A 144,179-nucleotide genomic window follows, 5' to 3' on the forward strand; every position below is an offset into this window, starting at 1 on the left:
GGGAGAATGCCGTGAACCCGGGAGGCGGAGCTTGCAGTGAGCCGAGATCGCGCCACTGCACTCCAGCCTGGGCGACAGAGCAAGACTCCGTCTCAAAAAAAATAATAATTTAATTTTTATATGTCAACAGTTTGAAGCCCACCGAAACTATTCTTTTTGGAAGATTTTTATGAAGGTTAGAAACCTACATTTCCAAATTTTTAAAGTTTTCTTATATGAGAATTTTAACATTTTTAAACAACAAAATCATACAATTATGGAAAAATACCCCAGGAGGGGTTCTCAAAATGATGACCCCAGGCTCTTTCAAAAAGCAGTTCATTTCTCATTCATGGAAAAGATGCACATTTACCTGAAAGGCATTCAATTGTATTTTTTTCAAAAATGTTTGCTAGGTATTCCACTACTGACAGCCTCTTATCTCAGAAAAGGTCAGCATAGGAGGGAACAGTAGCCTTTCACAAAAGAAAAAAAAAAATGCAAATGTGTAATTAATTCCTTTTTTTAAAGTACAATTGTTGTAAATGATGAGTTGATGGGTGCAGCAAACCAACATGGCACATGTATACCTATGTAACAAAACTGCACGCTGTACCCATGTACCCTAGAACTTAAAGTGTGTATATATATATGTACACTTGTATGAGATAACAAGAAAGTCAGCATTTTTCAAAAGACTGATGGCTGCTTTCCTGCTTATTACAAAGTATTATAAAAGTTCTGCTATTTAACATCCTAGGTTTTTGGTTTTTAAAACTGCAGTGATACCATCTGGTGGCAAGCATTCCATGCAATATCTTGCTGAAAGCAAATGCACAAGAAGGCTACTCTCAACCCTATTTTTGACGAAACAGTGCTCCTCAGTGTCTATGTAGAGGTTCAAAGAGCCAAGTTTTGGTTCAAACCCAGTTATCCCAGATCCCAAAGTCTGTGCTGTTCTGCTTCCAGAGAGGAACTGGGCAGGCTAAACAGGAATCAGAGATAGACATGGACACTCAAGTTGAGAGCCTTACAGAACAATGTTGAAAAGTAATCTTTGCCACTTCAGGTTTATATTAGACCCCTACTTTCCAGAGGGTTCTTACTCTGTAAAATCTTTCAAAAATCTCAGCCCATCTTGGACTGAACATGATTGGGATAAAAAGTAGACAGGGACTATTTCCCAGGGTCTCAAGGCAAATGGTGGTGAAGGGAAGGTCTTAATCTGAAACATCCATACCACCAGGGTTTCCACTCTACTCCCACCATGGAGGAGTGGCCAACTGTCCCCTTGACTAGATTTAGCTTATCCTAACCCTCTGTTTTAAGGAAGGAAGTAGACCTCCTCCTTCCTTCTTCCCAGGACATAAGTGCATGAGTAACCTTCGTTCCTACATCCTTAATCTCTCTACTATTTTGCAAAGTCTTAGCACATAAATATGCTCAGTATCTCACATACTAAAAACAAACGTGCTTTCTTTACCTTTTATACCGTGTAGCTACCACCCGGCTTTTTCATTTTTCCATTCACAGTCAATTTCTTCATAAAAAGTGTACCCATAGGCTGTTGTCCTTTTTTCACCATTAATTGACTTTTGACTCCACTGCAGTTAGACATCCACCCAAACATTCTCTGAAATTGCTCCTGAAAGGGATACTAATCATCTTCTAATTGCCTTGGCCAAAAGATACATCCCAGGTCTTATTTGATTTTGTTTGTTGGCAACATTTAGTCCTTTCCTCTTTGACCTTCCCAGGATGTCCAGCGCACCCTTCCCTTCTTTCCTGACTCTTTTGCCTGGTATCCTGATTCCTTTCCTGCCATTCTAAGCCCTCTTCTTTTCACTATAATATGATCTTGTATGACCTCCACTATATCCATAGGTTCATGTTTCAACTTTTAACTTATTCAAAATCTCTAACCTGTCTCGAGCCGTAGATGTTACCTGTGTACTACTGGACATCTCTCCGAAACCTGGGTGTTTCCCTCCCCACTTCTTTTAACTAAATGATCAAAAGTCCTGTTATTTCTATCACTTTTGTGTTCCTCCCATCCATACTCTCTCTCTTACCTCCATCATCTCTCATGTCTCTCCTAAACAATTAATTTTCCTACCTACAGTTCTGATCCATGCCAACCTATTGCCTATGCTGAAGTTCAGGTAAACATTCCAATTCTAATTATTTTATACCTCAGTTTAAAATCCTTTATAACATCCTCTTATCCAAAAAGATAAATTACAAACTATTGAGCAAGGAGTGTAAGCCTCTTAACGTCTTGATTTCTCCCTTTTCTTTAGAGCCATAGCAAATGATTTACATTCCTTCATATCCTCTATTCATATACATGGGGTTCCTGGCATGCAAGCTTGTCTTTCAAAATTCAGTTCAAATAATGTCTCCTGCAGGAAGCTTTCGCAGAGCTCTTCAGTTTGGGAATTCTGCTTTTAAAGATCCACATTCCTACTCTGCACCCCAAACCAATTAAGTCAAGATCTCCTGGGGGAAGGAACCAGGCCACAGTATTTTGTAAAACTCGCTCAGTGATTTCCCTGTGGAATCCTAAAAGTAACTGTTCCCAAGAACTCTCCTCAAGAAGTCTTGGTGCAGGATTCACCCCCATCTTTTCTCCATGACTTTGAAACCCCTCTCTCTAGTGGCTACAGACTCACATTTGAACTGTGCCCAAACTTACCTGCTCGGCCAGTTGAAAATGCCAAGGTCACTTCCCCATTGTTCATCAATGTCTCCTTGCTGGTCAGAACTAGATCCAGACTTTGGGCCCCACTTGGTCCATCCACTCCTTTTCCTCTTTGACCAGCAAAACAAATTAAATGATGAAAAATGCTTCTCTCCTCCGTGAAACTTCCAGCAAATGTCTGGTAGTTTGAAGTCCTTTACAAAGGATATAATTTGGCCCCTGGAAGTTTGGTTGTAAACACAGATATATCCCATGTAGGAAACACAGTGCATGCAGGTGCAAAGAGGCACAAGATAGCACCATGAAAACCATGACGTATCCAGGCCTGCAGTGGTTCAGATAGTGTGGATGAGGCACTGCAAGAGAGCGTCTGATGTGTCCACAGGGCCATGTGGACTCTGTTGTTGGGGTTTCTTCGTTCCCTTGTGGACTATGGGAAAACACAAAAGGATTTTAAGCTGGGGAGAAACATGGTCATATTTGTATTTACGAAGGTCCCTTGGGCTGCATCATGGAGTATATTGTAGAAGGGTACCATTGCCTGCAGTGTGTCCCTAACCATGTGTTAGGGACAGAGCATGGGTGAGAGTTGAGGAAAGCTGAAATGAAGCAGAGGCAGGAGAAATGGACAGGAGGACATGGCCTTGAGGAATTTCCAGGACATAAATTTGGCATCATTTCTTGGACCACGAAAGGAAGAGGGAGCAGGAAGAATCAAAGATGAATCTAAGAATGAACAAATCTAATTTTTGGAATAATGCAATGAAATGTGGAACTGGTCTGTTTTCCTAGTTAAGGAATTTGTCTGCAAGTCTATATTCATGAAGATTAATTGTATTTATTTTCTGAGTATGGACAATTTAAATGCTGGTCCCTAAAGGGAAACCTCTCTCTCAGAGTACCTGAAGCCCAATTTCAGAGTGAGCCTGAACAGGCTCCCCACTCATGAAGCTTTCCCCCGGCCCACTGGGGAGGCGACAGGTAACTGATAATGTTCCAGAGTATATAATTCAGTGCCTCAGAAACTGTCCTCAGCCTCATCTTCTGTCTTCTTGCCTCATACCTAACTTCACATCTCTTCAGTTGGTACTGGGGAGTATCTGCTGGTTCTCAACTCCCAACTCAACCTTGACCTAGTTTTGTCTGACTCCCTTGGCTCCTGACTTTGTGGACCTCAGGAAGGGCACAGTCCTAGGCTAGTCTCAGGTTGAGCTACCAGCACCTCCAAATTAGACTTCCACTTGTCAGGAGGAAAGCAGAGTCCAGGCATAACTGGAGCTTCCTAGGGTGGTTTGAGAGCTCTGTACTCCTTGTTATGAAATGAACAAATACTCCACCTTGAAGAGTCTCACGGGGCGGGGCACAGTGGCTCATGCCTGTAATCCCAGCACTTTGGGAGGCTGAAGCAGGCGGATCACCTGACGTCAGGAGTTCCAGACCAGCCTGGCCAACATGGTGAAGCCCCATTTCTACTAAAAAATGCAAAAACTAGCCAGGTGTGGTGACAGGTGTCTGTGATCCCAGCTACTAGGAGGCTCTGAAGAAGGAGAACTGCTTGAACCTCAGGAGGTTGCAGTAAGCTGAGATTGCGCCACTTCACTCCAGCCTGAGAAACAGAACGAGACTCTGTCTCAAAAAAAAAAAAAAAAAAAAAAAAGAGTCTCACCAGAATTCCAATATATCCTTCAGTGACTGACCATATACTCCAGCAACAGTTAGTTACTTCATATATGCCGGCCACACCTCTCAATCTTCCATGAGATTCCCAGCAAGCGTCCCTGGTTTTGAGAAAGTGTAAAAAAAAACAGCAACAAAAACAAAGCACACTTGCTTCAGCTAATTAATGCTAAAGGAACAAAGATAGCATCATAAAATGTAAGCATTTGAAGGAACCATCTTGTTGACTCTGTTCCTTATATTTTGCAGGGGAGGATGTGAAACAGAGGTAGTTTGTGTGATTTGCCCGGAGTCCCATAAAGAATTCGTGGAAGAATTGAGACTACAGTCGGTATGGCCACATTCCCAGAGAACTGCTTTTTCTGCCACACCCTGCAGTAATAATATTGTCACAAGACAATTGGACAGTGTTTCATATATTCAGTCATGGAAGAAGAGTTTGATGGAAACAAATAAATGTTAGGAAAAATTAATTCGATTGTGATAACACTTAAGGAATGGAGTGTTCACTCTCTAGGGAAAGTTGGGCTAAATGATGAAGTGGAGTGTCCCTGTATGTGATCTGTGGTGCTATTTTGCTGTAGGTAAATTCCTATTTTTAACTTCAAATGTGCTCTGACTGCATTAGTGCCAATTTTTTTGAGACCGGTGTACCTATCCTATTGGGTACATTCAATTTACACAAGTACATTCTCTTTTCAGTTCTCCCACCACTTCTCTCTATTCAAACAAGTAAAACCTTCTTGAATATTATTTGGTTAGTCCTTTGAGTTAATGAATCATTTTATAGGATCTGCTTCAGACAAATTAGTACTGCTTACTAACAGCACAATCCTAAATTCAAAAGACTACTGAGTTATCAAGTGGATGTCTAGATCATCCAAAATATACTGGCTGTGGTTTGGGTATGGATTTTTGTCCCCACCAAAACCCACACTGCGATTTAGTTCCTGGTGTGCCAGTGTTCTACTTAGGGAGAGGTGTCTGTGTCATATAGGTGGATTCCTTGTGAAAGCCTTGGTCCTGTTCTCCTGGTAGTCAGTGAGGTAGAATTAGCTCTCATGGAATGAATTAGTTCCTCCAAGAGTGGGTTGTTATAAAGTATGCTTTCTCCCCGTGTTTGGTCCCTCTTCGCATGTACCTGCATCCCCTTTGACCTCTTCCTTGTTGAACCTGCAGGTTCACTGCAACCTCCGCCTCCCAAGGTTCAATGTCTTTTGACATAGCACAAAAGCCCTCTCCAGAAGCCTGGGGATGCCAGTGCCGTACCTCTTGTATAGTCTGCAGAACATGAGCCAAATAAGCCTCCTTTCTTTATAAACTACCCAGCCTCAGGTATTCCTGTATAGCAATGCAAAACAGACTAAGACAATGCTTATATTAAAGTGTCTAGATTGTTACCAAGACAAATGTAAGCAATGAAACATACATGTTGTAGAGCATCTGCTGACCAAGGGTATGGAGAACCCAGTGGACCTTAATGTGAAAAGCATTACATTAATATGTCTGCTATTGTATTTCAAGGAACTTATAAAAGAAAAACGTCTCCTGATATGGCATTGCCTGGAAACTGCCATTAGTCCCTCATTAGTGAATTGTCAGTCTCTCCATTAATTTGAAGGAGGTTAAGGGGAAGTATTAAGTAACAGAGTTTGGAGGCAATTAGAAAGGTCTCTTTGGTTTCTAAATGTATCTTTCTGTGCTTTGATTGAATGTGTTGCAGATAGGAAAGTTAAATGGGAGATACCCTGATATCCTCTCAGATTTTAGCTTATCAATAGAGTTACCATTGATTGTTGAAATAGTGTGAGTTCATGTCACTTGTTCTAGTGTCCTGTCTAGTTCAGCATTAATCTCAGAATTTTCAGTTTTTAGTGGAGTAGTTTTTCTTTTTTTTTCTTTTTTTTTTTTTTTTTTTTTTTTTTTTTTTTGAGACACAGTCTCGCTCTGTCCCCCAGGCTGGAGTGCAGTGGCCAGATCTCAGCTCACTGCAAGCTCCGTCTCCCAGGTTCACACCATTCTCCTGCCTCAGCCTCCCGAGTAGCTGGGGCTATAGGCGCCCGCCACCTCGCCTGGCTAGTTTTTTGTATTTTTTAGTAGAGACAGGGTTTCACCGTGTTAGCCAGGATGGTTTCGATCTCCTGACCCAGTGAGCTGCCCGTCTCAGCCTCCCAAAGTGCTGGGATTACACGCGTGAGCCACCGCGCCTGGCCAGTGGAGTAGTTTTTCTAATATCTGCATACCCTCAAGCCAGAATGTGTTTGGTAGACCCACACTGTGGACTTCAAGCTTCTGCCACACTCTTTCATAATAGTATGAAAGCTGTTTATTCAGTTATATTAGGTAGTGTTCACTCTGCAAACAGAAACTACATCACAGATTTGAAGAGAATATAAAGAATTATTAAGTAATAGATTTTTTAAAAAACACTGTAATGGGAGCAGATTTAGAAGGTACAAAAGAGAAATGGTCACTTCATGTCTTGGGGTAAGTGGAAAAAAGAAAAAGAGCTAAAGACTTAGGAAAAGACATATGCTATGGACTGTATTATGTCCTCATAAAATTTTTATGTAAAAGCCCTAACCCCTAAGATGATAGTATCTGGAGAGAGGACCTTTGGGAGTTGCTTGGGGTAAAATAAAGTCAGGAGGGTTGGGCCCTCTTGAAGGAATTGGTGGCATTAAAAGAAGAAGAAGAGAGAAATTGCTCTCCCTGCCATGTGAACATAGCTAGAAGGTGGCCTTCTGCAAGCCAGGAATAGAACCCTCATCAGAAACCAAATCTCCTAGCACCTGATCTTGGACTTCCCAGCCTCCAAAACTCTGAGAAATGCCAGTTGCGTAAACTGCCCAGTCTATGGTATTTTATTTTTATTTTTTATTTTTATTTTCTGAGACAGTGTCTCACTCTGTTGCCCAAGCTGGAGTGCAGTGGCATGATCTTGGTTCACTGCAACCTCTGTCTCCTGGGTTCAAGCGATTCTCCTGGCTCAGCCTCCTGAGTAGCTGGGACTATAGGCAGGTGTCACCATGCCCAGTTAATTTTTTTGTTTTTGTTTTCGTTTTTGTATTTTTAGTAGAGACGGGGTTTCACCATGTTGGCCAGGATGGTCTCTTAACTCCTGACCTCAGGTGATCTGCCCACCTTGGCCTTCCAAAGTGCTGGGATTACAGGCATGAGCCACCACACCCAGACTATGGTATTTTATTATACCCACCTGAGCAAACTAACGTGACTAAGTGTCCCAAGGCTGATATTCAGAGTTCTTTGAAGGTGTGGTTGCCACAGGAACATGCAGTCTGCAGTGGCTATGAAACTTGCCAGATGGCCAAAGCTGGCTTATAAGAAGCCATATGCCCTTGCTGGAGGGTGTGGGCAGGCTGTGGCTGGTCCGTAGAAGCAAATGCCTCATAAGAAAATAATTGCCAGAAGTTGCACCTTGGCCAAAGGCAGAAATGACCACTGTGTGGAGAAAGCATGCCCTGAGAATGTGGCTACAGATGACCAAGTGGGCTGCTGGGTGCCTACACTGAATAATCCTAAAATCAGAATCCAGAAAGTGCGTTTCTACTGCTATCTTCTTACAGTGTCTCTCCAGCTCCCTCTACTGGCAAAGCCAAACACTGGGCCCGTCAGTCAAGTTCATGTTATAGGATCCAGGTTTACTACCATAAAGTCCGCAAAGGTAGATTTAGAGCTGATAAACAATAAATTGATACCTGGCACGGCAATGAATGGAGTGATCAGGCAAACCTGTCATTAAATTTGGGATGATAACTAGTGAATCTGTCTCTGTTCCGGATCCTCTCCAGAATCCTTCAAGGACAATATGTAAGGAATTCACTGATAAAACATTGTATGCTTGGTCACAAGTAGCTAGAGAAAGCAAACTACTTCCGGCCTGGCGCGGTGGCTCACGCCTGTAATCCCAGCACTTTGGGAGGCCAAGGCGGGTGGATCACGAGGACAGGAGTTCAAGACTAGTATAGGTGGGAGAAGAATTTTATGCTGCACTCCCCAACAGCCACTAGATATGCCAATCAGGTGTGCATGGTCCATGCTATGACCTGTGAGTATCAGATTAACGTCAGCTTGTGCAGCAAGCCCACAGGACTGGAAACCTCCCTCCAGTCCTCTGCCCCCTCCATCTCCTTCAACACAGAAGCTTCAGGTCAGGAAAGGAAAGGCCATCTTTCACATGCCGAAGTGCATCAGCTTCTTGAGGGGTGCCTCATGCGGGTAGAGCCTGCATCTTCTCAGTCTCTAAACCATCCCCTGCTTTGGACCTCTCTTTTGCAGTTGTGGCCCTGCAGCCCTCTTTGAGAAGAGGGATGCAAGAGCCTTAGAGTTCCCATTTATTGATGCATAGGAGGAGTGAAGGCTCTCAGGGCCTCCATTCAGGATTCCTGGAGGGGGCAGCAATGCTTCCAGAGTTCATAGCACCCAGATGCACCTGACCTTAGGTCTGTATCCCAGGATGCTCATCCCTGGATCCAGGATGATGTGCTTTTGGTGCCGGAAGTTTCCGAGTCCCACTTTTCAGATGGATAACACAGCCAAAGAAATCAGACTTCATGTTAAAGGGAGACAGGTTTCTGGTCCCTACTCTTCCTGCACTATGCTGACAGCTGACCTTCTGGTAGGAGCTGATATAGGCACGTTTCATGATAACAAGAGGAAGAGATTACCCATGGCTTTTCTGGAGGTACCAGGCTTGTTTGAGTAATTTTCCGGTTTTTGGCATTACCAGACATTGGATCCACATTCTACCTCATTGCCAGCTACAAGAACTTGTTCGAGTTACTTCTGAGTCTCAGATTCCTCATGGGTTTATTATCCCCGAGGATTAAATAATCGATGTAAAATGTCCAATGCAAAGAAGGTATTCAGTAAACATCTCTGAAGAGGTGAGATCAACTTTTTCCCCTAGAATTCAATTCTAAATGGAACTCACTTTGTGGATCCTTACAAGAAACACTACATAGTGTAAAGGAAATGTCTTAGTGCAAGTTCACAAAAGACATGGAGTTATTATTTGGGAGGCTGGACCTTTCGCTGTAGTTGTTTTGATCATCTCATATTCACCTTGTTGGTGAAGGAGGGACCTCCCCCACTAAATAGTAGGAGACAACCAGACACACAGCATGAGACACTGGACAGATGAAACTGGCAGCAGTTTATTAGTCACATCTGCTAAGAGCCCAAGGAGGGAGGTCACTGTATGCCATGCAGGGTCACAGGAGAGTTGCATTTGGGAAAAGAGTGAACCAGCAGGGGCTGTGGAAGGCAGGCTTTGCAATAACAAGAGGAAGAGGCGATTCCTGGTTCCTCCAGATGTGACAGGCTTGTTTGAATAATTTTCCAGGCTGGAGGGCAGTGAGCCAGGTTGAGACCCAGGTGGGGTAGCACTGACTGGCCGATAGGGGAACTCAGAAGGGGAAGGAGGCTTCCTGCTTAGTGGGTGAACAGGGTGCACATATCTGACAAGAGCAGGGGACTGCGTGGCCAGGCCTCTGAGGCCCTGAGAAGCCCATAGATGTCAAGGCAGTCAGGTCTTACAAGACAGAAATAAAATATTGAGTGATAACTCTTCAAAGAGAATATGACAAACATAATTTTACAAAATGCTCTAGGAACAATATGCATATTGTTATCTCTATGTTTTATGATTTACATGGCTAAAGTCTGATTATGTTATATTTCTATAACAGATAAAACCATTATCATTCATTTTCATAATTCACTATTGAAATGATTTGATTATCTTCATGCCAGGAAAGAGAAAAAAAAAAAAACCACCTTCCTATTTGGATAGTTAGAGACTACTCCATTTACACTCCCCACTCCCACCTCTTACTGCACTTGACTGGACTATCCGCAAGGCAGTGCAAAGAGGCATGTGCTTCCCTGAGGAACAGGGCGCCACCCTGTGGCCCCTGGCTGTAACACTCAGAGTCTCTCTGCAGTGGGAGAATCACATGAGCTGATTATTCCCCACCTTTCAGAGTTCTTTCCAAGTCCAAGTGTTGGGCAGAGGAGGAAGAGGAATGAGAGTAGCAAACCCGGCAACCTCCGATACTCCCGCTTTCCTCTCTCAGCCCACATACAACGTGGATGTTTCCTTATAATCCTCAGTCCAATTCTCTCCCTGAAGCTAGCTAGCTGGCTTTGGTGCAAAGGGAAAAGTGGGCCAGTTATGGAAAGAAAATATGGGTTGTGTCAGTGAAGTTCTGAGGGCTCAGGGTCTTTCTGGCTGCAAGGGGGTTGATGGAATAAGTCTTTTTAGCTGTGCCCTAGAAAACAATATAACCCTCCCTATTCAATCTAAATCATCAGTGTGTTCCCTTATCACTGATCACAGCAGTTGCATTTCAAGCCTGTAACACAAATGGCCACAGAAAGCTTAACGTCCTTTTCAAAAAATATTTCAAATATAGAACGACATGTGATGTTTACCCGTGAAGCTGTCTCAGACTACATTACTGTGAACAGAACATATATAATCATCTCTGCCTCCTGATAGCAAGTGTAAATTTTCAGAGAAAGTGGATAGTTGTACATTTGAATAGGCTTGTGACCCACTGATCCCTGTGAATGCAAACTATGATTAAAACAGAAACACCCGGGAAATTGGACTGAATTCTCACTGGTCTCAGTTAACTGCTCTCTCACCCTCTGTGCCAGCTTCTGAAGAGCTGGAATAGAAGTCGCTTCTGAAAATTTCTTTCCCTCCCTCCCTCCCTCCCTCCCTCCCTCCCTTCCTTCCTTCCTTTTTTTTTTTTTTTTTTTTTTTTGACAGAGTCTCGCTATCTCACCCAGGTAGCGCAGTGGCACTATCTCAGCTCACTGCAACCTCCACCTGCCAGGTTCAAGTGATTCTCCTGCCTTAGCCTCCCAAGTAGCTGGGACTATAGGCGTGCACCACCATGCCCAGCTAATTTTTGTATTTTTAGTAGAGACCGGGTTTCACCATGTTGGCCGGGCTGGTCTCAAACTCCTGGCCTCAAATGATCCACCCATCTTGGCCTCCCAAAGTGCTGGTTACAGGTGTGAGCCACCCTGCTGGGCCACTTCTGAGAATTGCTGAGTCCTGCTCACCATACTTCCTCCCCAGTCTCCATTTCACTTTCTATTGTTCCATTAAAAATGGGCCCACATTTGTCAATACTATTGAACAGAGAAGACAGAAAATAACATGTATCTTCTTGTGTTTGGGAAAACAGAAGGATAGCATTCTGTGAGGGTGGCACCATATACAAAGTGAAGAGATAGCAGATAACTCTGACAGTTGGAATATGTTGATGTGGGCAGTGGGGAGAGGGTTACACCTCATTTCAAGCAGAGGGGTTTGACTAAGTGGTCATTGATACCACCTGCAAAGTGACCACAAAATCCTTGGAGACAAGTTCAGACCCTAGAAAACATTTAACATGCAAACACACACATAAGGGTTCTCAACAAGAAATTTCAAAATTAGATTCCTAACATCTCATTTTTGACTGCTGCAATTATAAAGTCACTTTGGGTCACAGGCACACTATAAAGAGTGGAGGAAATGTAGGTCACTAAGAGAAAAGAGAAGGACTATATCCAATGACTACCTATGTCCTTATGGAGACGAAAACCGGCCACAGAAGAGAATACCATTGGTTTTGCTGTGCTGGATGAAGAAAAGGAAGGGATGGTCTGCACAGAACCTGAGGGAGTAACTGGCACAACATAAAACTATTTCTTCGGTGGTAGCTGCTGCTGCTTCTGTACCTTCCTCATTGACCTCCACAAAGGACTTGTGCATGACCTTGGACAAGTACAGATCCTTCTTAGATGACATTCCTGAGAAGTCTGCCCTGTCCTGTTCAAAGGCATCGACCATGCCCATACTGCGAAGGACGTCCTCCATGTTGTAAGTTTCCTCTAGTTTAAATCTAGGAAGGAAAACTTCCATCTCTCGTTCATGCATGTTGTCTGGGTTTGTCCATTCTATGAATCTCTCATAAGAAAGTTTTTTCTCCACCTAGAAGAAGAGTGTTGGATGTTTTAGGGTCTAGATCAGTGTTACCCAATACAGTTTTCTGCTATGATGTTAACGATGTATGGCCATGCTACCAAATGTGATAGCCATGAGCCAAATATGGCTATGGAGCACTAGAAGTGTGTGTAGTATAAAGGAAGCCTTGATTTTTAAAATGTTATTTAATTTTAACTAATGAAAATGTAAATAGTTACAGGTGGCTAGTGGCTACCATATTGGACTGCACACATCTGGATGACAGCACAGTAATGCTAAACCATTCAAATATGAATTGATTTTATATTTCTGTGCTTTGACTCTTCATTTCCAGAAACTTAGTCAAACCATTTCCCTGAGGCAGAATCTTACAGTTTGGCTGCATTCGTATAAGAACAGCTGTTCTTACAAAGTTTGGTGTTGTAGCTTAACAGCAGCATGTTGAGGTAGGATATCTCAGACTTGCCTTTTCTTCCATCTAAACTTTCTTCCAATGAATCCATCATCATTTTCTGTTAATTTAAATTTCCAAATCTCTCTCTCATCTGGCCCTTACTTCATCTCTGCTGCCACTACCTTCATTCAGGCCTTTGTCATGTCTTGCTTGAAAGGCATAGCAACATCCCTTCTGACCTATCTCTATTATCGATACTTCCAACTCATCCATTGAAGGCAAAAGGATTAGCTTTCTGGAAACTCAAATTACTCTCCAGCTAAATTTTTCATTGACTCTCTACAACCTTGCTATTCAGTGTGGTCCATGGGCTAGCAGCCTCAGCATCGCCGAGGAGCTTGGTGGAAATGCAGATTCTCAGGCTCCTCCATTCCAGTCTTACTAAATCAGAATCTTCTTTCTAACAAGATCCTCAAATGATGCACGGAGTCACAGCAGCTGTTCCCCCACATGACTGCTTTCTAAAGAGCAAACTTACAACTATGGGGCAAGGTTGTGGAGAAGACTACTAATATTAGTCAATGGCACACTCTGTGCATCGAAACAAATGCATTATATATACTATGTCTTCCATCCTATGACATCCCTCATAGGGAGGTACTGCCACCATTTTCCATAGGAATAAACAGCCTGAAAGAGTACAGATTTCTAAATTGTAAAGAAGGACATTGAACTCTGACCTGGTTCAGAGTTCAGAGTTGACCCCCAACCCGAGCCCATTCTAGGATAAGAGTATTTTCTAAATTGTGTTCAACACTTAGAACATCACCCCACTGGATGTAATCATGAAAACAGAAAAGGGCATGTGGCCAAATATGTCAGGGAAACACTGGTAAAAGCAAATTTTCAAAGTTTTTTTCCTAAAAGACTTGTGAGAGCCTTTACTATGATAAAATGCATACTTTGAACACTCATTACCATTTTCAAATCAGTGTTTTCATTGGGAAGCAAAATGATCATATTCAGTTCCTTTCCAACATAGGGAAGCACTAGAATTTGGCTGGATATTTTCCTTACATAGGTCATTTTAAAGATGGATTCCTTAAACATCATTTGCACAGGTTTTTCTTTGTTCTAGAAAGGAAACAGATACACATTAAGTTGAAGCACAAGAGTTGAATATTGAGCATAATCAACAGAGCTGGTCACTTTCTGCCCCTACAAATGCTTTCTTTCTTTGGTCTCTAGAAACCCGTATTAGACCCTTCCTTTACTGGTTCATGGTCATTACCTCAGTCTCCAAACACTGGGCTACCCAGGCCTCAATCCTTACCTTGCTTTCTGTTGGTGATCTTGAAGCAGATTAGGATATGCCACTCTGAAATATACCACCTTGGTTTAAGAATATTTTGAACTGAAGACATTAGAGTTCCTGAAATAGCCTATCTGCCTAAAAGCAGAATGTCCCCGAAAAAACTCAATTTTCATTATTCTCTTCCTTGGTAACAATTCTAATTTTCTTAGAGATGAAAAGTCTGCACACACCCAGCCAGACATTGTCACAAGCCTATTACCTCTGCCATCGATTCTGCTCCAAAAGGATCCATTTATCTTTCCACAAAAGGCATTTGTTTTTCCCAAGTGCCCTTTGTTCCCCTCCCTTTCTCCTACTAAGTTGGGTAAAAACACCACAAATTCTAATGACTTCTTCAAATTACTTATCACTGAGTTTTCCCATGTACGTGTGTGATGCACAAGTTAATAAATTTCTGTTCGTTTTTCTCTTGTTAATTCTCTTTTGTCACTCTACAAGGTCCCAGCCAAAGAACTTGCGAATATAGAGGAAAACGATTTCTTTTCACCCTTATCATTTCATTTAGTCTTATGAATTTAAATATAAAACCCAAATCTGCACCTCTGGCCTGGAGCTCACCTCAGTAGTCCAAATTCATAAATTTCACTGCCCTACTCAACATCAGCATCTGAACATATAAAACCAACCTCCAGTCTAACTTGTAACACTGGGCTCCTCACAACCCCTTCCCAATCTGCTCCATCTGTTTTCTGTCCCATCTCAGTTGAGGGGGACACCATCTTTCCAGTTGTCGGATACCCTGGAATGAATGTTGACTCCCATCTTTCTCTCACAACACATATCTGACCCTTGGCAAATTATATCAGCTCCATTTTTACAACGTAACCAAAATCTAACCTGTGCGTCCTACCTCCGCTGCTATCATCCTAGTCCTGGATGGTGCAATAAACTCGTAAGTGATTGCCTTATTTCTGCCCTTATCCTCCCTGTGATTATTCTCAACACAGGAGGCCGAGAGACCCTGTTAAGACATAAGTCACATCACTCCTCAACTGAAAACCCTCCTGACTCAGAGTGAAAGCTGAAGTCTTTGAAAAAACTGGCAAATCATGTCAGGAGCTTGTCCTCCACTGCCTCTCTGATCTCACCTCTTACTGCACTCCCTTTGCTTGTCTGCTACACTCAGAGTGGTTGCTTCACGGATCCATGGACAAACTATCTTAACTCTGCCCACTGAACTCATTCCCCCAGAACCTGTAACACATATGGCCTCACCTCCTTCTGTCCTTGTCTCAAATACCACCTCCTTCAGTGAGGGATTCCTTGAGACCCCTACCGGAAGTTGTGTTGCCCCACCTCAACTTTCTATCACCTTTTCTTTGTACCTGTCTCCATAGCACTGCTTTTTAATATATGTTTACTGTCTTTCTCCCCGACGAACATGTAAGCTCCATGAGGAGAGGGACACTTTGCAGATTTTGAACATGGCTGGAATAGTACCTAGCACAATACATGACATATAGTGAGCACTCAATCACTGTTCGTTAAATAAATGAAGAAACAAACTTAACAACAAAAATACTGAAAAAAAAAGAAAAATTAACACAACTTACTAGAAGAACACCACATCTGTTGCTAATGCATCCTCACACAGTAAGAATGATTCGAGGACCATGATTATATTCTACACAATAATTCTGCTCAATTGCTGAGTGAGTATCCCTTATCTGAAATGTATGGGGCCAGAAGCGTTTCAGATTTTGGATTTTTTTCAGATTTTGAAATATTTGTATTATACCTACTGGTTGGGCATCCTTAATCTTTTTTGTGTGTGTGTGTGACAGAGTCTCGCTCTGTCACCCAGGCTGGAGTGCAGTGGTGCAATCTCGGTTCACTGCAACCTCCACCTCCCAGGTCCAAGCGATTCCCCTGCCTCAGCCTCCCAAGTAGCTGGGACTACAGGTGTGCCCCACCATGCCCAGCTAATTTTTTGTATTTTTAGTAGAGATGGGGTTTCACCATGTTAGCCAGGATGGTGTCGATCTCCTGACTTCGTGATCCACCTGCCTCTGCCTCCCAAAGTGCTGGAATTACAGGTGTGAACCACTGAGACTGTCCCGAGCATCTTTAGTCTTAAAATCAGAGGGGAGGGATAGCATTAGCAGGGATAGCATTAGGAGATATACCTAATGTAAATGATGAGTTAAAGGGTGCAGCACACCAACATGACACATGTATACATATGTAACAAACCTGCATGTTGTGCACATATACCCTATAACTTAAAGTATATATAAAAAAAAAAATCTATAATCCACAATGCTTCAGTGGCCACTTTCTTTGAGCATCATGTTGGTGGTCAAAAAGTTTCAGATGTTTGGAGCATTTCAGATTTTGGATTTTCAAGTTAGGGACACTCAATGGTACTTAACTCTGCTGTTGTCAAATGAAAGCACCTATAGACAGTATTTTAGCATATGAACAAAGCTGTATTTCAATAAAACTTTATTTATAAAAATAAGTGATGGACTAGACCTGGCCATTGGGCATAGTTTGCCAACCACTGGTCTAGGAAAATTCCTCTCCCCACTTTCAGATCTCAATACCTCTAGTCTTGTGATATGAAAGGATCCAATCTTGGTCATTTGTGGTAACTCAATGATTCACTAAATTTGCAATTGTATAGGTAAGTTTTATTTTATTTTGTAATTAAAGAATTAAAATGAAAATGTATATCATCTCAAAATCTTCACCCTTTGAGAAAGTACATAGGTTGGTACACTTAACATTAATTGCAACTTGTTTTTTTTTTTTGGCGTGTGTGTGTGTGTGTGTGTGTGAAGACTAGAAAGCAAAACAGAATTCTTCATCTCCTTATAGCATAAAATAATTCTGGCCTGTGAGATAAAAAAAGTTTTCCTTCATGAGAAAAATGGCAGAACCTTAGAAAGACAAGATTTACTCTTCTTCCTCTGTTCTTGCTGCTTTCTCTTGCCTGGATCGTGTATCTAATGTCTGAACCAGCTTGTGACCATGAGGAAGTAAGTCATGGAAGTAATGAAGGCAGAGCAGAAGAGAGAGTGATTCCCTGAAACTTTCACTTACATCCCACATCAGCCTTGGCCTCTGCCCACCTCCAGAATTCCTATTGTGGAGGAAGAATATCAAGAGTTTAAACCTTGGCGTTGAGTTTTCTGTCAATTGCAGTTTAACGAAATCCTAACACAAATTTTGTTTAAAAAAATTCAAGGACAGAGGCCAGGCGTGGTGGCTCACGCCTGTAATCCCAGCACTTTGGGAGGCCGAGGCAGGCAGATCTTGAGGTCAGGAGATCGAGACCATCCTGGCTAACATGGTGAAACCCCGTCTCTACTAAAAGATACAAAAAAAAATTAGCTGGGCGTGGTGGCGGGCGCCTGTAGTCCCAGCTACTTGGGAGGCTGAGGCAGGAGAATGGCATGAACCCAGAGGCAGAGCTTGCAGTAGCCGAGTTCACACCATTGCACTCCAGCCTGGGCCACAGAGTGAGACTCCATCTCAAAAAAAAAAAAAAAAAAAAAAAAAAATTTAAGGACAGAAATAGTTTTCCAGGGGAAAATGGAACAGTTCATTTTAAAACAAAGCCAGAAAGAACATACATTCCTTGAGAAACCAAAGACTCAATCAGGCTCAGGTGGGCACAGAAGATTTACCTAGTGATTAATAATTAACTTAATCTATTCTGTCTACTTTTGAAAATATCCTGAAATCTCTAGAGTTAAACAAAAGAAAGAATAAACCAGATTTAGAGAAAGATAAAGGGCCTTTTGCAAATCATGTATTCCAAGTTGGAGGTAGCTAAACTCTATGTCTGTCCTGTGTAAGTGTTTTTGCTCACCTAGTTTTTAGGTTAAAATTTGTGCTTATTCATCTTTATTATCAACAGAAGACTGAACGTAATTCATTGGTTCAGTACTTGTTGAGCACAAGGTACTGGTAAGGTAGCAGTCTCTGCACTCAAATGGCAACAAACACAGTGGGAAAAGGGACACCGGATTCAACCACTGCAATGCCACCACGGAGCGGGAGGGATTGCTGTGACGGCTTGGAGGAAGAGACAGCTCAGGGAGGTGCACTGTCAGAGAGGCTTTCCAGAAGGAACAATGAAAGAAAGAAAGGCGCATATAGGTACTGTTGAGAAATGAAGATACAGAAATATGCGAGATCCAAGAGCCTCACACATCATACCACTCTTTGAACTTTATCTCACAAGTTTTGGGAAGCCAAGGGCTATAGACTCAGATTTGTGGTATAGATGTGAATACAGATGAGATAGGGAGCTGGACCAGAAGGCTGGGAGTATGTAGCCACTGTTGATGAGACACAAAAAGGAGATGAAGGGTAGGAGAAAGGCCCCTAGGTTTGGAGGGGAGTCCTGCTGCTGGACTACCAAAGGGTCATGTCAAAGCTACCAAGAGTCAAGTTTTAAAGCCAACGTGAAGACGGAGACTGTTCCCAAGAATCACCACCGAAATTGAAAAATATTCACCTTGCTAATTTTAAAAGGCATTTCCCTGGTCATCTCTTTCACAAACTGACTTTCCCAGTTTCCTTTGAAGTAGATGGCATTCACGAGAATCAGCTTAGTCAATGAATCAACTGAATCTGGAGAGAGCATCTCTGTAATTTTGCCTGTTAAGAAGAATTAAAGAACCATTTAGCTAAAAGTATTCCCTGATGATTTTATCAGGAGGGATATTCAGATTATGTCATCTGTTTGAGAAAGCAAGTATGCATGAAGGTAGTTCATGGTGTCCTAAAATATAACCATGTAAAGGGATGCTTATCCTCACAATGACCATAGTAACAACACTGCAACAAAAACTTGAAATAGAGCTCTTGTAATAAAAATAAACAGGTAGATATTAATGGGAAGAGGATGACCTGATAATATATAGCAAGGAATGATTGGTGCCTGTGGTTTAAAGAAATAAACATAAAAGACTGGCAAAAACGTGAGCAGTTGTAGCAAGCGTAAGAACAGTTTAAGAACTAAAGCCTAAAAAGGGCATCGCTGGCTGGATGCTGTGGCTCACGCCTGCAATCCCAGCACTTTGGGAGGCCGAGATGGGTGGATCGTTTGAGGTCAGGAGTTCAAGACCAGCCTGGCCAACATGGTGAAACCCTGCCTCTTCTAAAAATACAAAAATTAGCTGGGCATGGTGGCAGGTGCCTGTAGTCCCAGCTATCCTAGCTACTCTGGAGGCTAAGACAGGAGAACTGCTTGAACTCAACAGGTGGAGGTTGCAGTGAGCTGAGATTGTGCCACTTTACTCTAGCTTGGGCAACAGAGCAAGACTGTCTCAAAAAAAAAAAAAAGAAGGAAAGAAAGAAAAAAGAAAGAAAGAAAAGAAAAGAAAGGAAAGAAAAGAAAAGGAAAAAGAAAAGAAAACAAAAGACATGGCCAAGCATCCTGCCACATTACATAGATAAACCATAGCGCATAGGCAATACCAGAGAGGGAGGCCTTTAAATTCAAATGTTAATGCTATGTGTGAACAGAACCCTATCTAATATTAACAACAAAAATGTGTAGGTTCTTCTAGAAGAGATGTACTGCATATTGAGAGATATCACAGATAGATGATAAGAGCAGGGATAAAGCTAGAGAAAAGGTCTACACTCTGGCAATATTTCAGAAGCAAGTTTTTAAAGTTTGCATAGTTATTTAGAGAAAAAAAGCACTCCTTGTCATATGTGACAGTTTTATGAAGAAACTGACTGTAAGACTGTTTGAAATATTATTGAAATAAAATACCAATATGTTTTCACCTTCAGTTTTTTCAGCAATCCAGTTATTTATGTGTGTTCTGGACTTCTCTGTATCATTCAGGAAATCAAGCTGCTTTAGCTTTGCTTGGTAGAATTTGCCACAGGAATCTGTAAAACACTAGGAAAAACTGAGCAACATAATATCACAGCTAACAAGATAATTAACACCAACAACTTACTTCTTCATTGTGACACCTCAGAAAATCAATAATTTTATTATTTACCATATATAAATTCCAAACAAGTGTGAGAAATTAACCTAAAGTCCAAATTCTTTTCAGCTATTCCTAATCTTAGCTTATAAACTAAGTAATACAGTGATCTGCATATCAAATAATTTTCATCAACTGCTGCATCTTTCAAGAGAGTGGCAATGCATCAGTGAGATAATAAAAGGCACTGAGAAATCTCCAAGATGACATAACAATCCTTAACATGTAAGCACCAAATAGAGAAGCATCAAGATACATAAGGCAAAAACAAATGGAACCGAAAGGAGAAATAGATGAATCCACTATTATAATTGGAGACTTCAACATCCCTCTATCGGTAGTGGATAGATCTAGAAAGCAGAAAATGTGTAAAAACATAGTTGAACTCAACAACAGTCAACAAAGAGATGGATATAATTGGCACTGACTACTTTATCCAAGAAGAGCAGATTACACATTCTTCCCAAGCTTACATGCAACATTCACCAAAATAGACCACATTCTGGGCCACAAAACACATCTTAGCATATTTAAAATAATAAACAGCATTTTGATGTCTGCTTTCAGAGTGCAATGGAATTAATCTAGAAATCAATAAGAGAAAGATGGCTGAACAATTCAAAGGTACTTGGAGATTAAACAGTACACTTTTAAATAACACATGCATCAAAACAGAAATCCCAAAAGACACTAAAAACATTTTGAGCTAGGTGAAAGTGAAAACACACTGACAACACTAAATGCTGGCAAAAACGTGGAGCAACAGGAACTCTCATTCATTGCTGGTGGGAATGCAATATTGCACAGTAACTTTGGAAGACAGTCTGGCAGTTTCTTATAAAACTAAAAGTATGATTCAGCAATCATGACCCTTGGCATTTACCCAAAAGTGTGGGGAAAAACCTGCATGCAAATATTCATAGCAGCTTTATTCATAATTGCCCAAGTTGGAAACAACTAAGCTGTCGCCCACCACTCTGGTGGGCACGTTAATAATGGGAGAGGCTATGCATGCACCTTCTGCTCAATTTTTCTGTGAACCTAAAACTGCTTTAAAAAATAAAGTCTTTTTTTTATTAAAAAAAAAAAAGGCTTCAAGACACTGTGACTATAGAATCTGTCACTTCTGTAAACCATTACACTCGCTGAGTAACGATTACACAGCAAGTGCTATGTCTGCATCTACATTTTAGAACAACGGAATATGAAACTGGGTCTGTTTGTTTCATCAATTAGATGAATAAAGTATATACTCCTACACTAGCAATTTCTGTCAGATCTTGCTGCAATGCTATGAAAGTTGTAAACTCCAGTGTCCAGAGTGGTGCCACACAAAGCTATTGAATGCTAAAAATATGGCTAGTGGGACTGAGGAGGTAAACATTTACTTTAATTAATTGCTTTGAAACGTTCATAACCACATGTGGACAGTGGCTGTGATTCTGGCTGTTTTAGAGTATGATCAACTTTACAAAAAAAGCCCAGCCCTTTGGGAGGCCGAGGTGGGCAGATCACCTGAGGTCAGGAGTTCAAGACCAGCCTAACCAGCATAGAGAAACTCCATCTCTACTAAAAATACAAAATTAGCTGGGCATGGTGGTGCATGCCTGTAATCCCAGCTACTGGGAATGTTGAGGCAGGAGAACCTCTTGAACCCGGGAGATGGAGGATGCGGTGAGCCGAGATCACACCATTGCACCCCAGCTTGGGCAACAAGAGCCCAGGCTCCCCCTCCCAAAAAAAAAGTCCAAACTATAATCTGTTAATTTATTCTATGGAATTATAGGATATTCATGAAAACCTACATTATGCCATATAAAAGCAGAATCTGTGGAGGAAATTAAATGGATTGAAATAATTAGTTTGTTGTTCACGCACTATGGAATTGTTTCCTAATCTTTCTCGCCTACTGCTCACTGGTAAATATTTAATCCCCCTTTTCAGGTTTTGGTTTTTATACAAAATTTTATACTTCCATTTCAGTGCAGCATTGGAGAGGAAATATGACGGTAGTTACGAACACAAGTTCTGCAACTTATTAGCTGTGGGATATTCAAAAAATTGCTTAGTCTTTTTATGCCTCCATGTTCTCTCCTGTAGAACAGGGAGGCAGTAATAGCTATACCTCACAAGATAACTGTGAATAACTGATGAATTATTTTCACTTTATCATGTAACATTTTTGAATTTTCAGTATGCTTCATGCATTGCATAACTGATCTGTATACATCATTTTATTTAATCCTCCCATAATTCAGGCTTTGCCAATTTTGCTGGCTCTGCTTGTTTCTCAATGGTTTCGAAATTGGTTAAATTTCTCAATCTAAGAAAACAATCTGAAAGAAAACTGGTGAATCACATATTGTGGACTTGTTGCGGCACTAGGTGATGTTTTCAACTTTTCAACTTTTAAAAATAATTGTCAGTTAAATTAACTTACTATTTTAGAAGCCTTGAAGAATAAAACTAAAAGAACATCTAATTATCTACTGCTGTTGGTCTTGGATTTTGGAAATACGAATAAATAAATAAATAAGAAATTAATGATAAATAGTTGACAAGTATTTCTCATTTCTTTATTTTGTATTACAATATCAAAATAACACCTTAAAGATCAATTTTTTTAAATATCCACCAAAAGTATGTATTTATATGTTGGAGTTTTGTTTTTCTTTATACAGAAGGCTAATAAAAGGTGGTAATAACCTAAATAGTAGCTAAGACTATAAAAATAAGTGAAATGCATCATAAAATCACACTATAATGTACAACTCTCATAAATATTCAACTTTATGCTTCACAGCCTTTCTTGTATACCAGTTGGTTTTTAAACAATTAATTTAGATTTTGAAACAAGTTTAAAAAATAATGAAAAAGTCATGTAACACAGTAAGAGTGATATCCCAAACATAAAGAATTCTTGTAAATCAATAAGAAAAACATCCAGCCCCATGGAAAATGTGCAAAGGAAATATAAATAGGTGATTCACAGAAAAGTTAGAAATGTTCAGTTCACATAGAATAGCTGTTCAACAATGAGAACACATGGACACAGGAAGGGGAACAACACACACTAGCACCAGGAGGGGTTTGGGGGGTGAAGGAAGGGAGAGCATTAGGACAAATAGCTAATGCATGTGGGGCTTAAAACCTAGATGACAGGTTGATAGGTGCAGCAAACCACCACGGCACAAGTATACTTATGCAACAAACCTACACGTTCTGCTCTTGTATCCTGGGAACGTAAAGTAAAACTTTTTAAAAATGCACTTAAATTTCACATTCTGCTCCATAATATAAACAGCTGATTAAACAGTTTGATTAGAAAGAAAACAAAAGCTGTTCAATTCCATTAATAATCAAAATGGTGTTTTTGGTGCTTTTCTTGCTTTATGGATATTAGCCCTTGTGTATCATATACGTTGTAATCATTTTATCTCAGGCTACCTTTTTTTTAACTTTTATTTTTGGTTCAGGAATACATGTGCAGGTTTATTATATAGGTAAATTGCATGTTGTGGGGGTTGGTGTACAGATTACTTTGTCACCCATCACTAATAAGCATAGTACCTATTAAGTAGTTTTTGGATCCTCATCCTCCTCCACCCTCCATCCTCAAGTTGGCCCCAGTATCTGTTGTTTTTTTATTTGTGTCCATGTGTACTCAAAGTTTAGCTCCCACTTAAAAGTGAGAAAATGCAGTATTTGGTTTTCTGTTGCAGTGTTAGTTTGCTTAGGATAATGGATGTCCAACTCCATCAATGTTTCTGCAAAGGATATGATCTCATTCATTTTTATGGCTTCATTGTATTCCATTGTATATATGTAGCGCATTTTTAAAAATCCAGCCTACCACTGACCACTGATAGACATATAGGTCGATGCTATGTCTTTGCTATTGTGAGTAGTGCTGCAATGAACATATGTGTGCATGTGTCTTTATGGTAGAAGAATTTATATTCCTTTGGGTACATACCCAATAATAGGATTGCTGGGTCAAATGGAAATTCTGTTTCAAGTTCTTTGAGAAATCTCCAAATTGCTTTCCACAATGGCTGAACTAATTGACATTCCCACCAACTATTTACTTTCCTTTGCAGCCTTGCCAGCATCCGTTATTTTTTGACTTTTTAACAATGGCCATTCTGACTGCTGTGTGATGGTATCTTATTGTGGTTTTGACTGGCATTTATCTAATGATTAGTGATGTTAAGCATTTTTTCATGTTTGTTGGCAAACTTTTGAAAACTGTCTGTTCATGTCCTTTGCCTACTCTTTAATGGAGTTATTTGTTTTTTGCATGTAAAACAAAATTCTTTAGATTCTGGGTATTAGACCTTTATCAAATGTATATTTTGCAAATATTTTCTCCCATTCTGCACGTTGTCTGTTTATTGTCTTGGCAGTTTTCTTGCTGTGCAGAAGATCTTAAGTTTAAATGGGTCCTATTTGTCGAGTTTTGTTTTTGTTGCAGTTGCTTTTGGTGTTGTTATTGGGAAAGATTTGCTAGTTCCTATGTCCAGGGTGGTATTTCCTAGATTATCTTCAGAGATTTTACAGTTCTAGGTTTTACATTTAAGTCTTTAACCCATTTTGAGTTGATTTTTGTGTGTGATGTAAGGAAGAAGTCCAGTTTCAATATTCTGCATATGGCTAGCCAGTTATCCTACACACATTTGTTGAATAAGAGTCCTTTCTCCATGGTTTGTTTTCTTCACATATCAGATGGTTGTAGGTGTGTAGCATTATTTCTGGGCTCTGAATCCTGTTCCATTGGTCGTTGTGTCAGTTCTTTTACCAGCACCATGCTGTTCTGGTTACTGTAACCTTGGAGTATAATTTGAAGGCAGGTATGTGATGCCTTCAGCTTTGTTTTTTTTTGTTTGTTTGTTTTTGTTTTTTTTGAATTCTTTTTTTTGTTTGTTATTATACTTTAAGTTCTAGGGTACATGGGCACAACGTGCAGGTTTGTTACATATGTATACATGAGCCATGTTGGTGTGCTGCACCCATTAACTCGTCATTTACATTAGGTATATCTCCTAATGCTGTCCCTCCCCTCTCCCGCCTCCCCACAATAGGACCCGGTGTGTGATGTTCCCCTTCCTGTGTCCAAGTGATCTCATTGTTCAATTCCCACCTATGAGTGAGAACATGCGGTATTTGGTTTTCTGTTCTTGCGATAGTTTGCCGAGAATGATGGTTTCCAGCTGCATCCATGTCCGTACAAAGGACATGAACTCATCCTTTTTTCATGGCTGCATAGTATTCCATGGTGTATATGTGCCACATTTTCTTAATCCAGTCTGCCACTGATGTATATACTGGTTGATTCCAAGTCTTTGCCATTGTGAATAGTGCTGCAATAAACATACATGTGCATGTGACCTTACAGCAGCACGACTTATGATCCTTTGGGTATATCCCCAGTAATGGGATGGCTGGGTCAAATGGTATTTCTAGTTCTAGCTTTGTTCTTTTTGCTCAGGATTGCTTTCACTATGTGGGCTGTTTTTTTGGTTTCATGTAAGTTTTAAAATAGTTTTATTCTAATTCTGTGAAGAATGTCATTGTAGTTTCATATAAATAGTTTTATATAAATAGCATTGAATCTGTTAATATAATATAATACATATAATCATATAGATAGACCACTAATCTTTTGTATGGTTTTGCATGTCTCAATTGCCTTTAGTTAGGCCCTGGTTTTGGTTTTTTTGTCTTCTGCTAGCTTTGGGGCTGGTTTGCTCTTGTTTCTCTAGTTCCTCCAATTGTAATGTTATGTTGTTAATTTCAAATCTTTCTAACTTTTTGATGTGGGTGTTTAGAGCTATAAACCCCCCTCTTAACACTGTTTTGGCAGTGTCCCAGATATTCTGTTACGGTGTATGTTTGTTCACATTAGCTTTAATGAATTCATGGATTTCTGTCTTACTTTCATTATTTACCCAGGAATCATTCAGGAGCAGGCTGTTTAATTTCTATGTAATTGTGTGGTTTGGGGCAATTTTCATCACATCGATTTCTATTTTTATTGTACTGTGATCCAAGAATGTGGTTGGTATGATTTCATTTTTCGGAATTTGCTGGGTATTGTTTTATGCCTAACTGTGTGGTCAATTTTATAGTATGTGCCATGTACAGATGAGAAGAATGTATATTCTATTGTTTTGGGGTGGAGAGGTCTGTAGATGTCTGTTAGGTCCATTGATCAACTATTGAGTTCAGGTCCTGAATATCTTTGTCAGTTTTCTTCCATGATTGTCATCTAATACTGTCAGTGAGGTGTTATTTTCTCCCACTATTATTGTATGACCTCTTCCTAGGTCCTCTTATTGAATTGAGTCTTTTACCAATGTGCAATACACTTCTTTGCCTTTTTTGATCTTTGTTGGTTTAAAGATTGTTTTGTCTGAAAATAGAACAGAAATCCCTGCCTTTTTATGTATTTCATTTGCTTCATAGATTTTTTTTCTCTATCCCTTTACTTTGAGCCTATGTGTGTATTTGCATGTGAGACTTGTTTCTTGAAGATAGCATACCATTGGGCTGGGCATCTTTATTCAATGTACCACTCTGTGCCTTTTCATTGGGGCATTTAGACCATTTACATTTGAGGTTAGTAGTAGATTTGATCCCGTCATCATATTGTTAGCTGTTTATTATGCAGACTTCGTTGTGTGGCTGCTTTATGGTGTCATTGATCTATGTATTTACATGTATTTTTGTAGTAACTGGTAATGATCTTTCCTTTCCATATTTAGTACTCCCTTCAGGACCTCTTGCAAGGTAAGTCTGGTGGTAATGAATTCCTTTAGCACTTGCTTCTCTGAAAAGGATCTTATTTCCCCTTTGCTTATGAAGTTTCGCTTGGCTGGATATGAAATTATTGGTTCAAAATTATTCAAAATTATTTTCTTTAAGAAAGCTAAATGTTGCCCCCCGCCCCAATCTCTTCTGGCTTGTAATGTTTCTGCTAACAGGTTTGCTGTTAGCCTGATAAGATTCCCTTTGTAGTTGACCTGCCCCTTCTGTTTTTTTCTTCTTCATTTCGACTTTGGAGAATCTTATGATTATGCGTCTTGAGGATGGTCTTCCTGTGTAGTATTTCGCAGGGGTTCTCTGCATTTTATAAATTTGAATGCTGTCCTCTCTAGCGTTTGGGGACATTTTCATGAATGATATCCTGAAATACGTTTGCCAAGTTGCTTGGTTTCTCTCTTTCTCTTTCAGAGATGTCAATGAGTCATAAATTTGGTTTCTTTACATAATCCTATATTTCTTGAAGGTTTTGTTGATTCTTCTTTTTTTATTTTCTTTATTTTTATATGAATGAGTTATTTTGGAAAGCCAGTCTTCAAGCTCTGAGACTGTTTTCTCATGTGATCAATTCTGCTGGTAATATTGCAATTTCACTGTGAAATTATTGTAGAGTGTTTTTCAGCTCTAGCAATTCAATTTCTTTCTTTCTTATAATGGCCACTTTGTCTACGAGCTCTTGTATTGTTTTATCGTAATCATTAGGTCTCTTGGATTGGGTTTTGACTGTCTCCTGTATGTTGATGATCTTTGTTCCTATCCGTATTCTGAATTATGTTTCTGATGTTTCAGCTGTTTTGGCTTGGCTAAGAATCATTGTTGAGGAACTAGTGTGACTGTTTAGAGATAAGAAGACACACTTTTTGAGTTACCAGAGTTCTTCTGCTGGGTCTTTCTCATTTGTGTGGGCTCATGTTCCTTTGGTCTTTGAGGTTGCTGTGCTTTGGATAGATTGTTTTGCTATTTTCTTCTTTGATGAACTTGGAGGTTTGATTACAGCACAAGATGGTTTTGATTGATGGACTCTGATTCTAGTCTACTCCTGGGTCTTTGGGGTGCTCCTTGTGATCACTTTCTCCATGCCTGTGTTTCTTTTGTTGGGTGTTCTGGTCCATAGGGCTCCCTCAGTCAGGGCCCACAGCTGGCAGACAAGCTGTATCCTTGCCAGGTCAGTCCTAATCTGCTGCCCCTGTGCTTCCTGGGGAAACACAGAGTTACACCTTCCAGCAGAGTTCAAGCGGAAGTGGAACCACTGGGCTAGAAGCCCTAGTGAATGTGGCCCATCTGCCTATGACAGGCAGGAGTGGATGGACTTGCCCACCCTGCCATTCAGGTGTTTCCAGGGTGACAGGGGTCTGTGCCTCTCGACAAACTTAGGAAGAAGCAGGACTGTTGGGCTGGAAGCTATAGCAAGTGTGGTTTGCCTGGCTACCAACCAGAAATGACTGCTCTGCCTTCTGGGTGCTTCCTGGGACAACAGAAAGCTGTCACTGCAAGATGAGTTCTCACAGAAGTAAGACCACTGGACTGGAAGCTTTAGTAGGTATTACCTGCCTGGCTACCGGTGGTAGGGGCGGGTGGAGTCACACACTCTGCCCACCATGTGCTTCCAGGGGCAACAGAAAAGCTGCATCCACTGGCTGAGTTCACACAGAAGCAGCAGCATTGGGCCAGAAGCTCTAGCAGGTGTTGCCAGTCTGACTACCAATGGCCAGGGTAGGCAGGTCACATGCCCTGCTCTCCAGGTTATTCCTGGAACAACAGAAGACTGTGACCTCCAGCTGAGTTCATACAGAAGGGTGACCACTGGGCTGGAAGCTACAGGCAGCATTTCCCACCTGGCTACCAGTTGCAGGCGTGGGTGGGGTTGCATGCTCTGCCATCTGGGTGTTTCCTGGGATGATAGGAACCTGTGCCCAATAGCTGAGTTCACACAGAAGTTGGGCTGGCTGTTGGGCCAGAAGCTCTAGCAGGCATTGTCCACCTGGTTACTTGTGGTGGGGGAAGTTGGGGTCACACAGCATGCCATCCAGGTGTTTCTGGGGACAAGATAAAACTGCACCCTCCAGCTGAGTTCACACGGAAGTGGGACCGCTGGGCCAGCAGCTCTACCAAGCATTGCCTTCCTGGCTATGAGTGTTGGGAGTGGGTGGGGTCATGCACCCTGTCATCTGAGTGTTTCCTGGGAAAACGTGAGGCTGCACTCTCCAGGTCAGTTCACACAAAAGCAGGACCACTGGGCAGAAGCTGGCACCAAGCCCTGTCTGGTAAGGAGGGGCGGAGCAAACTTACTGCTCCCAGGCACTGCAACTGTGGCTTCTAATGGGGATGTGACACCAGTGATGGTCTGCTTCGGGGCCTAAGGCTTGTAGCAGTCTCCTTGGATTCGAGAGTTGCCCCCACAATACGTCCAGGTGGCTCTCTGCCTCAGTCTAGAAGTGCAGTGGTGGGGTATTAGGGGTCAGGGGGATCCTCTCGTTCCCAATCATGCACAGGTCCTGGTGGACAGCGTGAATTCCCCTGGGGCTCTCACTCACTCACCCTTTCCTATGTTGAACAGAATCTCCTGGCTCCACGCTGAGCTCAGACAGGCTGGTTCCTGGATTCCTTCCTCTCTGATCTCTGTGCTCCCCTCCCGCCTTGATGGAACCCAGTGTAATTTCTCAGATGTTTGATCGGTGTGCAGTGTCAGTGTTCATTACCCCTTCTATTTCTTCTCATGTGTACAGCGGTATACAGGAGCTGCTTCTAGTCCGGTATCTTGGTTGGCCCCACCCTTCCAAAGGTTTGTAGGGTTATAATATGCAGTGCTGTTGATAGCAGGTGGAAATGAGCACTTTACACATATGCTTTGGGGAATGTAAGTGGCTATAATACCAGTAACAGCAATTTGGCAATATTTATTAAAGCTTCAAAGTTTCATTCCCTTTCTCCCTTCTGCACATCCATTTTAGACAGTAACGAATGCACATGAGCACAAAATCTTGTACAGGGATATTAGAGTCTGTAATGGTCCAGATTAAATACAACCGAAATGCTCAGCAATAAGGGAAAGGTTTACTCCATCACAGTACAGTCCTACTCAGGAATACTAGAAAATGGGTAAAAAGAGTGACATAGATACACATATGCGGAGATGGAAAGAATTTAAGACGTATTGTTAAGTAAAAAGAAACAAAGTATAAAACAATATGTATAGTATAATAACAATGTAGGGGGAACCTCACAAAGCAAAATTTCTGTATGTGAAGCAGGATAGACTTCAAATTTATAAAAGCTTCAGACATTGAGAAGAGGAGTATTGGAGTTAGAGGTTAATGAGGGTTCTTGATTTATATGTGTTACTTGCAGTTTTGTGTAAGAAATTACTTGAGTACCTTTGTTTTTGTTTGTTTGTTTGTTTGAAATGGAGTCTTGCTCTGTCACCCAGGCTGGAGTGCAGTGGCGCCATCTCAGCTCACTGCAACCTCCACCCCCAGGGTTCAAGGGATTCTTTTGCCTCAGCCTCCCAAATAGCTGGGATTACAGGTGCCCGCCACCACGCTCGGTTAATTTTTGTATTTTTAGTAGAGACGGGGTTTCACCATCTTGGCCAGGCTGATCTTGAACTCCTGACTTCATGATCCACCCGCCTTGGCCTCCCAAAGTGCTGGGATTACAGGCGTGAGCCACCGCGCCCGGCCGAGTACCTTTGTTTTTAAAAGATAAAAAAGTCAGTAAAGGCTTGTCAACAAATAGAGCCAAGGTAGTTAGCTAAAGTATGTTTTAAAAGATTTGCGGTGTCTAAAAATCCAATCAAAATATTTAAATGCATAAAAAGCTAGAAAAGTGTCATGATGCACAAAAAATTAACAACATCTGCAAAGTGATTACTAGAAATACTCATTTTGATCATTTCTTTGTTTCGGCTGATTCATCTCCAATTGTGCTATGCTCTGTGTCAGTTCTTTTATAAAGATTAAGTCATTTAAGCTTCGTGAAAGTCTTGTCAGTATTTGCTATAAGACTTATTTTACAGACAATAAAACAAACAGAGGAGCCATGTGAGGTTAGGGAATGAAGTTGTGAATTCAGACCCACCTGTATGAATTCAGAGCCCACATTCTTTCTACTACTATCCATCACATTGCTATCTTTATTTTCTTGATAAAACATAAAGTACAACTTACTGTGTGGAAGTCATAAGACTTTTCTCCGAAGAGCCTGTTAGCAGTTTTAAGCAAGTACTGAGTACCAGTTCTGTTAATTTCAGCAAGAAGTGACTGAAAACCTTGGTGAATATCTCCATCTTCACCTCCAATTTTACTAAAAGAGAGTGCCTGAAATTTTTAAAAACAAATAAAATTTTCAGTATTCCCTGACATCAAAAATAGGCACAATGCTAAATTCAACATTAAGAGATTTATAGATCCTTACTAGAGCATAAAAGATGATTAATCTAATTTATATGATTTGGCTATGTCTCCCCCCAAAATCTCATCTTGAATTATAATCCCCATAATCCTCACATGTTAAGGGTGAGACCAGGTGGAGGTAATTGGTCATGGGGGCAGTTTCCTCCATGCTGTTCTCATGATAGTAAGTGAGTCTCTCAAGAGCTGATGGTTTTATAAGTGTCGGGCATTTCCCCAGCTTGCACTCACTCCATCCTGCTACCCTGTGAAGAAGGTGCCTCCTTCTCCTTTGCCTTCTGCCATGATTGTAGGTTTCCTGAGGCCTCCCCAGCAATGTGGAACTGTGAGTTAATTAAAACTCTTTCCTTTATAAATTACCCAATCTCAGGTATTGCTTTATAGCAGTATGAGAATGTACTATTACACTAATTAAAGATAGAAAGTGGGTTGACATCCACCCATTCTCCCTACCTATAGCTCTTCTTAAGCTTCCCTATAATCACTTCCTATGTAAAATCAATATTTTTGCAAACCCTAAAAAAATGATTCAGGTTACTTAAACGCTCACTGTTTGTGGTACTTTGTCTAAAAACACAGCTGCCAAACATGTGTTCTGTCTCTGCATACACATGGTGCTCCTGACACCAAAAGATGGAGTCTCCCTCCCCTTTGTTAGGATCTGGGATGGCCCCATGACTTACTTTTAACAAGAGAATGCAGATGTAGCTCTGTTCTAAGCCTAGACCTTAAAAAGCCTGGCAGCTTCCACTTTGACTCTCTTATAACCCAGCTACCATGATGTAAGGATGCACAAGCTTCCCTAAGGAAAGGCCATGTGGAAGGGCTCTGGAGGAATGAAAAGACTTGCTTGTAGGGTACTCCCGACCCCAGCCACCAAGTAGCACCAAGGCCCAGATATGTGAGACCTTCTTGGACCTTCTAGACCAGCATTACTGATAAATTAGTAGCATTTATTTTTGTCTTGAAGTGGCTCTAAGTACCTGAGACATCTGGGCTGCAGTGTTTCCCTTCGCTCCCATGAAGACCATGGCCAAGGCTGACGACATGCTCATGGGTGAAAAAAATATGTTGTTTGAGTTGTTTTCCCCTAGCTTTTTCAAAAGGTTTAATGCAAAGGTGCCGTTTGCTTCTGATAGAGCGTCCATGACAGTGAGCCTGAAACAATGGATTTTAAAACAATTTTACATCAATATGGGCTTACTATGTATTGCATTTTCACTTTATTTATTAATAGAGTGGATACTTTTCCTCAGTGAACAAATAGGTACACATACAAAAACTAAAATGGGGCTTTTGATGCGTAATTTCATTTGATCTGTACAACCTGATGGGGTCGGTGCAGCGAATATTTGCATTTTACAAGCAAATAAATGGAGTCTTCACTGTGTTGGTATCTTGCCTCTGAGGATACCCAGCTACAAACAGCAAGGCAAGGATTAGCAACCAGGTCTGTGGTTGCTGAGGAACGCTGTAGATCTAGGGTTCCTCTTAGTCTCTTAATCAGCATGGTACAAGGTTTTTTTTTTTTTTTTTCTTTTTTTTTTTTTTTTTGGAAAAAGCAGAAAGCAAGTTAAAGCTATCTTTTTAAAACATGAAATTCATAAGTACAAAAACTATTAATTTCCAGCACTGGTAAAATAGGTATTCCTTCCTGTACTCTACAACTGATTATGTAAATATTTTCAGAGTGTAATTTAGAATTATATTTTAAAAAGGAAGGAAGGAAGAGAGGGAAGGAGGAAGGATAGAAAGAAGAAAATGCCAAGAAAATATTTATACATTCAGAATAAAAAAAATTCATTTCAAAGAATTTCACTGAAAGTAAAACTCACATGTACTGATAAGAAACGTTTTGCAGAAAGATGACTAGTGAAGCACTTCATATGCTACAGAGATAATCTTTAAATGGCCAACAATAGAGAACCAGTTAGATTCTGTCATATCTGTGATTGAATATAAATGAAGATTAATGTTAAGTGTAAATTAGAAATAAAGTTACATATAATTCACAAATAGACTGGAAAGAAATACTGAATATCAAATACTTCTGGGCAATGGGTAATTTTGATGTTAGTTATGTTCTCCTGTATTTTTGCATTTTCTGCAATGTGTGTATATTCTTTTTAGTGTGATTTAGTCAGATTTGCTCTTTATGAAATTAATGAACTGGCACTTAGTTGTAAAGTCAAATAATTCTAGGAGAGACATTATACAAATCAAGAGGCACCTTCCCATTCCTCCCAACTTCCTAGAAGCAATCAATCACAAGTCAGCTTGCTCTTTCTCCTGGCATTTACCTCCATGTTTAGCTATAATAGGTGTATACTACTGTTTTTGACCTAACAATTTTAGACATCGTCTATTGCCTTCCTAATTTAGGGAATTACATCCCTTACTTCAGTCACTGCACTTCACCTCCTCTATCCAAGTGTTTGCTTTAGTGCAATTAAATAGTATTCATAGCTAAGCCAAGTAGTGAACAATTAATCCATTTCTCTTCTCACATAACTCTGTTTTTCCTTATGTTAATATTTCTTCCACCTCACTTTCTTTGGCTTTCTTTTATATATAGCAAATTTGTCCCCAAGTGTTCCACCAATCAGTCAAACCTTTTCAGTAATTTCTTCATATGCTCAACCACATATGAATAATCTCAGTCCCACTGCTCGTCTCCCACAGTCTCTCATCCTGCTGGTGTGCAGGTTTCTTTAATCTGTAGGATTTTCATTCCCAAAGCAGAATTTTCATAAGCAGAGAATAACTTTCCCTACTACTATACTTTAGTTAGTGGCCAACTTATTGTCAATTTGGTAAACATAAACTTTTACTTTAAACTTTAAAGCACACTACTAACACAGCAAATAAAATATTTTTAAACTTTTAAACTTAAGTTTAAAAGTTTAAAAATAAAATAAAAGCTTTTCTAGGGCCATACCAGTGACAAAACTGAGATAGATATTCCATTTTGGTTTCTAAATATATTATGATGTAAATTACATTGGTATTTAAATACGTTACATACCTTTCTTTTCTAAACATTCTTGCATTCAGAGGCTGTCTGCTGGGCTGTAATTGTACTACCCTTCTCTTTCATAATTCCAATGTGTTGCATCTATTGCTATTAATCACTCACATTGCTGACTATTCCTTTCTAAACTCACTTCTCTTTAGTGTGCAGCATCCCTGTCTCATCTAAGACAGCCCTTTGCCAATGTCCTTTGTTTTGAACCCTAATGCCTTTTCTGCTTCATTGCTTATTCCTTTGTTTGGCTAGAACAATAGTTTTCTAAGACAGAATACATACATTTTGATTTATTGCATATCTGAAAATATTTATATTCTACTATTAGATACTATTGATTGTTCGGCTGGGACCAAATACGAATGTTACTTTTCACATCAGTCTTATAAATCACAACAGGGAGGAGACAGCTCTGGGTCACATTCCTGTCATCAGACGCAATTAGACCCCAGAAGCAAGAGGACCCTCATCTGACCCAGTTTCCCCCCAGCATCTAAGTACGCCTGACAGCATCTGAATATTAATTTTCTATAAGTTCTGTTTTCCAAGCTTACTTTTTTTTTTATTATTATACTTTAAGTTCTAGGATACATGTGCACAACGTGCAGGTTTGTTACATATGTATACATATGCCATGTTGGTGTGCTGCACCCATTAACTCGTCATTTACATTAGGTATATCTCCTAATGCTATCCCTCCCCCCTCCCCCACCCCACAACAGGCCCCTGTGTGTGATGTTCCCCTTCCTGTGTCCTAGTGTTCTCATTGTTCAATTCCCACCTATGAGTGAGAACATGTGGTATTTGGGTTTTTATCCTTGATTCTCACCAAACTTGGTTTTAAAGGGTAGTGGGAGGAGAAAAGGAAGTAACGTAAGTGGCAATATGATCTAATACAACAAAATTAAAATATGATTAAAAGGCCCCCACCGTCTTACCTTAAGGACAATGATTTTTAAAATATTTTATACTGTCAGTGAATGTAATAAAAACAAGATCTGGAATGTCCCTCACGATGATCTTTGCAGGCCTGCACACTCAAAAGTGCTGTGGTGTTGGCCAAACTCTGGGGGCCAGAGAGGGCTGTGAAACCCGTGCGCTCATTCTTGGAAAAGGCGCTGGGGTAGGCACAGGGTCCAGGCTGCCTTTGGGACCCACCCCTAGTTCTCTCTCGAGGGTCTTCGGTACCCTCAGAAATTCCCAACGCACTGCTCTCTGCGGCATCACCTATGGCCAAGGGGCCCTCAGCTATGGCACCAACATTCTGCAACGCCCCCATCCCACAGGTGGCCCATCTCCTGGACCCTGGAGGTGCGCGCTCCCAGGGTCCCGCGCTCCCAGGGTCCTAGTGTTCTGAGGCATCACAGCCCCCTCCCACCCCAAAGAGTACTTCACCAGAGAGGATCGCGGGGCGTCATTGTCCGCACCCCCGCTTCCCAGCTCCTGCGTGCTGTGCTGAGCTGAGCTGAGCCTGGAGGCTCATCCCCCAGCTCCACGCGATCTCCCCCGACACCCGCCCTGACCACACCAGGATCCACAGGGGTCGCAGCCAGGCGCAGCCACGCCCCTGCCCTCGGGGAGGCCCCGACCCGAGACCAAGTGAAAGAGGGGAGCCCCGGGACGGAGCTCAGGGAACTTTGCCAGGTTCCGCTTTCCCGGGCTCCTACCGTTTCCTGGGCGCGGGAGCGGATAACCCGATGCCTGCTTGTGGGAGCCGCTCCCAAAGCTAGACACGTACCGCCGTTGTGGGCACCGTTGCCCAGGAGCGAGGGGAGGCCGGTGGTAGTGACGGGAAGTGAGTGGGGAGGCGGGCGCAGTCGAGACCCGAGCAGGCACCACCCAGCAGGCGCGTGGGCAGGAGGGCGGGGCGGGTCCCGCAGGCGGAGGGGATTTCCTGGTGTGCAGGAAGCGGCCGCTCGCTGTGCAGAAAAAAAGCCCCTACTCTCCGGGAGCTTTCAATCAAGAAGTGATAATCCACCCCGCACCCCACCCCGAGTTAAGGTGTCTTTGTAGTGAACTGTGAATCATAATTTCAGGGACCAGAAGAATGCCAATTCCTGGTACATAGATAGATGTAAGGTGCACACTGCCTTACAGAAATTTAAAATGAACCATCTATGTAGGGGTCTTGTGATAAGAATTAGATAAGAATTAGACTTTGGGGATTTGACAAGTTATAGAAATTAGTGTGAAACCTTATTTCCCATTTTGGAGCAGTCATGGGGAACAGAAAGGTTTCAGGTGACTGGGGGTGGGGAGAGGGCTAGCCAGATTTTTATTATTTATTTATTATTTATTTTTATTAATAGATAATAGCTGACATCGTTTTAGGGTGCATAATTTAATACATTCATATAATTTGTAAATATGAAATCAGTGTTATTGGGGCTTCCAACATCTTAAATATTTGTCTTTATGCAGAAACATTCAAATTACTCTCTTCTAGTTATTTTGAAACATGAAAGATATATTGTAAATACTTATATGTAATATATGTGTATATGTAATTATAATAAATATACAAAATACAATATTTTGAAATTGTAAACTATTTTCACTCTACTGATCTGTTAGACACTAGGTCTTAGCTTCTAGAAATTGTATATTTGTACCCATTAATCAATCTCTCTTCAACACTCCGTTCCCTCTACCCTTGCTCACCTCTGGAAAGCTTCAGTCTACTTTCTATCTTCATGAGATCCACTTTTTTAGCTCCCACCTATAAGCGAGAACATGCAGTATTTGTCTTTCCGTACTTGGGTTATTAACACTTAACTTTATGACCTCTAGTTCCATCTATGTTGTTGCAAATGATAGAACTTATTTCATTCTTTTCTATGCTGAATAATATTCCATTGTGTGTATATATCACATTTTCTTTATCCATTCATCCATTGATGGGCGCTCAGGTTGGTTCCATATTTTCTCTATTGTGAATAGTGCTGCAATAAACATGGAAGCATGGGAGTGCAGATATTCCTCAATACAGTGATATCCTTTCTTTTAGATCTATACCCAGCAGTGGAATTGATGGTAATATGACAGCTCTGTTTTTAGGATTTTGCAAAACCTCCATAGACTTTTCTATAGCGGCTGTACTAATTGACATTCCCACTAAGAGGGTTTCCATTTCTCTACATTCTCACTCCCCAGCATTTCATTATTTTATTATTCCTTTTTGTTTGTTTTCTTTCTTCTTCTTCTTCTTTTTTTTTTCTTTCTTTTTTTTTTTTTTTACAGTTTTGCTCTTGTTGCTCGGGTTGGAGTGCAGTGGTGTGATCTCAGCTCACTGCAACCTCCACCTCCCAGGTTCAAGTGATTCTCCTGCCTCAGCCTCCCAAGTAGCTGGGATTACAGGCATGTGCCACCACGCCTGGCTAATTTTGTATGTCTATTAGAGACAGGGTTTCACCATGTTGGTCAGGCTGGTATTTAACTCCTGACCTCAGGTGATCCACCCACCTCGGCCTCCCAAAGTGCTGGATTACAGGTGTGGGCCACCACGCCTGCCCCTGGTCATTTTCATACAAGTCATTTTAACTGGAATGAGATGATAGCCCATTGTGGTTTTAATCTGCATTTCTCTGATGATTAGTGATGTTGAACACTTTTTCATATACCCATTGGCTATTTGTATGTCTTCTTTTGAGAAATCTGTTCAGATCTTTTGCCCATTTTTTAAATCAATTTTTTTTTTTTTTTTTTTTTGCTGTTAAATTGTTTGAGATCCTTATATATTCTGCTTATTAATCCCTTGTCAGATGGATAGTTTGGAAAAATGTTCTCCCACTCTGTGCGTTATCTCTTCCTTTTGTTGATTGTTTATTTTGCTATGCAGAAGCTTTTTAGCTTGTTGTAATCCCAATTGTCTATTTTTGTTTTGGTTTTCTGTGCTTTTGAGCCCTTGCACATTAAAAAAAAAAAAAAAAAAAAAAAAAAAAAAAAAAAAAAACTTTGCCTAGACCAATGTCCTGGAGCATTTCCTCAGTGTTTTCTTCTAGTAGTTTCATAGTGTCAGGTCATAGATTAAAGTCTTTCATTCATTTTGATTTGTTTGTTGTATATATTGAGAGATAGGAGTCTAGTTTCATTCTTCTGACAATGGTTATCCAGTTTTCAGAGCACCATTCATTGAAGACTGTATTTTCCCCATTTTATGTTCCTGGCATCTTTGTCAAAAATGAGTTTGCTGCAAATGTGTGTATTTATATCTGGGTTCTCTACTGTGCTCAATTGGTCTATGTGTTTTTATGCTGGACTATACTGATTTGCTTAGTATAGCTTTGTAGTATATTTTGAAATCAGGTAGTTTGATGCCTCCAGCTTTGTTTTCTTTGCTCAGGATTGCTTTGGCTATTTGGGGTCTTCTGTGGTTCCCCACAAATTGTGGGATTGTTTTTTCTATTTCTATGAAGAATAACATTGGTATTTTGATAGGGATTGCACTGAATCAGTAAATTGCTTTTGGGTGGTAATTTTAACAACATTAATTCTTCCAATCCATGATGTTGAAGAGTATGAATATCTTTCTAGTTTTTCTGAGTCCTCTTCAATTATTTTCATGAATGTTTTATAGTTTATCTTGCAGAAATCTTTTACTTCTTTGGTTAAACTGATTATCAGGTGTTTCATATTTTATATTTTTTGTAGCTATTGTAAGTGATATTCCATTCTTGGTTTCTTTTTCTGATTTTTCACTGTTGTTGTATAAAAATCTTACTGATTTTTGTCAGCCAGTTTTGTATCCTCCAGCTTCACTGCTTCATTGATCAGTTTTAACAGATATTTGGCGGAGTCTTTAGGTTTTTCTAAGATTATGTCATGTGCAAACAAAGATAATTTGAGTTTTTCCTTTTCAGTTTGGCTGCCTTTATACTTCTTTCTCTTGCCTAATTGGTCTGGCCAGGACTTCCAGTAAGGTATTAAATAAAGTGGGTGAAATTAGGCATCCTTGTCTTGTTGCAGATCTTATGGAAATGTTTTCAATTTTTCCCCATTCAGTATGATATTAATTGTGGATTTGTCATCTATAGCCTTTATTATTTTGAGGTATATTTGTTCTATACCCAGTTTGTTGAGGGCTTCTATCATAAAGGGATGTAGAATTATATGAAGTACTTTTTTAGCATCTATTGAAATAATCATATAGTTTTTGTTTTTGGCTCTGTTAATGAGCTGTATTGCATGTATTGATTCATGCACATTCAACCATCTTTGCATACCCGGGATGAATCTCACTGAAGAAAGCTTTCCCAGAACTTTCCAGTTTGGTAATTCTACTTCAAAAAATCCCCAATTAAATCTTAGGAAATGGAATTGGGCAGCAATAATTTATAAAGCTCTCCAGGTGATTTCAGTGTGGAATCCTAAAAGTAACTGTTCCCAAGAACATCTCCTCAGTAGTCTTGATGCAGGATTCACCCACATCTTTTCTCCATGATTCTGAAAAGCCCTCTCTGTAGTAGCTAAAGACTCACATTTGAACTGTGCCCAAACTTTCCTGCTCTTACAATTGGAAAATGCCAATATCACTTCCCAATTGTGTACCAATTACTCCTTGTTGTTCAGATCTAGCTCCAGACTTTGGGCCCAACTTCATTCATCCACTCCTTTTTCTCCTTGACCAGCTCAACAAGTTAAAATATGATAAATACTTTTACCTTATTCCCACTGCCTAGTTGTTTCAAAGTTGTTTATTAAGGACATAATTTGGTAACTGAGAGTTTCATTATAAACACAAGTGTCCCAGGGAAGGAAAAATAGTGCATGCAAGTGCAGAGAGGGCTGAGATGGCACCATGATGTTGGATAACTGTGACCATTTCAGGCCTTCAGTGGCACAGACAACTGGAATGAGGTACTACAGAAAAGCCTCTGTTGTGTCCACAGGAGCAGATCATGAAGGGCCATGTCAACTCTAGGGGGAGTTTCTTCATTCCCTGTGGACAATGGGAAATCACTAAAATATTTTAAGCTGAGGAGAAACATAGTCATATTTGTATTTTACAAAGATTCCTTTGACTGCATCATGGAAGATATTGTAGGAGGCTGCCATCGCATATAATGAGGTGTTAGGGGGACACAGCATGGGTGAGAGATGAGGGAAGCTGAAATGAGGCAGAGTCAAGGGAAATGGAGAGGAGGGATTTCTAGGACATAGATTAGGCATCACTTCTTGGGCCATGAAAGGAGGAGGGGGTGGGAAGTATCAAAGATGAATCCAAGAAAGAATGAAACTAATTTTTGTAATAGTGCAATGAAATGTGAAAATGGTCAGTCTTCCTAAGTGAGAAATCTGTCTGCAAATCTATATTTATGAAGATTAATTGTATTTATTTTCTGAGTATGGACAATTTAAACGCTGGGCCCTAAAGGGGAACCCATCCCTCTAGGTAACTAGAGCCTAATTTCAGACAACCTGAACAAGATCTCCACTCACAAACCCTTCTTCCTGCTCCAGTAGGGTGGTGACAGGTACCTGTTAAGAAGGTTCTGGACTATATCATTCAGTGTCGCAGAAATTGTGCTCAGCTTCATCTTCTGTCTTCTAGCCTCATACCTAATTTTCATCTCTTCAGTTAGTACTGGGGAGTATCTGCTGGTTCTCAACTACTGACTCAACCTTAACCTAGTTTTGTCTGACTCCCTTGGCTCCGGACTTTGTGGACCTCAGGAAGGGCACACTCCTAGGTTAGTCTCAGGTTGAGCTACCAGCGTCTACAAATTAGACTTCCACTTGTCAAGAGGGAACTAGAGTCCAAATGTAGTTAGAACTTCCCAGCATGGTTTGAGATCTCTGTGCTTCTTATTGTTAAATGAACAAATGCTCCACCTTAAAGAGGCTCCTGGGCCTTAAAAATGTTTCCACTCAGTGACTGACCATATTCACCAGCAACAGCCACTCCTTATACACCCTGCTGCACCTTTCAGTTTCCTCATGAGATTTCCAGCAAGCCTTCATGGTTTTGAGGAAGTGGGAGGTAAAAACAAAAAAACAAAAAACCCCACTTGCTTCTGATAATCAAGTCCAGAGACACAGAGAAAAATGTAAGCATTAGAAAGACTCATATTGTGGCTGCTACGTTTACAGAGAAGGATGGTGAAATAGAGGTAGTTTGTGTGATTTGCCAAGAGTCCCATGAGGAATTCATGGAAGAAGTGAGACCAGAGTCTGTGTGGCCACATTCCCAGAGCACTGCTTTTTCTGCCATACTCTGCAGCAATATTATAATATTGTTATAATACAACTGAAGAATGTTCCACATATTCAGTGATATAAGAGAATTTTAATGATAATGAACAAATGTCAACAAAGTTAATCTGATTGTTGATAACACTTAAGGAATGGAGTTTTAACTCTTTAGGAGAAGCTGGGCTAAAAGACTAAATGGAGTCTCCTTGTGTGTGATCTGCGATGCTATTTTGCTGAAGGTAAATTCCTATTATTAACTTGAAATTTATTCTGACTGCATTAACGCCAATTCTTTTGAGCCCAGTGTGCCTATCCAGTTGGGTACATTCTGTTTACTCAGATACATTCTCTTTCCAGTACTCCCATCACTTCTCTCTATTCAAACAATTACAAAACTTCTTGAATATTATTTGGCCAGTCCTTTGAGTTAATGAATCACTATATAGGTTCTTCTTCTGTCCCTTTTCATTAACATTCCCCAGCCAAATTACTGCTGCTTAGTACCACCACAATCCTAAATTTGATTAGAGTACTGAGACAAGTGGATGTCTAAGTCATTCAGAATACTCTGGCTGTGGTTTAGACACAGTTTGTTTGTCCCCAACAAAATTCATGTTGAACTTTAATCCCTGGTGTATTGGTGTTGGACCCAGTGAGATGTTTTTGCCTTAAGGGAATGGGTATCTCGAAGAAGGCTTGATGTGCTTCTCCTGGTAGTGAGTGAGTTCTCATTCTGGTGAGGCAGAATTAGTTCTCTCAGAATGGATTAGTTCCCCTGAGAATGGGTTGTTATAAAATGAGGTTCGTCCTCCTGTTTGGTTTCTCTTTGCACACATCCACATCCCTTTTGACCTTCTTCACCATGTTAAGACACAGCACAGAAGCCCCCACCAGGCACATGCTGGCATCATACTTCTTGAATAGCCTAGAGAACGCTAGGCCAAAGAAGCATCTTTTCTTTATAAAGCACCCACCCTCAGATATTCCTTTATAGCAACACACACACATACTAAGACAATGTTGCTATTAAAATATCTAGAATATTACCAAAACAAAGGCAAGCAATGAAACATAAGTATTGCAGAGCGTCTGCTAACCAAGGATATACAGGACCCCGCAGAATTAAATTTGAAAAGCATTAATCAGTATGCCTGGTTTTGTATTTTAATGAACTTATGAGAGAGAAAAATATCTCCTGATATGGCATTGCCTGGCAACTCCCATTAGGGCCATTAGAGCATCTGCTGACCAAGGATATGGAGAACCAAATAGAATTAAATTTGAAAACCATTACATTAGCAGTATGCCTGGTTTTGTATTGTAATGAAGTTATGAAAGAAAAAACATCTCCTGATATGACATTGCCTGGTAACTGCCATTAGTGCCTCGTCAGTGCATCGTCATTCTCTCCATTAATTTCAAGGCTGTTATCAGGAAGTATTAAAGGATAAGGAACTGAATGTCAATTACGAAGAATTCTTTGGCATTTGAATGCATCTTTTCCTTTCAGGGATTCTTGATTTGTTGTACTGCAGATAGGAAAATTGAATGGGAAATAGAATTTCTGGTAAATCCCAGCACTTTGGGAGGCCGAGGCGGGCGGATCACGAGGTCAGGAGATAGAGACCATCCTGGCTAACACAGTGAAATCCCATCTCTACTAAAAATACAAAATATTAGCCGGGCCTGGTGGCAGGCACCTGTAGTCCCAGCTACTTCAGCTACTCGGGAGGCTGAGGCAGGAGAATGGCGTGAACCCGGGAGGCAGAGCTTGCAGTGAGCTGAGATCGTGCCACTGCACTCCAGCCTGGGCGACAGCGAGACTCCGTCTCAAAAAAAAACAAAAAACAAAAAAAGAATATGGCATATCAGTAGAGTGGCCATGGATGATTTGCCTGAAACTGTGCCAGTTCATACCAGCTGTCCTAGTGTCCTTTCTGGTGCAGCATTAATCTCAGAATTTTCAGTTTTTAATGGAGTAATTTTTCTAATATCTGTATTAACTCAAGCCAGGATGGGATTGGTAGACCAGCACTTTATACTTCAAGCATCTGTCACAGTCTTTCCTGATAGTGTGTGAGAAGCACATTCTGTTACTCCAGCCAGGGTTCACACTGCAAACAGAAACTAACAGTAAAGTGCAAACAAAGCTGCAAACAAAACAAACATCAGTATTTGAACAGGGGAGAGTTTATGTAAAGAATTATTAACTAGCAATGGGAGCTTTTTTATTTTTAAAGACTCTAATGGGAGCAGAAATAGAAGATATTAAAGAGAAATTGCTACCTAATGGGTGGGGTGAGTAGAAATGAAAGAACTAAGGGTTTAGAGGGGACATAGGCTACGGACTGATTTGTGTCCCCACAACGTTATTATGTGAAAGTCCTAAACCCCAATATGATGGTATTTGGAGAAAGGGCCTTTGGGAGATAATTAGGGTAAAATAAAGTCAAGTGGGCAGGGCCCTCAGAATGGGATTAGTGGTTTTATAAGAAGAAGAAGAGAGAGATTGCTCTCTCTGCCATATGAGGACACAGCTAGAAGGCAGCCTTCTTCAAGCCAGGAAGACAGCCCTCACCAGAAACCAAATCTGCTGGCACCCTGACCTTGGACTTCCCAGCCTCCGAAACTCTGATAAATATCTGTTGTTTAAACTACTCAGTTTGTGATATTCTATTATACCAACCTGAACAAACTAAAATGACTGAATGCCCCAGGGCTGAGATTCGGAGCTCTTTGGAGCTGTGGCTGCCACAGAAACATGCAGTCTGCAGTGGCAATGAAACTTGCCAGAGGGCCAAAGCTGTTCACAGAAGCCATCTGCCCTTGCTGGAGGGTGTGGGCAGGCAGGGGCTGGTCTGTAGAAGTAAATGCCTAGTAGGGATACACTTGCTAGAAGTTGGGTCTTGACCAAATGCGGAAATAGCCATTGTGTGGAGAAAGCATGGCCTGAGAATGTGGCTACAGATGACCAAGTGGGCTGCTGGCCACTTACACTGAATATGAAATTCTAGGAGGAGCAGAATCTAGAAAGAGCATTTCTACTGCTATCTCCTTAGAGTGTCCCTCCAGCTCCCTCTATTGGCAAAGCCTAACACTGGGCTAACCAGTTCAGTTTTTGCTATAAGATCCAGGTTCATTATCACAAAGTCAGTCCACAATGGTAGGTTGAGAGCTGACAGACAATAAATTGATACCTGGCACAGGAATGAATAGAGTTCCCAGTTGAACTTGTCATTAAATCTGAAAAGCTACTACTGAATCTGTCTCTCTTTTCCTAACCCTTTGCAGAACCCTCCATTTCAAGGACAATATGTAAGGAACTAAGAAAGCATTATATCCTTTGTCAGAAACAACTAGGGACAGTGAACTCCTTTTGGAGGCAACACTAGCAAGGGTGGGAAAGGAATTTGATGCTTCTTTCACCAATAGCCACTAGATGTGCCAAACAGGTGTGGATGGTCCATGCCCTGACCTGTGAATATCAGATCAGGGTCAGCTTGTGCAGCAAACCCACTGGACTGGAAGCCTCCCTCTAGTCCTCTGCCCCCTCCATCACCTTCACTGCAGAAGCTGCAGGTCAGGAAAGGAAAGGTCACCTGCCGCATGCAGAAGGGCATCAGCTCCTTTAGGGGTATTTCCTGCAGGCAGAGCCTCTATGCTCTCAGTCCTCAAACCATCCCTGGCTTTGGACCCCTCCTTTGCAACTGTGGTCCTACAGCCTTTTCTTAGAGAATAGTGATGAGAAAGCCTTAGGGTTCCCACTTATTCACGCGTAGGAAGAAGGAGGGCTCTCAGGACTTCCATCTATGACTCCTGGAGGGGGCAGTAACCCTTGCAGAGTTCGTATAGCCTAGATGAACTTGACCTTAGCTCTCTGTTCCAGGAACCTCATCCCCAGGTCCAGGATGATGTGCTTTTGGTGCTAGGTTTCCAAGCCCCACTTTTTAGATAAGAGTGTTACAGACCTAGAGAAATGAGACTTCATGTCAAAGGGAGACAGGTTTCTGGTCCCTGCTCCTCCTGCACTGTGCTGACAGTTGCCCTCTGGTAGGAGCTGAAGTAGCAGCTTGGCCTCTTATACAGAACCCAGTCTTTGGTATGATCAGATATTGGATCCAGGTTCTATCCCCTTGCTAGCTACAAGAACTTGCTCAAACTACTTGACTTCTAATTCTAGATTACTCGTGGGTTTATTATTCCCATGGATTGAATAAAGTAATCTATTTAAAATACCCAAATGCAAAGCAGCTATCCAGTAAACATCTGTGAATAGGCCTATGGAGAGGTGAGATCTACTGTTTCCTAGAATTAAATTCTAAATGGAATTCATTCTGTGGACACTTACGAGAAACACTGCTCAGCATAATAGAAGTGTCTTTTGGTGCGATTTCATAATAGACATGGAGTTATTATTTGGGAGGCTGGACTATCCACTGAAGTGTAGTTGTTTTGATCATCTCATATTCACCTTGTTGGTGAAGGAGGGATCTCCCCCACTAAATAGTAGGAGACAACCAGGCACACAGCATGAGACACTGGACAGATGAAACTGGCAGCAGTTTATTAGTCACATCTGCTCACAGCCCAAGGAGGGAGGTCACCACATGCCATGCAGGGTCACAGGAGAGTTGCATTTGGGGAAAGAGTGAACCAGCAGGGGCTGTGGAAGGCAGGCTCTATAGTAACAAGAGGAAGAGGCGATTCCTGGATCCTCCGGATGTGACAGGCTTATTTGAATAAGTTTCCAGGCTGGCAGGAAAGTGAGCCAGGTTAAGACCCAGGTGGGGTACAGCTGACTGGCCGATAGGGGAACTTAGAAGGGCAAGGAGGCTTCCTGCTCAGTGGGTGAACAGGGTGCACATATCTGACAAGAGCAGGGGACTGCATGGCCAGGCCTCTGAGGCCCTAAGTCCACAGATGTCAAGGCAGCACATAGATTTCAGGTCTTACAAGACAGAAATAAAATATTGAGTGATAACTCTTCAAAGAGAATTTGATAAACATACAACTTTACAAGATCCTCTTGGCCAATCTGCTTATTGTTACCTTTTATGTATTGTGATTTACATGGCTAAAGTCTGATTGTATTATAGGTCTATAACAGATCAAACCAGTATCATTAACTTTTGTAATTCACTATCGATATGATCTGAATAGACTCATCCCAGGAACGATTTAAAAAACGTATTCCCGGCCAAGTGCAGTGGCTCACGCCTGTAATCCCAGCACTTTGGCAGGCTGAGGCAGGCAGATCACAAGGTCAGGAGATCGAGACCAACCTGGCCAACACGGTAAAAACCCTTCTCTACTAAAAATACAAAAATCAGCTGGGTGTGGTGGCACACACCTGTATTCCCAGCTACTCAGGAGGCTAAAGCAGGAGAATTGCTTGAACCCGGGAACCAGAGGTTGCAGTCAGCCGATATTGTGCCACTGTACTCCAGCCTGGTGACAGAGTGAGACTCCGTCAAAAAAAAAAAAAAAAAAAAGACACATTCCCACATGGATGGTAGGCAGCTACTCTATTTACACTTCCAGCTCCCAACTACTAACCCACTTAACTGGACTTCTTGCAAGGCTGTGCAAGAAGGCATGCCTTTGCATAACGAACGGGGCGCCAGCCTATTGCTCCTGGCTGTAACACTCAGAAGCTCTCTCTGCAGTGAAAGAATCACATTAACTGATTATTCCCCACCTAGGATTATTCTTTCCAAGTGCAAGTGTTGGGTAGAAGAGGCAGCAGAATGAGAATGATAAACCCGGCAACCTCTGATACTCCCTCTTTCCTCTCTCAGCCCGCACACAACATGGATGTTTCCTTGTACTCCTCAGTCCTATTCCCTCCCTGCAGCTAATTCGCCAACTTGGGTCAAAAGGGAAAAGTGAACTAGCTGTGGAATGCAAATATAAGTGGTGTCAGTGAAATAAGGGGCTGCCCAGGGTTCTTCTGACTGCAAGGGTGTTGATGGAATAAGTCCTTTTTGCTGTCCCCTAGAAAAGAGTACCAACCTCCCTCTTCAATCTAACTAATCAGTGTGTTCTCTTAACACTGAACACTGCAATTTCATTTCAAGCCTGTAATACAAATGGCTACAGAAACCTGAGGTGCCTTTCCAAAAATATTTGAAATAAAATAGAAAGACATGTTCTGTATACCCATGAAGCTGTCTCAAACTGTGAATAGAACATTATCTACTCATCTCTGCCTCCTGATAACAATTGTAAATTTTCAGAGAAAGTGAATAGTTACATGTTTGAACAGGTTTGTGACCTACTGATCCCTATGAATGCAAACTACAAATAAGGCAGAAACATACAGGAAGTTGGACTGATTTCTCACTGGTCTGAGTTAACTGCTCTCTCATCCTCTGTGCTGGCCTTGGAATTGCTGGTAAAGTTCTAGACTAGAGGTTGCTTGTATGGATTTCTGAGACCTCCTGCCCACATCTTCTACCCATTCTCCATTTCACTCTCTATTCTCTCATTAAAAATGGGTCTATATGTCAATACTATTCAGCAGAGAAGAAAGAAAAGTAGCAACAAAGGAGAGGGAGACAGCTCGTTCCAAGCAGAGTGGTTTGGCTGAATGGTTAGAGGTATCACTGCCGAAGTGACCACAGGATCCTTGGAGAATGTCAACTTCCAACTTTAGAAAACATTTAACCTACAAAAATACACAGAAGGGTTCTGAACAAGGAATTTCAAATTAGGCTCCTAATATCTCCTTTTTGACCACTGCAATAATAAAGTCATTTTGGGTTTGCAGGCACACTATGAAGTGTAGAGAAAAAGTAAGTCAGTTAGAGAAAAGAGGACTACATTCAATGACTACTATTTCCTTATGGAGAAGAAAACCGGCAACAGAAGAGAATACCATTGGTTTTGCTGTGCTGGATGAAGAAAAGGAAGGGATGGTCTGCACAGAACCTGAGGGAGTAACTGGCACAACATAAAACCCTTTTTGGTGTGGTAGCTGCTGCTGCTTCTATACCTTCCTCATTGACCTCCACAAAGGACTTGTGCATGACCTTGGACAAGTACAGATCCTTCAAGTCTGCCCTGTCCTGTTCTAAGGCATCGACCATGTCCATACTGCGAAGGACATCCTCCATGTTGTAAGTTTCCTCTAGTTTAAATCTAGGAAGGAAAACTTCCATCTCTCGTTCATGCATGTTGTCTGGCTTTGTCCATTCTATCAATCTCTCATAAGAAAGTTCTTTTTCCACCTAAAATAAGAGAGTGGGAGATTTGAAAATCTAATCAGTGTTGTCCAATGGGACTGTTTTCTACGATGTTAACACGCTCCGGCTGAGTTGCCTGATGTGGTAGCCATGAGCCATATATGGTTACCGAGCACTTGAAATGTGGATAGTGCAATAAAGGCCTGTTTTGTAAATTTAATTTTTTAATGTAAGTGTACATCATCCCAAATGGCTAGTGGCTACCATATTGGACAGCACACATATGGAAGAAAGCACCTTAATGCGAAACCATTCGAGATGACTTTACATTTCAATGCCTTGATTCCTGGATTCAAGACACTTAGTCAAACCTTTTCCTTCATGCGGAAACTTACAACTTAGAGTATATTTGTAGGAGAATGACTGTCCTCTTAAAGTGTGGTGTTCTATCTAATAAAAGCATGCTGGTATCTCAGACCTATCTTCTCTTTTACCCAAATTTCCTTCCAATGAATCCATCACCATTTTCTGTTCTTTTAACTTCCAACATCTTTCGGCCCTTCCTCTGCCTCTGTTGCTGCTGCCTTCATTCAGGCCCTAATTTTGTCTTGTTTAAAATGTCATAGCAGCTTCCTTTCTTATCTCTCTCCATTCTTACTTCTTTCAATTTGTCTGTTGCAGTCGTAAGGATTAGCTTTCTAGAGAAGCAAAATGCTACCCTGCTGAAAGTCTTCACTGACTCTCTAACACCTTGCTACTCAGTGTGCTCCATGGGCCAGCCGCCTCAACATCACCTGGAAGCTTGGTGGAAATGCAGCATCTCAGGCTCCATCCCAGTCCTACTAAACCAGAATCTATATTTTAACGAGATCCTTGGCTGATGTATAGACTCAGAACAGCTCTTCCCCATATGACTGCTTTCTGAAGGGAAAACTCACACCTAGTGGGCAAGGCTGGAGTGAAGACTACTAATATTAGTCAATGTCATACTCTGCGCATTGAAACAAATGCCTTACATAGGCAATCTCCTTTATCCTGCAATAACCCTCATAGAGATGTACGGATATCATTTTCCACAGGAAGGAAAAGGCTAAGAGAAAAAAAAGTCAAAATTGTAAAGCAAGATTTTGAGGGCTGACCTGATTTGGCCCCAACCTGAGTCTTTTCTGGAATAAGAGTATTTTCTTTTCTTTTTTTCTTCTTTCTTTCTTTCTTTTTTTTTTTTTTTTTATTTGATGGAGTCTTGCACTGTTGCCAGGCTGGAGTGCGGTGGCACGATCTCGGCTTACTGCAACATCCACTTCCTGCGTTCAAGTGATTCCCCTGCCTCCGTCTCCCTAGTAGTTGAGACTACAGGTGCATGTCACCACGCCCAGATACTTTTTGTATTTTTAGTAGAGACAGGGTTTCACCATGTTGGCCAGGATTGTCTCGATCTCTTGACCTCATGATCCACCTGCCTTGGCCTCCCAAAGCCCTGGGATTATAGGCGTGAGCCACCGCGCCAGGTCAAGAATTTTCTAGATTGTGTTCAGCACTTAGAACAACATCCCGCTGGATATAACCATAAAAAGAGAAAAAGGCATGTGACCAAATATGTCAAGAAAACATTGGTAAAACCGAATTTTCAAAGTTTTTTTTTTCCTAAAAGCTTGTGAGAGCATTCACTATGAGAAAATGCATACTTTGGACACTCATTACCATTTTCAAACCAGTGTTTTCATCTGGAAGCATATTCAGCTCCTTTCCAACATAAGAAAGCACCAGAATTTTGTTTAATATTTCTTTTGCATAGGTCATTTGAAAAGTTGATTTCTTAAACATCATTTGCACAGGTTTTTCTTTGTTCTATAAAAGACACAGGTAAAAATTAACTTGAAACACAACCATTAATACACTGCACATACATCAACAGAGCTGGCCACTCTCTGCCTCAGAAACACTTTCTTCCCTTGGTCTCTAGATTCCCATATTGGCCTCTGCCTTCACTGGCCCTTGCCAGTTTCCAAACACTGGGGTGTCCATGGTTCAATCCTTACTTTACTTTTCTTGGTGGACTTCAAAAGAATCAGAATATATCACTCCAAAATATGCTACTTTCGTTTAAGAATTATTTTGAGGTGAAGGCATTTGAGTTCCTGAAATATGTTATCTGCCTAAAAGCAGAGCCTCCCAAAAGGACTCAGAAGCCCTCACTTGTCATAAATTTGCTTTTTGGGAACAACTTTAATCTTCTCAAAGCTGAGAACTCTGTATACACTCAGCCAGACATTACGACTCGACTATTATATCAGCTATCCATTCTACCCTAAAGGATCCATTTATCTCTTAAAAATGTCATTTCTTTTTGCTAAGTTCCCTTTTCCCCCTCCCTTTCCCATCCTAAATTAGGTAAATACACCACCAATTCTAACCACTCATTTGAGTTACTCATAACTGAGGTCTCCAACGTGTATATGTGACACACAGGTTGATCAATTTCTGTTTGCTTTTCTCTTGTAAATTCTCTTTTGTTACACTATAAGGTCCTAGCCAGTGATCCCAGGAAGACAGAGGAAAAAGACTTTTTTCTCCCCTATAGTTTCATTTAGTCTCTTGAATTGAAATATGAAACCAAATTTGCACCTCTGCCCTGGAACTCACCCCTGTAGTCTAGACTCATCAATTTTGCTGCCTACGCGACATCTGCAACTGAATATACAACGTATAAAAGAAACCTCCAATTTAACATGTAACACTGGGTCCCTCACAATCCATTCCAAATCTGCTCCATCTCTCATCTTCCCTGTCTCAGTTGATGTGGACACCATCCTGTAGGTAACCTTGACTCCTGTCTTTCTCTCACAACACATGTCTGACCCATTATAATTATATCAGCCCCATCTTTAAAATGTAACCAAAATCTAACCCATGCTTCCTACCTCCACTGCTATCATCCTAGTCCTGGATGGTGCAGTCAACTCCCAAGAGATTGCCTTGTTTCTTCCCTTATCCTCTCCATGATTGTTCTCAGCCCAGGAGCCCGAGGGCTACTGTTAAAACACAAGTCACATCATTCCTCCACTGTAAACCCCTCTGACTCAGAGTGAAAGCAAAACTCTTTGAAATGACTTGCAAATCGTACATCAAGATGGTACTCATAAAGTTTCAGATTTTAGAGCATTTCAGATTTCAAGTTTTCAGATTAGGGACTTGTTCAGATTAGGGACAAATTTTCAGATTAGGGGAGTTGTTTTCCCCTAGCTTTTTCAAAAGGTTTAATGCAAATGTGCCATTTCCTTCCGATAGAGCATCCATGACAGTGAGCCTGAAACAATGGATTTTTAAACAATATTACATTAATATAGGTTTACATGTGTATTTACTTTTCACTCTATCTATTACCAGTTAAATGGATACTTGTTTTCATACACACAAAAACTATACGAGGGCTTTTCTTACAAGATGTCATTTAATCCATACAAGCTGATGAGGTAGGTGCCGTGAGTGAACGTCTGCACTTTACAAGCAAAGAAATTGAGTCTTCACTTTTTAAGTCTGTTTCCCCTGAGATCACTCAACTACAAACAGAGGAGCAGGCATTAGAAACCAGGTCTTTGTGGTTCTAGGGCTCCTCTTAATCACCACAGTATAAGGACTTCCAATAAAAGAAGCAGCAGAAAGCAAAAAAGATACTTGCTTAAAACATGAAATTTGCAAGTAGAAAAACTATTGATTTCCAATACTGGTAAAATAGGTATTCCTTCCTATATTCCATATGTGATCATGTAAATTAGGACACCAATATTTTCAGAATGTAACTTAGAACTATGTTTTTATAAACGAAGGAAGGAACACAGGGAAGATAGAAGGGTAGGAAAAAGAAAATGCCATGAAAATATTTATACCTTTAGGATAAAAAATTCCATTTTAAAGAATTTCACTAAAGATAAAGCTCACAAGTACTGATAAAAACAGTATGCAGGAAGATGACTACTGAAGCACTCTATATGCTGCAGAGAAAATATTTAAATACCCAGCAACAGAGAACCAGTTAGATTCTGTCACATCCATGATTGAATATAAATGGAGATATTAAAAATCACAGTAATGCCATGAGAAAATATTAAGTATAAATTAAGAATAAAGTTACACATAAGTATAATTCATAGACAAAAAGACTACGGGGAGCACTGAACATCACATATTTCTGGATAATGGGTAATTCTAATTTTATTTATATCCTTTGCTACTTTCCCTACAATGTGCCTATATTTGTTGTAGTGTCATTTGGTAATTTTGCTTTTATGAAATTAATGGACTTGCACTTAGTTGAAAAGTGAGATAATACTAGGCAAGATCTTACACAAATCAATAAGTGTCTTCCTACTACTCCCACCTCCCCAGAAACAATAAACCTCAGTGCACCCTTTCTCTTGGTATTTACTTTCATATTTAGAAATAATTGTGTATACGACTATTTTTAACCCCACAATTTTTGACATTATAAATTGCCTTCCTAATTTAGGGCTGATAATTAATTTTCTTTTATCACTTACCACACTTCACTTCCTCTCTCCAAGTGTTTGCTTTCTTGTGACTAAATAGTATTCACTGTTAAGCCAATGAATGAATAATGGATGCATTTCTTTTCTTACATGTCTGTTTTTCCTTATGTTACTATTGCTTTCCCCCCCTTTTTTGTTTTCATTTTTTAAAAACCTATGGCAAATTCCCCTCCCACCAAATATTCTACAGATCACTCAAGCCCTTTCAGTAACTTCTTCATATGCTCGACCACATATGGGTAATCTACCAGTCCCATTTCTCATCTCCCACAGTTTCCCCTCTGCTGGTGAGTGCAGGTTTATTTAGTCTGTTAAGATTTTCATTCCCAAAGCAGAATTTTCATAGAGAACAACTTTTTCTGCTATTATACCTTATTTAGTCAATGATCAATTAATTTCTTATTAATTTGGTAAACAAATTGTTTTCCTTAAACTTTAAAGCACACTGCTAATACAGCAAATAGGTTATTTTAAACATTTAAGCATTGATGATAAAGCTTTATGTATCAGATGTTTTAAAGTTGTAATCACTTTAAAGAACAAACTTACGAAGTTAACAACAATATCATTAATATAAGCATTTGTACAATAATAAACTGAAGAAATCAACACTTATAAATCTGGTAAACTAAATTCTCCTAAGACTTTCAAACATGTTTTAAAATACACACAACTGTACAACAGTGATTATAAAACTTATTTCTAGCACACCACTAGTAATACTGTGGGTTTTATTCACTTTATCTTCACTCTATCTTTTTATATTTCCTAGGGTGACGGTAATGCTTATTTTAATACTTTTCTGGGGTTAAATTAATAACAGACCATCTCCTATTCACAAAAACAATAGGATGGGGCTGCCAGATTGATGATTAGGACATGGGGTCTGACTGACCTGACACTGCTACTTTTCAGGTCATACTGCTATTTATTTTTATAGCCAAACAATATTTTTAAAGCCAAATAAATGTAAGGACCATTTTATGGTTTGGTCCTATACTGGGATTTCGCAAAGACGACCATTAAATTTCCTTTTTTTTTTTTTTTTTTTTTTGCCAAATGCCTTTCCTTGAAATGAAATACTATTTGAGGTTTTCGTGCATCTGGTTTGCATAACACAGAGTTCTATCACACAAGTTGGCTTTCAAGGTCTCCTGGTTTAATACTTAGGCCTTCAGGTTGGTTTATAACCACTGTGCCTGTCAACCTATGTGCCTATAGTCACAATTCCTACACAGCAGTCGTATATGAATCATCACACGCATCACACAGCATTTCTTGTAAACATTATTGAAATTATGTCCTGCTTCCTTTAAACTCATCTTACTCTTTTTTTTTTTTTTGAGACGGAGTCTCGCTTTGTCCCCCAGGCTGGAGTGCAGTGGTGTAATCTTGGCTCACTGCAACCTCTGCCTCCCAGGTTCAAGCGATTCTTCTGCCTCAGCCTCCTGAGTAGCTGGGACTACCCCACGTCATCACGCCCGGCTAATTTTTGTATTTTCAGTAGAGACTAAGTTTCACCATATTGGCCAGGCTGGTCTCGAACTCCTGACCTCGTGATCCGCCCCCCTCAGCCTCTCAAAGTGCTGGGATTACAGGCGTGAGCTACCGCGCCCGGCCCATCTTACTTGTTTTATCTGAATTTACTCAAGGACTCTTTCTTGGCTTTGTAGTAACATGTATTTCAATTAACACATGCTGGTTTTCGTTCTTGAATAAATCCTCTCTACTTACCTACTGGGAATCTCTTTAAATTGGTTACTTTCTTTTTACACTGTCCGAACATTCTTGCTTTCTGGCAACAGTATCTTCCTCATTTTGATTTTTTTCCAGTCCAAAAACATACCATCAACGCCTCTCCTGGTTTCTTTTAAAGGAGGGGGAATGCCAAGTACAAATTCTGAATACTGAGAGCATATGAGTTTGGGCACCGACAAATAAATACTGTTGCTCTTGTTATTCCTGGAGGTCCCAGGCCTCACAGCCCCCTCCAGCGCCCAGCGGAAACTTCACCAGGGTGGGAGGCCTCATTTTGTCTGCACCTACTTCCAGCTCCGACAGGAGGCGTGGGCCCAGGCAGGACTTTCACCCCCCAGCTCCTCGCCCATTCGCCCTAGCGTCTCCTCCGCGTGCCTGGACCCACAGGGCAGACAGCCAGGTGCAGCCAAGTCCCTGCCCTTAGGGAGGCCCCGCCAGAGACCAAGTGAAGAAGGACAGCCCCAGGGAAAGGTCTGGACAACAGGCGCGCTGAGCACTTCACTGGGCTTCCCTGTCGCGAGTTCCAGCCCTATTCCTGGGCTCAGCAGATAATGGGAATCCCGCGTGTGGGAACCGCTCCGAAAGCCAGACACCTACCCCAGTTCTCCGCGCAGCTGCCCAGGAGCGAGGTGAGACCTGGTCGGAGAGGCGGGAATAGAGCTGTCGGAGTGGCGCGCGGTATCAGTTTCTAGTGAGTGGCGAGGTGGGCGGAGTCGGGCCCAGTCAGGCCCAGCCAGGCCCAGCCAGGAACTACCCAGCGGGCGCCTGGGCAGGAGGGCGGGGCGGGTCCCGCAAGCCGCGGGATTTCCTGATGTGCGCGAAGCGGCCAATCTCTGTGCGGGTAAAAACCGCAACTTTCTGGGAGTTTTCAGTCAAGAAGCGATAATGCGCTTTGGCCATTTGGGGTTTTTCGTGGTTCCATACAGATTGTAGGATTTTTTTTTTTTCTTCTATTTCTGTGAAGAATGACATTGGTATTTTGATAGGGATTGCACTGACTCTGTAAATTGTTTGGGTGGCGTTGTAATTTTAACATTAATTATTCCAACCTGTGAGCATGAATATGTGTCCATTTTCTGTGTGTCCTCTTTACGTTTTTCTCATCAGTGTTTTATAGTTGTCCTTGTAGAAGTCTTTCACTTCTTTGATTAAATTGATACTAGGTATTTTATACATTATATTTCTTATAGGTATTGTAAGTGGGATTTCTTTCTTGATTTTTCAGATTGTTCACTGTTCATGTATAGAAATCTTACTGATATCTTATATCCATTTTGTATTCTGCAACCTTACTGATTCATTTATTAGTTCTAGCAGTTTTTGAGGGGAGTCTCTTGGTTTTTCCGATTATAAGATTATGCCATTGGTGAGCAAAGCTAATTTTATTTCTTCCTTTGCAGTCTGGGTGTCCTTTGTTTCTTTTTCTTGCCTAATTGCCCCGGCCAGGACTTCCAGTCAGAGACTGAATAAAGGGGGCGAAACTGGGCATCCTTGTCTTGTTGCAGATCTTATAGGAAAGGTTTTCAATTTTTCCCCGTTCAATATATTAGCAGTGGGTTTTTCATTTTGATTTTTATTATTTTGAGGTATATTCCTTCTATACCCAATGTGTTAAGGATTTTTATCATAAAGCGATGTGGAATTTTACTGAATACTTTCTCGGCATTTATTGAAATGATCGTGTAGTTTTGTTGTTGGTTCTGTTAATGTAATATATCGCATGTATTGATTTGTGTATATTGAAACATACATACCCTGGTGAATCTCACTTGATCGTGGTGAGTGATCTTTTTAATGTATTGTTGAATTGGAGTTGCTAGTAATTTTTTGAGGATTTTTTCTGTTTTCACCTGTTGATGTGATGGATTCCTTTATTTGATTTTCAAATGTTGAAGTAGCCTTGTACACCTGCAATCAATCTTACTTAGTCACAATGTATAATCCAACTATTTTACACATAGTTGGATATCGTTTGTGAATATGTTGCTCAGGATTTTACACCTATACTAATGAAAGATACTGGTCATTAAGTTTCTTTTCTTCTCATTTCTTTGTCTGGTTTTGTTATCAGAGTAATTCCAGCCATAGAGAATGAATTAGAAAGTAGTTCTTCTGCTTCTATCTTCTGAAAGAGACTTAGAGAATTGGTGTAAACGTTTTCTTATTTATTTTTATTTTTTTAGAATTCACTAGTGAGTCCATCTAGGTCTGGTGATTGTTTTAAAGGGCTATTAATTATTGATTAAATTTTTTAGTAGATATAGGCCTATTCAAATGTTCTATTTCCTGTTGTGTGACTTTTGGCGGATTGTGTCTTTCAAGAAATTGATCCATGTCAGGTAGTTTATCAAATTTGTGGGCACAGAGCTGTCCCGAGTATTCTTTTATGATTTTTTTATTGTACATGGGATTTTTTAGCATGTCACCACTTTCATTTCTGATATTAGTAATTTAGGCTTTTCTTTTTGTTTAACCTGGCTACTGTCACATCAATTCATTGATCTTTTAAAATAATTAGCATTTGTTTTCATTGATTTTTCTCTCTGGATTTCATTCATTTCTGCCCCCATTTTTATTATTTATTTTGTTCTGCTTAGTTGGGTTTAATTTACTCTTCTTTTTCTGATGTTCTAAAGCAGAAGCTGTGCTGACTGATTTTAGAGTTTTTAAAACAAAGTTTCTACTTTTTAAATTTATCCATTCAATGCCATGAATTTTTCTGGAGAGGTGACTCACATTGTCCAGTAAGCCAAGAAATGTTAAGTGTCTAAATAGTAAACTCTAACCTTAGGTGAGTAAAATATGGAAACTAGTGGATTAAATGATCTGTGATTGAATCTATTGTTTAACTCACTAAACGAAATTAGTTAAGCAAATATTTACCTGCACTCCTTCATCTTTAACCCCTTCACTTTTTTGAAGTCTTATCCCATAGTTATGCTCAATATCTCAAATATTTTTTTAAAACACACTTTCTTTACTTTTATATATCATATGATTTTATTTACATAAATTTCAAGAACATGCAAACTGATCTGTAGTGATATAAGGTACATCAGTAGTTGCATGGAACATGGAACTGAGGACAGGGCAGAGAGAGGTGGGTGAGAGGCAGTATAAAGGAGAAGGAGATACTTTGGAGTGATGGATATGTTCATTATCTAGATTGCTTTTACAGGTGTGTATATGTATAATACATATATCCAAATGTATCAGATTGTATATTTTATTTTTTAATTAATTAATTGATTATTTTTAAATTAATGTTCATTATTATACTTTAAGTTCTGGGGTACATGTGCAGAACGTGCAGGTTTGTTACATAGGTATACACGTGCCATGGTGGTTTGCTGCACCCATCAATCCGTCATCTACATTAGGTATTTATCCTAATGCTACCCTCCGCTAGGCCCCCACCTCTGTGACAGGCCCAGGTGTGCGATGTTCCCCTCCCTGTGTCCATGTGTTCTTATTGTTCAACTCCCATTTATGAGTGACAACATGCGGCGTTTGGTTTTCTGTTCTTGTGTTAGTTTGCTGAGAATGATGGCTTCCAGCTTCATCCATGTCCCTGCAAAGGACATGAACTGCATAGTATTCCATGGTGTATATGTGCCACATTTTCTTTATCCAGTCTATCATTGATGGGCATTTGGGTTGGTTCCAAGTCTTTGCCATTGTGAACAGTGCCACAATAATCATACATGTGCATGTGTTTTTACAGTAGAATGATTTTTATTCTTTTGGGTACATACCCAGTAATGGGATTGTTGGCTCATATGGTATTTCTGGTAATAGATCCTTGAGGAATCGCCACACTGTCTTCCACAATGGTTGAACTAATTTATACTCCTACCAACAGTGTAAAAGAGTTCCTATTTCTCCACATCCTCTCTAGCACCTGTTGTTTCCTGACTTTTTAATGATTGCCATTCCAACTGGCGTGAGATGGTATCTCATTGTGGTTTCGATTTGCATATCTCTAATGACCAGTGATGATGAACTTTTTTTCATATGTTTGTTGGCCACATAAATATCTTCTTTTGAGAAATGTCTGTTCATATCTTTCACCCACTTTTTTATGGGTTTTTTTTTTCTTGTAAATTTGTTTAAGTTCTTTGTAGAGTCTGGATATTAGCCTAAATTTTTCTCCCATTCTGTAGGTTGCCTGTTCACTCTGATAATAGTTTCTTTTGCTTGCTGAAGCTGGATCCCATTTGCCAATTTTGGCTTTTGTTGCCATTTCTTTTGGTGTTTTATTCATGAAGTCTTTGCCCATGGCTATGTCCTGAATGGTAATGCCTAGGTTTTCTTTTGGGATTTTTATGGTTTTAGGTCTTATGTTTAATACTTTAATACATCTTGAGTTAGTTTTTGCATAAGGTGTAAGGAAGGGGTCCAGTTTCAGTTTTCTGCATATGGCTAGCCAGTTTTCCCAACATCATTTATTAAATAGGGAATCCTTTCCCTAGTGCTTGTTTTTGTCAGGTTTGTCAAAGATAAGATGGATGTAGATGTGTAGTGTTATTTCTGAGGCCTCTATTCTGTTCCATTGGTCTACATCTCTGTTTTGGTACCAGTACCATGCTGTTTTGTTTACTGTAGCCTTGTAGTATAGTTTGAAGTCAGGTAACATGATGCCTCCAGCTTTGTTCTTTTTGCTTAGGATTGTCTTGACAGTGTGGGCTCTTTTTTGGTTCCATATGAACATTAAAGTAGTTTTTTTCTAATTCTGTGAAGAAAGTTGCTGGCAGCTTGATGGGGATAGCATTGAATCTATAAATTACTCTGGGCAGTATAGCCACTTTCACAATATTGATTCTTCCTTTCCATAAGCATGGAATGTTTTTCCATTTGTTTGTGTCTTCTCTTATTTCCTTCAGCAGTGGTTTGTAGTTCTCCTTGAAGAGGTCCTTCACATTACTTGTAAGTTGTATTCCTAGATATTTTATTCTCTTTGTAGCAATTGCGAATGGGAGTTCACTCATGATTTGGCTCCCTGTTTGTCTATTATTGGTGATACGAATGCTTGTGATTTCTGCACACTGACTTTGTATCCTGAGATTGTGCTGAGGTTGCTTATGAGCTTAAGGAGATTTGGGGCTAAGACAATGGAGTTTTCTAAATATACAATCATGTCATCTGCAAACAGAGACACACACTTGATCTTAGCCAAAAGGCCGAGAAGCGATGCAAACAGAGACAATTTGACTTCCTCTCTTCCTATTTGAATAAGCTTTATTTCTTTCTCTTGCCTGATTGTCCTGGCCAGAACTTCCAATAATGTGTTGAATAGGAGTGATGTGAGGGGGCATCCCTGTCTTGTGCCAGTTTTCAAAGGGAATGCTTCCAGTTTTTGCCCATTCAGTATGATATTGGCAGTGGGTTTGTCATAAATAGCTCTTATTATTTTGAGATACGTTCCATCAATATCGAATGTATTGAGAGTTTTTAGCATAAAGGGCTGTTGAATTTTGTCAACAGCAGTTGCATTTCAAGCCTGTAACACAAATGGCTACAGACAGCTTACCTGCCTTTTCAGTAAATATTTGAAATAAAATAGGAAGACATGCAATGTCTACCCATGAAGCTGTCTCAAACTACATTACTGTAATAGAACATATACAATCACCTCTTCCTCTTTGTAGCAGTTTTAAATTTTCAGGGAAATGGGATACTTCCACATTTGAAAAGGTTGTAACCCACCAATTGCTATGAATGCCAACTATGATTAAAACAAAAATACCCGGGAAATTGGACTGAATTCTCATGGTCTGAGTTAACTGCTCTCTCACCCTCTGTAATGGCTTCTGAAGAGCTGGCAACCTTCTGGAATAGAGGACACTTCTGAGAATCTGAGGCCTGCTCACCACACCTCCTCCCTCATCTCCATTTCACTCTCTATTCTCCCTTTAAAAATGGGTTCCTATGTCAATACTATTGAGCAGAGAAGAAGTAACATTTACATCTATCTTGTGCTTGTAAGAAGAACAGCACAGCTGAACATGTGGGTGACACCTTGCACAAAGTAAAGACACAGGACTTAGCTCTGACAGTTGGAATGTGGGAGAATAGTGAGGATGGGGAGACACTTTATTTTAAGGGGAGTCATTTGGGTAAATGTTTAGGAATACCACTGCCAAAGTCACCACAACATCCTTGGGGGATGTCAAGTTCAGGGCCTAGAAAAAATGTAATATGCAAACACACACAAGCATTCTGAACAAGGAATTTCAAAATCAGGTTCCCAATACCTCATTTTTCACCACTATAATAGTAATGTCACTTTGAGTTGCAGGCATACTGTAAAGCATACAGGAAAAGTAGATCAGTTAGAGAAAAGAGAAGGACTATATCCAATGACTACTATTTCCTTATGGAGAGGAAAACCGGCCACAGAAGAGAATACCATTGGTTTTGCTGTGCTGGATAAAGAAAAGGAAGGGATGGTCTGCACGGAATGTGGGGATGATTCGGAAGCCCTGGCGAACTATCCTGCAAGCAGTAGCAGCTGCTGCTTCTGTACCTTCCTCATTGACCTCCACAAAGGACTTGTGCGTGACCTTGGACAAGTACAGATCCTTCTTAGACGACATTCCTGTGAAGTCTGCCCTGTTCTGTTCAAAGGCATCGACCATGCCCATACTGCGAAGGACGTCCTCCATGTTGTAAGTTTCCTCTAGTTTAAATCTAGGAAGGAAAACTTCCATCTCTCGTTCATGCATCTTGTCTGGGTTTGTCCATTCTATGAATCTCTCATAAGAAAGTTCTTTCTCCACCTAAAACAAGAGAGTTGGAGATTTAAACATCTAGGTCAGTGTTGTCCAATGGGACTGTTTTCTATGATGTTAACACTCTCCAGTTGAGCTGCCTAATGTGCTAGCCATGAGCCTAATATGTCCACTGAGCACTTGAAATGTGGATAGTGCAAGAAAGGCCTGTTTTGTAAATTTAATTTTCGTTGATATAAGTGTACATCATCCCAAGTGGCTAGTGGCTACTATACTGGACAGCATACATATGGAAGAGAGCACGTGAATGCTGAACCATTCAGGTAGGAGATGACTTTATATTTCAATGCTTTGATTCCTAAATTCCAGAAACTGCCAAACCTTTTCCCTGAGGCAGACACTTACAACCTGGAGTACATTTGTAAGAGAATGACTGTCCTCTTTAAAGTTGGTCGTTGGCCTGGTGCGGTGGTTCACGCCTGTAATCCCGGCACTTTGGGAGGCCGAGGCAGGCGGATCACGAGGTCAGGAGATCGAGACCATCCTGGCTAACAGGGTGAAACCCCGTCTGTACTGAAAATACAAAAAATTAGCCGGGCGTGGTGGCAGGCGCCTGTAGTCCCAGCTACTCGGGAGGCTGAGGCAGGAGAATGGCACGAACCCGGGAGGCGGAGGTTGCAGTGAGCCGAGATCGCGCCACTGCACTCCAGTCTCAGAGAGAGAGCGAGACTCTGTCTCAAAAAAATAAATAAATAAAGTTGGTTGTTGTATCTTAACAAAAGCATGTTGATGTAGGGCATCTCAGACTTGTCTCCGCTTTCACCCAAACTCCCTTTTAATGAATCCATCACCATTTTCTGTTCATTTAACTTCCAAAACCTCTAGGCCTTTCAGCCTTTCCTCCACCTTTGTTGCTGCTGCCTTCATTCAGGCCCTTGTCATTTCTTGTTTGAAATGCCACAGCGCCTGCTTTCTGATATGTCTCCTCCATTCTCGCTCCTTCCAATTTGTCCGTTGCAGCCATAAGGATTAGCTTTCTTTAAAAAGCCAATTACTGCCCTGCTAAAAGTCTTCATTGACTCTCTACAAACTTGGTACTCAGTATGCTCCATGGCCCAGTGGCCTCAGCATCACCTGGAAGCTTGGTGGAAATGCCGTATCTCAGGCTCCACCCCAGTCCTACTAAACCCAAATCTACATTTTAACAAGATCCTTTGGTGATGCATAGAGTCACAGCAGCTCTTCCCCAATGACTGCTTTCTGAGGGGAAGACTCACAACTATTGGGCAAGGCTGGAGAGAAGACTACTAATATTAGTCAATGTCATATTCTGTGCATCGAAACAAATGCCTTGTATAGGCAATCCCCTTTAGCCTACAATAACCCTCACAGAGAAGTACTGACATCAGTTTTCATGGAGAGGAAAAGCTAAGAAAGCACACATTTCTAAATTGTAAAGCAGGACCTTGAACTCTGACCTGGTTTGTCCCCAGCCTGAGTCCTTTCTGGGATGAGAGTATTTTCTAAAAGGTGTTCAACACTTAGAAACCATCCCACTGAATGTAACCATAAAAACAGAAAAGGGCATATGGCCAAATATGTCAAGGAAACACTGATCAAAGCACATTTTCAAAGTTTTTTCCTAAAAGGCATCATCTGAAAGCCTTTACTATGATACAATGCATACTTTGAACACTCATTACCGTTTCCAAATCAGTGTTTTCATCTGGAAGCATGATGATCATATTCAGCTCCTTTCCAACATAGGGAAGCACCAGAATTTCGGTGAATATTTCTTTTGCATAGGTAATTTTAAAAGTAGATTTTTGAGACATCATTTGCACAGGTTTTCCTTTGTTCTATAATGAAAACAGTTAACCATTTAAGTTGAAGCACAAGAGTTGAATATTGGACATAATCAACAGAGTTGGCAAGTGTCTGTCTGCGGTAATGCTTTCTTCCCTTGGTCTCTAGAACCTTGTATTAGCCCCTGCCTTTACTGGGTCATGTTCATTACCTCGATCTCCAACCGCTGGGGTTCCCATGGCTCAATTCTTACCTTACTTTCTCTTGGTGATCTTGAAGGGAATCAGGATATGCCACCCCAAAATACACCACTTTGGCTTAAGAATTATTTTGAGCTGAAGGCACTTGAGTTCCTGAAATATCTTAACTACTTAAAAGCAGAGCCTCCCAAAGGCCTCAAAAGAACTCAATTGTCATAGGTTAATTCCTTGGGAACAACCTTAATTTTCTTAAAGATGAGAACTCTGCACACACCCAGCCAGACATTGTCACTTGACTGTTACATCTGCCATCTATTCTACTCTGAAGGATCCATTTCTCTTTCCCCAAAGTCATGTCTTTTTCCCTAAGTGCCGTTCCTTCCCCTCCCTTTCCCCTAGTAAGTTAGGTAAATACACCACCAATTCTAACCACCCACTTGAGTTACTCATCACTGAGTTCTCCCATGGGTATGCGGGATGCACATGTTAATAAGTTTCTGTTTGTTTTTCTCTTGTTAATTGTCTTATGTTATTCTAATTTATTAGGGCCCCAGCCAGAGAACCTGGGAAGATCAAAGAAAAAGATTTCTTTTCTCCCCTATAATTTCATTGAGTGTCATGAATCTAAATAGGAAACCCAAATTTGCACCTCTGGCCTGGAGCTCACCCCAGTAGTTCAGACATTTCATTTTGCTGCCTACTCAACATCTGCATCTGAACATATAAAATAAACCTCCAGTCTAACATGTAACTCTGGGTTCCCCCATTCCCTTCCAGGTCTGTGCCATCTATTTTCTTCCCCATCTCAGTTCACAGGGACGCCATCCTTCCAGTTTTCAAAAGCCCTGGGGTTAACCTTGACTCCTGTCTTTCTCTCACACTACAGATCTGACCCATTAGCAAATTATATCAGCCCTGTTTGTAAAATGTAACCAAAATCTAACCTGTGCTGCCTTCATTGCTATCATCCTAGCCCTGGGTGCCCTGTTTCTGCTCTTATCCTCCTTGTGGTTATGCTCAGTACAGTAGTCTGAGGGACTCTTAAAACTTAAGTCACATCACTCCTCAACTGAAAACCCTTCTGACTCAGAGCAAAAGCCAAAATCCTGGTAAATTGTGCATCATGATGGTATTCAAAGAGTTTCAGATTTTGGAGCATTTCAGATTTCAGATTTTCAGATTCAGGACCCCCAATCTATGCTTAACTCTGCTGTTGTGGGATTAAAATAACCAGAGACAATATGTAAACATAGGAACATGGTTGTTTGAATAAAATTATATGCATAAAAATAGGTGGTGGGCTAGATTTGACCATGGTCCATAGTTTGCCAACTCCTGGCCTAGAGAATTCCTCTCCTCACCTCCAAACCTCTAGCCTTGCAATAGAAAAGGATCCATTCTTGGTCTTCTATATTAACTGAATTATTTAGTAAATATGCATTTGTGTAGATGTTTTGTTTTATTTAGGAAGAGAAGTACTAACTAGAATTAAAATGAAAGAAGTAATGTCAAATCAAAATCTGTGCTCTTTGAGGAACCAAATAGGTTGGTGTTCTTACACCCATTGCAACTACTTTATATTGCCTTTCTCTAGTATAGAGGCTAGAATGGAAGATATAATTATGCACCTCCTTAAAGCGTAAAACAATTCTGGCCAGTGAAATATAGAAAAAGTTTCCTTTTATGAGTAAAATGGTAGAGCCTCAGGAGGAGAAGACTTTTGCACCACCCCTTGTGTTCTTCTAACTTCTTTATTATTATCATACTTTATGTTCTAGGGTACATGTGCACAACGTGCAGGTTTGTTACATATGTATACATGTGCCATGTTGGTGTGCTGCACCCATTAACTTGTCATTTACATTAGGTATATCTCCTAATGCTATCCCTCCCACCTCCCCCCACCCCACAACAGGCCCCGGTGTGTGATGTTCCCCTTCCTGTGTCCAAGTGTTCTCATTGTTCAGTTCCCACCTATGAGTGAGAACATGTAGTGTTTGGTTTTCTGTTCTTGCAATAGTTTGCTGAGAATGATGGTTTCCACCTGCATCCATGTCCCTACAAAGGACATGAACGCATCCTTTTTTATGCATAATATTCCATGGTGTATATGTGCCACATTTTCTTAATCCAGTCTGTCATTGATGGACATTTGGGTTGGTTCCAAGTCTTTGCTATTGCAAATAGTGCCACAATAAACATACTTGTCCATGTGTCTTTATAGCAAACAGACAAATGGAGAGCCAAATCATGAGTGAACTCCCATTCACAATTGCTTCAAATAGAATAAAATACCTAGGAATTCAGCTTACAAGGGATGTGAAGGACCTCTTCAAGGAGAACTACAAACCACTGCTCAATTAAATAAAAGAGGACACAAACAAATGGAAGAACATTCCATGCTCATGGATAGGAAGAATCAATATCGTGAAAATGGCCATACTGCCTAAGGTAATTTATAGATTCAATGCCATCCCCATTAAGCTACCAATGACTTTCTTCACAGAATTGGAAAAAACTACTTTAAAGTTCATATGGGACCAAAAAAGAGTTCACATTGCCAAGACAATCCTAAGCCAAAAGAACAAAACTGAAGGCATCACTCTATCTGACTTCAAACTATACTACAAAGCTACAGTAATCAAAACAGCATGGTACTGGTACCAAAACAGAGATATAGACCAATGGAACAGAACAGAGCCTCAGAAATAATACCACACATCTACAACCATCTGATCTCTGACAAAAACAAGAAATGGGGAAAGGATTCCCTATTTAATAAATGGTGCTGGGAAAACTGGCTAGCCATAAGCAGAAAGTTGAAACTGGATCCCTTCCTTGCACCTTATACAAAAATTAATTCAAGATGGATTAGAGACTTAAATGTTAGACCTAAAACCATAAAAACCCTAGAAGAAACCTAGGCAATACCACTCAGGACATAGGCATGGGCAAGGACTTCATGTCTAAAACACCAAAAGCAATGACAACAAAAGCCAAAATTGACAAATGGGATCTAATTAAACTAAAGAGCTTCTGCACAGCAAAAGAAACTACCATCAGAGTGAACAGGCAACCCACAAAATGGGAGAAATTTTTTCTATCTTGTCATCTGACAAAGGGCTAAGATCCAGAACCTACACAGAACTCAATCAAATTTACAAGAAAAAAAACAAACAACCCCATCAAAAAGTGGGCAAAGAATATGAATAGACACGTCTCAAAAGAAGACATTTATGCAGCCAACAGACACATGAAAAAATGCTTATCATCACTAGCCATCAGAGAAATGCAAATCAAAACCACAATGAGATACCATCTCACACCAGTTAGAATGGCAATCATTAAAAAGTCAGGAAACAACAGGTGCTGGAGAGGATGTGGAGAAATAGGAACACTTTTACAATGTTGGTGGAACTGTAAACTAGTTCAACCATTGTGGAAGACAGCGTGGCGATTCCTCAAGGATCCAGAACTAGAAATACCATTTGACCCAGCCATCCCATTAGTGGGTATATGTTCTTCTAACTTCTTGCCTGTGTTGTGGGCTTAATGCCTGATCTATCATGAGACCATGAGGAAATAGGTAATGTTCTAAAAATGACATAGCGGAAATAGAGAGGTTTGGTCCCTGGAAGTTTCACCAACATCCCACATCAGCCCTGGCCTCTGACCACCTCCAGACTTCCTGTTAAGGGAGATGAACTTCAGGAGTGTAAACACTATGAGCAGGGTTTTCAATGATATCCTAACATACATCTTATTAAAATAAATTTCAAGGAGAGAAATATTTTGCCAGGAGAAAATATGACAGTTCATTTCAAAATAAAGCTAGAAAAAAAATACATTTCTTGAGAAACTGAAGACTTTGACTTACATTGGCCTGAAAGATTTAACTAATGGTCAATGATCGGTAATTACCTTAATTAACATATTCTGTCTACTTTTGTGTATGTCCAAACATTTCTAGAGTTAAACAAGAAAGAATAAACACGATTTAGAGAAAGATAAAGAGCCTTCTGCAAATAATATATTCAAAATTGGAGGTAGCTAAACTCTGTCTGCCCTGTGTATGTGTTTTTGCTCACTTGGTTTTAAGCAAAAATTTGTGCTTGTTTAATATCTTTATTATTAAAAAAAGACTAAACATAATTCATTGGTTCAGTACTTACTGAGTACATGTGTGTATTAGGCACTTGTAGCATTCTCTACACTCAAACAGCAACAAGCAGAGCAGGAAAAGAAGACACCTGATTCAGCCACTCCAATGCCACCAGGGAGACAGGCAGGGGTCACTGTGACAGCTTAGAGGAGGAGACAGCTTGGGGAGGAGGTGCATTGTCAAGAAAGGCATCTCGGAGGGAACGCTGGCAGAAAGAAAGGAGCATGAAGGTACAAAGGGAAATGAAGATAGAGAAACAGGCAGGATCCGGATCATGAAGGATCACATCATACCATGGAGTTTGAACTTTATCTCACAAGCTTTGGGAAGCCAGTGGCTGTACACTCTGTACGCTCAGATTTGTGGTATAGATAGTACCCAGTATAGATGAGATGAGATAGGGTGCTGGACCAGAGGCCTGGGAGTATGTAACCACGTTGGTTGAGACACCAAACAGAGATAAAGGGAAGGAGAAAAGTCTCAAGGTTTGGAGGGGAGTCCAGCTGCTGAACTACCGAAGGGTCATGTCCAGTCAAAGTTATTGAAGTTAAGCTTCTTGCAGGTGTTAAAGCCAATAGGACAGTTTCTAAAATCACCTTTGATAGTGCAAAATACTCACCTTGCTGATTTTAAAAGGCATTTCCCTAGTTTTGTATTTCTCAAATGAATGATCCCAGTTTCCTTTGAAGTAGATGGCATTCACGAGAATCAGCTTAGTCAATGAATCAACTGAACCTCGAGGCAGCACCTCTGTAATTTTACCTGTAAAGAAGAGTTAAAGAACCATTTACCTAAATGTATTCCTTGATGCTTGTATCAGGAGGGATATTCAGATTGTGTGGTCTCTTTGAGAAGGCAACTATGCATGGAAGCAGTTCATGGTGTCATGAAATATAACCATGTAAAGGGATGCTTGTCCTTAAAACAACCATAGTAACAACACTGCAACAAACAGTTGAAATTGAATATAAGCTCTAGGAAGAAGAATTCCACAACTTGAAAAGAGTGCATAAAACAAACAAGCAGATATTTATAGGCAGAGGATGAACTGATAATAGATTAGGTAGAAAGGAATAATTGGTGACTATGGCATAAAGAAAGAAACAAAGAATTGTCAAAAAAGTGAGCAGTTGTAGCAAGTGTAAAGAACAGTTTAAATTAAGAAGAAGGAAATTTTATTATTATTAATGAAAATAAAACCTACTTAGTACTAACCAGAAAAGAAGTCAATTGAAATGTAGATTGTTCTGGAAGAAACGTACTGAATATTGAGAAACATCAGATACTTGGTAAGAGTGGGGATAAAGCTAGAGAAAATTTCTATCCATTGGCAATATTTCAGAAGCAAATTTTTAAGATTTGCATAATTAGAGAAAAAATCACTCCTTTTATATTTGACAATTTTGTAAAGAAACTAACTATAAAACTGTTAAAATATTATTGAAATAGAATAACGATATATTTTCACCTTCAGTCTTATCAGCAACCCAGGCATTTATGTGTCTTCTGCAAGTCTCTGTATCATTAACAAAGTCAAGGTTTTCTATTTTTGCTTGGTAGAATTTGCTGCAAGAATCTGTAAAACACTAGGATAAACCAAGCAACATAATTTTATAGCTACAGAAACAAGACCAACAGCTTACTTCTTCATTGTGCCACATCATAAAATCAATAATATTGTGATTTAGCATACATTTACAAATATAAGGAATTAACCAAAAGTTCAAATTCTTTTCAGCAATATTTACTCTTAGCTTGTAAACTAAGTAATATAGTGGTCTGCGTATCAAATAATTTTCATGACCTGCTGGATCCCTGAAGACAATAGCAGTGCATCAATGACATGATTAAAGACACAGAGAATTATTCAAGAAGACCTAGCAATCCTTACCTGCATGCACCTAATAATTGAACATCAAAATACTTCAGACAAACACTGATAGAACTAAAAGAAGAAACAAATAAATTCACTTTTATAATTGGAGATTTCAACACTCCTTTATGAGAAATAGACCAATCCTGCAGGCAGAAAATGAGTAAGAACATAGTTGAACTCAACTTTGTTTTTCAAGGCTTTGAGATTCTGTGACTATAAAATCTGACACTCCTACAAACTATTAAATTTGTTGAGTGAGGATTAACACAGCAAGTGCTATGGCTGCCTCTTCATTTTAGAACAACAGAATATAAATATGAGTCTACCGTTCCATAAATTATATTGGAAAAATATACAATTCTAGACCAGCAATCTCCATCTGAACCTTCTGGGATGATGAGAATGGTGTAAATCTGCAATGTCCCAAGTAATGCCACATCGGCTATTGAGCACTTGAAATGTGGCTAGTTGGACTGAGGAGCTAAACATTTAATTTTATTTAATTTTAATTAATTTCATGGAAACTTTAGTAACCACATATAGCTAGTGAATGTTTCAGACTACAATCAACTTTGCAAAAAAAGTTCATACTATGCCGGGCGCGGTGGCTCACACCTGTAATCCCAGCACTTTGGAAGGCCAAGGTGGGCAAATCACGAGGTCAAGAGATCAAGACCATCCTTGCCAACATGGTGAAACCCTGTCTTTACTAAAAATATAAAAAATTAGCCGGGCGTGGTGGCAGGCGTCTGTAATCCCAGCTACTTGGGAGGCTGAGGCAGGAGAATGGCTTGAACTCCCCCAGGCAGCGGAGGTTGCTGTGAGCCGAGATTGTGCCATTGCAGTCCAGCCTGGGCAACAAGAGCGAAACTCCGTCTCAAAATAAGTAAATAAATAAATAAACTATATTTAGTTACTATAGTCTGTAGGATTATGATATTAACAAAAACCTACATTATGTCATACAAAAGCAGGAAATTTGGTGGAAATTAAATGGACTGAAATAACTAATTTATTGATCATGCACTATAGAATTGTTTTCCAAACTTTCCCTTAAACTACTCACAGCTAACTATTTAATTCCCCTTTTCAGAATTTTGTGGGGTTTTTTTGTTTTGTTTTGTTTTGTTTTGTTTTTACAGAATTTTCTACTTCTATTTCAGCATAGCATTGGAGAGGAAATGTGACAGTAGTTAGGAACACAATTTCTGCAACTTACTAGCTGTGTGACCTTCAAACATTTTCTTAATCTCTTTATGCCTCCATGTTCTCTCCTGTAGAACAAGGAAGCAGTAATAGCTACACCTCACAAGATAACTGAATTCCTATGAAATATCACCTTTTCATGTAGCATTTTTGAATTCTTGGTATGTTTCAGGCACTACGTAACTGATTTATGTACATTATTTCACGTAACCCTCCCATAACTCATGCCTTGCCAAAATTGCTGGCTCTGCTTGTTTTTCAGTGGTTTGGAAATTGTTTACATCTCTCAATATGAGAAATAATCTGAAAGTAAACTGATGAATCTCACATATTGATGACTTGTTGCACCCCTAGGTGATCTTTTTATCTATTAAACATGTTTTAAAATAATTGTTTGCTATTTTAAGTTACTATTTTACAAGCCATCACTAGTCAAAGTAAAATAACATCTAATTATATATTGCTATTGGTGCCAGATTCTTGGAAATAAGAATAGTTAATTAATTAATTAATGAGAAACAGATGACAAATAATTCTCATCTCTTGATTTTACATTTCAGTATCAAAATAACATTTAAAATATCAATGATTTTCTTAAAATAGTCACCAAAAATGGATATTTGTTTGTTAACATTTTGGTTGTCTTTATATAGAAAACTAATAAAAAGCTGGTAATAAAGTTAATAGTAGCTAAGACTACAAAAATAAGCTGTAAAAATCATAATACCATACACAAATCTTATAAATATTTGACTTTATGCCTTACAACCTTCACTTTATACCAATTCGTTTTGAAACAATTAGAGTCTGAAACAAGTTTGAAAAATAATGAATAAAACCATACAACACAGTAAGACTGATATCCTAAACATAAATGATTCTTATAAATCAGTAAGAAAAAGACATCCATCCCCATGGGGAAATGTGTAAAATAATACATAAATAGGTAATTCACAGAAAAGATAGAAATGCTCAATAAACATAAGAAAAATTGTTTAGTTCCACTAACAACCAAAAACTTTAAAAGTTAACAATATGCCGTGTTGCTGATGGTGGGTGGAAATGAACACGCTACAAATATGCCTTCGGGATCGTAAAATGGCGACAGTACTGTGGTGAGCAGCTTGGCAGTATTTATTAAAACTTCAAAGCTTCATTCCCTTCCTTCTGCAAATCCATCTTAGACAGTAACTTACGCACATACAAACAAAACTGTGTACAGGATATTACTGTCTGTAATGGCCCCGGTTAAATACAGCTGAAATGCTCATCAAGGAAAGAAATGTTTCCTACATCAAGATATGACCGTACTTAGGAATATCAGAAAATGGTTAAAAAGAGTGATGCAGATTCACATAGACTGAGGTGGAAAGAATTTAAGACACATTGTTAAGTAAAAGACCACAAAGTATAAAGCAATATGTATAGTATAATAATATTATATGGGGGGAAAACCCACAAAGCAAAATTTCTAGATGTGAAGGAGGATACACCTCAAATCTATAAAAGCTCTGACATTGAAAAGGAGAGTAATGGGGTTGGAAATATGTTGATGAGGACTCTTGGTTTATATACATTATATGTGTTTTCATATATCAAGAAATTACTTGAGCAGTTTTGGTTTTTAAAAATAAAAATGTCATGGCCAGGCGCAGTGGCTCACACCTGTAATCCCAGCACTCTGGGAAGCCAAGGCGGGCGGATCACTTGAGGTCAGGAGTTGAAGACCAGCCTTGCCAACATGGTGAAACGCCATCTCTACTAAAAATACAACACTTAGCCAGGTGTGGTGGCACACACCTGTAATTGCAGCCACTTGAGAGTCAGACGCAGGAGAATCATTGAGCCCGGGAAGTGGAGGCTGCAGTGAGCCGAGATTGTGCCACTGCACTCCAGCCTGGGCGACAGAGTGAGTGAGACTCTATCTCAAAAATAAATAAATAAATAAATACATTTAAAAAATAAAATTAAAATTTAAATGTCATAAAAGCACTGTCAACAAATACAACCAGTATAATTAGCCAAAAATAAGCTTTAAAAGATTTTCAGTGTCTAAAAAGTAAATCAAAATATTAAAATGTGTAAAACATTAAGAAAGTGTCACAATGCACAAAAACGTTAACAATATCTGCAAAGCAAATACCAGAAATACTCATTTTGATCATTTCTTTGTTTTGGCTGATTCTTTTCCAATTGTAAATGTGTGTAAATTCTTTTATAAAGATTATCTCATTAAAGCTTCACAAAACTCTGGGCAGTATTTGCTCTAAGACCCATTTTATATATGATAAAATGGAATCAGACGAGTGTGTGAGGTTCCTGAATGGAGTCCTGGATTCAGGCCCACCTGTATGAATTCATAGCCCACATTCTTTCTACTACGTCCATCACCCATTACTATCTTTATTTTCTCCAATGAAAAACAAGTATGACTTACTGAGAGGAAGTCATAAGACTTTTCTCCAAAGAGCCGGTTAGCAGTTCTAAGCAAGTACTGAGTGCCAGTTCTGTTAATTTCAGTGAGAAGTGACTGAAAACCTTGGTGAATATCTCCATCTTCACCTCCAATTTTACTAAAAGAAAGTGCCTGAAATTAAACAAAACAAAAAAACAGGAAAATAACATTTTCAGTATTCCCTGACTTCAAGAAATAGGCACAACACTAAACTTAGCACTAAGAGGTTTACAGATCCTTATTGTAGCTTAAATGATGATTAATTACAGATGAAAAGTGTCTTGAAAGCCACCCACTCTCCCTACATATAGCTCTTCTCAGTCCTGCCTATAATTACTTCCTAAAGGAAACCAAAGTTTTCTAAGTATTCGTATGAGTGGAAATGCCTTTTGCAAATCCTAACAAAATGTATCTAGTTATTTATGTTCACTATTTGTGGTAGTTTGTCTGAAAACACAGCTGCCAACCATATGTTCCATCTCTGCATGCACAGGCTGCTCCTGACATCAAAAGATGGAGTCTCTCTCCCCTCCTGTGGGATCTGGGCTGGTCCTGTGACTTGCTCTGAATAACAGAATGCAGACATGATACTGTCCTTAAAAAGCCTAGCAGCTTCCATTTTTGCTCTCTCATAACCCAGCTACTATGGTGTAAGGAAGCACAAGCTGTCCTAAAGCAATGATACACAGAAAAGCCTGGAGGAATGGGAAGACTTGCTTGTAGGGAACTAAGGCCCCAGCCACCAAGCAGCACCAAGACCCAGACAAGTGAGTGAGACCTTCCTGGACCTTCTAGCCCAGTAGCCTGCAGAAGCACCCACATGAGTGATCCCAAGTCACCACAGATGGTCAGGCAGTGGTAACATGCTCCATCCTGCCAACTCTCCATCCACATCCTATGATACTATCAAAGCTGTCTGTTAAAAGAGGAATTTGTTTGGGACTTGAAATGTAGAAGAAGAGCTCAACTGAGTAGTAGCATTTATTGTTGTCTTTAAGTGGCTCTAGGTACCTGAGACATCTGGGCTGCAGTGTTTCCCTTCGCTCCCATGAAAACCATGGCCAAGGCTGACGACATGCTCATGGGTGAAAAAAATATGTTGTTTGAGTTGTTTTCCCCTAGCTTTTTCAAAAGGTTTAATGCAAAGATGCCAGTTGCTTCTGATAGGGCGTCCATGACAGTGAACCTGAAACAATGGATTTTAAAACAACATTACATCAATGTGGGCTTACATATGTATTGTATTTTTACTCTTATTTATTAATAAATATGGTTAATACTTTTGTTCAGTGAGCAAATAGGTACACATGCAAAAACTACACTAGGGCTTTTCTTGCAAAATTTCATTTAATCCATACAACGTGATGAGGTAGGTGCTGTAAATATCTGCATTTTACAAGCAAAGAAATGGGGCATTAGCTGTTTTTCCTTATGTTAATATTGCTTTTTCTTCATTTCTTTAGTTTTCAATGTGTCTCTGGCAAATTTTCCCCTAAATTTTCTACAGATCAGTCAAACATTTTTAGTAATTACTTTATGTGTTCAACCACATATGAAGAACCTATCAATCCCATTTTTCATCTGTCAGTCTTTCAGTCTGCTGATGAGTGCAGCATTCTTTAAAGTCTAAAATTTTCATTACCAAAAAAGAATTTTCACAAGCAGAGAACAACTTTCCCTACTATTATACTTTAGTTATTGATCAACTTATTGTTTTCCAATATGATAAACCTAATTTTTTTCTTAAACTGTAAAGCATACTACTTACACAGCAAGTAAGTCATTTTTTTAATGTTTAAGCATTAATTATGAAGTCTAATAATCAGATGCTTTATTTATTATTTATTTATGTATTTTGAGACAGAGTTTTGCTCTTGTCACCCAAGCTGGAGTGCAATGGCGTGATTTCAGCTCACTGCAACCTCCACCTCCCGGGTTCAAGTGATTCTCATGCCTCAGCCTCCTGAATAGCTGGGATTAACCGAGGCTGGAGTGCAGTGCTGTGATCACGGCTCACTGCAGCCTTGACCTCACAGGCTCAAGCAATCCTCCTGTCTCAGGTCCCTCCACCCATCTGAGTAGCTGAGGCCACAGGCATGACCACCATATTTGGCTAATTTTTGCATTTTTTGGCAGAGACGGCGTTTCACCATGTTGCCCATGCTGGTCTTGAACTCCTGGACCTCAAGTGATCCGCCCACCTCAGCCTCCCAAAGTGCTGGAATTACAAGTGTGAGCCACCACACCTGGCCTCTATTAATTTTTAAAATTTAAGCTAGTAAAATTTTGATTTCCGAAAAATCCTACTTATGCCCTGTTATTCCTTTTTCACAGCATTCAGTTTTAATTCCCTAGAGAACGTCAATTATAGTTTTATTGTGCTGTCTTCTGCCTCTGGTGCTGCCTCACTTTCTCAGATGTCTTTGCCATGGTGGTTAGTGTTTGCTCTTACTATTTAGATCTCTCTCTTCATACATGGGCTTTTCCAGAAATGCTGAACTTTCCAGTCCATGTTTAAAATGAAAACACTGATTAGAAGTTCTGTTTACATGGGTAGGTCATTTTGGTTGTAAGGGTGGAGGCTATGGGAGGGAAAGGTGATTCACTGCAATGCGATTTTGTTGAGGAACCAGGAAATGAAGGTCTTTTTTCTGAGACCAGTGGGTTTTTCGAGACACTAATCTTCTGGTGGTATGGAAGCAGGTGGGGTCGGGGGACTGAGGGGACTTTCACTTGGCCATTAGCTGGTTTCTAGCCTGGTGCCTTCCTCCATCCCCTCACAGAACCTGTGGGTCCCTGCGTTTGAGCATCAGATCCTGTAGGGGTGAGACACTGGTCTGCTATTGGGTAGCTGGCTAGGGGAGGGAGGGTGGTTGGTTGCCAAGGTGGGTACTGGCATCAGGGGAATCAAACCATTCTGTAAACAGATTTAGACCAAGGCCCGTATTTCTCAGCCCTGCATTTCCCTCCTGTCATTTCAGGTAATTAGTGCCCCCAACGTGAAGCCTCACAGTTCTTTATAGGTTACTTCCCACCCCCACCCCACAAAAGGCACTGAGGGCACCAGTCTCACTCTTCTATCCTCTTTCCTCCTCCGAAAATCTGCGAAAATCTCTTGCCCACTGTTTGCTTCCTCTCTTAGTTTCACATCAATCACAGTGCACATTGCGTGACTTAACACGTCAGCCCTATGAACTACAATCGGGAGATTACAGCTCTCAGTCACACTTCTGTCGCCAGGCACAATTAGACCCCTACAGTGCTGAATATTAATTTGCTATAACTTATGTTTTCCAAAACTGAGTTTTAAGGGATGGGTGAGAATAAACTAATTCCAGTGCCAATTTTATCTTACACGACAAAATCTAAATACGATTAAAATGCACCCTCCCCCCCCCCCCCCCCCCCCCCCCCCCCCCCCCGCCACACACACACCCAATCTTCTCTTAGCTTAAGGATAACGAATTTTGAAATATTTTATCTTGCAATGAGTTCATTTAAAACAGATGTGGAATGTCCCTCACGATTATCCTTGCAGGCCTGGACGACCTCAAAAGTGCTGTGGTGTTGGCCAAACTCTGGAGGCCAGAGTGGGGGAGGCGCAGGGTCCAGGCTGCCTTTGGGACCCGCCCCTAGTTCTCTCTCGGGTGTCTCCATTCTTCTCAGAAAGTTCCAAGGCACTGCTCTCTGCAGGGTTACCTGTGGCCAGGTGGCCCCAGGCTACAGACCTAGAGGCTCCCCGACGCCCCCATCCCGCAGGCGGCCTTGCCTCCTCCTGGACCTCCAGGTGCACGGCCCGAGGACCTAGAGGAGTCACAGCCTCCTCCCGCCCCTAGTGAGTACTTCAGCAGGGTGGGCTGGGCGGCCTGAATGTCTGCACCTGTTTCCCAGCTCCAGCAGGGTGAGCCGAGACGAACCAAGACAGGCCCTCCCCAGATCCGCACCCATCCTCCCCACCCGCGTCGTTGTCAGGACCGGCAGGGGTCTCAGTCAGGCGCAGCTACGCCCCTGCCGTCCGGAAGCCCCAGGAAAACGTCCCAGGTCCAGGAAGGCGTGCTGGGCTCTATCCCCGGCTTCACCTTCGCAGCTTCCTGCCCCTTTCTTAGGCGCAATAGCGGATAACCTGGTGCCAGGGTGTGGAAGTCGCTCCCCAAACCAGGCACGTACCCCAGTTGTAGGCGCCGCTGCCCAGAAGCGAGGAGAGACCGGGTCGGAGTGGCGGGGACAAGACGTCTGGCCGAGGCGGCTGTCAGATCCTAGCGGGGTAGGGAGTCCGGCAGAGTCGGCACCCGGCCAGGCACCTCCCCAGCCCAGCTGGCGCGTAAGTAGGAGGGCGGTGCGAGTCCCGCAGGCAGCGGGGGCTTCCTGTGCGGCCTATTGAGGAAGCTCACGCGAATAAAAGGAAGACGCTGCTCTCCGGGAGTTTTCAATCAGGAAGCAATATTACACCCCATTCCTACCCCGAGTTAATGTGTCCTTGAAAATAACTGTGAATTATTACTTCAGTGACCAGAAAAGTGCCAATTCTTGGTACATGGAAGTAAGCAGCACATTGCAGAACGACAATTAAAAATAAACAAATCTATGCAGCCGTCTAGTGATACGAATAAGCTACACGTTGTAGAACGAAAGTCAAAAATAGACAAATCTATGCAGTCGTCTAGTGATATGAATTGGACTTCAGGGCATTGACAAATTATACAAATGACTGTGAAAACCCTGTTTACCTTTTTGGAGCAGGCATGGAGAACAGAAAGGATTCAGATGACTGGGGGTAGGGAGAATAATAGCTGGATTTTACTTTTTGTTTTTATTTTTTATTGATAGATAAAAGCTGTATATACTTTCAGGTACATGTGATAATTTAATACATTCATACAATTTATAAAGATCAAATCAGTGATGCTGGGATGTCCACCACTTTAAATATTTGTCTTTTCTTTAAGCTAGAAACATATAAATAATTATCTTCTAGCTATTTTGAAATAAACCATATTCACCCCGCTGATTTATCAAACGCTGGATCTTGTTATTCTATCAAACTGTATATTTCTACCATTAATCTTCCTTCCCAGTCTCTGATAACCACTAATATACTCTCTATTTTAATGAGATACACTTTTTCACTTCTCACATATGAGTGAGAACATCTGATGTTTTTCTTTCTGAACCTAACTTATTTCGCTTAACATAATGGCCTCCAGTTCCATCCATGTTTCTGCAAATGACAGGATTTCATTTCATTCTTTTAAAAGAATGTTTAGAATATTTATGGCTGAATAATATTCCCTTGTGTCTATATACACCACATGTTCTTTACCCACTGATCCACTGATGGGCACTTAGGTTCATTCCATATTTTGGATATTGTGAGTAGTGCTGAAATAAACATGGAAGTTCAGTTAGCTTTTCAATATATTGATATCCCTTCTTTTGGATATATACCAAGTAGTGGAATTGCTGGGTCATAATGGTAGTTCCATTTTTGAGGAACCTCAGTGCAGTTTTCAATAGTGACTGTACTAATTGACATTCCCACCAACAGTATAAGAGGGTTCCCCCTCCTCCACATTCTGAGTAGCATCTGCTATTCCCTGTCTTTTTGATAAAAGACATTTTAACTGGAAGGAGATGATAGCTCATTATGGTTTTGATTTGCATTTCTTTGATTAGTGATGTTGAGCATTTTTTTATATAGCTATTGGCTGTTTGTATGTCTCCTCTTGAGAAATGTCTGTTCAGATCTTTTGCCGATTTTTAAATCAAATTATTATGATGATTATGATTTTTGCTATTAAGTCATGTAAGGTCCTTATACATTCTGGTTATTAATCCCTTGTCAGATGGATAATTTGCAAATACTTTCATTCTGTGGGTTGTCTCTTCCTTTTATTGATTGTTTCTTTTGCTGTGCAGAAGCTTTTTAGCTTGATACAATCCCATTTGTCCATGTTTGCTTTGGTTGCCTGTGCTTTTAAGGTCTTATACCTTTGCCCAGACCAATGTACTCCAGCATTTCCCCAATGTTTTCTTCTATTAGTTTCATAGTTTCGGGTCTTACATTAAAGAACTTAATTCATTTTTATTTTATTTTTGTGTCTAGTGAGAGAGAGGGCTCTAGTTTCATTGTCCTGCCTATGGTTATCCAGTTTCCCAAGCACCATTTATTGAAGACACTCTTTTCTCCATTGTGTATTCTTGGCACCTTTGTAAAAAATTAGTTGCCTGGGCTGGGCACTGTGGCTCACACCTGTAATCCCACCACTTTGAGAGGCCAAGGCAGATGGATCGCTTGAGGCCAGGAGTTCAAGACTGGCCTGGGAGACATGGTGAAAGCCCATCTCAACAAAAAATACAAAAATTAGCCCATCATGGTGGTGTGCACCTGTAGTTTCAGCTACTCAGGAGACTGAGGTGGGAGGATCACCTAATCCCGGGGAGGCCGAGGCTGCACTGAGGCATGATTGCGCCACTGCACTCCAGCCTGGGCAAGAGCGAGACACCATCTTGAAAAAAAAACACAAATGGGTGGGCTATAAATGTGTGGATTCATATCTAGGTTTATATCTAGGTTATTTATATCTAGGTTATGTTCCGTTAGTATGTGTGTCTTTATGCCAAACTATGCTGATCTGCTTATTATAGCTTTGCAGTAAATTTTGAAATCAGGTAGTGGTATGCATCCAGCTTTGTTTTCTTTGCTCAGAATTACTTTGCCTATTCTGGCTCTTTGGTAGTTCCATATAAATTTTAGAATTTTTTTCTTCTATTTCTGTGAAGAATTTCATTGGTATTTTGATAGGGATTGCATTCAGTATTTAAATTGCTTTCAGTAGAATGGATATTTTAACAATATTAGTTCTTCCAGTACATAAGCATGAATATCTTTCCAGTTTTTGTGTGTTCTTGTCTATTTTTCATTACTGTTTTGTGGTTTTTCTTATAGAGATCTTTAACTTATTTGATTAAATTGATTACTAGTCATTTTATATTCTTCGTAGCTATTGTAAATGAGATTATTTTCTTGATTTTTTCAGATTGTTCATTGTTGATGTGTAGAAATGCTATTGAGTTTTGTATGTTGATTTTATATCTTACAACCTTACCGAATTCATTTATCGGTTCTAACTGTTGTTTTGCTGGAGTCTTTAGGTTTTTCTAAATATAAGACCATGTCATCTTCAAACAAGGCTAATTTCACTTCTTCCATTCCAATCTGGGTGCCCCTTATTTCTTTCTCTTGTCTAATTGCCAATTGCTCTGGCCAGGACTTCCAGTACTTTATTGAATAAAAGTGATGACATTGGACATATTTGTCTTCTTCCAGATCTCGTAGGAAAAGCTTTCAATTTTTCCTGTTCAGTTTAATATTAGTTATTTGTTTGTCACATGGCCTTTATTACTTTGAAATATGTTCCTTCTATACCCAATTCATTTTTTTAAATCACAAAGCAATGTTGAATTTTATCATATGCTTTCTCAGCATCTATTGAAATGATCATACGGTTTTTGTTCTTGGTTCTGTTAATGTGGTGTATTGCATTTACTGATTTATATATTATACATTGAACCATCTTTGCATCCCTGAGATGAATTCCCTTTGATAATGGTGAATAATCTTGTTAATGTGTTGTTAAGTATAGGTTGCTAGTAATTTTTTGAGGATATTTTGATCTATGTTCATCAGTGATATTGGCCTATAATATTAAAACCTTATAGATATAACAAATTATTTTAAAGAGGTGACAACTCAGATTATAAAGGAGAGAATAGATACAAAGAAAATAAAAAAAATACACTTTAATTCTATCCCCCAATTTTTAGTTTATGTTGTCTCAATTTACATATTTTTATATTGCCTGTCTTTTAACTGGTTGCTGTAGCTATTGTTGGTTTTGATAGTTTTACCTTTTGGGCTTCATACTAGAGTTATGAATGAATTACATACCACAGCTACAGTATTATTCTGAGTTTGTCCATGTACTTAATTTTACCAGTGGGTTTTATATCTTCAAATATTTTCTTTTTGCATGTTAGTGGTTTTGGGGTTTTTTTTTCCAGATTGAAGAATTCTCATTAGCTTCTTTGTGTGTGTGTGTGGTGGTGAATTCTCTCAGCTTTTGTTTTTCTGGGAAAGACTTTATCGTTCCTTCATTTTTGAATGATAGCATTGCTGGATATAGTATTCTTAAATGGCAGTGTTTTGAACAATGTCTTTCCACTCCTTCCTGGTCTGTAGTTTTCCATTGAAAAGTCTATTGCCACATGAATTAGAGCTCCTATAAATACTGTTTGCTTTTTTCTTGCTGTTTTTGGGATCCTCTCTTTGTTTTTCACTTTTGAGAGTTTATTATGTGCCTTGGGGTAGTCTTAATTAACTTGAAACTGGCTTTCTCTAACCTTCCTGCATCTGGATGTTGATCTCTTTCTCAAGTTTTGGAAAGTTTTCTATTGTAATTTATTTGAATAAACTTTCTACCCCTTGCTCTTGTTCAATTCCCTGTTGAACAACAATAGTTCAGTGATCTTTTTATTGTCTTGAATAGCTTTTCCAGAATGTCGTGTAATTAGAATCATACAGTATGTAATTTTTTCATATTAGCTTTTTATACTTAGTAATATGCATTTATATTTCCTCCATTTTGTGACTTGATAGCTCATTTATTTATTGCATGAGTAATATTCAATTGTCTGGATGTAGCAAGCTTTCTTTATCCATTCACCTACTGAAGGATATCTTGGTTGCTTCAAAGTTTTGGCAATTATGAATAAAGCTACTATAAAATCTGTGTGCAGGTTTCTCTGTGAACATAAGTTTTCAAGTCGTTTGGGTAAATACCAAGGAGGATAATGGCTGGAGTGTGTGGTAAGAGTATGTTTAGCTTTGAAAGAAACTGCCAAACTGTCTTCCAAAGTGGATATACCATTTTGCATTCCCACCAACAACGAATGAGAGCTCCCGTTGCTCCACATTTTCACCAGCATTTGGTGATGTCAGTATTCCAGATTTTGGCCATTATATACGTATTCAATAATGATATATAATGTGGATAATATTTTCTTAACCTTATTTGCCTTCTGTGTATCTTCTTTAATGAGGTGTCTGTCAAGGTTTTGGCCCCTTTTTTCATTGGGTTGTTATTTCTTTACTGTTGATTTTTAAGAGCTCTTTGTATATTTTGAATAATAGTCCTTCATAAGATGTATCTTTTGCAAATATATTCTCTGAGCCTGTGGTGTGTCTTGTATTCCCTTGATAGTGTCTTTCATGAAACAGAAAATTTTAATTTTAATGAAGTCCAGCTTATCAATTCTTTCTTTTACAAATCATGTCTTTGGAATTGTGTCTAAAAAGTCATCACCAAACTCAGAATTATCTAGATTTTCCCTATGTTATCTTCTAGGCATTTTATAGTGTCATATTTTGAGTTAATTTTTGTGAAGGGTATAAAGTCTGTGTCCAGATTCATTTATTTTTGCATGTGGTGTCCAGTTGTTCCAGCACCATTTGATGAAAAAACTATCTTTACTTCATTGCATTTCCTTTGCCCCTCTTATAAAAGATCAGTTGACTGTAGTTATGTAGGTCTCTTTTTAGATTCTCTATTCTGTTCTGTTGATCTATTTGTTTATTCTTTCACCAATAACACACTGTCTTGCTAACCGTAGCTTTAAAGTAAGCCTTGAATTTGGGTAGTGTCAATTCTCCAACATTGTTCTTCTTCAGTGTCATGTTGACTACTTTAGGTTTTTGTCTTTCCACATAAACTTTAGAACCAGTTTGTCAATATCTGTAAAATAACTTGCTAGAATTTTGATTGGGATTGCATCGAATCTATACATCAGGTTAGTGAGGACTGACATCTTGACAATATTGAGTCTTCCTACTCATTAATATGGAATATCTGTTCATTTATGTAGTTATTTGATTTCTATCAACAGAGTTTTGTAGTTTTCCTTAAATACATCTTGTACATATTTTGTTAGATTTGGACCTAAGTATTTCAGTTTTTGATAGCTAATGTAGTGAGTATTGTGTTTTTAATTTCAAATTCCATTTGTTCATAGATAGTATATAGGGAACAGATTCACTTTTATATATTAACTCCTATCCTGCAACCTTGCTATAATCTCTTATTAGTTCTATAATCTCTTATTAGCCTGGCTACAGTCTTATCAACTTTACTGACCTTTTCAAACTGCCAGCATTTGGTTTCTCTCTTGATTTTCTCTCTTGACTTCATGTTTTTAATTTCATTGATTTATGCCCTGATTTTTATCATTTATTTTGTTTTGCTCACTTTGGGATTAATTTAATCTTTTTTATCTGGTATCCTAAGTTGGAAGCTATCATGAGTCATTTTAGAACTTCCAAACATTCTTCTTTTCTAATATAGGCATTCAATGCTACAAATTTTCCTGCATAGGTGACTCAAATTTCAAATTATCCAAGTAAGGCTAAGTGTCTAAATTGTAAACTATAACCTTAAATGAGTAAAAAATTGACCCTAGTGGATTAAATCATCATGGTTAGATCAATTGCTTAATTAACCCAACTACCTTAGTTAAGCAAATATTTACCACACACATACAGTGCAAAACATTGGGATTGATCTGGAGCTGGAATATCTGCCCTCCAAGAGAAAACATAAAACAAGTTCCCAGGTAACTATCTACACCTATATATTTGGTTTTCCTGTTAGATTAGTTAACATTGCAACGTTTTCAATGAACAATAGAAACATGATTCAGTGACATATACCAATATCCAATCAGTAATGTTATAATACTTTTAGATTTTCACATTTAATGTCTCAACACTTGCCCCAAAGAAATCAAGCAGACACTCCCAGTGACTCACCTAAGAAAGCTGTTTGAGTCCAAGAGGACAATTTAGAATGAGATAGTCAAAAGTGATGGAGACATAAGAAGCAGAGATCTAGCGAGATTGCAAGCAGTGAGCAAATAAAGGATGAACACTCATTTCCTCAGGGAATTGGCAACCCTCTTTCCTGGAAGAAAAGCATCTAGAAGATTGAGGTCATTAATTTTTCTATCCCAGAAAACCTTCCTCTAAAAAGATACTTAAAAGGTAGCTGATAGGCTGTTCTTTGCCTCTCACTGGGCATGTGAGCATAGCTAGAAGGTGGACCTCAGATTTCTCTAGGCTTCCCTTCTAAGGACTATTTGGCTGAAACTCTAATCTCTGAACTCCAGCTGCTATTCTATACTTGTGAGAACAGTCCTGCTGGCTCTTCCACTGGAATCCTGAACTTATTGCCAAGGGCTGGCTTATGTCGGATGTATTCTGGGATTGGGGCAAAGAACCTGCTTAATATCCTCAAATATCTTCTTCTTCTTCTTTTTTTTTTTTTTTTTTTTTTTTTTTTTTTGAGATGGAGTCTCACTCTGTCACCAGACTGGGGTGCAGTGGCACGATCTTGGCTCACTGCAACCTCTGCCTCCCGAGTTCAAGCAATTCTCCTGCCTCAGCCTCCCAAGTAGCTGGGATTACAGGCGAACACCACCACGCCCAGCTAATTTTTGTATTTTTAGTAGAGACAGGTTTCGCCATGTTGACCAGGATAGTCTCAGTCTCTTGACCTCATGATCCACCTGCTTCAGGCTCCCAAAGCGCTAGGATTACAGGCGTGAGCCACCGCACCCGGCCATATCTTCAAATATCTTAGTGGAGGGTCAAGCACTGAGGCTGGAACATATTTTTCTGGCACTCAACAAACTGCATCTCTGCTCACAGACTGGTAATGACCAAGTGCTGAAGAAGATTCCTTATCCCTAGTGGCATCCATTCCCTAAACTGAAATAATAGGTCTGGAATTGAAGTAAATTCACAGTCCTTCAATATAGATGCAACATTGCTTTTTTCTCCCCCTTACTGGGATTCATGGAAAAATTCAGTATAAATTTACCTCTCTTGTTCCCACAGTTAAAAATCAAAATAATTCATTTTTGAGGGAAAAGGACTCAGTGATGCAATAAGGCCATGCTCTCCTGCTCCACTCTAGATTTCTATTGTACTATTTTTTAAAAAGAGAAAAAGTGATTGTAGTTTTTGAACCACAGAACATTTTTTACATTTAGATGCTTAGATATTTTCTAAACCCTTCCCACATCAAATTTGTTCATCCCTTGAAATCCCTTCTTCACTAAATAACGGATTTGGGAAATGATATAAAACAAACCATTTACTACTTGCCCATAACTTCATTTATTAGACTTTTAATGTACTGAGCACTGTAACAGGCCATAAGGAAGTTGAGAAACAAAACTAAGTAAAATATGTGCCTTCTTTTTCTCTGTATCTCAGATGAATGGGAAAGACAGGTTGTATTTACAACAGAGTGGACAGCATCTCTAATGGAGCAGGTACACAGCAGGATGAGAACAGAATGATGGAAACAGTAGCTCCAGTGACTCAGGATGAATCCATAGTAACATCAGTTGAGATGAGTCTTGTAGGATGAGTGATTTTACAGATGGCGAGTGGAGAAAGAATATATTAGGCAGAGATGACATGTTTCTAAAAACATGGTTGTGAAAAAGTTCATAGCAGGTGAAGAATGGGTATATTTTGTGGGTAGAATAGAAGGTGTGTACTGGGGAGTGGCCCATGATGACACTGAATGAGGTTAAACCCAATCAGTAGGTCAAGGTTAAACTGGAAAAGATTCTTCATGCAATTCTAAGAAATTTGGGGCTTATTCTTTGAGCAATGGAATATCATTATAGAATTAAAACCAGAGAAGTGGCATGATAGCATGATTTGTTGATCGCTCTCTCTCTCTGTGTCTGTCTGATTTACTGTAATGTCAATACTTAGGATGCAGGAGGAGACCAGAACACAAGTAATTTGGGCCTAAGCCCAGACAATAGCAATGGTGATGCCAAGAACTCATTAGAAGGCAGAAATCATAGGAGCTAATGACCAAGTTGATTTTGGGGGAGAGGGCAAGGAAAAGAGCAGAGTATCGTATGTCTTAGTTTTTTAGCACACATAGTTAGATACATGATGACATTATTAACAGAGAGAGAGAGAACATGAGGGGAAGGAGTAGCAGGTAGAAATGTCTGGAGACAGAAGTAAAGACTGAAGTATGCTGTATAGGTGCCAAGTGAACTTTTGGGAGACACAAATAGGCCCAGCAAGCTTGCATATCAAGAAGGCATTGCTCTGATGAAAGAAGCCTAGATGATGTCAATATTTATTTATTTATTTATGTATTTTTTATTTATTTATTTATTTTGAGACAAGGTCTCTACTCTGTCTCCCAGGTTGGAGTGCAGTGGCACTATCATGGCTCACTGCAGCTTTGAACTCCTAGGCCTAAGTGATCCTCCCTCAGCCTCCCAAGTAGCTGGGACCACAGACATGCATCACCATGCCCGGCTAATTTTTTTTTTCTTTTTTTGTAGAGACAGGGTTTCACTATGTTGCCCAGGCTGGTCTTGAACTCCTGAGCTCAAGTGACCCTCCCACCTTTGCCTCCCAAAGTGCTGGGATTACAGACATGAGCCACCATGCCCAGCAATGCCAACATTTAAGATATGACTTCAGAAAGAGGACATAGCAAAGAGGACGTGAAAAAGGAGAAGATACACAAAAAGCTAGACAAAGGAAAGGAAGGAGGTGAATAGTATCAGCAGCTGATACTAGAGAAAAGGAGCGTTAAGATTGAAGAGAGGACAATTCTCAGTATTCTAGTCATTACTTACCTTAGTGAGAGTGGTTGGGATAAAAATCAAATTGATTTGGATTGAGATATAAAAGGGAAATGTGGAGACAGCCCTCTTTCAAGAAACCTAGCTGTGAGAAACAAGAGAGAGCATGCTGTCTAGAGATAGAGGGAAGCTGGAACAAGAATGGTGTTGTAAGGACAGATGGCATTTACCATGTCATTTGCCTTCTGAATAGTGACAATCAGAAACAGCAGGTAAAATACTAGGAAATTAGGGAAATGTCTTTCATTTAATGAAAAACATAAAACTAAAAAATGAATGAAAGAGCTGTTTAAGAAGGAGGATAGACAGGACCTGGGGATTGTTGGGTGGGAGAGTGAGGAAGGAGAAAGCTGGCATGATTTCCAGACTTACTAACTTGGACAAGCCGGTGAATGGCAGTGACATAAGCAAGATTGGGGAAATAGGAAACTGAATGAATTTGGAGGAGAAAATGAATTTCATTTTTGACATGCTAAGGTTATATGGAAAGTTCAGGAGAAGTTTGGGAGGCAAAGGTGGAAGGGTCACTTGAGCTCAGAAGTTCGAGACCAGCCTGGGCAACATAGTGAGACCCTGTCTCTACAAAAAAGAAAAACTTAGGGGTCCTCAGCAAATCGGTATAGCTGAAGTCACGGGAATGGAGAGATTTTCCAGAGACAGTGTAAAGAGCACCCGAGCCCTAAGAATGCCAAAATATAAGCGGTCAATAGAGGGAGAAAAGAGCCAGAGAAAGACACTTAGAGAGGCAAGAGAGGCACAGAAAGAACCAGATAAGAGAGTTATTGAAAACAACTATTGAGGAAGTTGAGCAGTTGGGAAAGATGACAAGGCTCATATGGGGTCATGGAGTACTTGACCATAGTTAAGTGGCAGTAAAAGTGCCTAGAATCCAGCGGGTGTAGAATCTTATGGGTTGGGGGTTAGCCGGGCATCTAGGAGGAACCGAAAGCTGCATATGTGTGGACAGATGATGGTGCAGGTGCGGATGACGAGGAAGTGAGCCAGATGCTGAAATCCGGAGATGTCGGGAAAAGAGCAAAGGCTCCCGTGCGGACTAGGAGCTGAGTCAGACGGAGAAATACAGGGCTTGGAGTCCCTGAAAGCAACAGGTATCTCCAGGCCCTAAAATTAGGGTAGCCCCGGCCTCGAGGTGATCCCCGCCCGAGCCCAGCGCCATTTCTCGGCCAGGGCGCGTGGGGTGCAGGAGTGATGGGCGAGGCTGCCTGGAGCTCCGCGGAGAGATGGGGCCCGTGAGGCGTCTCGAGGGCCACCCCTCCACTCCCGGGGGAGTTCCTTCCTCCCGGCTCTGAGCACCAGCTGCGGGGCCCCTCCTGCGCCCCTGCCTCCCCACAGCGCGTTCTTCCCTTCCACGCTGGCCTTGCGAGAACTCGCCCTTCCCCGCTAGGGCTCCGCCCCACTGGCGGGCGTGGGTTTCACTCGGAAGCTCTTTCAAGGATTCTGCGCCACTTACATCCTGCGGGGCTGACTGTGTCCGTAGAGGCTCCCCAACCCCTCAGCCAACCCCGTGCTCCACCCGAGGGCTCCCGGGAGGGCTGGCAGTGGGGGTGGGGGTCGCAGGACGCCACGGGTAGGAGGTCCTGGGGGGAGGAGTCACCTTGATGTCCACTTCGGGGAGAGAAGGGTCAAGGGACACCTCATACACCCTAAAGAGACCATCTATTAGTTCCCGCCACAGCGCCCTGTTTATTTCTGTCACCTCACCGATCACGAGCTGTAATTAGAATTAGATGTTGTTGAGGCTGTGGTTCACTCTCGACGTCCGCTAGAATTGGTCTCCAGGAGATGGCAGCCGAGGCACACCGCGTTCCGCGCGCTGGACCAGTGTTAGAGGCGTCGCGCTCAGGCCTTCTGTGCGGACCCGGAAGGAAGGTCAGGCCCAGGGGCCCGAAAGGAAGCAGCAGCAGCCGAGGATGGGCGCCCAGGATGAGGATCGCGCGCTGCATTGCGCTCGCCGGGGCTAAGATTACCGGGAGATGTTGGTTTTGAGTATTTCAGCCATCCATAATGATTTTTTTTTTTTTTTTTTTTTTTTTTTTTTTTTTTTAAGGCGGAGTCTCGCTCTGTCGCCCAGGCTGGAGTGCAGTGGCCAGATCTCAGCTCACTGCAAGCTCCGCCTCCTGGGTTTACGCCATTCTCCTGCCTCAGCCTCCCGAGTAGCTGGGACTACAGGCGCCGCCACCTCGCCCGGCTAGTTTTTTTTGTATTTTTAGTAGAGACGGGGTTTCACCGTGTTAGCCAGGATGGTCTTGATCTCCTGACCTCGTGATCCGCCCGTCTCGGCCTCCCAAAGTGCTGGGATTACAGGCTTGAGCCACCGCGCCCGGCCCAATGATTATTTTTAATAAAATTTTTATTTTGGAATAATTTTAGATTCACAGAAGAGGTGCAGAGATAATACAGGGAATTCTCATATACTCCAGTACAGTTTCCCCAAGCGCTAACATCCTAACATCAGCAGGGTACATTTGTCAAAACTAGGGCACCAACATTGAGAGATTGCTACTAGCTGAACTACAAATTTCATTTGGATTTCACTAGTTTTTTAAGTTAATGTTAAAGTTAAAAAATAAGTATTTTTTAAATGGCAGAAAAAGAGGATTTAGTTTTACAATGGTAATTTATGAACCATCAAAATGATTTTTTTGAGACAGGGTCTTGCTCTGTTGCCCAGGTTGGAGTGCAGTGATGTGATCTTGGCTCACTGCAGTCTCAAGCTCCTGGGCTCAAGCAATCCTCCTACCTTGGCCTCCTGAGTAGCTGGGACCATAGGTGTGCATCACCATGCCCGGCTAAAATTTTGATCAAAATGATGTTCTTGAGAAACTTCTTATTTATCAATATCATATCACCTTTATAAAGATTTTTTTCATTTAATGATGTATACGAAATATATAATGATAACAAGTATCATGGATATTGCAAGTGATCAAGAATTGTAAGGCATTCAGTTGAATAGCATAACTCTTCTGAAATGTAAATGAAAGTCACATGAGACAAAATGTTAACGTGGTAAAAATAAAACTTGTTATTCTCTCCAGCTGTGCAGATATGACAGGATCATTAGAATGCATTATTTCAAGATCTATTTACTTATATCCAAATATGAAAAAAGTTTAGACTACAAACTCATTTTTGTGAAAATTGTGCTTTTCCATCTCATGGTACATTTTTCACACTGTAAGATGGCCTTGTTTGTTGAGAGAGATGTGGGATTTAGGGGGAGCATAATCTTCCATAAAAAAGAATGTTGTTGGTTTTATTGTGCCTGATGAAGAAGAGGAATGGGTGATTTGCATTGAATTCAATGGATGGGACTCTAATTCGTGAATCTATCTCACTCCCAGTGCCAGCTGCGGCTTCAGTACCTTGTTCATTTATTTCCACAAAAGCCTTGTGGAAAACATTGGATAAAAATAGGTTTCTCGCTGAAGACATTCCTGAGAAATCAGCTTTGCTCTGGCTGAAAGCATCACTCATCCCCATACTGCTCAGGGTTGACTTGAGATCATAACTGTCTTCCAGCTTGAACTTGGGAAGGTGTAGCTGCACTTCATACAACTCCATCATGTCTGCACTGGTCCACTCATTCAGCTTCTCATAGGTGATGTCCTTTTCCAGCTGCCCATTTGGAACCAAGAAAGAAAGAATTAGTAATTCTAAACTGGAATGAAAAACAGTAGTTGAGAGAGCTCCCTAAGAATTACACAGATGAATTATGATCACTCCCATTACTCAGGGTGACAACACACACACATCTGGATATCCTTTGGTTGTATAATGTTGACCTTCAAAATCTTTGTTCTGCAGATTAATTGCTATCCAGATATAGGAGAATGAGAGTTTAATTCAAAATGGAAGTACTTCTGCTATAATATACAATACATCAACTATACACTCAAATACATCAACATAAATATACATTTAGATGTTGTCTATACAGAAGCATATACTCTAGTTCAAGTTGTAAGCCAAGGCACAAGAAAACCTGTTTGTCAACATGGGAGACAGCTCTTTGAAAACAAAATGTGGAATAAAATAACATGTCTATACTCTAATCAAAACAACATGAGATTAACAATTATCAACTAAGTCAAAAAAGAAAGAAAAGATAAGAAAATCCCCCAAATCTCAAAAGTAATTATTTTATATTGAGTTTAAGGATGCCTTCCCTCTTCTTTATATTTTAGATTTTTAAAATAATAAATATATATGTGTATATACTACATATGTATATATGTATATATTTGATTTTTTAAATGACATGTTTGTTTTAATGCACATGCATTTTCTAAACTGAAGTTTTGGCTGTCAATGACATACCTGTAAACCATTTACATTAATAACATGACAATACCTTCAGCTCAGGAAATTGCACTTCTAGGTTTTTATCTTAAAAGGGCTTGACTCTAATGGTTATTTGTCCACACTGGTTTTACTTTTACTATTCTCTCCAGTTTCACAAATTGTATGACATAATTTGGAAATATTTTCTACATACTGGTAGGATCATGGAAACTTATAAGTATTAAGAGTTTGACACATGTGAAAAATTAGACACGGTGCAAAGAAAGACAGGCCATCTGTTGCATGAGACTCATGTTCTGTTTAGGCATGCAAATTGCTCAGAAGCATGGTCTGACCAAAGTTGTGTCCAGATTAATAGAAATTTGGCTGGTAAACAACTTAAATAATTATTGAAGACAGTATTGATACAGACTTTTTCTCCTGAAGGTTGTTTACTTGATAAAAATGTTCAAAAAATAAGTTTTGGAAGACAGCTTGATGTGTGTGTATACTAATGCAAATGATTAAAATATTAATCTCGAATTACGTAGGTCCTACCAGAGGGAAACCTAGACTGATTGAAAGATGGTTATGATCAATCCACACAGTTCTGTGACTGACAAGGTATATTTGTACCTGCTGTACATGCAGCTATGTGTGTGATGACCCCAGGCTGGAGCTGTCTATACATTGCTTAGCCTTTCTGAGGAACAGTAATATTAACTTTATAGAGTGTTGTAAAGTTTAATAATATTGTGAAGGTGAAGTGCCTAGGACTCAAGATACATTGGTGACTTTTCTCTTTATAGGAATTAAATAATAGGGAGACCATTCTTCCTGAGGACAATTGGGAGAAACCTTGGCCAACCAGTTCTTTTAGTAAACACTGGAAACACCCTCACACCGGACACACTGATGTGATTTACCTGTACCAGCCCATTAATGTCTTCTGGCAGTAGGATAAGCAGGCTGAGGTCACGGCTTTTGTAGTAGAGTTGAAGGCCCACTGCTTGTGGCTTTTCTATGTGAAAAATTTGAAGCTTTTTTTTCATAAACATCATTTGCACTGGTTTGCTTGTAGTCTAAAAAAAAAAAAAAAAGGTAACAAGGTCGTCGAAGAAGTATTCCACTAACTCCTTAATTCTCTACCATCATTGGCTCCCAGTTGGTGAAATTAGTGATCCTCTGCTAAATGCTGAATAAAGTTATCCAGACCTTCCTTTATGGAAATACCTATCCCACTGAAAAGTATCGCCAGTAGCAGATATGTGAGTTTCTAACACGACTGTGGTATCCCCTATAAATCACAGAAACATGTATTAAATCAAACTCTTAATATATGATCTTGTGTAAATTATGGAAATGCCAATAATTCAGAAACTGAGTAAGACATATTTTACATGAAAATATTTGAGAAAGTATTTTAGTATTATAAAAACTGACATTCACTAAGAGAATGCAAAGACAAGCAATAGATGAGCAGAAAATATTTGCAAAACATATACTTATAAGAGACAATAATAAAAACTCAACAAATAATACAAAACTCAACAATAATAAAACAAACAAGTCAGTTTTTTTTAAATGGGCCAAAGATCTAAGAAACACCTCACCAGGAAGAGATACAACACATGAAAAATGCTCAGTCATATGTCATTAGGAGATTGCAAATTGCACAAGGCTATTAGAACGGCTAAAATATGAAACACTGACAACACCAAATGCTGATAAAGATATGGAGCAACAGGAACTGTCATTTACTGCTAGTGGGAATGCACAGTGGCACAGTCACTTTGGAAAACAGTTAGTTGGGCAGTTTCTTACTAAGTTAACCTAGTCTTACCATACGATACAGCAATTGTGCTCCTAGGTATTTACGCAAATGTGTTAAAAACAGTGTCCACAGAAAAACTTGCCCACAGTGTAGTGTTTATGGCAGATTTATTTATTATTGCCAAAAAGTTGGAAGGAACTAAGATGTGCTTCAATAGGTGAATGGATGACAAACTGTGGTACAATTGTACCATGAAATATTATTCAGCAATAAAACAAAAAGATCTACGAAGCCCTGGAAAGACATGGAGGAACCTTAAATTCATAGTGAATGGAGCCATCCTGAAAAGGCTAAGTGCTGTATGATTCCAACTATGTGACATGCCAGAAAAGCCAAAACTGTACAATCAAAGATCAGTTGTTGTCAGGGATTTAGGGGGAATGGATGAACAGGTGAAGCACAGGGCACTTTTAGGGCAGTGAAACTATTCGGAATGCTATTGTAATGGTGGCTACATGACACTGGGCATTTTCAAAACCCGTAGAACTGTACGACATCAAGAGTGGACACATATGTAAACTACAGATTTTAGTTAATAATGATGTATCAATATTAGATCATTAATTAAAACAAATATGCCACACTAATGCAAGATATTAATAGTAAGGGAAACTGTGTGTGTTGAAGGGGGGACATATGAGAGCCCTGTACTTTCTGCATGTTTTTTTCTGTAAACCTAAAAATTATCTAAAAAGTAAGCTAATTTAAAAATAAGACCAACTGCCAAATAAAAGCAAAACAAACACCCCTGCAACTTAGATGTTGTAGACATATGTTACTTTTCCATTCTATATGTGGAACTGTCAATCACAAAGCCCCACCATATGCTAAGGTGGTGGCCATATGACCAGGGCTGTTTACTGAGTGTACTCCAGCATACTGTGGTTGTTTCCAGAGACAGCCCATGAATGGCCCCAACCAGAGCCCTCCTTGTGATCACTGTTTTAGAGCTAATGGCAAATACTTTCTCTGTCTACTAGAGTTGTGAAGCTTGAAGGTTGAATATGAGGCAACCATATTCCCTGATCATTATTAGAGAATGAGAGTAGCAACTAGAGAGAAAAAGAGAAAGAGACAGCATGAGAATGAACTGGGATTATGTGTTGAGACTCTAAATACCCCCAATCACTCACTCCTGGACTTCCCAGTTTTTTTCTTACCTAAGCTAATTCCAATGCAGTTCCCATTTTGCCAGAGCTAGTCTGGAATACTTTTCTATCACTTGCAACTGAAAATTTCCAGTGAATATACAAACCCAGGTAACTATCCAGCTCACTTCTTGTTAACCTATTGGATTATGTGTTCAGTTCCTTCCCCATCCTCACCCCACTGATTGAGAAATGCCTATTGCACACATTCATTACAGCCATAGTTCCACAGCAGCACTGTTTGTGGCCTATCCCTAAACTAAACAACTGTAACAAACCTTGGTCCACTAGTTCCTTTCCTAGGAATTTGGAATGGGATTTTCCAACTGGTCTCTAGAATGGAGAAGGTCCTATGGGTAGCTATGTTCCGTCATTGTGAATGGGGAAGCAGAGAAAGTTAGACTTCAACCTGAGAGAAGAATTATGGTAGAAACAGAGTTGGAAAAAAATAGGAAAAAATCCTGACAACATTTGAGTCCTTGTTTCCAATCAGTTCCCAAGGCCCAGCCGCACTCCAGCCCATTCATGAGAGTCAGATATATAACCTTACATTAGTCTACCTTTTTATTGCTTTTATTATGTAAGGGTAAGAATTTGGTAGAAGTTAGTACTGGTTTAGCAGGACAGGTACAGAACTTACAGTGAGGATTCTTAGGTTCTTGTTCTGGACTGCTTCTAACTCACGCTTACCTCCAATCACTTGGCTACACTGTATTTTTCTCACCTAGGAAATAAATGTGAAAACTACCCTACCCAGCTCACATGGGTAGCAAGACTGAGTGATTGTATATTCAGCAAGGACAGGGGAATTTCATTGAATTCTCCGTGGAACTGGAGGCTTTTAGCCCAGCCATCACTTCCCTAGTAAGAGCCATAGTTCACAAGAACATATAATCTAAAAGAAGAGTAAATTTATAAGAGAATCACTTTTACAATGCCATGTGAAAATCCAAACTGATCTTTATACGGTTCCTACCTCGTTTATTCTAAAAGGCTTTTCTGTGGTGTTTTGCACTAAGAATTGATGTTCCCAGATTCCTTTAAAGTACAGGGCGTTCACCAGAATCATCCTGGTTGTGGAATCCACAGAGTCATCGGGTAGGAGATTCTGGATTTTACCTGTAAGAACAAAAGGCAGGTTGCAAATGACTTCTATTTTAACTCAAGACAACCAGGCTTCTATTTTTTCTGGAACTGTACAAGTTTCCTTTAAAAGTCCTGGTTTTTGATTTTCCAGAAATGGACAAGTACTATTCCTGTCCAGAATAGCTGCTATGAATAAAGAGAGAAACACTGAAGAAATAATATGCTGAATGGTCAGTAAGCGTTATTCCACATAAAGTACAAATTTGCAGTTTAATTATAAAAAGTTCCCTCTAATATGAGTTCATTTGTACCCCTATTTTGAGGGGACTGAAATGCTTCCTTCTTTTTCACTTCCGTTTGTAGCCACAAGCGGTAAGCTGTTCTGATTAACATCTGAAAGGTTGTGCCAGTGTTTTCCTGTTGCCCAAAATACTGCTGTGTGCAATTGCTTCGATCAGATTGTTGTAGTTACAACTTAAACTGATATTTGACTATCAACCCCGAATACATTCTCTCCAAACTCTCTACTAAAGCACCTTGAAATATTTATAAAAATATGTCGAATATAAATCTCTCGAATCAAGTATTATAGGTTTGCTCCAGAGGCACATGTTTGATAACTGAGGTAGATAGAACTGGATTGAGAACCTCGTGGCCAACCCAGTTTCACTCTGCAACAGTCATTGCTTCCAGATCCTCTCAGCAAATGGGGCTAGAAAATGTACGTATTATACACACATCTGTATCTATTTTTACATCTATCTATTGAATTTTCTTTCTGCATATATATTGAAGAGTAGGGGGTCATATTGATACTTTCAATTCCAATCTAATAACACAGGGTTCATTGTAGCCTTTGTCTTTGCCTTATTTATAATTTCTTTTTCTGGCTCTCATGATTTCCAATGTATTTCTTTATTTGCTTAATCCTAGAATAAACATAAATTAGTTTCAGGATTGTAAATCCATTCTTCTATTAAAAACAAATTTAAAAACTAGGGCATAATATTTGTATACTTTTTTTCCACCTTAAAATACATAGTCGAAGTATGCTTACATTGTTTTAACCTTTGGATTTATACTCAAAAATGCTGTTTTACAAAGGTATTTAATGTTTTAGAACATACGTTTGTTAAAAAGAATGCATCTGGAATAGTGCTACAAGCCAAGATGCCATTAAAGGACTGGAAAGTTTGAAGAATCCCGAAAGAGAAAATACAGATGGATTAGACTGATGGGGAAACCACATCATACACACACAGAAGGCATCACAGATGACTTCTTGGGAGATTAGGGTGTTGCTCACAGGGAGTTAGAAACTCACAGCCATGCATTCATGGAACTTGTTGGGGGCAGGGAACATCAGTGAGATTAATGAAACAATTCCATTTATTGCAGTAGTTCCTAACTTTGACTGCAAATTAGAATCTCTAAGGACTTAAAAATACTGATGCTTCTATGTTGCCACCAATGATAGAATCTCCTTGTTTTTAAAAGCTGAGTAGTATTTTATTGTGTGTGTGTGTGTGTGTGTATATATATATATATATATATATACACACACAACACATTTTCTTTATTTGTTCATCAATTGATGGGCAGTTAGGTTGAATACATATCTTGGTGATTGTGAATAATGCTGAATTAACATGAGAATACAGACATCTATGAAATACTGATTTCATTTCCTTTAAATGTATTCCCAGAAATAGAATTTCTCGATCATGTGGCTGTTCAATTTTCAATTTTTTTCTGACTTCACTAAGGCAACGTTTATTATTTTTTTATTTTATTATTATTTTTATGTATTTATTTTTTAATTTTTTTTATTATTATACTTTAAATTCTAGGGTACATGTGCACTATAGTAGAGAATCATAACTGCAGTTGGTAACAATATATCGTTTACTTGAAACTGTTAAGGGAGCTTTTAAATGTTCTCACCACAAAAACTGATAAGAATGTGAAGTGATTAATATGTCATTCCAAAATGTACTTATTTATCAAAACATCCCCTTGTACACCATAAATATATATAATTTATATTTGCCAATTTAAAATGTATAAATTGTGTGTGTCTATGATTAAAAAAATACTGATGCTTGAACCTCACTCCCAGATATCTGAATTAGTTCACCTGGAGTTAGGTTTACTAATCAGGAAATTCAATTTAATACGTTGCCACGATTGAGAGTCACTGGTTTAGAGCAATTGTGTGTATTGACTTTCTATACCTCCCTGGGTACCAACAATGGGCTGCAAATTAGCTTACAGGCTAGAGTAATGAGTGAGGGCACCCTATGTCACAGGGGAGTTAGAACAGTGTTCCCAAGGTGCTAGGAACTCCCAAGAAAAACTGGAAGCTTCCCATGCCCAGAAGGCAAGTTATAAACACAGCACATCAATGTCAGCCCAACAGTCACCATAGACAAGGTACTGTGATCTGTATTATAAACTAAGACTGGTAAAATGGGATCCTCACTCAAAAAGACACACAGAAAACCAAAAGGATTAAACAGTTAAGAAAATCCACCCTATGAGAGAGAAGCACCAACTTCAACACGTACTAACAGGAAACAGAATTAATACAGCAAAAAGACTTAAAAATAAGCAAAATTTACATATTCAGAGAAAGCTGATTGATTTCACTAATGAAAAAGGAATAACCAATAACCGTAAGTCTCGAAGGGAAAAGAAATAATTGTCAAAGCTGAACATACATAACTGTGGAATAAAACTCTTGAATAGATTGACTGAACAGTTGAATGAACACAGCTGGAGCAAAACCATGAGCTGGAAAAGGATAACAGAAGGGCAAAGAGATGAAAAGTAAATATAAATGGAAAATCAAAACAGATAGGATAGCTTGGGAAATTTCAAATTTGTTTATTGGAAGTACTGAAGGCAAGAAGGGACAGAATGAAAAGAAGAAAATCATGAAATAAATAATATACACAATTTCCTTTACCTGAAGACCTTTATATTTAGATTTAAAATGATTGCCAGCAAAATTATAAAGTAAATAAATAAAAATAAAAAGAACCCTGCCTAGAACATAATGTTGAAACCTCAGAACACCAAAAAGAAAGAAAAATATTCTAAAATCTTCTAGGGAAGGTTCAGGGTACAAGTGTGTTGTTTTTATTAATAATACTGGATGCTGCTGTCTAAAGGAAAAATGAAGACCTTGGAGAAGACCTGTTGAAAGCTCGAGGAAAGAAGTTTCTTTGAGATGATTCAGGTAGAACCTGGTCATGCCAAACACCCTAGCAACTTTCCCTTAAGGACACATGGAACTCTGCCTCGACAAAGTCTAAGTTCCTGAATAGCTAATTAATTCCTTATTTTATTCAATGTTGAATGCTTCCAAATAGCAGATATTTGTGTCCAAAATAGAAAATACAGAAGGATTACAGCTCTCTCCCTCTCTGGACAATTCCATTTCTGAGGAATAGAATGAGGAGGGTCAGCTGGAGGAATGAAATCATGGGATGTGGCAAACAAGGCTCAGTGAAAGATTCAGACTATGTCCACCCACTTCCTGCTGCTAGTACAACTGGCTATTGTAAGAACCATCTTGCACCTAGAGATGGAAGCCATGTATTGAGGATGGCAGCGCTGAACACCAGCCTGGATCTCTGGATGGCCTTGGGAGACAGAATGCTCTCTCTAACCTAGGATGCCTAACTACCTTTGAACTATTATTTGAGAGAAAGACAAACTTGTGTCTTATTAAGCCACTATATTTTGGGTCTCTTCTTTAGAGTAGTTTAATCCATACTCTAACTGATACTTGAACATGAACTTATTTTGAAAAGTATTTAAGATTCTGTAGCACATTTAATGCCACATTTCTGTAGATATTTTTCCTTAAAAACCATGCATGCAGCAGTATTTTCAATTTCCTTTTTGCATTTTTCTGCTTGTTACCCTTGGACTCTTCTTTGAAATTAGTGGGAGATGATAATTTTCTTGTCTATTTGGTAAAGTGATGACTTGACCTATGTGTTTTAAATAAGACTTATTACTAGGCAGTGAATCTAAAAATTATGTACATGAATAGAAATAATGTTCTGAATATTTACAATGTGCCCACACTTCTATTTAAGGAATATACATACTTACACATGACACAAACTAAAATAAATACAAGGACGTTTGGGAAAAGCACGCTGCCAAGCCCCTTGGTGAAAGCTTACCCTCGGTCTGTCTTTCAACCCAAGAGTTGATCTCCTTTCTGATTTGGTCAGAAGCTTCCACAAAGTTAACAGACTGAGGCTCTGCACCAAAATATGTTTTCATGTCTTCTAAATATTTCTGAAAGACATAGATAAAATCCTCTTTTGTAGAGTTTGTTCAAAACTAAGAAATCAAATCTATTTAGATTATCAAAAGAACTAGGTAGGCGGGCAATTGCACACTCCCACATCATCACTCCATTTCCTCTTTCCTGACTCCCAGTTTTGGTCAAAAACTAAATACCTCCCTCTCCAAACTTAGCAGGGCACTGGCTAGCTATGCAAAGCTCCAGCTGTGGAAGGAAGTACTGATGCCCACATTTTGGGGGCTTCCACATCCTCTTCCTTTCTATTTTTATCCATGCCTTGAAATGAGGCTAGAATGGAAAGGGACTACAAATAAAAAGAGTGACCCCAGTGGCCAAGAGGTATTGAGCATTGTACTTGACTTTCTATGGTAGGGATGCAACCCAAGTGAGGCTTGTGATACTAGTAGCTTCCTTCTGTGGATTCTAAACATCAGGAACTTTGTGGAGGGCCCGTGAAGAAAATGATATTCTGCCATGAAAATGGATTTGTAAGCAGAGTCGAATGTTATATTAGGCATTCTGAGGGAAAAAAAAGAAATGAGGCCTCTAACTCCTCCTGGTCCTCTGGTGTTCACGCAGTGGCAGTCATCACATGTAGGCTATGACTGAGGTTGCTCTTATGGGGGCACCAGCCTTGGGAACATAATTTATTCTTCAAGACCATGTAGTATTCCTTCAATTTGCTTACTTTATGGAGGGCTTATAGGGAGTAAAAAGTGGTGAGTTAATTCTGTTGCCAGGAAGTGGCTTGAAGATTATGAAGTCTAAATTCTGTGGAATTTAAAATCTAGTGGAAAGAAAACTTAAATATTTATGAGGGACCACTGCCTGTCTTAACTCAGGGCTTGTGGACATATAAAAATATGTTTGTCTCTATCTCTGTGTCCCTCTTGTTTCCAAGTGCCCACTGAGTCAATCATTTCTCCTACTTCTGAATTAAACCCGAGTCCATGAGCCTACGAGAAAGGAAACTGTCTTTAAGATTCCATTTGGCTGGTTTTATATCCTTAGTAGTAACAAAGCTCAAGTCCTGAACTCCCCAGAATTCACTAGATTTGAACAAGGATAGCATTGCTTGAAATCACAAGGTAGCTTTATTTTATCTTATTGCTATTCTTCTACCCTATCTAATTTCCTTACTCTTTGCCCACTGGACACGTGGGTCATCCTGCCCAAGGAGATGATGGACAAAGAAGTAAATTATTGACGTTGGTTGTTGTGTGACCCTCTTAACTGAGGACAGAGTCATCATGGTCTACATTGGTGGGATTTCAACCATTAGCAAAGAGAAGTTGATATTATTTCATGTTTCATGTTCCCAAAGTCTGTAAAGTCTTGATGTGAAAACTGCTTACTTCTCTCATCCCAAGATCAGTTTTGCTCCCAAGTAGACAGTCTCCAGCCAAGTCTCCATATGTATTTGTAGGCCATTCTCAGGGGTTACCTCTTTATTCTAGACAGAAATATCTGAGTGCTAGATCTGGTTTGATACCTGTTATTGGGTTCCTTTACCACTAGACACTGGTTGGTTGGTCTAATTGATTGTTTACAGGGAAGTACTGACCACATTAAGATTGTCCCTGATACTTGAACATGAACTTATTTTCAAAAGTATTTAAGATTCTATAGCACATTTAATGCCACATTTCTGTTATTAGTAGATATTTTTCCTTAAGAACCATGCATGCAGCAATATTTTCAATTTCCTTTTTGCATTTTTCTGCTTTTTACCCTTGGACTCTTCTTTGAAATTAGTGGGAGATGATAATTTTCTTATCTATTTGGTAAAGTGATGGCTTGACCTATGTGTTTTAGATAAGACTTATTACTTGGCATATTACTCAGCAGTGAATCTAAAAATTATGTACATGAATAGAAATAAATGTACAGAGTACATTTATTTGTATAGAAAGAAATATACAGAGTTTACTGATAGGTCTCACATTGCTTTCTTTTCCATTAGCTTAAAATAAGACATTTGCACTTACATTGTGAAATGGATACGTTTTCTCACCATATATCGCATTGGCTGTTTTAAGTAGGTAGTCATCGTTGGGCTTGAGGATTTCTGAGATAAGCGTATGGAAATCAGAGTGTATTTCTTCCGAGTTGCTCAAGTTGAATTCCTTTAAAATAGAAGGAATTCATCAAATAAAAATGTTGAACAAGAGTTACGTACATGTTAGCAAACTAAAGCTAAATAAAATTATTTGGTAAATTGCAAACAAAAGTTGAAAATGATCATAAAGTGGATAAAAATGTTTTCTTTAGTGTTAGTACAAAAGAATGAAATGTTATTGAGGCCATAATTTTCTTCACATTTAGTTTGCAAAAGCAAGCAAGAAAAAATTTGAAACTAGAGAAATTTTTAAAGAGATTAAAAGGGTGTGGGGACAAGAGATCTTTCAAAAAGTGTAGACATTTTGTATTCCGAAAAAAAGTTTCTGTAACTTTAATATATGTTTCTAAGAAAAGTTACCTGATAAAAGTTGCTTAAATTATCACTAAAATACATGTGCTAAAAGTACTTTTTCCTTAATTATCAAATGTGTATTAAAGGATAAGATATACCATTTTCCTTTTTTTTTCACTTTCAGGGCTGGATTTGACTCCCTGGTCTCTGTTAAATTGAAGCACCTGTAATTTCAATAAAAAGACAAATGAATAGACTACAGAGAATTAATCATATAAATTACACATCATCTGTAAATACAAGTCAGTCATTCCTATAATTGCAGAACATATAATTAATTTAAAAAGGGGCTCTGACTTAACTTAAAAAATGTGTTTAATAAATAAGTCAAGAACTGCTTTTAAACACATTTTCTAAAGTCCAATTTAAGTTGCTAGTCTCTTTATTTTCCTATGTTTTATAACTAGAATGATGTTGGGAAAACCTTGACATAAAATTCTCTTATTTTCCATATTTCCTTTTTACTCATCGTTGTTTTAAGAAGAATGCTAGGTGTCCAACTGAGATAATCATTTAGACAGTTTCAGTAAAAGCCATAATTATGTGGAAAATTAAGGAATTTTAGTCGTTTTTTTTTTTCTAGTTAAATGCTCAGTTCCTATGTCTACTACCACTTGACATATATAGGCACAATGTTTGTGTTCACCCTAGCATTTCATTGGAAAGTTAACAGGAAAGACGTAGATACCCTACTTTCCTTGGAACTGTACAACAGTAGAACAGAAGGAAATACTTTTATCTCCTATGCCCTGGACCCAGTTGACAATAAAAAATACAGTATATTGCATCAAGGGTTGCATTGATCTATGGTAATAAAACAAGGGCCACCTGCCATAAAAGGGGTGCACAGCTAATTCATGAGGCTCATTTGCAACTGGAAGTGTTAACATCTGAAACAAGGACAAGCAACATCCAGCCATATATTTACATAAAATAGACTCACACTGGAATCCATTTAAGATTGTCTATCACATTAATTATTAAGACTTTTGAGCTAATGAACCAATCATTAACAGGTTGTGAACAAGGATTTTGTTGTTGCTGTTGTACTTTTTAAACTACCTGATATCTTGTGAACCACAAGAGTAAGGATGATATCCCAAGTCCAGATTAATAGAGCATGTGTCCTGCCCACATCCTTCAGAATTACCAGCTGTGTTCATATCCATACTTTGCAAGGAAGTCACCTTCTTGGGTGAAAATTCTGTCACTTGGCCTTTTGGTTTTGCAAGATTTAGGGCCAAGTTTACTCTTTCTGTTTTTATTTTTATTTAAAAACACATTTTATATACATATTGTTGCATATATGTATATGCATTCATATATATTTTTACACATATAGCTATTTTGCTATCTATGGCTATATATATGTTTATATACACACAGTGTTTTGAGGATGCTTATTGCAAAAATAGTTCTGTGTACAATAGTATTATGTTGTTATTTTAATGATCTTAATGGGCTCCCTTCAGATAACCAGGACTCCATTCAGATAACCAGGGACTAAACAAAGAGAGAATCAAACAAAGCATGAGAAACAGAATTCTTCTATTTTTCTTTTTTGTGTCTCCACGAAAATCCTTACGTGATTATAAAGATGCTGAATAATTCTGTTATTTAAAGTTTGACCGATTACTTTTTGAAATAATATCATCAAAATAAAATTGGTTTTGGTGTTCAACAAAAATTATAACCTCATCCTTTCTCCGTTTTATTTTGCTAAAGGACACAGGTTCTCAAATGGTTTTCCCAGCAACAGTTTGAAAACTGATTCCCTTTACCAGGATTTGTTTTATGGTATAGAATTTTTAAATGTCTGTCTTGTTTTAGAGAATGCTATTTTGAAATTTAAATTATTGAGTTGTCAAGAGAAAACTGAAGTTAAAAGGCAATGAAAGCACTTAGTTTACAAGAAACAGAAGATGGTTGACCTCTTCCACTCACCTGGGCCATTTGGGCTGCAGTGGTGCCTTTTGTGCCCAAATATACCATGGCCAAGGAAGTTGAGATGCTCCAGGAAGAAAAGAAAATATTTTTACCCTGAGCAGATTCAGCTAGCTTTTTGCTCAACTCCAAGGCAAACTGGTTGATTGATGTTGCTAGAGTGTCCATTGAGGAAACCTAAGAAAAATAAAGCAAAAGTTAGACAGCTTATGAATATTTCTTTCCACCTTTGAAAAAATATGTATTCATATTTGCATACATATCCATGTATGTAGTCGTAAGAGCTGAATAGACTTTAGCAAAATTCTAGTCTGATACTAGTATTTTATATATTAAAACACTTAAGTTTAGAGAATTTAAGGGAATTGTCTCAAATTTTAGTGTTAATGTACATTAGAGAATAAATGGATTCTGGTCAGTTAAAAGCTGAGTCCCATAACATAGTTTTTGCGACTCTTTTGACATTTTTCACACCACTAGTTTGGTTTCCATGTGTTTGTCTCTATTTTTTCCAACTCCAGCATAAGATTCTTGAGAGCAATATATTCTTCTTACGCTGCTTCATGCACCTAACAGCACCTAGCTAAGGATTTTGCACAAAATGGGTGCTTATAAATTTTTATTACTCATTTACAATATTCATGGTTTGGGCTGTAACTACCATTTTTAATTTATGTAAACATGGAATCATGCACAATTAATTGGAAAATGCTTGTAGAGAAGTTGAGAAGTTAAGACTGTTTGTCTTTATTCTCACTCATTTGAGACCCTCTGAAACTGGTCTTCTGGAACAAGAGTACTCAGGTTTCCTCATCTTTTTTGATATTATACTCAGCATTTAAATGTCATCTCTAATGGAAGCAACCAAACAGCTGGCCAGCCTACCACACCTGCATGTACCTGGCCTGAAAACGACAGGTGCCCCAATCCACAGCAAATGTGCGCCACCTCCACTCCATCACAAACACTCACAGCCTAGACCACTGAGGCAACTGCAGACATCTTTGATGATGATTACAACTGAGGATACTGCATAGATATTATGCTACTGAGTCCACCCTAAACCAAAGCCAACATACCATACCCAACCGATACAACAATATTTTAATTTAAAAGCCTTTTAAAACTAGGTTTCTATAGTTAATTCCATCTATTTTGATTTCATGGCAAAATAATTTCTCAAATAGGTTAAATGATTTAACCAAGTGCTAAGAGAATCTGTTACTGCTAGACCAGCCTTACAAGAAATCCTTAAGGAAGTTTTAAACATGGAAACAAAAGAATGATACCTGTTACTTAAGTACGTAGTGCACACACTTTATAAAGCAACCACTCAATAGAAACCACAAAGCAACCAGCTAATAACTTCATAATAGGATTGACACCTCACATATCAATATTAACCTTTAATGTAAATGGGCTAAACACCCTATGTAAAAAACACAGAGTGTCAAATTGGGTTATAAAACAAGACCCATTAATCTGCTGTCTTTAAGAGACCCATCTCACATGTAATAACACCCATAGGCTCAAAGTAAATGGTTGGAGGAAGAGCTATCACACAAATTGAAAACAAAATAGAGCAGTGGGTGCTATTCTTATATCAGATGCAACAGGCTTTAAGCCAACAAAAGTAAAAAGTGACAAAGAAGGGTATTATATAATGGCAAAGGGTTCAATTCAACAAGAAGACTTTACTAAATGTATATGCACCCAACATTGGAGCTCCCAGATTCATAAGACAAGTACTCTTCAACCTACAAAAAGACTTAGATAGACACACGATAATAGTGGGGGACTTTAACACCCCATTGACAGCATTAGACAGATCATTGAGTCAGAAAACTAACAAAGAAAAACTTGAGCAACTGGACTTATTAATAAACATCTACAAAATACTCCCACCATCAACCACAGAATATACATTCTTCTCATCTGCATATGGATATACTACAGGATTGATCACATGCTCAGCCATAAAGCAAGTCTCAACAAAGTTTTAAAAACTGAATCCAGTAGCACATCAAAAAGTTAATTTACCACCATCAAGTAGGCTTTGTTCCTGGAGTATTATATTGGTTCAACATACACAAGTCAATAAATGTGATTCACCACACACTTAAAAACAAAAAACATCTGATCATCTCAATAGAGGTGGAGAAAGCTTTCCATAAAATCCAATATCCATTCATGATAAAAAACCCTCAACAAACTAGGTGTTGAAGGAATATACCTCAAAATAATAATATACCAACTATACTCTCAGACCACAGTGCAATAAAAATAGAAATCAATGCCAAGAAGATTTCTCAAAACCACAGAATTACTTGGAAATTAAACAACTTGCTACTGAATTACTTTTTGGTAAACAATGAAATTATGGCAGAAATCAACATCTTTGAAATAGACACAGAGACATAACATACCAAAGTCTCTAAGATGCAGCAAAAAGCAATGTTAGGTGGAAAGTTTATAGCACTAAATGCCTACCTTAAAAAGTTAGAAATATTTCATATTGATTATCAAACATCAGACCTAGACAAACTAGAGAATAGAAAGAAAAACAAATTAACCCTAAAGCTTCCAGAAGAAAAAATCATAAGTAAAATCAGAACAAAACTGAATGAAATCGAGACCCAAAAGTCCATACAAAGAATCAACAAAACAAAAAGTTGGTTTTTTGAAAGTATAAACATGATTGATAGACTGCAGGCTAGATTAACAAAGAAAAAAAGAGGAGATATAAATAAGCACAATCAGAAATAACAAAAGTGACATTACAACAGATCCCACAGAAATGCAAATGATCCTCAGAGACTACTATGACTACTGGTGTGCACATAAACTAGAAAATCTAGAGAAAATGAATAAATTCCTGAAAACACACAACCTCTCAAAATTGAATTACGAAAATATTGAGACCCTGAACAGATCACTAACAAGTTTCAAAATTGAATCAATGATAAAATTCTACCAACAAAAAAATGCCCCAGAACAAGTAGATTCACAGCTGAATTCTACCAGGTGTACAAAGACAAGATGACATCAATCCTGATGAAATAATTTCAAAAAATTGAAGAGGAGGGACTCCTCTCTAACTCATTCTACAAAGCCAGCATCATCCTGATACCAAAACCTGGCAAAGACACAACAGAAGAAACCTATAGGCAAATATCTGTGATGAGCGTAGATGCCAAAATGCTCAACAAAATCCTAGCAAACTGAATCCAGTTGTATATTAAAAAGTTAATTTACCACCATCAAGTAGGCTTTGTTCCTGGAGTACTATATTGGTTCAACATACACAAGTCAATAAATGTGATTCACCACACAATTAAAAACAAAAAACATCTGATCATCTCAATAGAGGTGGAGAAAGCTTTCCATAAAATCCAATATCCATTCATGATAAAAACCCTCAACAAACTAGGTGTTGAAGGAATATACCTCAAAATAATAAGAGCTATCTGTAACAAACCCACAGCCAATATCATACTGAGCAGGCAAAAGCTGGAAGCATTCCCCTTGAGCACTGGAACAAGACAAGGATGTCTACTCTTACCACTCCTATTCAACATAGTACTAGAAGTCCTGGCCAGAGCAATGAGACAAAGAAAGACATAAAAGGCACCCGAATAGGAAAAAAGGAAGTCAAACTATCTCTCTTCATTGACAATGTAATTCTATACTTACAAAACCCTAAAGACTCCACCAAAAGCCTCCTGGAACCAAAAAATGGCTTCAGTAAAGTTTCAGAACACAAAACCAATGCACAAAAATCAGTAGCATTTCTATACACCAGTAACATTCAAACAGGGAGCCAACTCAAGACTACAATTCCATTTACGATAGTCAAAAATAAATAAATAAATAAATAAAATACCCAGGAATACACCTGATGAAGAAATGGAAAGATCTCTACAAAGTGAGCTAAAAAAAAACACTGCTTAAAAAATCATAAATAATACAAACAAATGGAAAAACATTCCACACTTGTGGACGGGAAAAATCAATATTGTTAAAATGACCATACTGCCCAAGGCAAACCTCAGATTAAATGCTATTTCTGTCAAACCACCAACAACCTTTTTTTCCGCAGAATTGGAAAAAACTATTCTAAATTTCATATGGACCCAGAAAAGAGCCCCAATATCCAAAGCAGCCCTAAGAAAAAAAGAACAAAGCTGGAAGCATCACATTACCCAACTTCAAACTATACTGTAAGCCTAGAGTAACCAAAACAGCCTGATGCTGGTACAAAAATAGACACATAGGCCAATGGAACAGAATAGAGAACCCAGAAATAAAGCTGCACACCTACAGACATCTTATCTTTAACAAAGTAAACAAAAACAAGCAATTGGGAAAGGACTCTCTATTCAATAAATGGTGCTGGGATAGTTGGTTAACCATATCCAGAAAAATGAAAGTAGACCCCACTTTTCAACATGTACAAAAATGAACTAAAGATGGACTAAAGACTTGAATGTCAGATCTCAGACTATCAGAACCCTAGAAAAAAAATCTAGGAAACACCATTTTGGATATCAGTGTTGGGGGAAGTATTCATGACTAAGTCTTCAAAAGCAATTACAACAAAAAACAAAGTGGGACCTAATTAAACTGAAGAGCTTCTGCACAGTAAAATAAACTATCAACAGAGTAAACAGACAACTACAGAATGGAAGAAAATATTTGCAAACTATTATTTATAAGAAACTTAATTCAACAAGCAAAAAACAACCCCATTTAAAAATGCCAAAGGACATGAACAGATACTTCTCAAAAGAAGACATACAAGTGGGCAACAAACATGAAAAAATGCTCAACATCGTTAATCATTAGAGAAGTGCAAATCAAAACCATAATGAATACTACCTCATATATGTCAGAATGGCTATTATTAAGAAGTCAAAAAACAAGGGACACTGGTGAGGCTGTGGAGAAAAGGGTACACTGTTGATGGAAATGTAAATTAGATCAGCCACTATGGAAAGGAGTTTGGAGATTTCCCAAGGAACTTAGAACTACTCTTCAAATCAGCAATTCCTTCACTGGGTATACATTAAAAAGAAAATAAATCATTCTACCAAAGAGACACACACATATGTGTTCATCACAGCACTATTCGCAATAGCAAAGACATGAAATCAACCTAGGTGCCCATTAGTGTTGGATTGGATAAGGATTACATGGTACCTACACACCATGGAATACTGTGCAACCAAAAGAAGGAATTGAATCATGTACCTTTCTGCAACTTGGATGCCCTAGAGGCTGTTATCCTAAGCAAATTACGTCAGGAACAAAATACCACATGTTCTCACTTATAAGTGGGAAATAAACATTGGGTACTCATAGACATAAAGATGGCAAAAATAGACACTGGGGACTGCTAGAGTGGGGAGGCAGAGAAAGGAGAAAAGATTGAAAAACTAACTCTTTGGTACTATGCTCACTACCTAGGTGATGGAATCAGTCAAACCTCAACCTCAACATCACACTTTATACCCTTCTAACAAACCTGCATATGTACCCTCTGAGTCAAAAATAAAAACTGAAATTATTTAAAAAATAAAATAATTCCAATTATTAGGCCTAGGAAATCTCATTAATGCCAAGGTTGTGTAGAGTTAGGCCTTGCATGCACATCACCTGGCCTTCTGAGAAACCTAGAATGAGAGCTTTAGAAGACATTAGGAATTCTCTATACTCAAATAACTTAATCATGAGAGAGACAGGTGTAGACAAAGTTTTGGTTTCATCATAACTCGGAGTTAATAGTGATACTGTGGGAATCCCTCCTAGCCATAAACTTACACTTACCCAAACAGCTTCCCTGCCTCTAAATCATGCCCTAGGTGTGGCTCCTGCCTACTCCAAAAGCTTATGATAATCCCAGGCTGACATGATTTGATTAAACAGTAAACAAAAAAGACTGTAGTTCTGTAGTAATTCTATACCCTCATAAAATATTGAATATTTGCCTGTGACTATTTCTTCCTCAACAGATCAAATGTCATCTTCAAAATAACTCTATACTTCCTTTAAGGCTCTTATTCATTCAACTAACATTTGGTTACCTGCATACAGTATATATCAAGCTTTGTATTTTTAAAACTCATGAATTAAATTCACGTGGAAAGCGTTTGGTTCTTGGCCAAACCACACTCTTCATGAAGTGGAGAGAAAGTACCATTTTAGAGGCTGGGGTTTTTCTACCTCAGTTTATGGTTATTCTAGTGTTTATTTACTTGTAACATGTTCCTGAAAACAATAATTCTCTATTATAAAAGCTAATTTCTCATGTAAACTTAATATTTAGTTGTATTTGTCTTCATTAATTCCCTTATTAGTATCATTATTTATATATCAGATGTTACCCAGAACATACAAGAGAAACAATTCTTTGTTTTCTTTTTTTAAAGAAATCTAATGAAGTACTAAGCCATCCATTAGTGATATTTAACCCAACAATGAAAAATACTTTCTGAAGGGTATAGAATTGTGAGATGAAATTTTACAGGAAATAATTATTCCATACAAATGTTGGACAATTATATTTTCAGAGAAGACTGCAAATGTGTAGGTCAGAAGTCTACCATGTCATTTTCAAAATTAATTGCTCTTTTGCAGTTTTCAAGAGCTGTAAACTGATCATCTATGAGCTTAACCTGTAGACAGGCTCGGAGGAGAAGCCAAAGAGAATGAAAAAAGCAAGAAAAAGATGGCGTCATTCATCAAAATGTCTCATCATAGACATTTCATCATCACATGCCCCTAGCATATCAGAGTTGGAAAGACCCTTGGAATCTCCCTAACCCAGTTCCCCCGTTTTGTCTGCTAAGAAACTGAAGCTGAGAGAGGCTGATTGAGCAAAGGACGCACAGCAGAGTCAAAACTGCAACTTCGTTCTCTTGACTCTGAATACACAGTTGCTTTTGCTATTGTATCTCATTGTGTTTAAGATTTTAGTGGCTAAAGAGAGAGATTTTGTGATGGAGAACCATCAGGAGGAGAAAGAAGATCTGGAGAGTGGGGAGAAGGATTCTTGTCCCGTTTTCCAGGAGACACTCCCTAAGGCCTCTTGCCTTTCTGATGACAATGATAATATTATCTCCTCATGGAGTTGTGCATATCAGAGAATGACAGCTTCCCGCAATCCCCAGCACCTCTCTATTCACCTAAGGCCTTTTTTAGAGATAGGTAATAGTTTGGGGTGGTTTATAAAGAGCGCCTAGTGTAATGTGGGGGATTCGGAACATTGGTTATTCCACAGAAGAGAAGAAAGCTAATGGCCCATGAAATGGTGGCCAGGAGAGGAGAGTGGGGTTTTGGGTTTGAGGGGGAACAGTTAAAGAATCAAACCATGAGTTCCATATATTAATGACTAGGATCCAAATTCAGGGTGCCAAGCTCACATTTGCTAAAGGGTTGAAGGGTTTTGGCTCAACTGTCCTGAGAGAATATCCTATTTCTCTCTGCCTATGTTGACAGATACAGAAAAGTGACTGGAGGAAACTCCACTCCTGGTTTCACAATTCCAGGTAAAACAAGGAGCAAATTACACTCCACGATTCCTAGAAAAACAATTTCTCTAACTTTTTTGGGGAATGAATGTTCTTTCTCCCGTATCCCTCTTTCTAGTACAAACATCAAACCAGCTTAGGTTACTCTATGACTTATACAGAAAAATTCTTAAGGGATTGGGCCTTATCTATTATTTCTGGACTTTTTTGGGAGAAGGGGTCTTCATTATTTGTTACTTAGCTAAGCACTTCAACCAAGAAGAAAAACATAAATAAAATCATTACCCAAAGAAATATTTACAATACCTGGTTTTCTTCCACTGGAGCAGAATAGGCAATTTGCTCCTGTAGTAAGAGATTGTGGCTGAAGAGTTGGGAAACTTTCAACTGAAGAAATTAAAAAAAAAAAAAAAAAAAAAAAAAAGTTAGCACCTCCCTGTTCTTAGCTCCACCCTTTGATTGTTTCACAAGCATGTATACTCTTTCTTTCAGGCTTATTTTAGCCAGAAGTTTCAATAAAAAGAGACAGTTAAGGATTTGCCTGAATTATTTAATTACTCACACTTTCCATCTCTGTACACATGTAGAGACCTGGATTCTGACAAATTATAACTCATCCTTTCTTGGCTTAATCCTTTCTCTAGTCTGCCAACAGAGAATATTTGGCATGGTTTTCCCTGGTAGTATTTTTTTTTTTATAAAACAAAAATAGAAAGCTTCAAATTAGTGGAATAATAATGATCAATGAAATTGAAAATATTACTGAATTATTTATTTATTTTTGTTGTGTTTGTTTTGTTTTTCTAGAAATAGGGTATCACTCTGTCACCCAGGCTGAAGTGCAGTGGTGCAATCATATTTCACAGCAGCTTCTAACTCCTGGGATCAACTGATCCTCCCACCTCTGGCCTCTCAAAGTGCTGGGATTTCAGGCATGACACATCATGCCTGGCCTTTATTCTCTCAGTTATTATGTGAAAGGCACCCCAGAAAATTTTCTGTTCTCGTTTGTAGCATTGGTGTAGAACCCAGAGCATAACTCGAATGAGTGGGTTGTCTGCTCTCCCCACTAGCAGGGGTAAGGGTTTTGGATCAAAATTTTAGATACCATTATTGGGTCGGATGTTAGTTCATCATTTTCTGGTTCTCTTTTATTTTTCCCTAGGAATGCTTTTTCACTCCTTATTTATTACAAAAGAAAAATAACAGGCCATTTGTTTCATTTGCATGTGTATGGAGGAAGGGGTAGGGAGGTCATGGGGAGAGGGATTGGAACAGGAGGACATCTCCAGGAGGGATTAAGAGAAAGAAGGAGCCTCTCTATTTATAAAGTATTTGGTATATTTTTCTTCACGTAGTTCTCTTCACAGAGGCACACTTATTTTCTGGCAAGATGGCTCAGAGTTTAATATTTGAATGTTGATGTGGAACCCAGGGCAGAATGTTACTCTGGATTTCACTAGGGAATGAGACGTGTGCTGGAAAGTTCCATGATGCCTGCCCAACTTTGCACTGAGCAGATATGATTATCCAAGGATGCTTCCAGGACTACTGTTAGACAAAAGCATCATACAGAGCCTCCAGAAAGAAGGACTGCTCACCTTGACTGACAGCAGTCCACCACAGTGACTTGGGCTGCAACACCACACAGCATGAAGACTTCCTTGTGTTGCTTGTGTTATAGTAAAGGCATCAATGAAGATTTTGCGGATTTGTGCAACAAATGGTTTCATCTTCCTTAAAGTCAAAGATTAAGTTTTATTCATTTATTCCCTCAAAACCTTTTCCAGATTTCTTCCTCACTTCTTGATTAAACCCCCTATGTATTAGGCCATTCTTGCATTGCTATAAGGAAATGCCCGAGACTGACTAATTTATAAAGAAAAGAGGGTTAGCTGGCTCACAGTTCTGCAGGCTGTACAGGAAACACAGTGATGGCATCTACTCAGCTTCTGGGGAGGCATCAGGAAGCTTACAATCATGGCAAAAGGCAAAGGTGGGGGGCAGGCACATCGTATGATAGAAGCAGGAGCAAGAGAGAGAGAGAGTTGGGGGAGTTACCACACACCTTTGAGTGACCAGATCTCATGAAAACTCACTATCATGAAGACAGCACCAAGCCGTAAGGGATCAGCCCCTAGGACCCAAACACCTCCCACCAAACCCTGCTTCCAGTATTGGGGATTACAATTCAACATGAGATTTGGCCAGGGACAAATATCCAAACTATATCACCCTACGTATAGGTATACTGCCTACAACAGTAAAATCATAGTTGTACATTATTTTGTTGCTTGTTGGGGGACTAGGAAAGAGAAAGGGCTAATCATATACTCAGTTAATAATACAGTATTATTAGAACAATTTTGTTTGTTTGTTGTTTTTATTTATGACCCTGTGTGTATATTGCAACATGCACATATATTACTAGTAAAGACAGAGTAATAGGAACTAAATGAATAGGGAACAAGAGTGGAAGGAAGACTTTTCACTCTAGTCTTTTTTGTGATATTTGATGTTTGGGTCATGTGAATTTATTAGGTATTCAAAAAATTTGGAAACAGAGAGGAGCATCAGATGCATCAATATTATCTTAGTAGGAATCCAGAAGAAGAAAGTAGATCAAATGGCGCCAAGCAATTGAGTAGATAATGGCTGTCTTAGTCAGTTCAGGTTGCTATGACAGAGTACCGTAGATTGTGTGGCTTAAACAACAAACATTTATTTTTCATAGTTCTGGAGACTGGTAGTCTGAGAAGGGCATTCCCGCATGATCAGGTTCTAGTGAGGGCCTCTTCCTGATTCACAGATGACTGCCTTCTTGTTGTATCCTCACATGATAGACAGAAAAAGATCTGGTTCCTAGAGCTCCTTATAAGGGCAGTAATTCCATCATGGATTCTGCCCCCATGACCTCATCTAACCCTAATTTTCTTCCAAAGGAACCACCTCCAAGTACCATCACATTTGGGATTAAAGTTTCAACATATGAATTTTGGGAAGACATACTGAGCCCATTGTGATGGCTGAGGTTTCCCAGAACTGAAACAAGATATAAGTTTCCAGATAGAAAAATCTGCTGATGAACACGGTAAACTTTTTAAAATATAATTTTAAAAATATCCTTAATGTAATGAAGTCTCAAAAAAAAAAACAAAAACAAAAATATTAAAATTATAAGGAGCAAGAATTATCTTAACATCAACTTTCCTATCAACAATTTTGGGTACCAAAAAGACAATAATGTCATACGCTCAAAGTGCTGAAAAGCACTTTGAACCCAGTATTGTATATCCCTACTCTAACTCAATACTGAGAGTTAAATATGGATATGGATATTTTAAGACTCATGATAATTCACAGTTACCACCTACCACCTTGCAGAATTATGAAAGCACATAGAAAAATGAAATTAAAAGTAAGTAGAAGAATGCAAGAAACAGCAACTCTTAATTTTCGGGAATGTCTGATTAGAAGAAATATACACCATTATGCAAGGCTTAAAAAGTTAACTGAGTAATTTTCTGGGATTCATGTTTGACCAGCTTACAGTGAGACAGTTTTATTGCTGACAAAGATAAGAAAGATCATAATCACTAGTATTTATTAAATATTATATATGCCAAGTATTCTTTTAATTGCTTGATATATAAGAACTCATTTAGTCATTATAGCAATATAACAAAAGCAGTTTTTTCTTTAATTTTCACTGAGAGAAAACTAGAGCAAAAAGAAGCACCACGGTTGGCCTCTGGTTAAGCTACTTGTAGGTGTTGCAACTGGGATTTGGAGGCAGAGAGTCTAAGTCTTGAGGGCACTTCTTTAGCTACCATGTTCTAGTGGGTCAAGCATCCCTGCCTGCCATCGAAGGGGCTGTGGTACATTTCCAGGATCCAGCCACACTCCTGCAGCCAGACTCTGTTGTTCAGACCCCCAGCCTACAACTTGCCTTATTTCTCAGGTCTTCAATTATGTCCTTCTCCGCCTCTGACTCACTCAAAAGCATTCACTGCTATTAGAAGCAAACACCCGTAGAAGGAGCCATCTTTTGTTTCCCCTCCTGCTCTTGCACCCAGTCCATCTCCCATCTTCACTGCTTGCAACTGTCAGCTCAATGACTGAGGCCTTCTTCTGTATCTGGACCACTGGACTTGGTCATTAATCCTGGTGTCCTTAATGTTTAGACACTGGTTTCCCCAAAGGACTCTAACTTAGACTATTCTGAATTGCTATGTCTTTGCTGCTGTGAGAAAGCAGCTCTAATCCATTTTTCATATAACCCCATCCCACTCACCCTCAACACTGGGTCTTTTTGAATGAAGGTGGTTATGCCTTGGATCCTTCATCCTGTCTATTTTTTCTGAGTTCTCACAAGTGAGTCATGGTGCTCAACTCCTAGGTATCAAGGTATAATAGGTCTATGATCTGCAGACCTAATGAAATGACAACAAATGTATTGTTGTTTGGAAGCAGGTTTATTTATTATATACTTGCAATTGAATATAAGATACAGACATATGTATGTGGTATGTATTGCTAGAAATGCATATAACATATATTTGCCTATTGTTTAATGTTTTTTCTAGATATTTATTCTATAGAAAGACATGGAGGGATACCTACTTATTCTTCATTATGAGAACAAGTAAAGGCATTTTTTAGATAGGAAATTAACTGATCATCTGCTTCTATAACTTTATTAGCTATGTTCAATAGACAGTGAGCAATAATTTAAAAACTCACCATTATATAAAATAATAAATAACAAAGTAAAAGTTAATGTTATAAAAATAAACTGAGAGTAAGGAAAATCTAAAAGGGCTTCATCCCATTTTAGAAGACCAAATGATTAATGGGGTTGTCATGTTATAATAGACAATTGTCTAATTATTTCCATGTTTTTATTTAGTGTGTAGCAGAAGTTGTTCAGAAGAACAAAAATACGTAGAAAACATCTCTAAATTTTTGGCAATTTGAAATAGCAATTCTGAGGCACACAGCTCATCTACAAAAATCTTTTGCAGAAATAGCACGTTTTGGTTTTAGGGTGAGGAAAATTTGCCAAAAAATAAAATGCACTTGGTTATTTTATGCATAATAAGGAAAAGAAAAGGATGATCTGCCACAAACTGTGGGCCTCCATGACCGGTTCTCCCTGACATAACGCCTCCTGTGCCAGCGGCTGCTTCAGTGCCCTCCTCATTCACGTCCACCATGGCTTGGTGGAACACTTCAGAAAGAAACAAGTCATTCCGCTCCGACATCCCTGAGAAATTGGCCTGTCCCTTGTCGAAGGCGTCCTCCATGCCCATGCTTCTCAGAATGGATTTGAGTTCATAATGCTCTTCTAATTTGAACTGGGGTATATATACCTCAACATCATCTTCAGCCATTGTGTCTTTGCTGGTCCACTTGTTGAGTTTGTCATAGGTTATTTCACTTTCCAGCTGCAAAGCAAAACAAAACAAAGCAAAGAAAATACAGCAAGTATTAGAACAGAAGGAAAACAACTTTAAGTCTAATATTAAAAATCAGTGACTTTATTGTGGGTGATATAAAAAGTTAACAGATTGGTCAGGTTTTTACAAGAAGGTAATATGTATGACATAGTTAAGGCTTTGAGTGAAATGTAGAGGTATGCCACATTTACTATCAACTGTTTCATATATTTCCGTGAGAAATTACCACACCATTTGTAAGGAGTATATATTCATCTCACGAAAGGTAGGTTTAGCCCCAGAAACTTGAATATCTCAATGTCTTACCAGTTCCAAGCCAGTGGACACATCGGCAATTTCATCTGGAAGCAACAGGAACATGCTAACATCTCCAGCATATGGGAGTTCTAGAATCTGAGCCTTCAGGTTTTCTACGTATCCAATGTTTAGCTTTTCACGCAAGTACATCATCTGTACAGGTGTGTGCTGAGCCTAATATTATTAAAAAGTAAAATATGGAAGTTGGTTATAAGATATCAAGAGATTTAAAATTAGACATAAAGGAGGATGGGTTCTACTTTAGTGTTGGATAAATGTGGTTTTTTAATCAACAAAATAAACTATTTGTACATCCTTAGTGGGTACTCTGATATTATTAGCTCGTTCAACTTTATACCCTTTATTTAGTAAGATGGACAACAATGGTAATGACAACCATAATTATAAAACACTTGTTTAGTTGTTACTATGGGCCAGGAACTCATGTCTCAATATTTACAGCCCTCTGAACTAAGTGGTAGAGTCAACGTTTGAGTCTGGGCATGTATAACTAAAAAGCCATGGTCTTCCCCTCTACCTCTACTGTTTCTTGAAAGAGTCCAATACTTTTAACTAGAAAGTCATGTAGGAAAATGAATGAGTGGTCTCTAATTTTTCTGTCTGTATCTTGTCAAAGGCCCTAAAATATACTAGGAAGATATATTTTGTTGTCTCATACCGAGTTCACACGGAAAGGATAAAGCCCATTTAGTTTCTTCTCAAATGGAGTTTTCCACTTTCCTTTGAAGTAGACAGCATTCACCAGGACCATCCTGGTATCCCCATCTACAGAACCTTCAGGTAACAAGTTTAGGATTTTGCCTACAGAAAACATAACATATATTTAGGTTTCATAATCAAGAACTGTGAAATTTACTTACTGAATCTTCCGAGTAGCCATCAAACTAAATTCATCAAATTGCAGAGATGTTGATCTTCAAGCTCAAGTTTTTCTTTAGATTTATTTAAAGCAAAATTAAAATTGAAACAAATTTCTCAAAAGGCTTGCAAAATCCAAGAAAAAATGAAGAAATAACGTATTTAAAAGTTAGACCTCCTATCAAATTTGGAAAGGAGATTTTCACTTCCTTTTATAATGCTTACTCAAATCTTTGCAGTTGAAAGTTATTCAAGTAAGAAGGAAGTGAAAGAGAGGCTCTTAAGGAATATTATAGTGCCTTTCCAAAATATATCATGTACTGCAAGATCTGGTCTAGACAGTCTGAGGATCTGACTCACTCGTTTATTCAAAAACATTTTTTAAAAAATATGCTACACCTAAATTAAGAATAGTGCAGATAAAAGAGATGAGAAAGGAATAATTATCCTGGATGAGCCTAGAACACTGGGAGAGACATTCAAAATCAGTTGTGGAACCCTGTGTGATAACTTCTGTAATTGAGCTAAATAATATAAGTACTATGACCATACAGAGAAGGGAGTGAAGGAGTGAGTCCGAGAAGATTGACAGAAACAGTGACAACTGAGTGTGATCATTTAAAAAAATGAAATTGGCTTAAGAAGCAGTCTGCTTATAGTTAGTACTTGCTCTGCAGTATTCCAAGCATCAAAATATATTATTGTGATATTCTATTAGGTGGGTTTTATTAGTGTCATTTTATACCAAAGGACACCACTAGGTTAGCAGTATTCCCAAGGTTATGATGCTGGTAAGCTTGTAAAAATTCTGCCTCCACAGTCAAAACTACTGACAAATACAAGACTCTTAACAAATTAATAGCTCAATGTGGTTTTGAAGTAGGAGGTGGGACCTGACTCTGGAGGCATGGTTTAGACACCAGACCAAACTGAGGGCTAGCTAAAACAGGGACCAGGGACAGGGTGGAAGCAGTGTGCCATGTCAATTTACCATTGTGATGGCAACACCTTGGAGTTACCACCTCTTTCCGTGTCCGTGGCAATGACCTGATGACCCAAAAGTTACTCTCCCTTCCCTAGAAATTTCTACATAAACTGCTCCTTAATCTACATGTAATTAAAAGTAGGTGTAAATATGACTGCAAAACTGCCCTGAGCTGTGCCTCTCAGCACAGTGCCTGGGGTAGCCCTGCTCTGCAGGAGCAATCATGGAGCTCTAACATTGCCACTTCAGTAAAGCTGTTTTCTTCTATCCTACCTCCAGCTCACCCTTGAATACTTTCCTGGGTGAAGCCAAGAACCCTTGAAGGCTAAGCCCCACTTTGGAGCTTGCCTGACTTGCATCAGTTTCACCTTCAATATATTCATTAAATAGACACATTCAATATATTTCCCAAGCTATTAAAATTTTTGGTTAGTATTGGGGTATAGTAATGTGTGATGTGTATGATAAAACTAGTATTCAATCATAACATCATGAAACAGACAATTCTCTCCAATTCTTACAAAAGCTGGTAAAACAATCTGCCAAAATAGCTGCTTGGCATCTTGGCAAAATAACTGATTGACTTACAGCCATTTAGCACAATGTCTAAAGAGAAAAACAACTCATGCCGTTCTTTAAAGAAAGCAAAACTTCCATTTGTCTCTTTAATTTTGTTCTCCATTTTGACTGAACTTTTGTTGATTTAAATCATCTTTCTCTGCTTCCTTTATGTCAATGGTCTGTCGATATTTTAGAACAGTATTTCAAAATCCACAGTGAAAATGAAGAACTAAAAGGAAATCAATTATTTTCAGATAAACAAAAAAATATATATTTTTAAAATCCCATAGAACTTAGTTTATGTGCATTTTCCATTGTGGTAAGTAATAAACCAAGACACCAAACTATTTCTTGAGACAATGTCTTAAACATAAAAGTTAAATGAAAATCCTTAAAAAAATAAGTTATTAAAATCTTTAAACATCCAATTGAGGAATTCTGGAGTTAGACTAAAGATCAGAAGAAGCAACCCTAGCTTTACCACTGCCAGTGGCATCTTAGGGGGGCTAGTTAACCTCTTGGAAACATGGTGCTCCAAACACAAATTGATAAGAAGGATAGGAGCTCTCTTAGGACGTTTCCAATCCTAACAGATCATAAATGAATGAAATACTTACACAATTCTGAATTCATAATCATCTCTATTTCTTAGAAATACATTTATATGTTAGTATTCAACGATTGTTTACTGAAGGCCTACAACTCTACCTAGAAATTCAGAAGAATGAAGGATTTTCACTGTCAGCAAAAATTTGTGCAAATTTTTGTGGGGACACAGGACAAGCGTGACACACTGGTCCTACCCAAAAATAATTAGAGCCTGAGAGGAAAAGCAAAGCAAACTAACAAAAATCAGTTCCATAATTGCTTAAGGTCATATATGGCTAACATTAACATGACTTGTAAAGCTGAAAAAGCAGATGAGGAGACGAGAAGAAGAAAAGATCAGGAAGTGATTAGGAGACACTTCCAGGAAAGAGTAAGACTTTGGCTGCAACTTAAACTGCAAGTTTAATCCTGTAGTTGAGGCATCCACAGAAGCAAAGTCTAGAGGCAGCAATGAGTGTTTATGGGAGCTCCAGGAGCCAGTGGTAGCCAAGCGCAGTTAACTGGATTACTGAGAACTTGAAAGTCAAGGTAAAGAACGAGACCTTCTCCTGAGGACAGTAGAAGGTCACTGACAGTTTCTAGTGTGGGAATAGCATAATAAGTGTGTTGCATCACCTCTTTAATTTCACCTCCTTCCCTTGGCCCTCTGCATTCCAGTGAGACCAGACTCTATTCTTCTCCTTAGGGTTATCTCCGGACCTTTGCATATTCTGTGCACTCGGTCTGGAATCTCCCCCCAGGCACGTGCCCTCCACCTGGCCAGCTCCAGTCCGTCTTCCCAATTACAGTTTAAACATTTTTAAATCGAGTCAGATGCCTTTCCTGTGTACTCCCATATAGCACCTGTACTTCTCAATAAAAGCACTGACTACTACTGTATAGCAATTGCCAACATGATTGAACGCCTCCTCTGTAAGCTCTATGGTGGCAGGATTTACCATTTTTATCTTTATCTCCACATATAGTTTCTGGCACATGGTGTGTGGTGGATAAATATTTGTTGACTAAGTGAATGAACGTAATTGAACTTAATGAATGAATGAATTTAATGAATAAATGATGCAATGAACTAAATTACAATGAATAAATGATTCAATTAAATCATTTATTCATTGTAAAATATACAAAGGGAGGTAGGAGCCTGTGAAAGAATTAAGAGCATGAGTTAAAATGGTAGACTCGACTTAGATAATCAAGGAGGGATGAAGCAGAGACCAAAAAAACTTGCCGGTGGATTGGCTTTGAATGGTGAAAGAGAAGAAACAGTGAAAATAATTTTATGATTCTTCCCTCCTCCACTGCCTGTATTCTTTACAGCTCACACCATTTACTAAGCTCAGGGTCAAGCCTTGTTTTCTTTTTGTCCACAGTGGGCGTAGACTCACAATTATTTCAATGCTCATATTTCCTATTTTGAAAGCTTCTGCTTCCTTTCATATTTTATCCTCAAGCGATATCCAAAATCAAATATTTAAGTACTAAACATATGTCTTCTATTAGTAGGTCTCAATTATTTCCTCTCAGTTAAAACATGACTGAGCTAATCAGGAATAAAGTTGCATCCACCAAAGTAACTAAAGTTGGACAAATTGTAAAGGGGTGAGGGCTAAGTTCATGGATGGGAAAAGATAGATCAGAGTTTTCTAACTGGAAAGAAGAAAAGAAAATATTTTCTTGGTTTTACCTTGGGTTTGAGTCTTGACCCAGGAATTAATCTTTTTTCTGGCTTCTTCTGCATATTCTAGGAAGTCTACTGCCTGGGGTTCTGAGGAGTAATATTTCTGACAGAGTCGAATATATTCCTTTAAAGCAAGAAAATGACGAAAGTCACATAAAATGCATACCAAACAAGCCATGCGTAATTGTGAATTACGGTCTTCCTATTGAGATTAGGATACCTGGGGTAGGGTGGGAGTGGAGGTTGGCTATGGAAGGCAGGTGCTGAAGGGGGAAAGAGTGCAGACCCCCTTGTCCACACTCCCACCCCAACTCTATCCACCTTCTTGCACTCTTTGCATTATAGAGACAGAAAAAAAGGAAAGAGGTTTGGCTTGGGGGATAGTGTCTCTGGAAAACAGTTGTATTTGTTTTCCTGATTTATGACTCTGCAATTGGGACATCTGCAACAGGGAGAGGAGGAAGCCCCAGCGGGTACAGGAGGGGCAGCTGTTTTGCGAGGCCAGCCCTAGGGAGCTGGTGTGGAATTCCAACTCTGCTTTTACGAACTGTAGAATTGCAGAGAACTGCTTTGAAAGTGACTTCAGGCCGGGCGCGGTGGCTCAAGCCTGTAATCCCAGCACTTTGGGAGGCCGAGGCGGGCGGATCAGAAGGTCAGGAGATCGAGACCACAGTGAAACCCCGTCTCTACTAAAAATACAAAAAATTAGCTGGGCGCGGTGGCGGGCGCCTGTAGTCCTAGCTACTCAGGAGGCTGAGGCAGGAGAATGGCGTGAACCCAGGCAGCGGAGCTTGCAGTGAGCCGAGATCGCGCCACTGCACTCCAGCCTGGGCAACAGCGTGAGACTCCGTCTCAAAAAAAAAAAAAAAAAAAAAAAGAAAATGACTTCATTACTTGTTTGGGATCCAGCCATTTCAATTACAGGTTTCACTTACTTCCCTGAAGCTCGCAGACTTCTCACCAAACAGTTTATTGACACTTTCCAGTAAATAATCCCCTGTGGATGCATTGATTGCAGAGCTGAGAGAGCGGAAGGATGAATGGATTTTATCTGCAGCTTGTGCCTTGAACAGAAAGAAGGGATTCTCTATATATAACACAGGACTACTAAACAAGACCGTTCTTAAGCCATGATAATAGTTTTTGAACACAATCCTGAAATGCTATATTAATACATACTTTATTTTGGTACTTTAGAGGAATCTTTGAGAAAATTATTTCGATAAAGATGTGGTGCATTAAAACTAATAAGGTGAATTTTAATTTCTTTCACATTTTGCTGTGTCTATGGATTGGATTTAACCAGGAGGTGACCAACAGCCTAGAAGAAAGACAGGCCCCTTTTCAGTTTCCTAAACGTCAAGGTCTCTAGGGAATTTTTGTTATATTTATAAGATGGATAAGTTCTGGGGATCTAATGTACAGTATAATGGCTATAGTTAAGAAGACTGTGTTCGTTAATAGTTACAGTTAATAAAACTGTTTACTTGAAACTTGTGAAGAATATGTTTTTAAGTGTCCTCCTCACTATACATACATGCATACATACAAATGGTAGTTAAATGTAGTGATGGATGTGTTCATTAATTTGACTGTAATAATTTCACAATGTATGGGTACAGCAAGTCATCACACTGTACATCTTGAACACGTACAATTTTTATTTGTCCATTATACCTTAATAAAGCTGGCAGGAAGGAAATGTTGCCTTAGTAATGATCTTACAAAGTTCATATAGCTTCTCTAGTCACCTATTTTATGGGGCAATCTATGCAGTGGAAAATACGGATTTTAGTAAACCACAAAAGTGAATGGTAATTTCAGTCCTCAACCTGAAGTTTGTAAGCACCATGTCAGACACAGGGGTTGGTCACAGTAGCAGCCTGTCCTAGGGCAGGGGACAGAGCCCTCCCGATGGACTGCCAGGTATTGCAGGACACCTGGTGGAATCTCCACATGATCAGGGTCCTGTCCACCTCCTCTAGCCCATAATTCCCTGGGCAATGGGTAGAAGGAGTGTCAGAGTGCCCAGGAAGAGAGCTGTGGGAGATACCTCTTCATAATCTACCTTATAAGCATGACTGTGGAAGTTGGTTACCAACAGGAGCAGTCTACACTCAGGTTCTATAACTTAACTGGATAGCTGACATTTAAGGAAATGGAGTATTGAGGAAATGTATTACTCCCAGAGATAGCTGATTGATTAATAGATTAGATGACAGAGAAGACAGATCATAGATGATAGATAACACAGATAGATAGGATTCATAGATGTATGATAGATAAGATAGATGAGAGAGATCAATGACAGATGATAGGTTAGATGTATAGAAGGAAAGATATCTGAAGGTCAGTGATTTCTCATGCAATCATTGGGCCTGACCTTCCGCCATTTCTCAATTAATTGTCAGTCCCTACCCTCTCTCCTCTGGAAATCCTCATCCATACACATGTATTCTAGGAGTCTCTGCTGTGGATTTATAATAAATAACACATACCTCACCAATGACAAAGGGGCGTGAGAGAATTTAGAAATAAATAGGCTTGACCTAAAACTCATGAAGTCTGGATTCTTTCCTGGCTCTCGTTATGCGTATCACCTTAGGATATGTTTTTCTTAATGACTCTGAGTCTTAGTTTTCTTTCTGTGAATGGGGGAGGGTATATTCGCTTCCTTCCCAGTCTAACACTGAATTTAAGACAAGAAGATTGCAAAAATAAACCACAAAAGAAATATGGACCAATAAGTCAGATACCTGCAAAATCGCGTCGGGATAAGTACCCTTCTGGATCTGCTGCATGAACCCACAGCTGGTCGAGTTCTCTGGAATCAAAGGGGTAACTGCATTGGCTCCCACTTCATTAAACTGAAGCACCTACAACCAGAATTAGAGAAAATGGTTACACTTGCCCACGGATTTACTGAACTTTTAAAACGGATGGCTATCAGGTGGCTGTAAAATGGTCCTAGATCTCTTCCCTGCCCTTATATGTGGGGAACAAGCATAGATACTCAATACTCTTTCTGTGTAATATAAAAGTATCAGCCAACCTAAATTTCCTTTATAGAAAACAGCATGAGGTGTTTTAGATTAATTGATATCCTGGCCATTTTGGAAAACAAATTGTTATGATGAGATGATTTAAAACCTCTTCCCCAAATTATCTAAATTATATCCAACCAATAAATGGCCTTGAAAAAAATGCCAGTATTTTGAAGAAAGTCACAAGGTTAACTCAGAACCTTGTGTGTCTCTCTCTTTTCAGTGGCCTTATACACAGAATCCTTTCAATCTGTCAAAAACTACAAGCCAGAGTCAGCTAAAGCATAAAAACAGGTCACGTAATAGTAACAGGATTCACCTAAAATATTTACACATACCACATTCATACACGGAGAAATTAATGTCCATGTGAGGGACAAGTTGGTCTGGTGACACGTGAATCTCTTTGTATGGTAAGTAGGCAGTTTCGGCTGACACAGGGAAGCTGGCAGCAAGTACTGTCCCCTCTGAAGCTGCCTCAGATCCCCTTCCCACAACACTGCTGCCTGCCCGCCTTGGTCTGCCAGTCTTAATACCTGCAGGCTGGCCCTGCCTTCCAGCCACCCACCCCATCCAACCTTCTTGGGAACCCTTGGTCCTGCAGCATCTCCCTATGGGGTCCCTGAGGAGAAGCCGATCTGGTAAGTGGCTTGATGGTTGGTGTTCTGCTAATAAAGTTAATTAAGGCAGCCTTGTCCAGCAAGTTGGTGAATTTCTGGGCTAGAGGGAGAGGTGTTAGAGTTTGTGAGGTCTTTCTCTGCTCTTTGAGTCATACATCGTAACTCCTGCCTAGTATTCTCTGAAAAGAAGTGGTGCAACTCCGCCCTCACATAAAAGAAGAATATTTCCTGCGACAGCTTGGCTGGTTTTCCTCCCTTCCAAGGAAATTGACCCTTGAATCAGGGTTCTCTGGGCTAGCACTAAAGCCTTCCTGAATCAGCGTTAAAGTCACTCAGGGAGATGCCCCTAGTCCATGCCAAGGCCACGGAGAAAATAGTGAGGCAGTTTGGCCTGGATGGGTCTGTTTCCTCACTCTAAGGAAAAGAGCTTTTACCCTAATTCCCACAGACCTACGTGTCCAGGAGCTTATGCCTTTTATTTATTCTTTTCTTTCACTACAAATATACCACTTCTAACAGCTACAGCAATTCTCAAATGTGTGGCCTCTTCTTGCCCCGATTCCCTCATCTGTAAAATGAGTATGGTAATCATCATACCTACCTCATAGTATTTTGTCTTATGTGAGTAAATTTATGAGAAGTTCTTAGAAAGATGCCTGGCTAAGGCACTAATAAGTATTAGTTGTTATTACAATGATGGCTACTAAGTGTCTTACATAGTATCTCTAAGCTTCACAACGGTCTTGCATGCTACACATTTTTATTCCCATTCTATAGATGAGAAAACTGAGATGCAAATGGTTTCAATGTCCTCACACACACGTAGTAAGGAACAAAGCCATGACTCAAACACAGATACGTCTGTCCCCACAGTCTGTTTCTTTCTCAAGCCAATCAATGTCTTTTTCTTTTTATTTGGGAAGCAATCATATTAACATTTGAGTTTCAAAATCTACACATGCAACAGAGTTGTAAAAAGACTATATAGAGTCTCAAAAACAAACAAACAAACAAACAAACAAACAAACAAACAAACTATGTAGAATCCTTGCATAGTCCCAAAGGCTTAAAGCACTTCTTAGATAGAGAAAAGCTGTCATGTGTCCAGAGTGATCGGTTTATTTTCCCCTAGTACCAAAATCAAGATTTCTACTTTAACAGCCCAGAGCACTTCATTTAGCATTTGCTCCCAAAATATATTGCTACTGATTCCTTTACCTTTAAAAACAAAACAAAACAAACAAACAAAAAAACCTAGGCCGGGTGCGGTGGCTCACGCCTGTAATCCCAGCACTTTGGGAAGCTGAGGCAGGCGGATCATAAGGTCAGGAGTTTGAGACCAGCGTGACTAAGATGGTGAAACCCCGTCTCTACTAATACAAAAACTAGCCAGGCATCGTGGCAGGCACCTGTAATCCCAGCTACTTTGGGAGGCTGAGGCAGGAGAATGGCTTGAACCTGGGAGGTGGAGGTTGCAGTGAGCCAAGATCACACCACTGCACTCCAACCTGGGTGACAGAGCGAGACTCCGTCTCAAAAAAAAAAAAAAAAAAAAGAAAAAAGAAAAAAACCTAAGACCTGGTGTTTCTAAAGTTTTTGTGCCAATTTACTATCTTTATTCTTTCAAGGCAAAAAAGCAAACATACTGGGGAAAGAATATTGCAAAAGACTACTTGTGTCAGGGAGTTGAGCAATTGAGTTTTGTTGTAAGTCTCAATGTTTAAACTGTCACAAACACAGAGAGTGATTCACCCATCTCTTGTCTTCCTGCAGCAAGATTGGCCAATGCTCTCTCTGTGAAACTTCAAACATCAAATGAGGCCCACCTTACACGGGTCACCATGTGCATGGAAAGAATGTGTTTACACTCAGGTACGTTCTTGTGGGAAACTGGAAACCAGCCGGCAGCATCTTGGTGTGACTGCATGCACAATGCATGCTTGTCCTTAAAGCATTTAATGTTAATGTTTGTGTTTGTGAATGCAAGGGAATTTTAATGATGTGATGGCCACATCGAGACCACTAACCTGGGAAATAACACGATCGCAAGAATTTTGTATGTGCTGAGTGACTGACTACTGCATGATGATTGCCGTGTATAATTGAATTAGTCCAGCATAATTTCAAGGGCCCAGACTCAGTGGAAAGAGTTTCCTGACTGAGTCCGTGTCCATTCACCAAAGAAGGCAGGCAGTGGCCTTGCAGAAATCCCTCATGATGATGTTGTGCATCCCATCCACCTTGGTTTTCAGGTCTGGCCATGCATAATGCCAGGTCTCATTCTGCTACCATGACCTCACAGGCATGATCTTCTGCAGCTACAACACTATCCATGCATCTCTGTGGGTATAGTGAGCACCACCGTGGTGTTTTTCTTCCCTTTGTGATACCCTCTTAACATTATTGGGAGGAATTCTTCATAGGAATAGGGAACAAACACCACAGTGGCAGAGCAATGGGAAGGAGCCCAAGCTAGGAGTTAGGAGACAGTGGGGCTTCATTGACACCACCAGAGCTCTCTTCTGTAAAATGATATCTGTCTTAAAACTGAATGAGATAATGGGTACGACACCCTCACTTTGAAAAACAAGAATATTATATTATTAAAATATAAGATGCGGCCACTCATAACTGTTTCCAGCCTTGCAGGCTATTCAACTCTGATATGCCTTCAACAGCTACAACTGAGGGATTTTGGGGTTTGGCTGTCTTACAGATTTGAATCTAAGGAATTCGTGTTGTAAAGATCAGTCCTGCATTACCTGTGGTGATTGCTGACCTCCCGAGTCACATGTCTTTAGCATAAAACAAGAGCAGTTCTCCAATTCCATTCAGGAACCACTCGGCCCAAATGTGGAGCTTCAGCTCAAACTCACCTTAGCCATCTGGTCTTGGGTGCTGCCCCTGGAGCCCATGTAGACCATGGCCATGGTGGACGAGATGCTCCATGGGGAGAAGAAGAGGTTCTGAGTGGGGCTTGCGTTTGCCAGATGCTTGAATAAATTGAGGGCAAAGAGTGTGTTTGCTACACAAAGGTCCTCCATTGTTTCAATCTAGAAGCAAAGAAAGGAAGAAAAAAACAGCTCTGAAACACGAGGTAACATTTTGGGTGAGGTCAGCACAGTAGGACAGGCTGCACTCTGTGTGGGGACAGATTCTCTCTCTGTTCTTCCTCATGGAACAACATGAGGCAGGGCGGGGACAGCTTTATGGACATGCCACCTGTGCAGCTGTAAAAAGCCCCTTGTTTGGCCAAATGTCCTCCTATCGCCATCTTGAAATTCTTGATAATTTTAAACAAAAGGCCCACATTTTCATTGTGCACCAGACCCTGTAAATTACATAGCCATTCCTGAGATACATGAAGTGTTTTGTATGATGAGCAGTGACACTTGGTGACATTCCATAGTATAACAATGACAATAAATAGGGACAGGAGTAGGAATTGAAGCCAGGTTGGCAGACCCTAGGGTCATGCTCTCAACTTCTGTGCTGCCCCAACAAGCACACTGCACACATCCACACCACACACACTGCCACACAGGACGATACACACATATTGAAATGCATGTCACCTGCATACATACCTTGTTGCATCGGGTAAGATGGTCAATCTTCTTTCTACTTTCCTGCTTCTAAAGTGGCTTTGACTCATTGTTTGAAGGTTTGGACTTTCACCCAGCCCCTATTCCAACACCCCTTCCCTATATGCACCAGACATAGCACAGCCTTACTAAAAAAGACTTCCTGTGCTGGGGAGTTCATTACTGGGAGGACTAGAAGACCCCCTTCTTCTGCCACCCCACCAGGTAGAAAGTCAATGCCAGGCAAGATTGCAGGGATAATCCTTAATTCCAGGCCTATGAAACTCATATACACCAAGGTATGAACCATCTGAGACCTTCCCTGACCTCAGGCTTTGCAGGCAACTGAATGCATGCCCACACCCAAGGTGTGTGTGTTTTTTGGTCCTGACCAATAATCGTCTTTCCAGCTGTATGTTTTGCTTTCATCATAGCTTGAAACTTACCCTGTAATTATCAAAATATATCAATATACCAAACAATGCTGATATTCATCATCCCTCAGGAAACCTTCTTATGACAGTGCCTTCCCAGAACTGGGGAGGGGTTGGTACAAGTACCCAGGAGGAAGCATGTCCTCTGGCTCTGGTCTTGGCTGTCTACACCTGTGGTCTCCCACGGCAGGGCTCTCCAACAAGGACCAGTGATCACTTCTTTCTTGTGTGAACCCTTGGTTCATGAACACTTTTTTCTTTTTTTTAAGAAAGTGTTTGGAATTTGTTTGTATTAAAACATCTCATTTGGAATACAACCAGACTACTTTATCAAGACAAAAATAGTAAATTAAATAAAATGTCTCCCTAAAACTCTCTCACCTCCTCTCCTCATTTAATCTTTACAGAATCTGTATGAGGTAGAGGTGATTCTCCCTATCTTATAGATTATATCCTGATGCCCAGAGACATTAAGTAACTTGTATAATGTCACACAGCTGGTAGGTAGTGGAGCAGGGACTCAAGCCCAGGTCTGCCTAAGGAAGCCCACCCTTTCCAGTGTTCCACATTGCTTCGTTTGGTGATGCATAGCTTCACTATGAAGTGTAAGAGCTTAAGCAAGTTGTAGTGCAAGAAATGCTAGAAAGAGGAAGTCAAAAGAAAAAAGTAGTAAACCTGTAATTCTACTAGAAGGCTTATTACAAAAAAAAATTCACTTTTTTTTTCTCTTGCTTCATCATAGATACTAGATTACATTGGATAGCTCAAAAATTTGTTCCTCTTCCTCTTAAAATTTAAAATTGTCTAAATAATTAAATAGATTTATTGTATAGATTTCTAAAATTAATTATCTCAATATCTTTTGGAAACAAACAGAGTATTAATAACATGAATAAAATATTTCTCGATCCCCATGTGAAAAATGTAAATAAGAGATCAGAAAAGTAAATTTAGACTTCTCCCATACCTAAATACATGATTCTTTGTAACAATTCATACTGGATTCTTTGTAACAATCCACATAGTAATTTTGATAGTAAAAATATTTAACTCTAAAGACAAACTATCAGAAAGTTCTGTTAATACTAAGTTAGAATTTAAGGTAACTTGATAAAGAAAAAAAGTTAATAAGAACAGAATCAAATTGTCCTGGATGCATTTACTTCTTTCAAAAAAATAGTTTCAATTACATTTTTAAATAAGATGTAATTAATTACATTTAATGTAAAAATAATATTTGATGTCTATATGGCAGTTACCAAATTCCTTCAGCTCCCTCTTCAATTTGCATAATTACCTGTCCAGTAAGGCTTAGCAATTTCTGTAATATGAATGAAAATATGAAAATAGAGATTGCACAGCTGGTCCATTTCAGAAGCCTAGACTGGATCACAGACTTCTCATTCCAAGTCTAATGTTTTCCTACAAACTTTTCAAGGAAGGTCTGAGAGTTTCATAATTTTAGAAATCTATGAAGGCACTCATATGCAGTGTTTCCTGACTCTCAGATAAGGCCATACTTTATGTTTGAATGAAAATCTTTCCAAACAATGCAAAATTGAAGTAATGGAGTATTGTGAAATACCACAGCCTCCTGGAACAGGTATATCTGTTGTGAACTTTTTGACCTTATAATAATTTATATGATCTCATTAACTTCCAAATATTATTCTCTTAATTAAGGTTTAATAGTATTACTGGGATGAATTAATGGGAATAATATGCAGGGCTGGGCTTCCTGGCGGTGCTTGTGTTGGTTCCTGCAACAGAAGTTGACAAATGCACCACTGAAACTTGGCACAGGGAAGGAAGAATTTGGGAGGAGTCACCAGGCACATGGACATTGTCTCTCACCCGATTGGCCCTGAACATTAGATTGGAGTTTGCTGTAGCATTTAAAATAAATTTTGTTTACAATTGGACAGTGGAAATATTTTGAAATTGACCACAAAAATTAATGAGAACTGACAGAAAACAACAGTTTCAAGGGAACATCTCATCAAATACTGCTACATTTCCCCCAATAGAATTAAGATGGCTTTCGTAATGAATAAGTATCTTTTTATGGGGTATTAAGTTATTTACTGAACCATACTTCAGTCAACCCTGCAACTAGTTTGGTTGATTATTCTCTTTCACTAAATTGACCCATGATTGAACTAAACTCAATAAACATATTATTGCTGCTTAATTTTTGCAGTTCCTGCTTTTTCATTTAAGATGCAAATGAAGTCTTCTTTTCCTATTATTTATATACAATGTAGAGATTACATTCAATTGCTTAAACGAAAATATTTTAATGTATCTAGCTGTTTCCATCAAATTTAGTGTCAAAACAATAGCTGGTAGAGAACATATATATTCTAACCTGTTCAATAAAATTGACATCACAATCTAAATGTACATTTTGTTTTGGTTAATGCTACATAGGTATTTGTTGGCTTCTGAGATTCAAAATTAAACCTTATAAATTTAATTTAAATCTTGAAATAAACTATTTTCAATTAAACAACTAAACAAGAAAACACTACTTAAATTTTACTTCCCCTCTACAAACACCCCACATCCAAATTTTCAATCTATTAATACCAGCATGAGGGAAGAGAAAACATGAAATCCTTTTTCCCATAGAGATGGCATGGAAATCATTGAAATACCTGGTTGTTCTCTGGTTATTCGCTGAGTTGCTGTCTGACGGGCAATGCTCCTCTGAGAGTTGTTACAGTTCAGACATGGTAATGACTGGTTTTATACAGCTCTGCCCCTCCCACATGGCATTTTTTTTCTCTCTCTCTCTTTTGATCTGTGTCCTTTGAGTGATTCAACATTTTACTCAGGAAGACATCATTAGAATAGAAATACTTGTTTGTAAAGGCATAGTTTAAGAAATTTTGGGGGAGGATGAGGTCACTCTGAAACCTAAGAATTTGTCAATATCTACACATGCCTGTCAAAATTAGCTAAAATCTGTCAGCCCCCGTTTCAAGATTTCCCCCACTATACTTGTGCTCAAGGATAGTATCAAATTCTACAATACTCCTTTTAGCTTTGGACAGCCGTGGCCTGTGGGCTTCTTCCAATATATACATATCGTGAGATTTACTCTCTCTTTTGAGCCTAGGGAGACCCAAGCAATGCTTAGGGCATGGGAGGGAAGAAAAAATCCACCATTGTCGTTCTTAGAAATTCTCTATTTTAAATTGTCTTACATTGTCTCAAGCTGTAATTTTCTAAATAACTGTTTCTACCCTAATATCCTGACACAAGAATAATTTTTCATGTTCTCTTGATTATAAAATAGATCTTATGGCCGGGTGCGGTAGCTCATGCCTGTAATCCCAGCACTTTGGGAGGCCGAGGCAGGAGGATCACTTGAGGTGGGGAGTTTGAGACCAGCCTGGCCAGCACAGTGAAACCCTGTCTCTACTAAAAATACAAAAATTAGCTGCGTGTGGTGGCACACGTCTCCAGTCCCAGCTACTTGGGAGGCTGAGGCAGAAGAATCACTTGAACCCGGGAGGCAGAGGTTGCAGTGAGCTCAGATTGTGCCACTGTACTCCAGCCTGGGTGACAGAGTAAGACTCCATCTCAAAAACAGTAAAATAAAATAAAATAAAAACAAAACAGGTCTTATCGTTTATTAGGAGCCATTGACCCTTTTACATGTGTTAATGCCCCTTGGTCCTCAATGCTCTTCTCCCGTCAGTGCTCAGGAGTCTGGTGGTGAGCTAAGTCCCTTCTTTCTTTTCAGCCTCAGTCCAAGAAGACCCCTCTGGAAATGTCTATGTCACCAATAATCTGTTTAACTGTTTTTTGTTTTTATTTTTTTGAGACCGAGTTTCACTCTTGTTGCCCAGGCTGGAGCGCAATGGCGCGATCTCTGCTCACTGCAACTCCCGCCTCCTGGGTTCAAGTGATCCTCCTGTCTCAGCCTCCTGAATAGCTGGGATTACAGGTGCCCGCCACTGCACCTAGTTAATTTTTAGTAGAGATGGGGTTTCACCATGTTGGCCAGGCTGGTCTTAAATTCCTGACCTCAGGCAATCCGCCCACCTCAGCCTCCCACAGTGCTGGGATTACAGGCGTGAGCCACCGTGCCAGGCCTGTTTAACTGTTTTTTAACCACACATTGACAGCTCAACAAGTTGGGACAGATATCAACGTACCTAGAACTTCCGCCACCCTTTCCTTCACTCACTTTTCAGGTGCTACTCTTTCTCACCGTATTATTTTCATTCCAGTTATTCTCAAGAGGAACGTCATGCTTCTTTCTCCCCACTGACTCACCTATGAGGTTTGATTCACACCCCATAACTTCCATGTAGTCCATTCTGACTCCTACAACCCTCAGTGAACTTCTACGTAGAACTGCAACTTTCAGAGTTGAGGATGTAGTATAATAATCGTGTATATTCTGACAATATCATCTCAGTTAGGATCTGTCCATAAATATACACTTGGTTTCCCTTGAGCAGCAAGAACAGTGGTGAGCATCAAGCAAATTCTTACCAAATATTTTTAATGGATAGGGTAATATGCTAAAACTCTCTAGAGAGGCCCTATACTGTGGTGAACAAGGATATGAATTCTGAGAGACTCCGAGAAGTCTCAGACTCAGAATCTTCTTTTTGCCACTTACTAGTTGTATAATCTTGCACGTATTTCTCAACTACTCTAACTTTTAATCTCCTAATAATTCTATACAGCTGGTACTGTTGATTGCCTACCCCAACCAATGCCTTTCTGCTACCCTTGTTCCTGATTTTCATCAGGTATTATCCAGAGAACCCTTGATCTCAGGAAAGGAAAGCCTAGTTGCCAGTCTTGTAGGGGGGATGTGCGGGGGGATAGGTGGACATAGAAAGCCAATTCTGGACAATGAGTTTTGGGAGAAATCCACTGGGGAATGTTTGGGAAAAGGTTTTCTTTCCTTGATAGAAGGAAGCATGAAGAAAGAACCTCCATATCTTCCTACCCAACTTTGAGCACGGTTGTGCAAGGATGTGATGCCAGAAGATGCCACAGTCATATTTCAACCATGTAGGAAGACTGAGAAATTTGCAGTGATCCCAAACAACAGCCCTGACATCTGCCAATGCCAGAAACCACCTGCCTCTAGTTTTTGCTCTTGCTGTTGTTATCCGAGATGTTATAATAAATAAGTCTGTATTGTTTCAGCATCCTTCAACACTATGGGTTCTCTGTCATTTGCAGCCAAAAGCATTCTAAATAATACAGGTTGCTGTGAATAATCAATGAGATAATGCCTGCCAAGTCCTTAGCAGATTCTTCTTGGTAGTGAGCGCTGCATAACGTTAGCTGATATATAACAGGGTGACTGTTGGTGTCAGGTTTGGGAGCTGCCTTTCTGCCTAGATTAGAGCAATTTATGAGTTCAGTATAAGAAGACTAGATTTTCACACCTCAAACAACTAGAGAGACTTGTAAAAGATAATATGTAACTTAAAGCCAAATTGAGTGGTGCTAATAGTATCATAGAAAGAAGGAAAAGGATCGATAATGTGTGTTAGAGCCTTGAGCAAAGAGTTGAGATAAATGAAAAAATTGACAATAGAGAGAGGAAGGCACTAATATTATAGAAGTGGGAAGCAAAGATCATTGAATAGCTTTCTGAGGTCTGTCTAGATCCGAACTGGTGTTACAGAGGAGGAAAGTAGAAAAGGAACAGATCTGATGGAGCAGCCTTTGATACCAGGCTGAGTTGGGATCTAAGCTAAAGGCAGTCTACTGTAAACTCTCAAGAAGGGAAGTGACTTGTAAAAAGTGGTGTTTTAAGAAGAAAAATCTGAAAATTCAGAACAGAAAGAACCTAAAGGGTGGGAAATGTATTAGGAGACTATATAGCAGAACCCAGTCAGCAGGTCAAGTAGAAAAAAAGCACCGTCACTAAAGAGTACTCCTTGCCTTTAGAAAATACATAAGATTAAGTTTTCTCAAATAACCTGAAATAGTACATGCAACAATTGCAGAGCAGGTCACTCCTATGGAGCATGAGATTACTGAAACAGAAAGTGTCTTATTTTCTAGGAAAATGTGTATGAGATAATCGTAAGTGGGAAATGGAAGGAAATAAAATTATATGGGCTGTATGATATTCATTATACAAATAAAATACATGCAGAAGAAATATTACTTAACATAACATTTCTTCAAAACATAAACAGGGTCTATGTCTAAGTGGTAACTTTATAGATTTATCATTGTCTTTCTTTGTACCTTGAAAAATATCCCACATTTTCCATAATAGGCAGCATTACTTTTAAAATCAGAAATAATTTACTGAAGTTTCTATATTGAGGTGTTTTTTATCTCCCCACTATCACTACAATGAATCACGTTTAAAGGAGAAACAATATCCAAAAGAAGACCATAACTTTATAAATAATAAAGTTCTAATATCTGATTTGAGACTTGCATACACTGTGCTTTTTCTTTGAGACACCTAAACAACTGTGATGGCATAACCTGTGTAGTTTACACTTCAGTGCCTATCTTCCCTGTCAGATGGTAACAACCATGAATTCCAAGACAATAATGGTCTTCCCCAATGGCTAGGACAGGCATTTGGCTCATATTAGGTGTTCACTTAGTGTTTGCTGAATGACTTACTCATGTTTGGCACATTGTAATGCATTTCTATCCTCTCCACTTTGAAGAGCAATCAGTGATACTTCTGTAATTAACTATTTTACATGATTCATGGATATATGGGGAATGTACAAATTAGGAAAATGCATCATTTCTGTATCAGCAAAAAAATATCACCACTGAAATTATCTCAAACACGACATGAATGCAGGTCAAAAAGGAAGTCCTATTATGATATAAAATTCTATATAATAACCTTATTTTTAACTACTTCCATTTAGACATATTGAAACAACATTAATTTATAACAAAGATCATTAGTATTAATTAGCCTTAGTAGTTAGATAGCATGGTTTATTCCAGAAATTTAAGTAGTTGTTGCTGTGAGCAGAACCAACTGGAGGTGAAGGCAGTCACCTCCATGGTGTGAATTTGGGGCATCTTGGCTAGAATATTCTCCAATATACACTTTTTGAAATCTCTTTATCAGATAATAAATTAGCAACAACACTTTGTGTGTTAACGGCTTTGGGAGAAATATTACATGTATCTAAATTCCTGTGAAGCGGGTTTTACAGAGAAAGGGGTGGTCCAGGAAGGAGTTTCGGGGCGTGTGAAGAGGATAGGAGAATGAGAAGGCTTTGAATAAGGGTAGGCCTAGACCACAGAGAGGCAAGGTCCCGAGATCCAGGGCAAAGAAAGCAAACCTCACCTATTTTAAGATGTGGCCCTGGTCCCGATATGAGTGTGAGAAAGTCTGCACATGAAGTGAGCTTTGTTAGGGAGTGTAACACCTCTGTCGGAGTATTTATCTTGTTACCAAGTGACAACCTCAACACAGATGCCAGGTTGATAGGCTATCTGAACAAAAATCCAGTGTTCTGTCATTCAGCTATTTGAGAAAGCCGATAAACTTCTTAAGACCTGTCATGACAAAAGCATGCAAGATTGTATGTCCAGAGCAGCCTCAGAACTGTGAGTCATGAATTCACTCCTTGTACACACCAGTGAAACTCCGTGCTTACAATGGTGTGCTTCCTTGGAGGAGCTAATGATACAATATTAGACTCATATAACCTTGATACCATGCATCACTCACCTCTCCATTATCCTTGTGGATTAAATATGGTTAAATGAATTATTCATATTACTTAACAAGTCTTAATTTAATCTCTCTCTTATCTAGCATGTTCCCAGTGGATCTCAGCCAATGTTCTAGGCCTAGGGGAAGTAGCCTATTTCAGTGTTAATTGCCATAGCACATATGTACTCAGATGATAAACACATAACTAAATAACTCTAAGATACATTCTAGGCTGGGCGCGGTGGCTCACGCCTGTAATCCCAGCACTTTGGGAGGCCGAGGCGGACGGATCACAAGGTCAGGAGACCGAGACCATCCTGGCTAACACAGTGAAACCTTGTCTCTACTAAAAATACAAAAAATTAGCCGGGCAGGGTGGCGGGCGTCTGTAGTCCCAGCTACTCGGGAGGCTGAGGCAGGAGAATGGTGTGAACCCAGGAGTTGGAACTTGCAGTGAGCCGAGATTGTGCCACTGCACGCCAGCCTGGGAGACAGAGCGAGACCCCATCTCAAAAAAAAAAAAAAAAAAAAAAAAAAAAAAAAGAAAAGAAAACAGTACATTCTAAATTCAGATGACAATTATTTTTGTTTTATCTTCTTATGACTTTTTGCTTTTTTGTATCTTTTTTTTTTATTAAGGGTGGATAAAAGAGCAGAAACAGATTGGCACTTGCTACTAAAATACATATATGCATGCCCTGCAGACAGATTCAATTTGATCCTATATAAAATAATGTGGGGAATCCCTTGATTTCTAGGAAGGAAATGGCAAGGAGAAACTAAAGGAACTTTGTGGTAGTCATGCATTTTATCTTAGGGTTGGACCATAGAATTTGCATTGCTTTCTAATCATGACTGCCTTATTTAGACTTGTAGAAAAATGAGGAGGAGGCAGAAAAAATTATTGCTCAGTTCTTCCCCTGTTGATTAGTCATAGTACACTGAGTGTATGGGCAGGAAGATGAGCATGTGAATCGGATGTGAGTGGTGGGTGGGGGAAAAAAGAAAGAGACAACAAAGATTCCTGCAACTCTGTCTCCAGCCATGACCCCTCCCCTCATCATGGCTGCACCCATGTCCATGGTCCAAAGCTGGACACATCATGCTTCCATCATTTTCCCAGACCTGTTTGTCCTCATTTACTTCCCATTTGCCTGTTATTTATTCAAGCTAATATCGAAGAAACATCCTTGAATCTTTTCTTCTTATCCCTTTCCACATCTACCATTTAACAATAATTTTAGCTTCAAAATATTTTTTGAGTCAGTATGCTCCTCTTTTTTCTCTAAAATTATTGCCCTGGCTCTGGTCTTCATCATCTTAGCCTTGGGTTCTGTGTTTCTAGTGTCTTGTCCCTTAATCCATAAATTTAATCTGATCCAGCAATAACCCTTCTTAAAATCTTTCAATGAGTCTCCATTAAATACAGGATATAGATTTGCTAGGTTCATATGTGTCCAAGACCATCAGTGATCTGGTGCCTCTCTAATCACAATAACCACCCTAGATAAAGTATTTATCATAATATCTGGCACACAGGTACACAAAAATTGCTAGCATCAGTGAATACTATTTCTTTACCTTTATTAATATACTTAGGAAATTGTGTGCAATTCATGCTTTTACTATTTGTTTCCTCATTGAAAGCAGAAAATGTACATTTTATTTTTTATATACACAGCACTTAGTAGATTATGTGCGCACTTGGGGATGCCCCAATTAATATTTTTTGAACTCAACTGAAAACAAACTTTTGTACTTCAATTTTGATCCTCCCCAGCACTACTGAGACACCCTCAAAGTATGGCCTTCCTGCTTTCCCTGCTTTGCTATGAGGATAGAAAACTGTCTTCCAGGACAGGGAGCAGTTAAGGCTGAGTCTCATGAACTGGATTTTAGGTGAATGTTGGGATCCTGGGACTAGGAACTTAGGGGACTTTAGTGGCAGGTGCTGGGGTGTATCCATAGACAGCGAAACAGAAACCTTGAACTTGACTAATTGCAATAGGCACAGAGTGCATCAGGCCAGCAGCAAGAGAGCTCTGTCCCTACTCCTGGATTAGGGTAAGGCCTCACCGGAGATAGGACTCCAAAAGTTCTAAGCTGTGAGTACATATTAAGTAGTAAGGAAGAAGACAAAGAGAAAAGAGAAGATAGTAAGGGCCAAAAGCAACAAAAGGAGAAGTCACAAGAGAGGAAGGCTACTCCACTTATCCTAATATTCTAAATTTTATATTGGATACTTGGTTATAAACAGAAGTAAACAAAACTTTTAATGACCAAAAAAATCCCAATTTTGGAAGGTGCTGCTAAACACTGTGCTCTAGCTCATAGATTGCATATGATCTGCAAGAACATTGGCTTCAGAGTAACAGATAATTTAAATGATTTATTTGACATGTAAGTAACTAGGCTAATGAAATCAAACAAAGATCAAGAATATACTGGATTTCCTTCAGGTCAGGACTTGTGATGGCCTATTTTCTTTTTTCCTGACATTTGCTTCTAGATACTGAATCTATCCCTTCAAAGCTTTTGCTTAGACGAAGCCTGAGTCAAAGGAATTAGTACCTCTCAAAGCATATGATTTCTCAGTGATGTTTTATTGCCCTTCCAACACTATATCAATCACATTTCTTGATAATTTCAATATTCACACCCGTATGCTTGTTTCTTTAGTATGAAAGCATTGCTCACTATTCTATGGGCAAAGCTCAAAAGAGTATGATCATTTAACGTTTCTATAGCACTGTCTTCTTAGTGTCCAATGCCTCTTTGACTCAGAACTGACTACATATTATACCAGTCTCATGCCTCATCAAGCTCTGCTGAGAAACCCAAACACGTGGAGAGATAGGTAATAAATGCATACCATTTACTCAAAAAAGGTGATAGACTTTTCCCCAGCACTCAGGTATGCATATCTTTGTGATCATCTCCTAGAGTTACAAATGTGTGAGTACTCTTAACTCTATGACAAATTCCTGTTTTGCTGGACTTGAGCACGTAAAGCCCATTTGAAACATTTTTTTGGAAGACTTCAGCATCCATAAAGAACCTTTGGTCATCACTTTTCCTAATGAAGAGTCATGACCCCTTGGCCCTTATCTCTGACTCATACTAAAATCACATTGTGTGATTTTTGGTATGGCATCATAATCTTGAAGTAAGATCCTGTTTCTTCTTCTTAATATGGAAAGATAAGCACAAATCCTGCATGTGCAAAATTTCTTATATTGTTACCTAAAATATAACCATGCTTATGAGTTCCTGTACCTCTTATTAAAATAATGAAGTAGGAGATATTTGAGAAAAGTCATACACTATGTATATAAAACTAAAGCATTGTTGTTATAAATGAAATAATGTAGGTGAAGTGTTGGGCAGAATGTGTAATCACAATAAGCACTTGATATTATTATTATTATAGAGGTACTGTTGATACTAACCTTCACATGAGTGTTAAACTGAAATCTGATAATACCCGTGTAATCTTAGGTGGGTCACTTAACTTCTTCGGGCTTCCCCTTCTTTACATTGTAATGGTCCCATTATAATGTCCTTCAATGTACATTATCTTATTTAATCATTTCAACAATTGTTTGAATAAGATAAATGTTGTACAGCTGAGCAAGAAGACATGTAGAGTGATCAAGGGAGTTGCCTCATTATTAAGGAATTGTGACAGAGTATATTCGACCCAGATGTTTTAGGCCAATGCTCTTTCCACTGACAATACCTTGCTTGCTCATTCCAACTTTACTATGTGTGATTCCATTTCTGTGATTGCTTAAGGAGCTGTTAGAATCTCAAAGACAGAGATAATCGCTCTTCCTGATTTTGATTTTGATCCTGATTTCCCCAAGGCCTAGCGTTGTCATTAGCAAATGGTAAGTCCTCAAGAAATTTGCTAAACTGAATCTTCTCTTAGTCACGTTGCCTCTCATCAGGCATTGTCTGACATCCCACCCCTACTTGTGCCTGGGTTTTGCCCGAAATTGGGTGCTGCCAGAAAGTGGAGTTAAGTCTTTGACTGGTATCTCAGTAAATCTCATATACAGGAAGGAGAAACTAGAAAGAGGATAAGATTATAAATGTTAAAGAAGTAGTAGTCAATCGTTTTGGGTGAGACAGTGGATATTTCGTATTTCATGGGTGGTGCAGTGATGTTTTGCACATAGACAAAATTATGAAATGATCTCATTTTATCATGGTCCCAGAGTAACCTTGTCTGAGGTTTGCAATTTGTCTGAGGCTGGTATTCTGTTTATGTGGTTTATGTCTTCTAGGAAAGTACCATGGTCTACCTGTGTCAGTTCAGCTTACAAATATCAGCAGATGCTGCTCTTTTTTTTTCTCTCTCAACTGACAAATAGCATTTTTTTTTTTTTTTTCTGGAGCAACGAACTTCACCAGAATTCAAAGATTGCATAATGTGTTGAAGAGATTACAAAAGATGGTATCTCATCTTCGTGGGTTCAAGCAGACTTGTTTAATTAATTTTTATTAAGGAAAGGGTCAACTCCAGGTATTACTATATTTGGTTGGTTGGTTGGTTGGTTGGTTAGACTGGAGGAAGACGATCATATTTAACACACGAACTTTGTTCTACTCTGTTATTGTTGCAATTTGTTTTTAAATTTTAATTAAAACCAGACATGCATGTTATTTTTCTTCTCATTTCTCACTCCTTTAAAAAGACAATTTTTAAAACTACTTCGGCTAATTTTTTGTTTGTTTGTTTGTTTGGTATTTAACTCTGTATCTCTAAAGAACATGATTATATTGCTACTTCTTAAAGAGCTCTAGGCATCAGCTATTCCTCGTACACATGTGAACATTTCCCATCCTGCCATATTTCAAATATGCCTGTAGTAATACTAAACTTCAGTCAATATTTTTGGTTTACATTATCATGATTATGTGCATGGAATTCACTGCTGGGCCATATTCTATAATTTTATTTTCTGCACGTTTTGTTTTCATAGCATTATCTCAGATTTTTAAAAAATTTGCTTAGTGTTATATATACTTATCACCAACTTGACCACAAAGCCTCTCCTAACCGGACAAGTCTTATTTTAATGCATTCAGACACTTGAAATATCTAATCAATTTCATTTTCTTAAAATAATCACGCTCTGAGCCTCTGACCGGGTCCAGACTGAACGCTGTTGCTCTTTAGGCCCCTGAAGGTCTGACGGCTAAAGAAAACGCAGAATCCCGAGGTGGATCCCTTTACTTCTCTCTTGGATTGGCTTCTCTTTTTCCTACATCTTTTATCATCCTCTTCATGGTTCCCTGCCTCATTTTTAAGCAGCACATGCTCTAGGAGCTACTTGGAAAAAAAGAAAAAAAGGCATGGGGAGAAAGCTTTCTGAGATCATAAATGTCTGAAAATGCTTCATCTCCCTCTTTTACCAAATTGGTAATTTGGTGATGTACAGAATTCTAAATTTAAAAATATTATTGCTCCAAATTTGAAGATCTTTACCATCATACCCTAGCCTCTAGTCTTGCTGTTAGAAGTCCAACATCATTCTAATTTCTGATCTTTGATCTGTGACTTAATTTTGGTCTCTGGAAGCTTACAGACCCTCTGTTTCCAACATCCTGAAATTTCACAGTGATGTGCCTTGGGATAGACTTACATTTATCCACTCTACTGGCACTTAGTAAGCCCTTTCAGCCTGGAAGCTCGTGTCATTTAGTCTCAGGGAATTTCTCGAATTATTTCCTTTTGTCTTTTTGATTTGTCTATGTTTCTAATATACTATTTAATGCATAGAAGGGAATATTTCTATTAACTGCCATTTACTATGGATTTCTCCCAAAGAAAGAAATCAGCCTTTCCATCCTTACCTGCAGTAAACACTTTTCTGAATTTATATTCATTATTCTCTAGTTTCATTTTTATATCTTTATCCATGAAAGTCTGCCCAGATAGTATATTGTTTAGTATTGCTTGTGTGTGAACTTTATAAAAATTGTCATTACCTTATAAATGTTCTAGAAAGGGTGCCCGCCAACTTGTTTGGTAAAAGGGTCAGATAGTAAATATCTTAGTCTTTGTTGCCACCGCTCATCTCTGCCCTGTGATAGGCAAGCAGACACAAACAAGTGGATATGACTGTGTTCCAACACAATTTCACGTACGAAAAACATGTGGTGGGCCATATGCTACAGGATACGGACTCCTGTAGAGAAACTCTGAACATGTGCACAGGCAATGCAAGAGTTTCTCCAGCATATATAGAAAACAATGCCATATTGTTTACTAAAATGTTACAAGTCCTCTAGAGCATTCTACATTATATTTTCAAAATTCAGCCAGTTGTTTCTTGTAGGTATATTTTATGTTTTTCATTGCTACTCCATTGAAATAATTAAAGTATCATAATTTATTCATTCATTTTTTCCTGTCAATACATATTTAGGCTGTTTCTAGTTATTGTTTCCTGATATGCTTTTTAAAATATAT

General features: G+C 39.3%; 4 protein-coding genes across 13 annotated transcripts; all 4 read right to left on the minus strand.

Annotated features, from left to right (window-relative positions):
- Positions 1-11,113: 11,113 nt before the first annotated feature.
- LOC126941460 (serpin B6-like) lies at positions 11,114-55,755 on the minus strand. Of its 8 annotated transcripts, none has more exons than XM_050768108.1 (8): positions 55,631-55,709; positions 51,650-51,760; positions 32,312-32,486; positions 31,086-31,235; positions 19,886-20,003; positions 18,603-18,745; positions 13,738-13,893; positions 11,114-12,371 (listed from the first exon to the last, which is right to left on the minus strand). In XM_050768108.1, the coding sequence occupies exons 3-8, from the start codon at positions 32,474-32,476 to the stop codon at positions 11,967-11,969; spliced, it is 1,137 nt and encodes a 378-aa protein (XP_050624065.1). In that variant the 5' UTR covers positions 32,477-32,486; positions 51,650-51,760; positions 55,631-55,709; the 3' UTR covers positions 11,114-11,966. The 8 variants fall into 8 exon arrangements, with proteins under 8 accessions (XP_050624065.1, XP_050624060.1, XP_050624066.1 ...); XM_050768103.1 differs by lacking the exon at positions 51,650-51,760 and adding an exon at positions 33,164-33,274 and having other exon boundaries at positions 55,631-55,705; XM_050768109.1 differs by lacking the exon at positions 55,631-55,709 and adding an exon at positions 55,010-55,624.
- A 3,421-nt stretch (positions 55,756-59,176) lies between these two features.
- Positions 59,177-89,173, minus strand: LOC126941457 (serpin B6-like). Of its 2 annotated transcripts, none has more exons than XM_050768099.1 (7): positions 88,932-89,173; positions 74,481-74,655; positions 73,452-73,601; positions 69,401-69,518; positions 68,552-68,694; positions 63,468-63,623; positions 59,177-61,812 (listed from the first exon to the last, which is right to left on the minus strand). In XM_050768099.1, the coding sequence occupies exons 1-7, from the start codon at positions 89,171-89,173 to the stop codon at positions 61,408-61,410; spliced, it is 1,389 nt and encodes a 462-aa protein (XP_050624056.1). In that variant the 3' UTR covers positions 59,177-61,407. The 2 variants fall into 2 exon arrangements, with proteins under 2 accessions (XP_050624056.1, XP_050624057.1); XM_050768100.1 differs by lacking the exon at positions 88,932-89,173 and adding an exon at positions 77,637-77,779.
- Positions 89,174-90,231: 1,058 nt separating this feature from the next.
- SERPINB10 (serpin family B member 10) lies at positions 90,232-112,255 on the minus strand. Its single transcript, XM_050768101.1, has 8 exons — positions 112,162-112,255; positions 104,327-104,503; positions 102,481-102,546; positions 101,898-102,035; positions 99,782-99,899; positions 95,473-95,615; positions 92,441-92,596; positions 90,232-90,848 (listed from the first exon to the last, which is right to left on the minus strand). The coding sequence occupies exons 2-8, from the start codon at positions 104,492-104,494 to the stop codon at positions 90,444-90,446; spliced, it is 1,194 nt and encodes a 397-aa protein (XP_050624058.1). The 5' UTR covers positions 104,495-104,503; positions 112,162-112,255; the 3' UTR covers positions 90,232-90,443.
- Positions 112,256-116,311: 4,056 nt separating this feature from the next.
- SERPINB2 (serpin family B member 2) lies at positions 116,312-132,748 on the minus strand. Of its 2 annotated transcripts, XM_050768114.1 has the most exons (8): positions 132,663-132,748; positions 128,864-129,040; positions 125,080-125,199; positions 123,259-123,387; positions 122,330-122,447; positions 118,291-118,433; positions 117,621-117,785; positions 116,312-117,302 (listed from the first exon to the last, which is right to left on the minus strand). In XM_050768114.1, exons 2-8 carry the CDS (start codon positions 129,029-129,031, stop codon positions 116,898-116,900), a joined length of 1,248 nt encoding a protein of 415 aa, XP_050624071.1. In that variant the 5' UTR covers positions 129,032-129,040; positions 132,663-132,748; the 3' UTR covers positions 116,312-116,897. The 2 variants fall into 2 exon arrangements, with proteins under 2 accessions (XP_050624071.1, XP_050624072.1); XM_050768115.1 differs by lacking the exon at positions 132,663-132,748 and having other exon boundaries at positions 128,864-129,090.
- Between the last annotated feature and the right edge of the window lie 11,431 nt (positions 132,749-144,179).

Source organism: Macaca thibetana, chromosome 18 (assembly GCF_024542745.1).
Source record: "Macaca thibetana thibetana isolate TM-01 chromosome 18, ASM2454274v1, whole genome shotgun sequence".
NCBI lineage: Eukaryota > Metazoa > Chordata > Mammalia > Primates > Cercopithecidae > Macaca > Macaca thibetana.

Coding starts and splice junctions, on each gene's coding strand:
- LOC126941457 (XM_050768099.1), bottom strand. CDS start 89,173: ATGCAGCGCGCGATCCTCATCCTGGGCGCCCATCCTCGGCTGCTGCTG. Junction 73,602..74,480: donor CTGCAGCCCAGATGTCTCAG/GTACCTAGAGCC, acceptor GTTTAATTTCAG/GCACTTTCTTTTAGTAAAAT. Junction 61,813..63,467: donor AAAACACTGATTTGGAAACG/GTAATGAGTGTT, acceptor CTCTTGTTTTAG/GTGGAGAAAGAACTTTCTTA.
- SERPINB2 (XM_050768114.1), bottom strand. CDS start 129,031: ATGGAGGACCTTTGTGTAGCAAACACACTCTTTGCCCTCAATTTATTC. Junction 122,448..123,258: donor AGTCTGCGAGCTTCAGGGAA/GTAAGTGAAACC, acceptor CTTGCTTTAAAG/GAATATATTCGACTCTGTCA. Junction 117,786..118,290: donor ATCCTTTCCGTGTGAACTCG/GTATGAGACAAC, acceptor TAATAATATTAG/GCTCAGCACACACCTGTACA.
- LOC126941460 (XM_050768103.1), bottom strand. Junction 20,004..31,085: donor AGTCTTATGACTTCCACACA/GTAAGTTGTACT, acceptor AGTTTTTCCTAG/TGTTTTACAGATTCCTGTGG. Junction 12,372..13,737: donor AAAACACTGATTTGAAAATG/GTAATGAGTGTT, acceptor CTCTTCTTCTAG/GTGGAGAAAAAACTTTCTTA.
- SERPINB10 (XM_050768101.1), bottom strand. CDS start 104,494: ATGGACACTCTAGCAACATCAATCAACCAGTTTGCCTTGGAGTTGAGC. Junction 102,036..102,480: donor GTGAAAAAAAAAGGAAAATG/GTATATCTTATC, acceptor TCTATTTTAAAG/GAATTCAACTTGAGCAACTC. Junction 92,597..95,472: donor AGCCTTTTAGAATAAACGAG/GTAGGAACCGTA, acceptor TTTTTTTTTTAG/ACTACAAGCAAACCAGTGCA.